The 121,896-nt window shown below is 46.9% G+C and overlaps 4 protein-coding genes and 2 long non-coding RNA genes across 45 annotated transcripts; 4 read left to right on the forward strand and 2 right to left on the reverse strand.

The window, feature by feature from the left end:
• The first annotated feature begins 3,187 nt into the window (after window positions 1–3,187).
• On the forward strand, window positions 3,188–5,296 carry LOC135316580 (uncharacterized). The gene is made up of 3 exons (XR_010375842.1): window positions 3,188–3,719; window positions 3,859–4,013; window positions 5,156–5,296. It is a non-coding gene; the product is annotated as an uncharacterized LOC135316580 (long non-coding RNA).
• LOC135316575 (uncharacterized) lies at window positions 4,190–32,082 on the reverse strand. 25 transcript variants are annotated; one of them, XR_010375837.1, is made up of 15 exons: window positions 31,830–32,082; window positions 31,259–31,461; window positions 30,682–30,873; window positions 30,324–30,433; window positions 24,257–24,316; window positions 23,958–24,020; window positions 23,815–23,869; window positions 23,663–23,729; window positions 22,124–22,183; window positions 22,008–22,047; window positions 21,859–21,904; window positions 21,693–21,753; window positions 21,571–21,617; window positions 19,967–20,046; window positions 19,247–19,760 (listed from the first exon to the last, which is right to left on the reverse strand). XR_010375837.1 is itself a non-coding variant. In XM_064470251.1 (8 exons), exons 1-7 carry the CDS (start codon window positions 31,991–31,993, stop codon window positions 21,869–21,871), a joined length of 825 nt encoding a protein of 274 aa, XP_064326321.1. In that variant the 5' UTR covers window positions 31,994–32,082; the 3' UTR covers window positions 20,203–21,617; window positions 21,859–21,868. The 25 variants fall into 25 exon arrangements, 4 of the variants coding, with proteins under 4 accessions (XP_064326324.1, XP_064326321.1, XP_064326319.1 ...); XR_010375828.1 differs by lacking the exons at window positions 23,815–23,869; window positions 23,958–24,020; XR_010375831.1 differs by lacking the exons at window positions 23,663–23,729; window positions 23,815–23,869; window positions 23,958–24,020.
• MRPS16 (mitochondrial ribosomal protein S16) lies at window positions 31,889–32,640 on the forward strand. The gene is made up of 3 exons (XM_064470261.1): window positions 31,889–32,004; window positions 32,077–32,337; window positions 32,415–32,640. Exons 1-3 carry the CDS (start codon window positions 31,992–31,994, stop codon window positions 32,543–32,545), a joined length of 405 nt encoding a protein of 134 aa, XP_064326331.1. The 5' UTR covers window positions 31,889–31,991; the 3' UTR covers window positions 32,546–32,640.
• A 3,785-nt stretch (window positions 32,641–36,425) lies between these two features.
• Window positions 36,426–117,211, reverse strand: SLC45A1 (solute carrier family 45 member 1). Of its 15 annotated transcripts, none has more exons than XM_064470234.1 (15): window positions 117,122–117,211; window positions 113,147–113,244; window positions 109,623–109,854; window positions 78,405–78,522; window positions 77,554–77,738; window positions 66,230–66,291; window positions 65,352–65,451; window positions 46,706–47,118; window positions 45,590–45,682; window positions 44,900–45,124; window positions 43,105–43,844; window positions 41,781–41,934; window positions 40,464–40,640; window positions 39,561–39,766; window positions 36,426–39,494 (listed from the first exon to the last, which is right to left on the reverse strand). In XM_064470234.1, the coding sequence occupies exons 8-15, from the start codon at window positions 47,103–47,105 to the stop codon at window positions 39,213–39,215; spliced, it is 2,277 nt and encodes a 758-aa protein (XP_064326304.1). In that variant the 5' UTR covers window positions 47,106–47,118; window positions 65,352–65,451; window positions 66,230–66,291; window positions 77,554–77,738; window positions 78,405–78,522; window positions 109,623–109,854; window positions 113,147–113,244; window positions 117,122–117,211; the 3' UTR covers window positions 36,426–39,212. The 15 variants fall into 15 exon arrangements, 13 of the variants coding, with proteins under 13 accessions (XP_064326304.1, XP_064326307.1, XP_064326314.1 ...); XM_064470237.1 differs by lacking the exons at window positions 109,623–109,854; window positions 113,147–113,244; window positions 117,122–117,211 and adding exons at window positions 51,793–51,980; window positions 56,190–56,376; window positions 108,939–109,030 and having other exon boundaries at window positions 46,706–47,117; XR_010375817.1 differs by lacking the exons at window positions 109,623–109,854; window positions 113,147–113,244; window positions 117,122–117,211 and adding an exon at window positions 108,939–109,030 and having other exon boundaries at window positions 36,426–36,658; window positions 37,012–39,494.
• Window positions 78,518–80,603, forward strand: LOC135316579 (uncharacterized). The gene is made up of 2 exons (XR_010375841.1): window positions 78,518–79,494; window positions 79,757–80,603. It is a non-coding gene; the product is annotated as an uncharacterized LOC135316579 (long non-coding RNA).
• On the forward strand, window positions 108,996–119,683 carry ERRFI1 (ERBB receptor feedback inhibitor 1). Of its 2 annotated transcripts, XM_064470247.1 has the most exons (4): window positions 108,996–109,169; window positions 116,125–116,323; window positions 116,445–116,521; window positions 117,130–119,683. In XM_064470247.1, the coding sequence occupies exons 2-4, from the start codon at window positions 116,202–116,204 to the stop codon at window positions 118,326–118,328; spliced, it is 1,398 nt and encodes a 465-aa protein (XP_064326317.1). In that variant the 5' UTR covers window positions 108,996–109,169; window positions 116,125–116,201; the 3' UTR covers window positions 118,329–119,683. The 2 variants fall into 2 exon arrangements, with proteins under 2 accessions (XP_064326317.1, XP_064326318.1); XM_064470248.1 differs by lacking the exon at window positions 116,125–116,323.
• The last annotated feature ends 2,213 nt before the right edge of the window (window positions 119,684–121,896 follow it).

Consider the following 121,896-nt stretch of genomic DNA (forward strand, 5'->3'; position numbering starts at 1 on the left):
TCCCTTTTCGCTCCGACGCCTCGAGCCGAGCCGGCCCCGCTCCTCCGAGCTACCGGCGGTGCCCGCTCTGCTGCTCGGGGCCGGGCCCTGTTCTCACCCAGCCGCGAGAAGCCGCCCCGGGGTCTCCTCGGTGCGTCCAGCCCCGTGCCGTGCCGGAGCGGGGAGAGCCGGGTACGAGCGCGGAGCCCTGGGGCAGGGGTTGCCCCAGTGCCGCCGACGGTGTGGGGGTGTGTGTCGTCGTCCCCCGCCCCACGCGGGGGGCGCACACACGGTACACCCGCGGGCAGGGGCATCCCCGGGGAGCCGTGCGGCCGGGCTGCGCCGTAGGAGGGGAAGGTGATGTTGGTTTCCCATTTTCCCCGCAGCCTGATCCTCCCCCCTCCCCCGTACTGAGTTGCCCCCCCCGCCCACCCCTTCCCGCGCGTTACAGCCCGCGAAAAAGCTTTTAACAACCCCATCGACAACACTCCCTTTATCCCTCTTCCAGCAGCAGCAGCAGCGAGAGATTAAGCCAACTGCAGCAGAGAGGAGGAAGGCAAGGAGAGCCTTTTCAAGCAAGGGCAGGACAAAAATGCACGGCGTGGACAGGCACAGGAGAGGCTGCGTTAGCTGGAAAGCACAACACCTACCCAAGGGCAGAAAATAAGGAACGAATCGTTTCCAAGGAGCTGCAGCAGACAGATCACCTTTTTCTTTATTGCTCTCCTGCCCTTTGTTATCCAAAGCGATAGGCATCACCACCGGGCAGAAAATAGCTGCCTAGATTTACACGGACAACCAGAAACAATCAAGCCACCCAGGAAAAAGTTCACAGCAGAGGTATAACACATCAGCAGCTAAAACATTTGTTACGCAGGCACAACCAGGCACTAAACAAAGGCTTTCCAACACTGGAGATCTAGAACAGGTAGACATTAGCACAGAAGCACAAGGGGCTCCGTCACCCTGCACAAATCTCCCCGTGCCTACACACGCACACGTTCAGAAGTTATTTATCAGAAAACGCCTGACTGAGCCATTTGCCACAGTCACGAGACTCACGACATGACACACGAGGTGGGCCCAGAGTTTTAAGGCAAGAAATACCTCCCCCACCCCCTACCGGAGATCTTTCAGGCTCCAGACCTGCCATCTCCCCGCACCAAACCTCCCCGGCCAAAGGGTTTCAGGTGACCCAAAACTCAGTACACAAAAAATAACCGGGGAGAGCCCTACATTGTGCAAAAGCGAACGATGCCCGACCAGGGCTTCTCTGCGGGGCCCGGCCTGCGCCCGGCCCCCGCCCCCCGCCCGCACGGAGCCCCCCTCCCCGCCGCCCGAACTCACCCACCAGCGCTCTCCGGCCCCCGGCTACGGCCGCGCTGCTCTCTCAGGCGGCTGCCGCAGACGAGGATCGGGAGCCGCCAGGCCTCCAGGAGTCCCGAGGGGATGCCGGCCACCGCAGGGGATGGCTGCCTGCGGCCGGACTGCCGCGGCGCTCCCCGCCCAGCTCCGAGCAGTCTCCGCCGGCCACGGGCTTCCCACGCCGGGCCGCAGAGGGGCCCCGGCACCGCAAAGAGACCCCTCGCGACCCGGCCGCCCCACGCACCTCTCCCACCTCCGCTCCGCCGCGCCGCGCCACCGGAAGCCCGGGCCCCGCGGGGCGGCCCTTAGAGGGCGGCCGGAAGGACCGGCCCCCACCGGCCCCGCCCCCGCGCCGGACCGCCCCCGCGCCCAGCCGGTGAGCGCCAGCGCCCCCTGCTGGCCGGGCCGCGCTCAGCTCGCGAGGGCGCCGAGGGCCGGGCGGGGCGGGACGCGCCGGCTCGGGGCCGGCTCCTTTCGGGGCGAGCGGGCGAGCGAGAGACCCCTGCGGGCCCCGGTCACGGCCGGGCAGAGCCGCGCGCCCTCCGGGAGCGGCTGAACGGGGCTGCCGCTCGTGACACGTACCGAGCCGTCCGCGACGGGAGCGAGCAGAGGAGGAAGGGGCCGGCGGCCGCGGGGCCCTGCCCGCAGGCACGGGGGGGGGGTGCGGGCTGGGGCCCGTGGGGCCGCCCTGCTGGGCCGCTGCCCTGCGCCGCACCGCGCTGGGGGCTGGGGCCCGACCGGCGCCGGGGGACCGGGGGCAGCCACGAGCAGGGGGCCTGAGCTTAGCCACGGCCTGCAAAACACCCCGCAGCGTGAGACGCTGCGAGGCCAAGGTGGTCCTTGGCAATGGGGGCGCCTGGGCTCGGCCTCCGCCGTACCCGTCCTGGGTCTGCGTGGCGTTCCAGGGGAACGGTGTTCTCCTTGTGCGGAAGGTGGGCTGGCCGTTCGGCCGTGCCCCGGCCGTTACCGATACTGCCAGAGGCGCTCGCACGCTCTGGCCCGTTACTGCTGCGGTACCGCGCCGTAGCCGAAAGAAGAGGTGTTGTGTTTTCTCACAGAAAAGCCTCCTACGGTCAGTGGAAGAAATAACCTCCTTCCGTGGCACTGACTCTTTTCGTCCAGTCCATAGCCGGCTTTCGGCTTTTGTCTTTACAGCATTCAGTTTGCTTTCTGCCAAGCTTTCTACCTGCTGTGAAACATTTGGATGGTTTTTTCCTGTTGCTTTTTTTCCCCCCTACTTGCTCCACAGCTCCCACACCAACCACCCAGCGCGGCTCGCCTTTCAGCCCCCAGACCCAGGAGCCTTGCCCTGGGACGGCCCGTACATGTCAGCAGAGTTGTTCCAGCTCTCACCCTGTCCCTACCCAGCTGAGGACGTCTGTGTCCGTGGCAGACACCCAGACACTGCCCCTGCAGCGTGGCAGTCCCCTGCCCCATCAGTGAAAACTGCGGCAATATCGGCTAAGTTTAAAAGCGTCGGCAGGAGGTGCAGAATACGTAAATAAAGCGGCGGTTGGCTGCCGGGTACGGGTGCGATATAAATACATTTTGTTTACAGGCCTTCGTGCCTATTCAGCGTTGAACGGCACCGCAGCCCACCCACCCCGGGGCTCACGGGGCTCGGAGAAGGGTCTCTCCAAGGGCACAACCTAAGGCAGCGCAGGAAGCCCAGCTGCCACGCTCCCAGTCGCTACGGGACGCTTGCTTACAGCTACACCGACGAGGGTGCGGATGAGGCTGGAACTAGCAGAAATGCTGACTCTTCTGGCCTTTTATTTGCGGAAGGCACAGCGCGCGAGCCTCGGCGGCTCACAGGAGAAGCGTGCGGCGCTGCCGGACTCTCATTCTCAGCTCACGTACTACTGCCAAAGCTCCTGCCCTGTGCTGTGCCAGATGCCGGCTGGCGTGAGCACCTGGGCTCCTGAGGGACCCCCTTGTCCTGAGAGCCAGAGGTACTCGCTTCCCTTTGCATGAGGCCTGTAGGAGATAGACCCTGCAATTTAAAAAATCTGTATCAAACGTGGCAGACTCAAAGGGGGGCATTTTAAAAAAGGCAGGTTTGTTTTCTTTTTTAACTTTACGATCTACAGCCTAGCAAAGAGATCCCTTTCAGTGTCAGTCGCTTGGCCTTCTCCCCTACTGACGAGGTCCCAGCCTCCCGGTGAGATCTCGCTGGAGATATTCTCAGTTTCCCTCAGGTACGGGGCTGCCCTGGCCCGAGGCCAGCGAAGAAGCTGACTTTGCCCGTGCCTGAATCAGCAACACGTCCAGCAGGCGACTTGCAGAGCCCAGGGAACCCTCGTAAAGAGGTCTGGGGGTGGGCCGCGCCACATCTGCGGCATCGGCCGCGGGAAAGGACCGGCGCAGTAAAGCAGGTGGGTGAAACCGCGGTCCGCGCCAATACGTGCTGCTGCCTGGGGCATCGCTTTGCTGCGGGTCAAGTCAGATGCTCTCTGTAAGAGTCAGTCAGGGCAAAGGCAGCAGCAGATGTCTTTTCTGCTCATTTTAACAAAGGCTGGACGGAGCCCATAGAGGAAGGCACTACGCGTCTTGCTGGGTCTGTTTGCCTGCCTTCTCGTAAGCCGTCGCGGAAACTTGCACGAGCAAAGCCTGTGCAAGCTGATGACAGCCACGCACGGTTGAAGAGGGAGCAGACGGTGAGAGCAGAGGTGCGCGCTCAGGCTGTGCGCTGGAAGCTAATGCTGCAAAATAAAGAGTGGATTTTCTTTTTTGGGTTTAGGTGAGCGCTAAACATGACATGTGCGTGTGTGCGTGTGTCTCTCGCAGGTTTTTCTCATACACCCCACCCCCCCGCCCCCAAAAAATCACCCACACATGCCACGCGTTAAACAGTGGTTTTCCATTGTACTTAGAAGTGCTTACATAGGTTTGTTGTGGTTTTTTTTTATTTATTTTTTAATGCAGAAACAGCAATACGATAGATTTAATACAGCTAGCAATTAGATGGGTGTAGCTTTAGAGCGTCGGCTGTTTACAAAGCAACTGCACACCTTCTTTAACTCACAGTTTAAACAGGTAAACTTGCAGTGCATCACACGTGCTTTGTACAGTCACGGTCCACACGGCAGGCCAGATGCTTCCCCCTGCCTTGTCCTTGTTCCCCCGACTCCGACGGGACCGCCGAGGCCATCCTGGGGACAGCGCCGCTTTCTAGCAGCTGGGTTGCTTGCCTGGACGCCCCACAGACAAACAGTCATTTCCCCGCTGAACCTCTTCTCAAATATTTTCCTAGCCCTGCAGGCCCCAGGTCCTTTGGTTCATATTTCCTTTTTTCCGGGCTTGATGCACAGGACCGACGATTTCCAGAAACAGAAACAGAGGCTGATTCAGTCCAGGCTAAACATTCTCTGACCTAAACCAAACTGCCTTCGAAGAGATAGCTGTACTGTAGGCACCACCTCGGGAACAGAAGTTGCCCTGTCATTAAAAAAAAAAAAAAGCAGAAAAACAAGGCATTTCAGGCTGAGGAGGCTGAACGGTGTGCTGGGGGCAGTGGGGGGGCTGGAAAGAAACAGTTCAGACGATTAGAGTGAGCTTAGCGTTGCAAAGCGTGCCATTATTTTTAATTCGGCAGTCAGAAGAAAATAGATTCTGACACTGATTTCCTGCGTGCTGCGGGAGTTCTCTCCTCAGCATTCCTGTGCACCATTTTACTTTTGTGTCCCGTCCGCTTCGCTTTTGCGCTGTAGCTCTCCGGTTCTAGCTACGCTTCCCACCACCCCCATTACGCTTTGACAAGCCCAGCTCTCACTGTGCTTCCCTTCCCTTCCCTTCCCGTATGCGCGTGCAGGGAAAAGCCCGCGCGTCTGCCACTACAGGACACGCTCTGGGAGGCAGGAGAGATGACGACGCTCCCTGACAGAGGACACAGCTGAGGGGCGGTCCGCCGGGGCCGGGGAGATGGCAGCACCTTCCCTCAGCTGCCCCATCCGAGCACAGGTGCAGGTGCGCACTGAGGAGAGACAAGCAGGCAGGAGCCGCAGAGCGAGAGAGAAAATAAAATTCACGGGTGGGTGCTACTTGCGTCTCATTTTTAGCGCAAGACATTAATTCTCAGCACATTCTTGGAGCTGCCCCTTTGGGACTCACGGAGAAGAGGGAGGTTGGCCACGCGGTGCAGCCCAGCTCTGCTTCCCCTAAATGGTTTTACTGTTCAGGTGTTGCCCTAATCTGGCCGGTACCCCCGCAAAGAGTTTGGGATTTCTGCTGCCTCTCCGGGCCAGCCACAGACCCTGACTTCATCGCAGCGAATGACCCTGCACTCGTCAGAGCGGTTGCCGAGTCACATCCCGCTGCCTTCCCTGCAGAACTGGAGACCCTTTTTCAGCCCTTGCCCCCTCTTCTCTCAGCTCGTCGCCCGTCCCTTTACCAGTGCCGGCACCGATCCTGCCTCCAGCTCGCCCTGTCCCCACCTGCGAGCGCCCAACAGGAGCTAAATGTCTCCTCAAGGATGCACGGAAGAGACGCGCAGGTAACCCAGCACAGACCCCCTGCAAACATCTTCTTTCCATTTGCTTTCCTCTCCTGACACGAAGGGATGACTTAGGAAAAGCGTACTGCTCGCATTTCACCTGCACCGCTTCTACTTTCACTCTCGCTCTCCTTGGCAGTAATTAATAGCGGTGGCTGGGGGGGCTGGGGCATTCCCCCAAAGCGGCTGCGGTTACATCCGGGCGGTTGTGGCACTCCATTAGCTTTGTAATTTTTAAATCTAAATCTTCTGGAATTGTTAGTTCTGGTCAGGAATCACCCGTACCTGCAAATTTTCTTAATAGCTACGCTTGACCCCAGCCACTGTTTAACAGCTCACCTTTATTTCTCTTCATTTAAGAACCCAAAGCTTCGTTTACTGCTTGGGTTGGAAGCAGGAGCTGTCGCTGCCTCTGAACTTTCTAACAGCCCTGTTACAATTTCAGTACTACCCGCTCCCAATTTAGCTTTCCGGGTCGATTTTCATTCTAGATTCTAAAATTTCCTTATTTTGTTTCTGATCAGGAGTCATTAATGCCTGCAGTTGATTTAATAACGGCTGCATTTAGATTGAGCTATTAATGACTCGCAACTCTATTTATGGCATAAAAAAGGACTGCCTTTATTTTTTTTAATTACAGATTAGGAATAATGACTGCCTGGTTTGTTCAGTAATAGCTGCGATTAAATTGAGTCACGACTCCTCCCTAAATAATATGTGTTTATTTGCACTCCTACAATTTAACCTCCCCTTCACCGGTCAGGGGCACCGACAAGTGCCCGCGCGTACCTCCGCGCCCCCTGCGCCGGCTCCCCAGGGAGCAGCCTCGTACCCTGACCAGAGTCTGCAGCGGCCCGTTGTCGGCCCAGCTCCTCGCCCTCGAGCGGCGGATCCGCTGCTGCCCAGAGGGGACGGAAATGGCGCGGGGTAAATGATAATGTGAAATGATAAACGAATAAAATGATCTCACAAGGGGGAAGAAAACCAGCAAAGCAAAAACCAAACCCCAGACAGAACACCATACCACTAAACCGCCTCACCGCCCCCTCAGCGCCCAAAACAGCATCCCGGGAGAAAAAAAGCAAAGCAGGCCACAAGGGACCTTTCTAGTACAGCTGCTGCCAAAGAGCGCCAAGCTCTGGAAGCCTTACCTCAGGCAACGCCTCCGCTTCTCTAAGCGCCAGAGCACGCCTGCCCGGGGGGCTGAGACAGCCCCAGAGCTGCGACCGCCCGAGGGAACACGGGAGCCCCGGCGGCAGAGGAGCCCGGGGGCAGCGAGAGCTGCCCGAGCCCCGGCTGGGGCTCTTCGACCCCCGGGCCCCGCCCCCGCCCTTCCCACAGCGCCCCGCGAAAGGGGCGGGCCGAGCCCCCCGAGGGGGGAAGGCCCCGGGAGCCGTACGGGAGCCGCCTGGAGCTCCCGGCGCGGGAGGGGGGGGGGAGAGAAAACACCCAAACCGAGCCCCCCCCCCCGAGCGGAGCAAACACAGGCTCGGGCCGTTGCCGGGGGGCGGGGCCTGTCGCTAAGGGGAGAGAGCCGGCACCGCCCCCCGGGCCGTTGCCAGGGGGCGGGGCCTGTCGCTACGGGGAGAGAGCCGGCACCGCCCCCCGGGCCGTTGCCAGGGGGCGGGGCCTGTCGCTAAGGGGAGAGAGCCGGCACCGCCCCCCGGGCCGTTGCCAGGGGGCGGGGCCTGTCGCTAAGGGGAGAGAGCCGGCACCGCCCCCCGGGCCGTTGCCAGGGGGCGGGGCCTGTCGCTAAGGGGAGAGAGCCGGCACCGCCCCCCGGGCCGTTGCCAGGGGGTGGGGCCTGTCGCTAAGGGGGTGTGTCCAAAGGGACGCTGGCAATGCCCCTGGAACCATCACCACGGGCAGGGCCTCTTGCTATGGAGGGTGGGGCCAGGCAGCACCAGCAACACCCCCAGGCTGTCACCAGGGGGCGGGGCCTGTCGCAAAGGTGGGTGGAGCCAGAGGGATCAGACATCAGCCCGCCCGTATGGACCAGCGCGTCCCAGTAATGACCAACATGCCACACAGTATGGATCCAAGTACATCCCAGTTCCCTCCCAGTGCCGCCCAGTAGATCCCAGTAGATCCCAGTATATCCCAGTGCCTACCAGCACATCCCACTATATCCCTATTCCATACTAGAGCCTCCCAGTACATCCCAGTTCCATCCCAGTACGTCCCAGTACATCCCAGTTCCCTCGCACTGCATCCCAGTACATCCCAGTTCCAACCAGTACGTCCCAGTACATGCAGTAACTTCCCAGTTAACTCCCAGTACATTCCAGTATGTCCCAGATCACTCCCAGTTCACTCCCAGCTCCGTTCCAGGACATCCCAGTACATCCCACTTCCCTCCCATACTTCCTAGTTCCCTCCTAGTTCCCTCTCAATACATCCCAGTTCCCTCCCAGTACATCCCAGTTCCCTTTTCGCAAATCCCAGTACATCCCAATTCCCTCCCAGTACATCCCAGTACATCCCAGTTCCCTCCCAGTACATGCCAGTATGTCCCAGTTCACACCCAGTTCTGTTCCAGTACATCCTGGTTTCCCATCAGTAAATCCCAGTTCCCTCCCAGTACACCCCAGTTCCCTCCCAGTTCCTTCCCAGTACATCCCAGTTTCCTCCCAGGACATTCCAGTATGTCCCAGTTCCCTCCCAGGACATCCCAGTACATCCCACTTCCCTCCCAGTACATCCCAGTTCATCCCAATTCCCACCAAGTACATTCCAGTATGTCCCAGTTCACTCCCAGCTCCGTTCCAGTACATCCCAGTACATCCCAGTTCCCTCACAGTACATCCCACTTCCCTCACAGTGCATCCTGCTACATCCCAGTACCCTCCCAGCACGTCCCAGTGCATCCCAGGTCCCTCCCAGTACATTCAAGTATGTCCCAGTTCACTCCCAGTTCCGTTCCGGTACATCCCACTACATCCCAATCCCCACCCAGTACATTCCAGTACACCCCAGTTCCCTCCCAGTATATTCCAGTATGTCCCAGTTCACACCGAGTTCACTCCCAGTTCCGTTCCAGTACATCCCAGTACATCCCAGTTTCCTCCCGGTGCATCCCAGTTCCCTCCCAGTACATCGCAGTATGTCCCAGTTCACACACAGTTCACTCCCAGTTCCGTTCCAGTACATCCCAGTTCCCTCCCAGTACATCCCAGTTCCCTCCCAGTTCATCCCAGTTCCCTCCCAGTTCCCTCCCAGTACATCCGAGTACATCCCAGTTCCCTCACAGTACATCCCAGTACATCCCAGTTCCCTCACAGTACATCCCAGTTCCCTCACAGTACATCCCAGTTCCCTCCCAGTTCATTCCAGTACATACCAGTTCCCTCACAGTACAACCCAGTAGATGCCAGTAAATCCCAATTCCCTCCCAGTTCCACCCAGTACAAGCCTGTACATCCTAGTTCCTCCACAGCACATCCCAGGACATCCCAGCACATTGTAGTGACTCCCAGTACATGCCAGGTCCCTCCCAGTACTGGGAGGGAACTGGGATGTACTGGGAGGGAACTGGGATGTACCAGGATATAATGGGAGGGAACTGAGATGTATTGGGAGGCACTAGGAAAGAACTGGGAATGAACCAGGAGGGAATTGGGATGTACGGGGATGAACTGTGAGGGAACTGGGATGTACTGGGATGGAACGGGGATGTACTGGAATTTACTGGGATGTACTGGGAGGGAACTGGGACATACTGGAATGTACTGGGATGTACTGGGAGGGAACTCGGAGGTACTGGGATGTACTGGGAGGAAACTGCGATATACTGGGAGGCACTCGGAGGGAAGTGGGAGTCAACTGGGACAACCCAGTTCCCTCCCAGTACATCCCAATACATCCCAGTATCTCCGAGTACCCTCCCAGAACATCCCAGTACATTCCAGTATGTCCCAGTTCCCTCACAGTACATCCCACTTCCCTCACAGTACATCCCACTTCCCTCACAGTGCACCCTGCTACATCCCAGTACCCTCCCAGCATGTCCCAGTGCATCCCAGTTCCCTCCCAGTACATCCCAGTTCCTTCCCAGTTCATCCCAGTTCCTTCCCAGTTCCCTCCCAGTACATTCAAGTATGTCCCAGTTCACTCCCAGTTCATTCCCAGTTCCGTTCCGGTACATCCCACTACATCCCAGTTCCCTCCCAGTACATCACAGTACATCCCAATTCCCTCTCAGTACATTCCAGTACACCCCAGTTCCCTCCCAGTACATTGCAGTATGCCCCAGTTCACACACAGTTCACTCCCAGTTCCGTTCCAGTACATCCCAGTTCCCACCCAGTACATCCCAGTTCCCTCCAGCACATCCCAGTCCATCCCAGTTCCCTCACAGTACGTCCCAGTACATTCCAATTCCCTCCCAGACCATTCCAGTATGTCCCAGTTCACACCCAGTTCACTCCCAGTTCCGTTCCAGTACATCCCAGTTCCCTCCCAGTAAATCTCAGTACATCCCAGTTCCCTCCCAGTACACCTCAGTTCCCTCCCATTACATCCCAGTTCCCTCACAGTACATCCCAGTACATCCCAGTTCCCTCCCAGTACATCCCAGTTCCCTCCCAGTACATCCCGCTACATCCCTCTTCCCTCCCAGTACATCCCAGTTCATCCCAATTCCCACCCAGTACATTCCAGTACACCCCAGTTCCCTCCCAGTATATTCCAGTATGTCCCAGTTCACACCGAGTTCACTCCCAGTTCCGTTCCAGTACATCCCAGTACATCCCAGTTTCCTCCCGGTGCATCCCAGTTCCCTCCCAGTACATCGCAGTATGTCCCAGTTCACACACAGTTCACTCCCAGTTCCGTTCCAGTACATCCCAGTTCCCTCCCAGTACATCCCAGTTCCCTCCCAGTTCCCTCCCAGTACATCCGAGTACATCCCAGTTCCCTCACAGTACATCCCAGTACATCCCAGTTCCCTCACAGTACATCCCAGTTCCCTCACAGTTCATTCCAGTACATACCAGTTCCCTCACAGTACAACCCAGTAGATGCCAGTAAATCCCAATTCCCTCCCAGTTCCACCCAGTACAAGCCTGTACATCCTAGTTCCTCCACAGCACATCCCAGGACATCCCAGCACATTGTAGTGACTCCCAGGACATGCCAGGTCCCTCCCAGTACTGGGAGGGAACTGGGATGTACTGGGAGGGAACTGGGATGTACCAGGATATAATGGGAGGGAACTGAGATGTATTGGGAGGCACTAGGAAAGAACTGGGAATGAACCAGGAGGGAATTGGGATGTACGGGGATGAACTGTGAGGGAACTGGGATGTACTGGGATGGAACGGGGATGTACTGGAATTTACTGGGATGTACTGGGAGGGAACTGGGACATACTGGAATGTACTGGGATGTACTGGGAGGGAACTCGGAGGTACTGGGATGTACTGGGAGGAAACTGCGATATACTGGGAGGCACTCGGAGGGAAGTGGGAGTCAACTGGGACAACCCAGTTCCCTCCCAGTACATCCCAATACATCCCAGTATCTCCGAGTACCCTCCCAGAACATCCCAGTACATTCCAGTATGTCCCAGTTCCCTCACAGTACATCCCACTTCCCTCACAGTACATCCCACTTCCCTCACAGTGCACCCTGCTACATCCCAGTACCCTCCCAGCATGTCCCAGTGCATCCCAGTTCCCTCCCAGTACATCCCAGTTCCTTCCCAGTTCATCCCAGTTCCTTCCCAGTTCCCTCCCAGTACATTCAAGTATGTCCCAGTTCACTCCCAGTTCATTCCCAGTTCCGTTCCGGTACATCCCACTACATCCCAGTTCCCTCCCAGTACATCACAGTACATCCCAATTCCCTCTCAGTACATTCCAGTACACCCCAGTTCCCTCCCAGTACATTGCAGTATGCCCCAGTTCACACACAGTTCACTCCCAGTTCCGTTCCAGTACATCCCAGTTCCCACCCAGTACATCCCAGTTCCCTCCAGCACATCCCAGTCCATCCCAGTTCCCTCACAGTACGTCCCAGTACATTCCAATTCCCTCCCAGACCATTCCAGTATGTCCCAGTTCACACCCAGTTCACTCCCAGTTCCGTTCCAGTACATCCCAGTTCCCTCCCAGTAAATCTCAGTACATCCCAGTTCCCTCCCAGTACACCTCAGTTCCCTCCCATTACATCCCAGTTCCCTCACAGTACATCCCAGTACATCCCAGTTCCCTCCCAGTACATCCCAGTTCCCTCCCAGTACATCCCGCTACATCCCTCTTCCCTCCCAGTACATCCCAGTTCATCCCAATTCCCACCCAGTACATTCCAGTACACCCCAGTTCCCTCCCAGTATATTCCAGTATGTCCCAGTTCACACCGAGTTCACTCCCAGTTCCGTTCCAGTACATCCCAGTACATCCCAGTTTCCTCCCGGTGCATCCCAGTTCCCTCCCAGTACATCGCAGTATGTCCCAGTTCACACACAGTTCACTCCCAGTTCCGTTCCAGTACATCCCAGTTCCCTCCCAGTACATCCCAGTTCCCTCCCAGTTCATCCCAGTTCCCTCCCAGTTCCCTCCCAGTACATCCGAGTACATCCCAGTTCCCTCACAGTACATCCCAGTACATCCCAGTTCCCTCACAGTACATCCCAGTTCCCTCACAGTACATCCCAGTTCCCTCACAGTTCATTCCAGTACATACCAGTTCCCTCACAGTACAACCCAGTAGATGCCAGTAAATCCCAATTCCCTCCCAGTTCCACCCAGTACAAGCCTGTACATCCTAGTTCCTCCACAGCACATCCCAGGACATCCCAGCACATTGTAGTGACTCCCAGGACATGCCAGGTCCCTCCCAGTACTGGGAGGGAACTGGGATGTACTGGGAGGGAACTGGGATGTACCAGGATATAATGGGAGGGAACTGAGATGTATTGGGAGGCACTAGGAAAGAACTGGGAATGAACCAGGAGGGAATTGGGATGTACGGGGATGAACTGTGAGGGAACTGGGATGTACTGGGATGGAACGGGGATGTACTGGAATTTACTGGGATGTACTGGGAGGGAACTGGGACATACTGGAATGTACTGGGATGTACTGGGAGGGAACTCGGAGGTACTGGGATGTACTGGGAGGAAACTGCGATATACTGGGAGGCACTCGGAGGGAAGTGGGAGTCAACTGGGACAACCCAGTTCCCTCCCAGTACATCCCAATACATCCCAGTATCTCCGAGTACCCTCCCAGAACATCCCAGTACATTCCAGTATGTCCCAGTTCCCTCACAGTACATCCCACTTCCCTCACAGTACATCCCACTTCCCTCACAGTGCACCCTGCTACATCCCAGTACCCTCCCAGCATGTCCCAGTGCATCCCAGTTCCCTCCCAGTACATCCCAGTTCCTTCCCAGTTCATCCCAGTTCCTTCCCAGTTCCCTCCCAGTACATTCAAGTATGTCCCAGTTCACTCCCAGTTCATTCCCAGTTCCGTTCCGGTACATCCCACTACATCCCAGTTCCCTCCCAGTACATCACAGTACATCCCAATTCCCTCTCAGTACATTCCAGTACACCCCAGTTCCCTCCCAGTACATTGCAGTATGCCCCAGTTCACACACAGTTCACTCCCAGTTCCGTTCCAGTACATCCCAGTTCCCACCCAGTACATCCCAGTTCCCTCCAGCACATCCCAGTCCATCCCAGTTCCCTCACAGTACGTCCCAGTACATTCCAATTCCCTCCCAGACCATTCCAGTATGTCCCAGTTCACACCCAGTTCACTCCCAGTTCCGTTCCAGTACATCCCAGTTCCCTCCCAGTAAATCTCAGTACATCCCAGTTCCCTCCCAGTACACCTCAGTTCCCTCCCATTACATCCCAGTTCCCTCACAGTACATCCCAGTACATCCCAGTTCCCTCACAGTACATACCAGTTCCCTCACAGTACATCCCAGTTCCCTCCCAGTTCATTCCAGTACATACCAGTTCCCTCACAGTACAACCCAGTAGATGCCAGTAAATCCCAATTCCCTCCCAGTTCCACCCAGTACAAGCCTGTACATCCTAGTTCCTCCACAGCACATCCCAGGACATCCCAGCACATTGTAGTGACTCCCAGGACATGCCAGGTCCCTCCCAGTACTGGGAGGGAACTGGGATGTATCGGGATATAATGGGAGGGAACTGAGATGTATTGGGAGGCACTAGGAAAGAAGTCGGAGTGAACCGGGAGGGAATTGGGATGTACGGGGATGAACTGGGAGGGAACTCGGAGGTACTGGGATGTACTGGGAGGAAACTGCGATGTACTGGGAGGAAACTGCGATGTACTGGGAGGAAACTGCGATGTACTGGGAGGCACTCGGAGGGAAGTGGGAGTCAACTGGGACATCCCAGTTCCCTCCCAGTACATCCCAATACATCCCAGTTCCCTCCCAGTACATCCGAGTACCCTCCCAGAACATCCCAGTACATTCCAGTATGTCCCAGTTCCCTCCCAGTACGTCCCAGTTCCCTCACAGTACGTCCCAGTTCCCTCACAGTACGTCCCAGTTCCCTCACAGTACGTCCCAGTTCCCTCACAGTACGTCCCAGTTCATCCCTGTACATCCCAGTTCCCTCCCAGTAAATCCCAGGTCCCTCCCAGTACTGGGAGGAAACTGGGATGTACTGGGATGTACTGGAACGGAACTGGGTGTGAACTGGGTGGGAACTGGGATGTACTGGGATGTACCGGGATGTAATGGGAGCGAACTGGGATGTATTGGGAGGCACAGGGAAAGAAGTGGGAGTGAACCGGGAGGGAATTGGGATGAATGGGGATGAACTGTGAGGGAACTGGGATGGAACTGGAATGTACTGGGATGGAACTGGAATGTACTGGGATGGAACTGGAATGTACTGGGATGGAACTGGAATGTACTGGGATGGAACTGGGATGGAACTGGGATGGAACTGGGATGTACTGGGATGTACTGGGATGTACTGGGAGGCAACTGGGATATACTGGGAGGCACTGGGAGGGAAGTGGGAGTGAACTGGGACATCCCAGTTCCCTCCCAGTACATCCCAGTAAATACCAGTTCACTCCCAGTACATTCCAGTGTGTCCCAGTTCCCTCCCACTACATCCCAGTTTCCTCCCAGTTCCCTCACAGTATATCTCAGTTCCCTCTAAGTACATCCCAGTTCCTTCCCAGTACATCCCAGTACATCCTAGTTCCCTCCTAGTACGTCCCAGTACACCCCAGTTCCCTCCCAGTACATTCCAGTACACCCCAGTTCCCTCCCAGTACGTCCCAGTTCCCTCCCAGTACGTCCCAGTTCCCTCCCAGTACATTCCAGTATGTCCCAGTTCACACCCTTTCACTCCCAGTTCCGTTCCAGTACATGCCAGTATATCCCAGTTCCCTCCCAGTACATCCCAATTCCCTCCCAGTTCCACCCAGTACAACCCAGTACAAGCCTGTACATCCTAGTTCCTTCACAGTACATCTCAGGACATCCCAGCACATTGTAGTGCTTCCCAGTACATCCCAGTTCCCTCCCATTACATCCCAGATCCCTCACAGTACATCCCAGTACATTCCAGTTCCCTCCCAGTCCATCCCAGTACACCCCAGTTCCCTCCCAGTTCACACCCAGTTCCCTCCCAGTTCCATTCCAGTACATCCCAGTACCCTCACAGTACATCCCAGTTCCCTCACAGTGCATCCTAGTTCCCTACCAGTACATCCCAGTTCCCTCCCAGTACATCCGAGTACGTTCCAGTTCCCTCCCAGTACCTTCCAGTTCCCTCACAGTTCCCTCCCAGTACATCCCAGTACCCTCCCAGTACCCTCCCAGTACATCCCAGTACACCGCAGTTCCCTCCTAGTACATCCCAGTTCCCTCCTAGTACATTCCAGTACAGACCAATTCCCTCCCAGTACATCCTAGTTCCCTCCCAGTACATTCCAGTATGTCCCAGTTCACAACCAGTTCACTCCCAGTTCCGTTCCTGTACATCCCAGTACATCCCAATTTCCACCCAGTTCCCTCCCAGTACATCCAAATACATCCCAGTTCCCTCCCAGTACGTCCCAGTACATCTTAGTTCCCTCCCAGTACATCCCCGTACATCAAAATACATCCCAGTTCCCTCCCAGTACATCCCAGTACGTCCCAGTTCCCTCCCATTACATTCCAGTACATCCCAGTTCCCTCCCAGTACTTCCCGGTTCCCTCCCAGTTCCATCCCAGTACACCCCAGTACTTCCCAGTTCCCTCCCAGTACATCCCTGTTCCCTCCCAGTTCCCTCCCAGTACATTCCAGTATGTCCCAATTCACACCCAGTTGACTCCCAGTTCCATTCCAGTTCCCTCCCAGCACATCCCAGTACATCCCAATTCCCTCCCAGTACATTCCAGTATGTCCCAGTTCACACCCTTTTCACTCCCAGTTCCGTTCCAGTATATGCCAGTATATCCCAGTTTCCTCACAGTATATCCCAGTTCCCTCCCAGTACGTCCCAGTACATCCTAGTTCCCTCCCAGTACATCCCAATTCCCTCCCAGTTCCACCCAGTACAACCCAGTACAAGCCTGTACATCCTAGTTCCTTCACAGTACATCCCAGGACATCCCAGCACATTGTAGTGACTCCCAGTACATTCCAGTTCTCTCCCATTACACCCCAGATCCCTCACAGTACATCCTACCTCCCTGCCAGTACGGCCCAGTACATCCCAGCTCCCTCCCAGTACGTCCCAGTTCCCTCCCAGTCCATCCCAGTACATCCCAGTTCCCTCCCAGTACATTCCAGTACACCCCAGTTCCCTCCCAGTTCCGTTCCAGTACATCCCAGTACCCTCACAGTACATCCCAGTTCCCTCACAGTACCATTCCAGTACATCCATCCCAGTTCCATCCCAGTACATTCCAGTATGTCCCAGTTCACACCCTTTTCACTCCCAGTTCCCTCCCAGTACATCCCAGTACATCCTAGTTCCGTCCCAGTACATCCCAGTTCCACCCAGTACAAGCCTGTACATCCTAGTTCCTTCACAGCACATCCCAGGACATCCCAGCACATTGTAGTGACTCCCAGTACATACCAGTTCCCTCCCATTACATCCTACCTCCCTCCCAGTACGTCCCAGCTCCCTCCCATTACATCCTACCTCCCTCCCAGTACATCCCAGTTCCCTCCCAGTACATTCCAGTAAACCCCAGTTCCCTCCCAGTTCACTCCCAGTTCCGTTCCAGTACATCCCAGTTCCCTCCCGGTACATCCCAGTGCGTTCCAGTTCCCTCCCAGTGCGTTCCAGTTCCCTCCCAGTGCGTTCCAGTTCCCTCCCAGTGCGTTCCAGTATGTCCTAGTTCACAACCAGTTCACTCCCAGTTCCGTTCCAGTACATGCCAGTACACCCCAGTTTCCTCCCACTACATCCAAATACATCCCAGTTCGCTCCCACTACGTCCCAGTACATCCCAGTTCCCTCCCAGTACATCCCAGTACCCTCCCAGTTCCCTTCAAGTATGTCCCAGTTCACTCCCAGTACATCCCGGTTCCCTCCCAGTACATTCCAGTACATCCCAGTTCCCTCCCAGTACGTCCCAGTACATCCCGGTTCCCTCCCAGTACGTCCCAGTACATCCCGGTTCCCTCCCAGTACGTCCCAGTTCACTCCCAGTTCCCTCCCAGTACACCCCAGTACTTCCCAGTTCCCTCCCAGTTTTTACACAGTACATACCAGTCCCCACCCAGTTCCCTCCCAGTGCAATCCAGTAGATCCCGGTACATCCCAATTCCCTCCCAGTTCCACCCAGTACAACCCAGTACAAGCCTATACATCCTAGTTCCTCCACAGTACATCCCAGGACATCCCAGCACATTGTAGTGGCTGCCGGTACATGCCAGGTCCCTCCCAGTAGTGGGAGGGAACTGGGATGTACCGGGATATAATGGGAGGGATCTGGGATGTATTGGGAGGCACTGGGAAAGAAGTGGGAGTGAACCGGGAGGGAATTGGGATGTACGGGGATGAACTGTGAGGGAACTGGATGTACTGGGATGGAACGGGGATGTACTGGAATATACTGGGAAGGAACTGGGAGGGAACTGGGATTTACTGGGATGTATTGGGAGGCACTGAGAAAGAAGTGGGAGTGAACCGGGAGGCAATTGGGATGTACGGGGATGAACTGTGAGGACAGAGCAGGAGGAATGAAAAAAAACAGAGCCAGAGCCAGGCAGAGAGATGCGGAGAAAGAACAAGTAGCCACAGGCTACAGGACAGAGAGAGCTCTTTGGCCCTTTCCACAACATAGAAATCGGTGATTTTTGGCTCCTGGTTTTGTGCATGAGAATGGTTAGTGGGGTTCCCCCACCACCACCTTTTTTTTTTTCCTCCTTTCCAGCTGCACAAACCCAGCAGGAGTGGGCTTTCCCAGGAGCCCCCAATTGTTTTCTTTCCCCCAAACCTGTTTGGGTGTTTTGCCTGTTTGGGGTTTTTCACCCCCCATTGCAGACCCAGACTTGGGGGCTTTGGGGTGTTTGTCTGCCCTGGCAGCAGCTCCCAGGCTGCCTGCGCAGCCCCAGAGGGGGAAGTCCCCATCTGGGGGAATCGGCCCCAAATCGGGATGGGAGAGGGAGAACGGGAAAGGGGCAGCATTTGAAAGCGCTTTTGTGTCTTCAGTTGATTGGGGGGTGGGGGTGGGGTGTGTGTCCAATTTTTAAATCCTCTCTATAAACATCTCTATCAACATGGTTTCTTTGCATTTTAAAACCTTATATAGCATAGACATTTGCACTTGTGTGTCTGCTTACACATCCTTACAGAGTACATCTATAGTTTATATATACTATCTATTTTACATTTACATACAACACCTGTTTAGACTTAGCTATTAAATTTACACTTACACCTACTTAGGCTATTTACACTTACACAGCATATCTATTTACACATACCTGTTCAGACTTCCATATTAACACGTATATAAACCACCTATTTAGGCTAGCTATCTGCTTACTTACCCTTTGACACTTCAATCTTTTTCGACTTCTCTATTTAGACATCTACTTACAGTTATACCTAGGCTTATTTCACTCTATATAACCTCTATTTAGATTACACATCTGCTTAGACTATGTAACACACACTAAGCGTAGATGCTCGCTCTAGCCAGACTTTCTTCTGCTTTGAATTCCCTCATCTATCCTTTTTCTTCATTTTAAACTCCTTTATTTTTCAATTTAGATATTTAGACAGTCGAGTTACTTTTGTGGTTTAAAACCCTGTATCTCGATGTAGAATTTTTGTATCCTGAAATCCGTTATATATAGGAGAGAGAAGTTCTTATTTTAAAATCCCTTTATACATCTATCAATTAATATTACCGGGGCACCCCGCATGACATGATTGCACACACCCCCCCCCAATTTTATTCACCCCCAAGAAGGGCACTAAACAAGGGAATCTGCTCCAACCTGCAGCTCATTACTTTAATAGTGCCATTTACAAAGGTACACACACACACCCACACACACACACCCACACCCCCCAGAAAAGGGGGAGCTCTGCTAAAATCTAAAAGGTGGGGCAGCCCCCCAAACAGCTGCAGCCCCCCCAGCCCCTGTCCGCAGGCTGGCGGCCGCCCCACGGCGGAGCGGGAGCGTGCCAGAGGACGGTGTCACGTCTCTCTCGGGCTCTGCTCGGCCATGCTCCCGCGCTGGGACGGGCTCCCCGGGGCGACAAACAGCCCCGGCCCCTGGGGGCCCCGACTCTCCCCACCAGGCAGCCCTCGCGGCCGCACCTGCGGGGCACCCGCTGGAGACAGAGCCGGGAGCCCCCAGGCAGAGGGATGGCCCCTTACCTTCACCACGCTTAACGACCGGCAGGCAAACCCGGGCCGGGGGGCATCTCTTGAGCATCACGAGACACTGAGAAGACATCTGAAAAACAGAAATCCCAAACTATATTTCAGCACGTGAATAAAATAGCACAGAAGAAAATGGAGGAACTCAGTCAGCACAAGGGATAGGAAGGAAATTGAGCCGCAGCAAGATTCTGGGCAAACGGGTCACGTCAAAACACAACACCTCCTTTAAAAGCTAGAGGGATTGGAACACTTGAAAACGGTATTAAGACTAACTGATACCATTTTGAACAGATTCTTCGCGTAACACTGAACGCTCTGGCTGGTGCTGGAAAACGTCTCATCCCTTCCTTACGGCACCGCTGCGGGGAGATAACCCCGTGAGGCTGCGGGGCAAAGTTGTACCGGAACCGGAACCTCCGCTTACAGATCCGCCGCAGCAGCTACAGCCCTCGCCCTGCCGCCGCACGTCTTGCTGCCTGGCTCCATGAAGCCTGAAGCGAAGCGTCAAACTTGAAAGAGTAACGTAAAAAATTAAGAATAAATCTCAGTAATTCACTTTGTGCTGAGAAGGCGGGCGCGTGTTTACGCACATCCAATATGAGCGTCTAGGCTCTGAAAGCTTTCCATTTTCCTTCTGCGTTCATTTAACTCGCACAGCCGTTCACACCCGCCATAAGATTATCTATCTCCAAAATACACAGCAGCAACGTGACTGGGGGGTTTTGGCGTGTTATGGAGTCGGGAGGGACGTCCGCCCAGCTGCCCCGCCCGAGAGATGCTGCTGAACTGCCAGGGAAACGCGCATCCAAAGCGAGACTGAAATAAAATACTTAAGAGCGCTCCCTCAAAATACTGGTGGGAAAAAACCGCCCCCACCCCAACATTCAGTCGCCCCTCGTTAAATATTTACAACAAATACCTACCTGCTTAATTACACCTAACAAATCGTACGCTACATCTGCTCGGCAGTTACAGCTGAAACAGCGCAAGTCACGTCGTAAATCAGACGCTGTTAGCTTTTTTAAAACTTTCATTTATGATAGAAGAATTGGTGAGTGAAGAGATCCCCGATATGGTTTTACTTTTTTTGGGGAAAAAAAAATACCATAACAAAAAACCACACAAATCAAATCCCCAGTGTTGCAATACATGGGGCTACCAAAAAGCACCAGCAGATATGCTAATGCGTTTGGCTGTACCGAAGCATGCAGGGGAACAGTATTAAAAGATACTATACTTAGATATTTAGAATAAGTGTTTAGAATAAGAAAGAGATAAATGAATGTATTCAATATTGTTATACTAGTTGTGTGATCACAGGTGTGTAACTATTCTTTTCGGTCGATGCAGAGTACTGCTCGTTCTGGCCCCTCTATAGCCCCAACCATGGCTGGATTAATCACCAGCAGAACTAATCAATAGAAAGGATAAATATAGAGAACTAGAGTTAGACACTAAGATTAAGTGCTGATTGTAATATCTCTATTAACTAAATATAAGTATATAGATCAGGTATGTAGATGAATAAGTAGATAAATATAAGGGTTGGAAGGTTAACTTCTAGGAAACTTCAACAAGACATTGGGCAGACATTCTAAGGAGGAGATCAAAGGACCAATAATGGACCAATAAGGCTCACAACCAGAAGCAGAACCGAGACCGTGATGACAAAAACTTGCTGAAGGTGGAAAAATAAGAACTTTTAACTGACCAGAAAAACGAGGTATTGAGAACACAGTGGAAGCTTATGATGGATTTTGGCAATGACATAATTATCAGGGAAACCTCTGTAACCTGAAGGCTGTGTCTTGTTAATTGCCACACACTGAGGTGATGGCCCAACTCTGAGTTGTGATTAATAAAGCAAACCTAGTGGTACCCACCGTCTCGAGAAATTCTTCAACAGGCAGCCAGCACAGAACCTGCAAAACTGAAGATAACTGCTTCAATAGAGTTGTCGTAAAAACCGTATTATAAACAACATCCTGGCCCACAACTGCCTCACCTTCTCAGATCTCTCATCAGCCTTCCACCCACTCCTGCCCTCTGAAGCCTCTGTGGAGCACCTACAAAAACCCAAGCAAAAAGGCATCTGCTGAGATACTGCAGAAGTGTCAGGATACCCGCACCAATCCCCATCTCACACACCTTTACCCCAACAGCTCACCTACCTGGCCTCCATCAGCTCTGATTGTAACGTTGAGCCTTGCCCACCACCTGTAAGACCCAGACATGGGTAGCTCATAACTTCACAGGCAACACAACACCTCACAAAGAGCCTCTTCAGCCCACCCATCACCGCTCACCTTGCCCAACTCACCTCCAGTGCCCAGATCATGTTTGGCTCATCACATGGCACCCTCAAATGAAAATACCATAATGGAGACAGAGCCATCAGTCATGTCTTCCCTCTATATACACCACACAACAGCTCACCTTTTTACAGTGCTCTACTCGGATCTGCTCTGACACCCTGCACAGCTCATCCTGCAGCATCTGCAAAAACAGTATGATGAAACAAGTCACCCACACGTAGACACATAGACAGCATAACGAATTCCACAGGTCTTGTGTCCATGTAGGAATACCATCTAGAGCCCAACTACAGTGTGCCATTGAAAGAAATACATTAAATCTAATATAAAGCCCTACGCACATACAAGCTCAAATGGCTTTGAGGTGTGCTCTGCTCAGCTAGCACTCTAGCTGCCTCTTCCAGACAGCTACAGTCATCCCCTTGAACCCACAAAGTGCTACAGAGGAAATGACTGTCCTCTCCCACTGCAGACACCTACTCGATCGGAAATGACTGCACACACTTTGCCTCAACAACCTAGGCATATCAGCAAATCAGCCAGACACTTTCATCACTAGACCACCTACCGCTGACTCTACACCCCCAGGCAGGGCGGCTCCAAGCCAAACACACAGAGGCACGGATCAATGCTGCACAGAACACTGCAAACAATGCACCCCAACTACGACAGAAAACTCCCAACAAGAACAACGGACACCCAGACAGAAAACTCTGTCCGGCAAGACCACCTGAGGGACCCTGATGGTGACATGAGGAGGCCCTAAGGCAGCCCCAGAAAAACAGCAGAGCATCATGGCCCGTAACAAGACATTCCTCTCCGAATGCAGAGGATGGATGCGCAAGAAGCCCGGATTCAATACCTAAGAATGTAAGGATGCAGGGAAGAAATCCCACTCCCTGAAAATGGACAGCTACAGAGCAGAGCTGCTCATGCAGCCAGGAACGATGCCGCACAAGATGACCGTTGGGAAACATCTGAGATGTCAGACCAATCCATGCTTTAAACTTGCAACGTAAAAAAGAATCACCTGATGGGCGCAGCTGATCCAGGCCTAGGGATTGTGCCAGAGGCGCATGCCGTGCTCCTTGATAGCAAAGGGAGCATCATGACCCGAGAAAGGTCTAAGACACACAAGACAGACCACACAAAGTACACAACAACATACAGAGACCGGAACCGCCCTGCCCAACACAAACTAACCTCGTGCTGAAGAGGAACCTGCTCCCCTTACCTGCCCTAAAGGGACCGCTTCCTGGACAGCCCACTCCCCTACGCTATCTTTAAAGCCCCTCCCTGCCCTGACCCCTTCCCCAGCACCCCTGCCTCAACATAGCTTTCAGAGGGCCAGAAAGCTCAATCCATCCTCAAAAAGAATAAGCAGTCAGCCCAACGAATAATCTCGCAGTTGCCAGGTGCCTCTTCATCATCCGGAAAAGAAAACCCACACACAACCTAAAACAAGGCTGAAGAGTGCTGCCAGTCAGCATTACACCGCAGCCACTTCCCACAACATTCCCCACCTCACACACACCACAGCATTCCTCTCCGTACTCCACAACAATTCCAGAATCAGCCACCGCTCTTGTTGTTGCTTGGGGCGCCTACGTAGGATACCAAGAGACACAGAATGACCATTGCGCATGCAAGAAATAACCACCTCCACTGCCTCCTCTGAGACACAGCTCACCACAGTCATCCAATTCCAAAAGCAGCCAGCACAGAACCTGCAAAACCAAAGAGAAACGCTTCAACTGAGTTGCCCTATAACACCTTGCTATTAAATGACAGCCACGACAACAACTGCCTCACATCCTTCAATCTCTCATCGCCATGTGGCACTACCCCTTTGAGTCTGGTGCAGCACCTGCAAAAACCCAAGGGAAAAAGCACATGCTGATATACTCCAGAAGTCTCAAGTTACCCACACCCATCCCCATCTCACACTCCTTTACCTCAACACCTCGCCCACCCAGCCTCCATCAGTTCAGCTTGCTGCCTTGAGGCTTGCATACCAGCTGTAAGACCCAAACAACATGGGTTGCTTATAACATCACCAACAATGCCGCACCTGAGAGATAACCCCTATTCCAGCCCACCAAGCACCGGTCACCTTGCCTGACTCACCTCCAGGGCCCAGATCACGCTCGGCTCATCGCTTAGCACCCTCAGATCACAAAAAAAGAGCAAAACCCATAATGGAGCCCTATAGCCATCAGTCACATCTTCCCTCCAGTACTACACACAGACTCACCTTCTTACAGCGCTCCCCTGGGCTCCCCTCCGTTGCCCTGCACGACTCATCCATCTGCACCTGGAAAAACAGTGTTACTGAACAAGTCACCTGGAGGCACAGCAACAGCTAACCATTCCACAGCTCTTGCGCCCACGTAGGAATACCATCTAGAGCCCAACTACAGCCTGCCGTTAAAGGAAATGCGTTAAATCAAACGTTAAGCCCACGCACGTACAAGCTTGAACAGCTGAGAGATGCCCTCTGCTCAGCTAGCACTCTAGCTGCCTCTCCCAGACAGCTACGGTCACCCCCTCGGCACCCACAAAACGCTACGGAAATCACTGTCCTCACCCGCTGCCAACAGCCACTCGCTCCAACGAGGGTTGTACGGGCTTTGCCAAAACAGTCTACACATATTAACGTTAATCATATGCTCTTATAGCTACTCTTTCCCTAACTCTAGCATTGCTACACCCCCGCCGAGAGCACCTCCGACAGACGTGCACAGATCAGCGCTGCAAACAAACTACAAATCTTGTGACCCAGGGACCTAAGAAAACTCTCACCAAGAAGACTGGCTCCTGGAGATGCCATCAGGCAAGAAGATCGATAGGGCCATGAAGAATCTACAGCATCCACAGAGAAGTTGTACATAATCGCCTGTGAGTAAACAGCGACTCCAAAATTGGCAAGACAGACGGATGCACGACAAGACAGGCTTAAAGACCCGAGAACATTAAGACGCAGGGAACACTTCCCAGAAAAGGGCTCCGGGTAACCAGACTGCTCTTCAGCAGCAATGCTGAGGCTGCCTTAGTCACTACTCCAGAAAGATGACCATCTGTAAGGTTCTAATATTAGAGACGCACAAGACAGATCTGCACATTAGACAAATAATGCGGGCAAGGAAGCTCTCAGTGTTATGCTCATGAGCCAAGGCTCGCGAGACCCTCAAATATTGCTACCAATGTGCCCGACAGAGAGATCGAACAATAGAGACATCGAGACCTGAGTAAAGTATGGTAAGGGACACAGAGGACAAACTACAAAATCACACAGTAACACAGACTAAGCCTGAGACCACCCTGCCCGGCAGACACTCATGTTTTGCCGAGAGGACCCCATGCCCTCTCTTGGCCCTAATGTCTCCCATCTCTGATCGGTCTGATTTTACAACCCCTGCAGGCCCCACCTGTGCTTCCCCAACCGACTGGCCACCCGCACAAAGACCGCATCGGCCCCTCAGCTTCCCTCCCAAATCCGGGAGCTCAAAAGCCATCCTTTGAAAAGGCCACACAGGCTACGTAGGATGGGGCTGCGGTCACGCGGACACTCTTCATCTCCAAACGTGCGGTGCCATCACTCAGCGTCGCACCACTCAACGCCGGCCACTTCCGCAACGACAGCCTCCTCGGAAGCGCCGTGAACTTCCGCTCGCCCACGCTCTAATGAGGCTGGATGTCGTGGCCGCCGCCACCTACGGCGCCTAGAGAACCAGAGAGACAAGGTGACCGCTGCGCCTGGAAGCGGCCGCCCGCTCACAAACAATTCCACACCTCAAAAATAACCGCTGCTACAGTTTCCTGTTCATCGCTCACCTTGCCCGACGAGCTCGGGGCAGACATCCCGCTTTGTAGGTAGTTTTGAAAGTCCCTTCACACTTTCAAAACAGAGCATTAACTAGTCACGTGTGTGCACTCAGCAACACAGAGACCCCAAAAGCACTAAACCAAAACGACCAACCACCCTCCTCCATCACAACCCACGACACCCTCTGCTCACCTTCGCTCAACAGCAGGACACAGTGACTCAGAGATCTCAAACGGACACCTTGTGTCTACAGAAACAGGTGCTAAACACAATAGATAAACGAGAAGAGAGCATAACTGCCATCGCTGATACTGGAGCAAACCTCATTGGACACATAAGGAAAAGGCAAAAAGGGAATTGCAGAAAAAGCTTGTGTGCCTGGGACTGCAATAAGAGACAGACCCCCGGCTGGAGATTGTCACGAGCACCGAGAACACACATCCTCTTCTCCAGCAAGTTCCAGGGAAGACAGCAACGCAAGCCTGTGCTAGAAACAAGGGACTAGTCAATGCCTCTAAGTAACAGCAACCATGACATCCAGATGGACTGTGAAGGGATGGATGCAAAAATTAAGTCAGGGAACAAAGTACGTAAAAAGCACAGAACAACAGAGACCTCAGAGTTCCAGAGCGTACATTTTAACATACCTTAACATACCTCACGCATCCCAAGATGAGACTCGTCTGACATTCAGCCCTGCGCATTGCGATGCGGAGGCCTGGACAGTTTACGCCATGTCTCTCATGACCGTGTCATGACCTCACACTGGCTGCTGAGAGACCAAAACAGAAGAGGACTCACCAACACTCAAATCCAAGGGCAAAACCACCCTGAGAAAGGCTGAGGAACCCACCTTCCTTTCCCAAACATCCTCTGCTCTGAACATTTTAGACCCCCCTTCTCTTCTCCTGAGTGGTTAGGGAAGGAACCCCAGCCCTTCCTGATAGCTCCTGCCCTGTACGGGCAGGTGTGGAGCCCCTGGCTCGACTGCTGCTCTTCCAAGGTCTGCCCTGCCTTCTGCGAGCACCTCCTCTCTTCCATGTTCTCACAGGCACCGGGATCTGCTACAGGCCCACAAAATAAGGGAAGCCCTGATACTTATCACCTGCGAGGGGCCTGCCGCAGCTGCAAAGGTTCTACAGGTTCTACGGACAACACCACATTCTGCAGGCGATAAACAAAAGCTGCTCCCTACCCTGAGGGACACTATGTCTGACATCCCACCTATTCTCCTAAGAAATGCTAAAGTGTCACACCACTCAACGCTGACCTCTTCTGCAACGACAGCCTCCTCGGAAGCACCGTGAACTTCTGCTTGCCCCCACTCTAATGAGGACGGGTGTGGAGGCCACCAACACCTATTGCACCTAGAGAACCAGAGAGACAAGGCGACCGTTGCGCCCGACATCCCACCTACTCTCCTGAGAAACGCTAAAGCTCCATACCCAGACGCAGGCAACACGCTCACCCTAACCCCTACCCCAGCATCTCACTAGCAGGCCTACTGAGAGACCAAGTCAACACCTGAAACAGTAAATGGCACAACTAGTGAAAAACCCCAAGGTTCCAGCTTCAGTAAAGACAGGAATTCAGCAACATAAAATACACTTTCAAGGAGAAAACCCAAACCAAACCCCAAACAGAACACCATACCACTAAACCGCCTCACCGCCCCCTCAGCGCCCAAAACAGCATCCCGGGAGAAAAAAAGCAAAGCAGGCCACAAGGGACCTTTCTAGTACAGCTGCTGCCAAAGAGCGCCAAGCTCTGGAAGCCTTACCTCAGGCAACGCCTCCGCTTCTCTAAGCGCCAGAGCACGCCTGCCCGGGGGGCTGAGACAGCCCCAGAGCTGCGACCGCCCGAGGGAACACGGGAGCCCCGGCGCCAGAGGAGCCCGGGGGCAGCGAGAGCTGCCCGAGCCCCGGCTGGGGCTCTTCGACCCCCGGGCCCCGCCCCCGCCCTTCCCACAGCGCCCCGCGAAAGGGGCGGGCCGAGCCCCCCGAGGGGGGAAGGCGGGCGGAGTTTCACCGAAACGGGTGACCATGCGGATCACGGCACGGAGGAAAGGTTGGGTGGGTGAATAAAGAAATAAATATGCTCGGGCCGTCACCGGGGGCGGAGCCTGTCACTGACGGGCAGCAGTGGCGCCCGGCACGCTCCCCCGGCTGTGTCAATAGGGTGGGGCTGTCACTAAGGGGGGCCGGAGCGAGCACCCCCCGCTCCCCGCGCCATCGCCAGAGGGCGAGGCCTGTCGCTTAAGGAGGGTGGGGCCAGCGGGCTCAGCACCACCCCCCGCCCCGTCGCCTCCCTCAGGCAGGCGCGCCTGGGCGGGCCCTTCCCCAGCTGAAGGGAGGAATTAAAACATAGGGACAGTGAGCTGGGTAGAGGGAGACATAGAAAGAGAGCTTAAAAAGTACAGGACAGATAGGAAAACGTTAAGAAATAACGAGGAGACAGGGGGAGACAGAAAGAGAAACTAGAAAGCAGCAGGGTACAGAAAACAGTAAAGAATTTTAATGTAGGGACAAGGAGGAAGGCAGAGGGAGCAATAGAAAGAAAATTCAAAAAGCAATGGGGTACAATTCACACAGGTGAGAATTATGAAATAAGGCCAGGAAGCTAGCAAGAGAGAGACATACGTCTAAAGAAACTTTTAAAACTGACAGTGTAAAGAAAAGAGCTGCACCAACAGTGATGACTGGCTCTCTTCAGGCAGGAACCTCTCCTTCTGCAGGAGCTGCTGCAGACGCTGCTCTTACCCCACACTGATGCTTACAGCACCTGCCTTTATGGAGAATAAAGCTTATTCAAGGGCCAGCTTGCTGCTGTGAGGGCAGGGTTTGGGGCAGTTGGTGGCTACAGGACAGGCTTCAAGGGAGGGGCTGGAGCTGGGGGAGTTTTGTTGCATTAGGGAGGCACCCAGTGCCTTTTTCAGGGGGTGGGAGGGTCTCCAGGTACCCAGAGGGGTGTGGGGACAGCCATCTTCCTGCTTCCCCTGCACCAGCTCAAGAAAATCCTTGGAGCCTGCCCTGATGGGGCTTGATTCCAACTAAGTGTCAGCCCGTTGCACTGGTGGGTTGGAAACATCCTTGCAGCTTGTCAGCAGGCTCAGGCAGGCATGCCCCAGCAGCACCATTCCCTGGGGCTGCAGCCTTTTTACACAGAGGGGCCATCACCATCAGCCTCACTGCCCCTCCCCGGGGCTCCCTCCAGCCCACAGCGGCAGCCATGGCCCCTGGCACCCACTGTGTAACCTGCTCCCCTGGACTCTGACAGCCACTCAGCAAGTACAAAGGACTACAAACACAGCCACAAGTGCAAAGGAGACAGAAATTGTTTATTCATTAACACATCTAAGTCCCAGGAGTGAGTCTGCTCTGGGGTTCAGTGCCTGTATGCTCACACTTCAGCTGGGACAACTCAGCAGTTGTTACTTGAGCAGCAGGTACAGAAAATGAAAACACAGCGAAGGGGAGCAGGACAGAGGAACAGAAAGAAAGAAAAATAAAGTGAGGGAGAATGACTGAGGAGCAGAGAAATAAAGGTACAAGAAAAAACATAGAGAGATGGATAAATCAATTTTAAAAAGGGATGAGGAGTCCTGCAGGATCATGGCAGAAGAAAAGCAGGGTCAGGGAGCAGGACAGCAGGAAAGAGAGAGAAAATTATGAGCAGGGAGCAGAACAGATAGATCGAGAGAGAGACTGAACAAGAGGAATAAGGAGGGAGGGGGAGGGAGAAAAAGATAGGGAACAAGCCAGAGGGATGCAGTGAGCATGGGAAAGAGACACACAGATCAGGACAAAAAGATGGAGAAAGAAAAAGCAGCACTGGGCTGCAAGATGAGAAAAAAGGCCAGGGAGCAGGACAGAGGGGAATAATGATACAGTGAGCTGGGCAGGGGGATATAGCAAGAAATGATGGGATGAGCAGCGGTATGGAGATACATGCTAGGGGGAGGATGGAGAACAGAGAGAATAAGAGAAAAGGGACAGGGAATAGGGCAGAGATGCAGAAAGAAACATGAGAGAGAGAGGAAGGAGGAGAGTGACAGGACGAAGGCAGAGAGGTGGAGAAAGAAAGAAAAAGCCAGTTATGGGTAGAAGGCCAGAGGGACAAGGAAAGACAGGAGGAAGGACAGAGCAATACAGAAAACAGGTGAGGAACAGGGAGCCAGAAAGCAGGATACTGCAAAAGAGAGGGACAGGGAGCAGCATGCTGGGATGGAAAACAAACAGTGATGGATGCAGGACAGAGACAGAGGACGGAAAAAAGGAGGGAGAGGGAGCAGGACAGATGCACAGATACAAAAAGAAAAGGGACCAACAACAAGAGAGCTAAAGGGAGAGAAAAGAGGGAGCAGGCCAAAATAGAGAGGTACAGGGAGGCAGAAGAAAAGTCACAGTAGCATGGGAAAGAGAGGGAGCCAGGAGAGGAACCCAGAGGGCCTAGGACACAGAAGAGGGGCAACAGGGCCCAAAGGCCCAGGACTCACCACAGCTCTTGCTCTCAGCGCTGCAGGGAGAATCTGCCAGTTGAGATGCTTCTTTCTCCTTGTCTCCTCCCTTCCCCTTCTGAAACTCCGGTTGCTTGGCTGTCCTCTACCTAAAGAGAATGCATGGGTGTCTTACAGCTCTTATGAGATGAGGCTTCCTAGACACATAGCCTGGCTCATTCATGTGCTACATGGCCACACCACACTTTGCATTAGGCATACAGACCCTGTGGTGCACGTTGGTGGCCTGGCCTGCTGCAGACTACAAAGAGGGATCCTTCCTCACCTGGAGAGGCAGGATCTTTCTCGCCTGCAGTCAGAACACAGCTGCTGGCCAGATGGCCTTCGACTTCTTTACCTTTCTGTGGCCTCTCCAGCTTCAGGCACGGCAGCTCCTGTCCACAGCCGGGAAGGGCTCTGTGTGTCCCTTTTCGCCCCCGCGCTGCGAGGATGGCAACGCCGGGCAGAGAGAAGCCACGCAAGCCTGAGATGGCCGCAGTCAACGGCATCCCCGGGGGAAGGACAGACAACCACGTCCTCAGCACGGTCTCTGGGAGAGGGAAAGAAGAAACAGCGACCGTCATTACCGTCGATCGACCCTGGCCAAAGCCCCTCCTTGCGCAGGGGCTTCTGGACACACCGCCCCTTCCCCGCGCTACTGCTAAGGGCCCCTGCGCCGAGGGGGAATCCAGTGCGCTCGAGGGCCGGCTCGCTGCCTTCACGACAGGGCCTGGGGGCGGCCAAGGGCTACGCAGCACGCTTCAGGGGAGGTGCCGGGGCTGGGGGCAGGCGCACGGGGCAAGGGGGGGGCCAGGGGAGGCTGAGCGGCAGCTCCGGTGAGCCGGGGAGGCGGCGGCCATCATCTGCGCCCTGGGCAGGGGGAAAAGGTCCTCCTCCTTTCCCTCTTCCCTTCTGTCAGCTCCCGGGGAACTCACCGCTTCTCGGGGAGCGGCCGCACCTGGAAGCCCCCAGAAAACCACACGAATCCAGCAACAAAACTACACCTCGTGCGGTGCCGCAGCGGTAGCAAAGAGTATGCCATACCGCAAGCGCCCGAGAGCAAGGCAGCTGCCAGGCACCCAAGTCCTTTTGATGGAGGCCATCAAAAATGAGGAGCAGAACACAGGACACTGAGGGGCTGGGGAAAAAAAGAGAAAGACGGCTGGACAGGGAGCATGTAACAAGAAAGAATGAGGCAGGGAATGGAATGCTGAGAGGATGGGGACAGGGAGCCCAAGAGAGGTGGAGAAATAAGGAGCAGGGAGAGGGGAGGAATGGCAGCAGAAAGAGAGAGAGGGAGCAAGACAGAGACCAGCAAAGAAGGACGGGGAGCAGGATGGCGATGTGGAAAAAACCTGGGACGGACAGCACGACAGAGAGGGAGAGAAAGACAAAAAAAGAAACAAAGCACAGGGCAGAGCGGGAGGAAATAAAGCGTGACAGACAGCGAAAGTAATCCTAAAGATCCCGTTTCCACCGAGAAGCCACAATGCAGCAGGAGCTCACTCGGAAGGATTTGGAGACATCCAACCACCGTAGCTTCCCGGCCCGGCCCGCCTCTCCCGCCCCGAGCGGCTGCGCCCACGTAGCGGCCCCGGCCCGGCCTCCCCCGCGGCCCCTTCCCGCTGCGTCATAGCGCCGCGACGCAGAGAGGGCCCGGCCGCCGCCATGGTGCAGCTCGGTGAGTGCCCGCGGGCGCGGCCCGCCCGGCGCGGCGCGGCCCGGCCCCTGACCGCCTGCGTTCTCTTCGCAGGTGGCTGCCTCCTGAAGGGCTACCGCGGCGGGCACGTCGTGATCCGCTTCGCCCTCGGCGGATGCACCAACCGGCCCTTCTTCCGCATCGTGGCCGCGCACAGCAGGCGCGCCCGCGACGGGAAGTACCTGGAGCAGCTCGGCTGCCTCGACCCGCTGCCCAACGCCCACGGCGAGAGGGTGGCGGGGCTGAACCTGGAGCGGCTGCGCCACTGGCTGGGCTGCGGCGCACAGCTCTCCCGGCCCGCTGAGAAGCTGCTGGGTAGGCCCGCGGCGGGGTGCGGCGGGGGGCCCGGGGGCCCGGGACGTCTCGCCGCCGCTCACCGCCTCTCCTTGCAGGTCTGGCGGGGTTCCTGCCGCTTCACCCCATGACGGTGACCGGCGCCGAGAGGCTGAGGCGACGGCGGCGGGCGCAGGAGGCCGTCGCGCCCCCGGCGGACGGCTCGGCCGGGCCCGGCGACGCGCCCTGAGAGGCCGTGGCCGAGGGGTTGCCGGCCAACCATGACAGCGGGCCCTACCCCCATCAGCGCACCGGACCGCATTAAAGCGTCCTTTGTACACTCTACGCTGTGCCCGTGCCGCTCTCTCCAGACTCTGAAAAGTTCACTGTTGCTGCCAGATTTGGTGCAGCAAGCGTAAAAGAGATTTTTCTCCCAGTAATGCAGGTACGGAACCATTTCCAGAGGCATCGATGGCATTTGGTAAAGGCACGTTTCTAGCTTTAGCATATCGCTTTCTGCAGCAGCGGCATGCCTGTTACACCGCTAAGTGTTTTGATGCCTAGCTCTGATTTACTCTTAACAGGACACGCCAGTAGTCCAGGAGGGGCCTGGTGGAGACAAATACAAACAGGATTACATCTGTGTTTCTGTTCAGTTTTTCCAGAGAGGTTCTGGGCCTGTTTATTTACAAGCAGAAGGGAAAGACTTAAGTCTCAGGCAAAGAGGGAGTGGGGTTTGCATGGAGTGAGATATGAGTCTTACTACTTCATCACATATTTGACCCTATCCCAAGAAGCAAGAAACCCACTGAAGTACCCACCTTAGATAAACCTCTTGCTTTTTGGGGTTTCGTTTGGTGCAACTCTTACAGGACTCTACAAAGGTCAGGCAAAGACAAGTTTTCAGTTTTGCATCCTGATAAGGCTTGTAGCGTAACCACCTTCACAGAGGAACAGACAAAACACTGGAAGGAAGGGGCGTGTTTCCTTTTAACAAAATCACAATACTGAGAATGGGGGTTTTTTTTCTGCTTACGAACAAAAGATTAGATGATCAAAACCTATTTTTTGAAGAGGATGAGGCTGTGAACGGTGGTATTGCTTTTCTAATCTCCCTTCTTCCATTTGATATAAAATGGTGACTATACTCTGGTATGTGGTTTCTAGGCATTTCCTCTCTAGCTTTGCATTTCCTTGCTTTGAAGGTAAAGGTTTTTATCTGCACTGTTCTTCCTATCGTAATCCAAAGGTACCACACAGATATCCCTTTCTGGAGCTTTCTGCTTCAAACACAAGGAGGGAGGTCTGTAAGGTTTCTTTTGAGCCAGTTTCATGGATGCCTGGCTTTTTTTTCCCCTCCCTGTTAAAAGAAATACTGCTTTTTTATTAAAGGATCCCACAATCATATACAAGGCAGTACAGCAGTTGCTTTCATGTCTGAGTGCTGCAGGGGCTGCTCTGTAGTGCAATAGGGTGCACTCGCAGCAGATGCTACTGTTGCAAGACACAGTAACACCAGGTAAATGAAGGAAGTACTAAGAGAGTCTGGTCATGCTTTCTGCAGCGGCTCCTCAAGCTTTTCTCTTGCCCTGCCTATTGTCTTAAATCTCAAGTCCCCTGCTAAGGCATCTGCTACACTGAGAAACAACATGCAACTGATCAGAGGGGACTTGCAGAAAAATGCGTGTTCTCCTCACCTAACTCCTTCACTAACTGTGCAAATGGTGGGTCTGTTTCTTCTTGTGCCCCAAGCGAATGACGCTTTCGGGCTTCCTAAATTGTTGCATGCGGATCAGAATAGTCTGTGCAAGAATGTACAGCCTCTGGGCCACGGTACACCCAGCCTGCCACAGAAACAGTTGCTTTTTCTGCACAGATGCAAAGTACTGTGCACCAGGACAAGACCCTTCAAGCTTGGAAAAAAAAATCAGCATACTGAGCTTACAAAGCTTAATTCTCAGATAGCTGCCATGACACTGTCAGCAGGTGAAGGCTGTGAACATATTACAATGAGCAATTCTAGTATCTTGCAAATGGTGAGAGGTGCAGTGCTGGAAAAAGGGCACAGCTGAGGCCTCCTGCACTTTGCTAGAGAAAACCAGTAGCAGTTAGCCATGAGCTCCGAACACAATTTGCACTTTGGGCTGAACCCGCCTTTTAAGAGATCAGTTGATACGTTTCTTTGGAGCAATGATGACCTGTTGCTTAAAGGGGCTGTATGTAGTAATGCAACATACCAGGGATGTAGGATTGGGGGCATACGCGTTACCGTGGACACTGCACAAACTACTCTCTCTAGAACAAGGGCTAAGGCAAAAGGAGCAAGAATTTTCCTTTCATGGTAGGAAGAAGCTATTAAACTTATGCAGCTACATTGTCACCTTCCCCTCTTCTCCCAAAAGTTGTGCGGGCTAAAAAACCCAACTGCATGCAAGGAGCAAGCGTAAGCCAGAAGCAGAACAGACAATCATCAGGCTGATGCACTGCAACAGATAGGCTTGAAGAAAGCTACAGGTGAAGCACCAATCTCTAGCGTAATAATTCTTCATAGCATTTGACAGCAATGCTGCTAAATTCCTCGTTTGAGTAGCTCTCGTAAGCTTGGTTAGCACTATGCTCACACAAACCAAAATCTTCATTTCTGCTCTGACGCTGTCATTTCTTCTGTTGGCCATTCCATTGGCTATTGCAACAAAATTTGTAATCCTTTGTTTGAAAAAGCTATCGCTGAATCCTAGAAAAAGCAAAACCAAAACAAAAAAGCTTACATAGAGCTTCTATACACGGTGAATACTGCATCATCCCCGTTGCAGACTGCTCTTCCATGCACATTCTGCATATGATCTCCTCTGATTAACATTGCTTATTCCCTGCATTCTTCCTGCTCCTGGAACACTTCTGTTTTTCCATGTATCAGGCAAACTGATGAAGCAGTCTCCCCTTTGTTTACTGTTAACTATTGGCACTGTTTGGGCATTGGACTATGCTGTTGCCTTTCAGATCTACATTAAAACTCCTTGGTTACTACTGTGGGTGGGGGGACATAAGGCAGCAAGCCATGTACTCCAAAAATTCTCATCATTCCGTGCATTTACCGTTTCTGCACAGGATGCATGAGAGAGAGTATGCACTGGCAAGGCTTTTAACATGCAAAACTCCTTGTGCAGTGCAGAACACTGCCTTCCCAGAACCTCCAAACCTGTTAGGAGACAGCATGGATGGCAATACCAAGAAAACTAAGATAAGGATTCTAGTAAGAGACCTCTGATGTGTCCCGGTGCTGCTGCCCTACAGCTTTTATTGTTGCCTGGCGTGTTGCAGCCTGAAATTTGCTACCGTAAGTGCAGGCCCACTTTCACTAGCACCTTGCCTTCCACTGACCCTGTGACAAAACCAGCAGCCTGGGGCAGAGGAGCAGCAATGGAAAGTTGCTGCAGCCAGTTCCTTAGTATCAGCAAAAACCTTCCTGGCAGAAAAGCTAGGCTAAATAAATCATTATGTCTTAACAACCAGAGGTATGGAAAAATATCAATTTAGATAAATTAAATGGACGCTGCAGGTCTCCCTTGGCATTTCAGCTCCACCAATCATAGAATGCTCAAGATGTTTCTTGTACTTAATGCAATCCATTGGGTGTTGTTACAGTAATGGCACCTAAAAGTCTCTCACTAAGGCTGTCTTCCAGTCTGAGGGAAGGAGAACACAGATTAAGAAAGCCACCTTTTACCTGAAGACAAATTCATTTTTTAATAAAATAAAGTGCATGTCCTATAGAGGACCAGATGACTAACAACTCATTAGTAGAAAATAAACTGGCTAGACACTCTTTTCAAATAGGTCCCAATATAGCTTTTCTGGTTTTTATATATACGGTCATGCAATTGGATTTGATTTAATTCTTGAAAAGACTTATTTTCTTCAGTCAAAGATACAGCAGAAGTTCCACAATGGTTAGGTTCTCTTTTTTGAGAGACAAGGCAGAGGTTGAGTGAATTGCAGACACGTGCTGAAATAGCTACAGCTAGCTTAATTACAAACATGAGACAAGTGATTTGGTTCCTTCTCGCCCCCCTCCCCATTTTCTCTACTACTGTACATGTGTTACAAACACATTTATGAACATCCACAGATAATTGCATCAAGCAACCTTTAATGCTACGGACTTAATCAAAATTAAACTTTAGGCACCGCTGAAGAGATTAAACTACAGCACAGCGTAAAATCGCTTTCCTGCCTAAACGCATGCATCTTACTTCTAAACAGCAGCTTGCAGATTTAGACAGTGTATTTGAAGCGTTTGGATTCCAAAAGGTACACATCACTTTGCAGCTCACAGTTCAACAGTGACCACATACAGTTATTTCTGTAAAACACAAAATGTATGACAAAGAGAATCAGCAAGTAAGCAATGCCTCTTTTTAAAGTTCTTTCTATGGATTTGGTGCGACTTCCAGCTCCACATGATGGTGGCAGGGTCTGGACTTCTTCCAGGCACCACCAGTATTGCTCAAAGCCCCAAATGAACATACAATGATGCTGACTTAAAAGTACTATGTATGTAAACACTACAGAAATACATATGCAAAATAAAGTCCATAAAATAGAAAAGGTAATATATATTCTATGAGGCAATGCATATGGGTATATAATAGTTTTGTAACTATACAAACATATTTTGGAATATTATTTACAGATGGAAGCAGAGTCAAACATTACCATCAAATACATTGATTTCATCAATTCTGTAAATCTTTTGAAGATCCTTGCTTGTAGCAAAATGATCTGCAACTCCAGCTACCTAGAAAAGGAAAGTGCTCATGATCCATTTAGTGCCATAATGGTGGCTACAAAACTTAACAGGAGAGAACATTTTAAGAACTAGTACCGCATTAGCTAGTAGGACAAAAAAAAAAAACCCAACCTTTTTGAGTTTAAAAGTCTGGTAAGGTAAGGAAGAGAAATTAAGGTTACACTGTGGGCCAACAAGAAAAAAATTCTCCAAAGTCAAGTCTTTAGATTGTCAGAAATCAGAAGCACCAAAAGTACAGTTTCTCATGCTATTTTGTTCCAGCTTCATCCTGAACATTCTTGGAGACAGCCGTCCCATAATCAATGAAACCTCATGTCACACACATTCCTGCAGACACAACACTACATAAGCCCAAACAAAGAAAAGAAAGATTAAGAGACTCATCAATCTGACAGACCTTTACCTCTGAGTGCTTGACTTCGTAACTTCAGTAGTGTTCTTCCATTGAAGTAAATACTGAGTCGCATGAAACTTGCTTCTCAAACAAAAAAAAGCAATACTCAGAGGTGGATGAGAAAAATGAGAGGTTCTTACAAGTCATGCATTATGCTTTCAGCACTGGAGTACAGTAAGCCACAACAGCTAAAGATCACACAAGTTGTTTCATCTTGGCATCACAGATAAAGCATCAGAATAAACTTAGGTGAACAGTCAAGTACAACTCATTTAAAAGGCGTGACCCTCCAGAGAAAACCCTTCCTCTGGACCTGAAGGCCCGGTGAGCAAAAATAACCTCTACAGGGATGTCATGCACAGCACATGTAAACACCAAAATGCCCATCAGCCTTGGTGAACCTTGGCTGCCTATGGAGGTAGGTGGACAGGAATCCTAGAAATAGTTTTAGCTTTATTTCTATTTTCACCTTCACTCTCAAGACTTAGAAGACTCTTGGATTTCACTGGAACTTGTACAAGATCTCACCTACTTACCGCCTTCCAAAATCAAAATAATTAAGAATTCTCAGGGATAATGACACCCAAAGCCCTTTTACTAATTTCAGTGAGATATGGAAGATGCAGCTCTAGCTGACAAGTACTTAAATCAGTGTTCCCTATGCAGATTTTAAAATGTCACAAGGTACAACTGCATGAAAAAGGACGATGATGTGCTGCAGGTTTTCACACAAATGATTTCTCTTAAACTTAAGAGTAAGCTTCTACTCAAAGTTGTTGCAAAAAAACCCTTCTCCCCAGTGCTGGATTACAGACAACTGCCCATCCTCCTGCTAAGTCATCACAAGCCCTCGTAGTCTTAGAAGTCTAATGTGGAAGGAAACATGCACGTATTGGCAACCATCACCAGAACCTACAGAGCAGGGTTTGGGAGCCAGGCCACTGCGGTTTCACCCCACGGTGCCTTCTAGGAGCAGTTCTGCTGGTGGGAGCTCTGTGCACCCAGGAGCCTGGATGCTGCACTCAGACTACTTACGCCACCCAAGCAAAAACAGTCACTCTCAGCCTTTTCAAAGTTTTGAAAAGCACCCTCCAGAGACAGGCCTACCATGGGCAGAGCCCTGGACCTGCCGGTTGGCCCCGCCACTCCCCAAGGCCTCACAGGAGTCACCACTGCCCCCAGTGACCGAGGACCAGGCCGCTCTGCCTGGCCGTGAGGTGGCACCTTCTGCCCACGAAGCTGGCAGAGTACGGCAGCCCCAGTGCTCCCACAGCAGCGGCCCCCGCAGCAGTGTGTGCAGCCCTGCAGTTCACTGCCACCCAAGAGACTGAGGTTGCTCCGCCTGGGCACCAGACTTCCAGATCTCCTGCCCCAGGCTGAACAACACTGCTTGTCCCCCACCAGCAACGATGGCGCCACAGGGCAGCTGGAAGAAATGGCCCCACACTGACACCACCACTTCCTGTTGCTGCGGCCCTGGGGGCACAGACAGGCCTTTGCCGCCTCAGGGGAAGGATGAGCGGTGCCAAGCGCCACCAACTTGCCCCTTGCCCTCCTGCGGGCAGAGGAAAGCTCAGCGGAGCCAGCGCAGACCTTCTTGACATTTGCCATGCCCACTGCTGCTGTCCCGGGGGCGCAGGAGCCCACCACACTGCAACAGGGAAGCTGAGGGCAACACAGTGAGGCAGCGGAGGCTATGGCGGTGTCTCCCATTTATTCGTTCCGCGTGCGGGGCAAGAGCGGGCGCTGCTCCTCGGTGGGCGGCAGCTCCTCGGTGGGTGGTGACTCATAGGTGACGCAGAGGGAGGAGAAGAGACAGCCCAGAAAGGACACCAGGCTGGCGAAGTACATGGCGCCGCTGGCACTGCCCACAGCCGCTGTCAGGGGCCCCATGGCCAGGGCCACGAGGATCTGTGCCAGGAAGTACTGGCAGCTCAGCAGGGAGATGTCAACACCCATCCCGCGCCGTGTGCCCTCTGCCTGTGAGCCTACAAACTGTGAGGGACACAGCATAAGGGGGTGTTGTGGGACCCCCTCTCCCCTCCCCAGCCCAGGGCTCACCTCGTGGCTCTGGTAGTAGTCACAGAGCAGGGAGTAGGGCAGCGTGCAGAGCGTGGCGAAGAGGATGCCGTAGGTAGCGCACAGTGACAGCACCACATAGACATTTCTGGAGAGCGTGGCCAGTCCCGTGCCCAGCCCAAAGGCCAAATATGCCACAAAGTACAGCGTCCGTGTGTTGAACCGCTCCTCCAGCTTCTCCAGTGCAGCTGCAAGACAATGGCACGGCATTCGGGGTGAACTGCAGCCCTCCCTGCCACTAGCCAGTCAGTGGACCCAAGGGGCTCACCTTCAGACCCCGCAGCCCAGCTGTTAGGCAGCCACAGCTCAGCAGCAACCGTTACGCCTTTGAGTAACTGGTGGCTTGCAGGTGAGCACCAAGGACCACTTCCAAATCCCACTGCCACGATGGAGCCTTGCTGCCCTACCTGCGTGGAGGGCACAGCAGAGCTGAAGCCTGGCAGTGCCCCAGGTCCCAGAGGGGTAAATGGGAACTGTTGGGGCACAGGGTGAGGCAGACACACAACACACACAAGGTGCTGGCGTGGCACATGACACCGGGGCGCTCTGCCGGGGGCACACAGGCACTGAGCGATGCTGTGCCAGAACTGTGCCTATGGTGGCTGCATGTATTTCTGAATTCCACGTACACTGAAAATGCCACTTGTGAAAGGAACTATATATTAAGAGATGTGTTTTCACCGGGCTGCTCACCTCACCTGCTGTCAGTGCAGGCCAAGCTAACTAGCAGAGATAATATGGTGAAAAAGAACACTCTGCTTCAGCACTTGTGCCATGTGGTAGGCTATGTGCAACATAAATGCCGGACTATTTGCTGCAGAAACACCACTTAAAGAGCGGATGCATCTTTCTCACAGCAGTGGCTAAGATGGCGGTACTAAGTACCTGAATAGAAAGCAGCACTGAATGCATAGATGCACATTCCCCAGCAGCCCATGGTGACCCCAGCGTTGTACTTCTGATACTCATCTGAGCTGTGAGGTGCTTTCGGATTCCCTTGAAACACTACTTCGCCCATGAAGTCAGTATAGAAGAGTAACATCCCCTCAAACGAAAGCCATCCTGAAAGAAGCCAGAAGTAACCTATTAGGACTGCAGAGTATCTGTTTCCCCTTGTAAGTTTACATGGATGCTATTAGCTATATTACAAATCACAGCTGAAGACAGGTGTGCAGCATATTACATAACGTTCAGCCACATTTATACGAGACTGCTGTTCCCTGTGCATCATGCTACAATGTTTGTCACAGACATTCAGGATTTTAAAGACCAAGATTTATCCTTTGAATTCCTAAGTGGAATCCTAGAGGCTGAATGCAGGACACAGAATAGTGGTTTCGCAAGACAGGAAAATAGATTACAGCAGTCTGACCTGCCTTCAGGTTTTGACAGGACACAACACTTGGTTTCACAGAGTGGCTCATCACATAGTTGTTTCAGGTTGCTGTTGTCCTCCCACATAGAACTGGAAGGAGTGCTTCTTATGTAATGGTTGCAGCCTCTAGAGCACCTCCAACACAGTTAAAAACCCCTACTCAACAAACCACCGTCAGGGGCCACTGATGCAGGCAATCTCTTAATTCCTTTCATAGCCAATAAGTATTAACTGCCTGTTACCTACTGTCCAAGTTTGTGTAAACTGGATAGCTTGCAAGCCCTTCCTAACTATCAGCCATGCACTGGTAAGTGTAAAGGTAACAGTGCAGTGGTTATGGGCACTCCTGCAGGTCACATTCTGCACCTCCTCACGGCTTGCTCTGGGACCCTTACACATACGCTCTCAAAGGGAGGAAAGTGAATATCCATCTCAGGTGTAAGCAGGGAAATACAACTAATCTCGTCTTTCTGCTCCGTAATGCCAGTTTCAGAGCATTAAAAAAAATCCCAAAAGGTCAATAGTTTCAAGTTCGTGGTGCAGTGGCATTTCTCATCACAGTGTAAACATTCCATTTAACAGACATGCTTATTTCTGCTGTTGTTGTTGCCTTTCTAGGAATGTAGGCTCTACTGTTTTGTTGGGTTTTTTTTTCCACTTCTCAACGTTCTAAGAAACCAAATACCAGAAAGTACTTTATTGGTGAGTATATATGGAACAAATCGTGTCCTCTCTAGTTAGCAGCCATTGCAGCTATAAAATACTTTAAAACATTCACTCGAGGTAGACTACTTCACAGTGAAAGCAAGACAGCACTTTCTGAATACCTAGGAAGTGGTTGATGCAGAGGTTACGAAGAGCCTTGGGCATCTGGCAGATGGTCGAACAAAGAAGTTTCATGGAGAGTGGTTGCTCAGAGGCCTCGCCTGATCCATTCAGCTCGCTCTCATACTTAACACCATTCAGCAAGATATTAGCAACCTGCACCATAAGAACTCCCAGGTCAACAAACACAGTAATAAAAACCCAAACACCCTTTGAGCAAACCTGTGCAATATTACACACCTATCTGATTATCTGAAAGTTAAACTCTGCTGCTGCAGTATGTTGTCTTGGAGATGAAGAACAGTGTATTTAGCTAAGCTGTAAGTTCAGCCTTAGAACAAGCGTTAAAGGGCAGCACTGCACTGCAGCTTTTAGTCTACTTGAAACAGTACTCTCCACTTCTCTAGGGCATTTGAAAACCACATCCAGATGCCAGAATAGGAAAGGCATAGATTCCATTGCATTAAATAGGAGCTGTATCCCCATTCAGGTGAATTTGGTTCCTGAAGTTTTAGAGACATCAGGGGAGAAGAGGCTGGTTTTAATCGAAACACATTCTCATTGCTTGCTAACCTTGATGCTTGATCTCTATGTGCACAGTATGTAAAATCCTGGCCCTAACAGAGTGTGCTCTCACAAACTGGGTCAAAGTACCACAATAGCAACAAAGAAACCAACCAACCAACCAAAAAACCCACACACACCCCCAAAAAAAAACAGAAAAGAAAACAAAAAACAACAGAGGACAGTTTACCTCATCCCGGATCATAAAAAAATGGGCCAGCATACAGAGGTCTCAGACATTCCAAGTTATCACCAACAGTGGGAGGTGAGGTCAGAGTCTTATCCCTGGGTAAGGGAAACCTCACCTCCCAGATGGAACCAGATGTAATGACTGCCATAAGGAGAAGCTCATGGGAGTATCCTATCCCTGGCCCTATCTTGCAGGTTTTTCTGTGGAAAGGGAAGATACAGGCTCAATAAAAATGTGTCTTTTTCTGGTCTCACAAGGTAGCTCCCCGGGTGGTGAAGCACGGCTAAAAATACCGACCTAACTTTCACACATGGCCTGGTGAGAGCAGAATGCTCCCATTTCTGCCATCTTAACAAAGGCAGCTGACAGACTGCCAGTTGTAATTCACATCCTACCCACTATTTTACCAATAAAGTCATAGCAGGTATGCTGTTCCCACAATGACTTTTAAGAGCAAACTGTCATGAGCAATTTTTAATGATGAATTTGTGCACCACACATTTAAAACTATATGAAGAGATTAAATGAATACTCAGGTTTACATGGTCATATAATTGACTTTCTGCCCTTACCTGTTGGCTGAAGGTTACATTTCTTCTTCTGCTATTTTCTGGACAGTGTCCCGTTACAATATCTGGAATGGCCAAGGTCTGAGGTCTTTTCAGGATCCCCGACGACCGTGGCTTTATCGCATCCAGTGAGCCCACCCTTAGCGCCTCGCCGTCAGGCCCCGGCATTATGCTGCTCTCCCCTTGCTCCAGAACTCCATTTTCTCCTTGGTAACAGACATCAGGCACCCGAGGAAAACTGACACTGACAGGCTGCCTGGGCAAGCTAGCTGGAAGTGCTAAGGAACTATTGTGCCCGCCTGTAAAACAGTCTATAAGCACACTGTCAATATTTGAAGTCCCAAATGATGATGCAAACTCATTAATTCCTGTCAAGGAACTGTCTCTGCTGACAAAACTGCCATATTTGGGCGTGAGTGGGCTGAGGGGGGAAACAGGACTCGTGAAACTTGCATATAAGTGAGCTGAGTTATGAGAAGCAAAGTTTTCATTTACACCCTCCTCAAAGAAGAGAGGCGGAGAAGGAGGGAGAGGAAGACTTGGACTCTTCATCACCTTTTTCTTCCTGCTAAAGGACCTTAAGGGTCTTTCTGGAATGCTAATTAGAGTCAGCACAGTAGTGATAGTCAGTATAACTGACGTGAAGACATAGATGACGCGAAGTTGCCCTCCCACAGCTTTTCCAAAACTGGTTTTATCCCAGTGTATTCCTCCAACAACATAACCAAAGCCACCTCCAAGACCTGGTGGAAAAACAGAGCCGAGATTATCTTCCCTAGCCAATCCTGGAAGTCGGTAACAGCACAGCACCATTTGTCTAATGATTCATGAGTAGAATCCAATGTGTTACTTCTGTTTTACTGCTCAACCCCTTTTCAATTCAAATGCAGTAATAAATAGAGTTATCCACACCACAGGGACAGTCTGGATGTACAAACATGGTACAGAAAGAGGGAGAAGGTCAGCGCTGTAAAAGTGATGATACAAATAATTAAAAATGGCAGTTCTTTCTTTGCCAAGAACAAACCACTTTACCTTCGGCTATTTCAGTCCATAAAACAGAAAAGTCCACAGCCTCATGGCAAGGCTCTGCGATCAGTCAGTTAGACTGTTTTCCCGAAAGTAAGTGAAAATCCATTTTCCTCACTCAGTTAGAGGAATGCAGATCTAACTGCATCCAAGACAGACCAAATCGCTTCAGAGGCGTAGCAAGATCTTTACTCAGCAACACATTTACAGCTTACAAAACTGCCACTGCATTACTATGAAAGAACAGGGAAGTTCAGAGGGCACCAGATCCCTCTCTCACTCCATTCACATGGTGAAAGCCTTACGACACTATCTTTCTTATGAACACATTCGAGAGCATCAAACAGTCTCCTGATGGAGAGGAAAACTACACTAGGGCAGTACAGCAACTGAAGATGACAGCACTGAGGGATCATAGCACCCAGTACGTACTTTCCCCTCCAACAGAGCGACTAATAAAGGACTTTCCACACCTGCAGGAAGCCAAACCTCCTGTCTTGAGGGATCGTTTTGTTTCCATAGGTGTTATAAATGACATGAGGGACCTTCAGATGAACGACCCAGGACTGTGTCTTGTTTGACTTTTGGTAGTTATAAAAGCCTTTTGCAGTAAGCAGAAGTTTGTTTTCAAAGTTAATTAGTGCCACCTCTCAGGTATGTGGTTATTATGCTTATAGAGGAAAAGACCAGTGATTTACACTCTGCTTTCTCACAGCAAGGCTTGTTTACTTAGGGTTCACGTCACCCAGAAAGCACCAAGAAAGCATACCTGCTAACAAAGCGTGGATGTTGAGGCCCCTGTCTTGATCCACTGGGCTGCATACATCCATCATGTAGGCATGACTGGGGTTGTCTGCTGAATCTGCACTGAAGTCCATGAGGACAACGCCACAGACCGTAAGAATGATCCCCCATTTGTGGTTATTCGCTGTGTCAGACAAGGCACTCCCTATATCTTTGCCATTCAGCATAAGTGAGAGCCCAAGCAATGCTCCTGGGAATAAAACCAAATCAAAGTCAATCAACTGACCGCTTGGAAGCAAAAAAACCTGCATCACTCCATGCTCTAAAAGCATTATACTACCTGCACAGCTTATGGCAAGCACTATTGCTCTTGTTCAGACCACCACAGTCTGGGGAATGAGTGTGGCTTATAGTATATACATAATCCTTTTCCACTGTTCAAGCCTGCAAATGTCTGGAGTTGGTTTTTGGCAAAGAAAAACATTCTTGACCCTCAAAACGTCATCTCTTCAGACTCTGATGAGAGAAGCTTTTACATGCAGATCTCCAGCTGCCAAAGCATCGCCTCGGCACCACTCACCGCTACCTTCAGACCCACATACCCAACACTTCAGAGGCATTTTGTTCAGCCTAGTGCCACAAGGGATGACACAGAAGAGAGATGTGCAATGTTTCTACTTCAAAGTGTTATGCCCATCGTTTCTAAAAGACACACCTACTGCTAAGACCAGAATGAAAGGTCTTCTCCTCCCAAATCTTGATGTGCATCTGTCACTCCAGGCCCCCAAGAAAGGCTGTAGCAAGAACCCTGGAAAAAAGAAATCAGCAACAAGTAGCATTTTTCTACAAGCCTGTTTCAGAGGGGAGTTAGAATAGGTAGTTTAAAAGGCAGTTAAAGGCAGGACACCACAGCACAGTGATATCCCCAGTTGGTACTGGTCACCCAGGTGCACACGCAGAGTACTTCCTGGCATTTCCCAGGTCGGGGACTGAATAACGTAATGTGCCGCTGCTCACTGTCATGGCAGTTTGCTCTGCATCATTAATGCAGCAGAGTTTGACATCAGATGAAGGGTAAGAGTACAACAGTCTTATGTTCTAAAGGACTCTCTTCCTTACAAGATATTCCATTTACCCTGTCTTAGATGGAAGATCCCCTGCAGAATTAGCTTGGAAGATAGCAGGAAGGAAACATTAGAGCTAGAACGGTGCCTGTATTCCTCTGGGCCAGCCTGTGAGTAGGGGCCTATCTACTCTGTTCTGAAGCACATCCCGCGAGTACAAGAAAAGGCAGAACAAAGTTTCCAAGCGGTTATAGCCCACCCTACGGTTCTTCCCATAGTAATGAATACGGTCCCAACCCTGCCTCTGTGCTAAGGCAAGTAATCCAATGCCCATAACAGCAGTGGTTGACGGTCTTTCATCATTGGAATGCTTCATTTGTTTCAGAAAGTTAAAGAGGAGAAGGCAATCCCACTCTGCTTACAAACTGTCTCTTTATGCTTTTTTCCATAGGGACATAAACGAATACACTGATCCTCTTTTGCTAGTTTTTAAATATAGGAATAGAGTAACCAAAGCTTACCCTCACACAAGATGTAAGAGGTTGAGCAGCCATTAAAAGAACAGATTTGATCACACCAGGCCCATTTCAGGCACGACACAGCAAGAATTATTCTCCATTCAGCTGTCTAAAATTATGGCTAGTGCTTCTTAACCTCAAGAGCACACAGAACATACTTGTGAACAGCTGAGGTAAAGAAAACAAAAACATACACCCCCCATGTAGTGGAAAAAACAAGAGGAAAGAAATAGCGTAAAGAAAAGTTACCTAATATAGGGCTGATGAACCACACCATTCCATACAGTTGGTCTGGAAGCCCCATCTGAAGCAGCACAGGGGTAACATAGGCTGTTTCCATGGCATAGCTGAACTCAAGCCCAAAGAGAATGCACCCATTAAACAGGAGTTCCAGGACAGACCTCTGAGGCTGGAGATCCCCAAAGTCAATCAAATCAATAGGACACGGGGTATTTGGCGGTGGCGGTGGCGAAGGGCGGATATGTTTCCTCCTTTTTGGATGTCTCTTGAAGTTGTTGGCCCGATGACTTATGTGCCGTGTGACCAATCCAGAATAGCCTGGAACTTGCGACCTCCAGATTTCCTGAGAAGCCACGCTTGGCAAGAATGCAGCATCACTGACAGGGGTTGCTGCAGATGGTGGAATCATCACGGGTAGGCGTCTGGAGGAAAAATAGCTCAGAATAAAATGGTTGAGGAAGAAAAACTTTGCTTAGTGTCATTTACGGAATTTCAAGCCATTTCTTAACATTTCACGTACCAAGCGCGGCCTTCCTATTCGCTACAATCTTTTCTCTCCATCTCTTGATACGAAGCATATATGTTTTATGGGCATATCTCCTCCACCTTTGCGCAAATGAGGCACCAGAGATCTTACCTTGGTTACTTAGGCATTGCCTACCATCGTCGGGGATTAAGACTGAAATACTTAAAACAATTAGCAGTCAGACATGTCACACTTCCCAGGAGTTTCCATAACAGCAATGGGTTTACATTTATCTGCAATTCACTAGAGCTAAATTAAGATGAATCATGACCTCAGTCTAAGTTTACAATAAAGCAAAGCTGTGGCTTGGCTGCAGACTGAGGCCCCTGCTGCAATATGAAATCACCTTTCGGTACTGATCCTACTGTTCCAGCTGCCTGTGCAGAGGCCAAGGACTAACACAAAACCTTTATTGCAGTGACCGAGTTTGGCTTTCTTCCCATTTACACTCCTGAATTCAGCAGAGACACTCTGTTGCAAGGACAGGGTCTGATCATCTGCTTGTCGCTGGTTCTATTTCCATATGACTTTACTGGAGCACCCAAAGAATATGTTTTTGAAGTTCAGGCTACACAAGCTGAACACCTGGATAAGGTCAACTGACAACAAATGTACTTGGAACCAGAAGTTAATATCATTTTTCAGTGCAGGAACCGAAGTTTGAAACTAATTCCTGAGAAGAAGATGCCTACCCCACCAGCCACCCTTTAGCACTGCTACTCCTCTCTCACAGATTAATAGCTTTCAAGTGCTCAACAGCCTCCTTAGGTGTCATCAGAATCACTCCTGTAGCCAAGGCGTGCATACCGTAGTGGGTAAAACAGCCAAATGGGTTCCAAAATAGCATCTCAGGATAGATGCTGACAGATCTGCTGAATTAACGAACCACATGTAGTATCTTGCCTCTTGTTGTCAGAAATGGAAACAGCTCATAAGTCAAGTCTGACCTCTTCTTTATGCTTTCTTGCCCAGAGACCAAAGGCTGCTGCTGCACAAAGATGGCTCCACACCACTCCAAACTGCTTCAGGGAAACCCTCACAGCTGCACACCAGTAGGGTAAACTTTTTTGTTTACAGTCTCCCCCAGGGGGCTGAAAGACTCCCAGCTGTTCTGCTACTTTGGCCATACAGAACTCCCACAAATATCCTGCTTTCTGCTACCTCCTCCAACGCATTTCACACAGCAATCTTTATTCCTGTAGCCCTTAGTCTGTGCAACACCGTCCTTTGCTGCACATCCCCAACTATTATCAAAGGCAGAACTCTGTAAACCCACGTTTACCATCACACTAACGCAACACTTGTTAAGGATAGTGGGATGATGCCCTGCACAGAATGAGCCCCAGTTCCACACAAGCGTCCAAAGAGAAACTCTGCACAATGCAAAACTGAATGCCAAGCACCTCACAGAAGACTGCAGTCGGAGTAGTGTGACTGCATTTGGGGCCTGAGGAGGAGGGTGCAAGGGAGAAGATATCTATTGAAGTACCGCTCACATTGTACCATGGGTTTCCTCAAGAGTGCTCCTCTTCAGACCAAGGTATGTACCACGTTGAGAAGAAAAACCAATTCGTAATTGTAACTACACACCTTGACAACCCCTATCTCACAAGGCACAAACAGCAAGCTCCATTTTGTTGGGAAAGCTCATTAGGCACAAAGTCCCCTACATAGACCATCAGAAGGAGAAGCGTATAGAGACTTTGCAAAGATGCCCGCACCGGTGTTCCCCTTGATGTTGTTTTCACAAATTGCTGAAAGCTTCTTATGATCCACGTCTTTCATTAGCAGAGTACTTTCTTTGCAGGAGTACCTTTATCAGCCTTCAGGTCAAAGTAATTTCCTCATGATGAGAATTTTTTAAAATTTCAGAGAGAGATACCAGAAAAAAGACATAACAAAAACCCAGTCAGATTCATAACAGACACTCTGACGACCCTTTCACAGAAACATGACGATACAGCTGCGCTAGCACTCCCCTTCACCACAGATACACCTTGCCATTTGCACCCAGGGTGCTGATCTCCCTATGTTTGTCTGCTAGTTTCATATCACATTAGATCCTCCTTTATCTTCCTGCTCTGTGCTGTGCATGGCAAAGAGATTGTATCACGAGTCGTAAGCGGCAATGTTTGAGCGATGGAAGGAAAGAACCCTTCTGCACAGCTCAAAAATACACGTGGTAATCTGCAATTACTTGGAACAAAAGGCTATTATTTACAGTGTGTCACTGGTCCAGCAGAAAGTCAGCCTAAACTTGTGAGCTGAGCCTACATTCCTCATTGCCCATCTTCCTCAACTTACAAATCCTTCACCAGAGGACGCCTTTAAAGGACTTAAGCCTGTCCTCAGGTGAATCTAGCTGGTAATCACAACAGCTTCAAAGCAGGAAAACTCTCGAAAACAATTACGTGGCTGTTAGCTTTCCCTGTCAATCATTACTCGTGATTGTTGGCACCTGCCGTTTGTTACACCAAAAACCCCGCATCTCAATCCCCAGGGCCTTGGCAGTGCTGGCTCTGCCGCCTGCGCGCAGCCAACGTGCGTGGCGGGCAGGGGCTGACCATCTCCGTTCCTCGCGGGCGCTTCCGCACCGATTGTGAGTTTTTCCTTCTCCGGCAGAACCTGGTCCTCATTTTTCTGCGGTGGGTACCGGGGGCTCCAAACGCACCACAGGCACCAGCGTTGCGGGGAGAGGCCGCCCCTGTCCCTGACCGAGGTCCACCACCTCCCGAACGCTCCCGCCGGCCGAGGACGAGCCGCGCGGCGCGCGCTGAGCAACCGCTGCAGGGCGGGGCCACCCTTCACCTCGAGCTGCCAGCGCGCAGCGACCCCCGCGCCCCCCGCCCGGCGGCCTTACCTCCGGCGGCGGGCGGCCCGGCCCCGCACTGCGCCGCGCGGTGACGCCGACCCGGCCCCGCTGACGTCGCCTCGCGCGGCGGCGCCCGCCCCGGAACCTGCCCCCCGCCATTCGCGCCGGTGGAAGCGGCCGCCCCCCGCACCGCCCCGGAGGGCGGTCGCGGCCTCCACCGCTCTACAGGGGGCGGTTCCGCCTCGTCAGCCGGCACGAACGCGCGGGCGCGCTCCAACGCCACGGGCCGCCCCCGGAGCTGAGGCAGGGGTTGGCTGGGCGCCGGCCCCGAGCGACGCTCGCCCCAGGCCGCCGCAAGCCGCCGCGCCGCCATTTCCACACTTATCCCACGGTGGCACTGGAAACGCAGGGAAAGCAGATCGCGGCAGTCAGATTTTTAGCTGGAGCGGAGATGCTTTTTGACAGGCCCGTACAGTAGGTACCATCGACAGCACCGCCCTTTTCTAATTAACAGCAGCGCTCAGTCGTCCCCTTCCCTGGGTAAGGCAATTCGGCAATTTTGTTTTATAGTGCCATATTTTGTGCTCTTGTGTTCCAAATTTCCTCGTGGTTTGCAAACAAAGATGTCACTATGTAGCGCGGTCTACTCTGTGTATTTTTAAAACACTTCAAACTTGTGACGTTAAGCGCTAAGGATGCTTAATTTTATCTCCGGGGTTACTGTAACACCACATGAATCCTCAGTATATATGAATATTTCGCTCTTGTAGAATTTATCGTAGCAGAATGATGGCTTCCCTGCGCATAAATCACTAGTCACAGTAGAAATAAAAGGTATTGGCGCTGTTCGTCTGTAGAAAACTAGCTCTCATTTATGTGGTAGGTGGTACAATCTTGCACCATCTGAAAAAGATGCCAAAGAGCACTGTCCGAGGCAGGTGGGGTTCAGCTAGTGCACCGGTTTATATAGAGCCCAACAAGAAATCGTGAGAAATCAGGGTAATCTTGCAGCACAAACGGACAGGCACAAGAGACCACGGAACATTCTCATCACCACAGCTTTGCTGTCACATGATCCGTGTTGTTCTAATTTTTTTATATCAATTTGGCCATTATATTGGTCAAGTATCCTTCATCAGTGTTTATGTAATCCAACAGCAGTATGAAGGACCTATTTACCACACTGAGGGTTATTCCCTCACAGAACAATGACCTTCATAGGACAGAAGGGGGTTTATACTGGTCTAAATGAAAGTGGGACTGGGTTCCTCAGCTCTCCTCACAAATGTTCTTACTCAAAACCGCATCCCACCCAGTAGGTCAACACTCACAGCAAAACTTCTCCCTTTACTGCTTTCTAAGACGGGACCCTGTATAAGCATGGTGTTTCCAAACTGACCCTGAAATACATGCCTAATTCTGCCAGACTAGGTAAAACTAAGCAAAAAAACTTGTCAAGCACTGGCTCTCAGCTACTTGATCCAGTTCACCCTTTCACCTCCTCCTTTGCCCATGTCAAAATGCTCATGCAGATACACTCAACACAGATAGCAGAGTCAGTCTGATGTCACAGACATCTCTGAGTAATGGAATCATCCCTAAATACACCTGTTTGCCCCAAACAACACGTGTTCTTTTGCCACCATGCCACTGTTGTAGGCTTCTATCAAAGATACTGCAGGCTCCTCATTTGACATATGTTCTATCCTCAGCCCTTCTAGCAGATTTGAGGCAATTTTGGTACTGAGATGTCCCCTATCTGTCTGTGCTGAGCTTTTCCTTTCTGCTCCCCAGATAGGGGACTTCCAGAGCCTACACCAACCCCGCCTTGCCACACACCGCTTCTCAGTGCTGATGCCAGATGGCTGTCACTGCAGCACGATGCTGTGTCTCCTCCTGCCAGAGGGTCTCATCCACAATACAGCAGCCACTGCTCCATTTGCTGCCTATTGAGAGAAGAAACTGGTTTTAGAAACCGCATTCTTAATGAATCGATTAAAACCACCACTGTGGCTCTGGAAGCAAACAATCATGTTCTCATTCCAAATCACAGGCTGATAGCCTCCCTTTTTCTTTACGTCCCTCCAATGTCACAGCCACTGGGAAGATTCTTCAAGCTTCTGAGCAGTAAAGGCAGAAAAATGAATATTTGCAACCCTAAGGATGAAGGGCAGGAACAGGACAAGGTCCAGCCAGGTGCCACAGCTGGTAACAGAACACAAGCACGCAGGTCTGCTGCCTGCCAAAGGGATCAGACAGGTGGAGCAAGAGACAGCTGTTGCTGGGAAGAGCCATTACCATCAGCAGTAGTTTTAACAGCATGTAACAGCTACTGCCCACCCAACTTCTAGTGCTCAGCAATGGCTAAATGGGCTGTGAAACTATGGCTGTCAGACCACTGCAATTGTTTACTGCTTTCCTTGCTCAAGCCCCAGAGCCAGCCATCCCTTCAGTGACTGCAAGTGAGAACACAGCGCAACAGCCTGTGATCCTGCCAGCCTCGGTCCCCCCACCCACCCACCCACGTGCTACAGTGCTCTGCAAACACTGAGCAGATGAACAGGGCACTTAGAAGCCCCATCCCTTGTCATCAAGGATGACTTTTTGTTCCACCTGGGCATGGAGAGGGGGTTATGTTATTAAGGCCAGCAGGTAGTCGTGGCCATCATATACAATCATTTGTTCCCTGTGAACATGTTTGAGACATTAAACTCGTGTTTATTCCATGTTCAGTTAAATAGAATTGTCTGCTCAGAACTTAACAAGGATTGACTTTTACCCCATTTAGCACAGTGGGACAAGGCACTCTACTCCTTCCCAGGATAACAACAATGGAGAGAACAAAAGCAATTCCTGCTGTGCATTCATCTATCAGCATCCTGTGGGCTTTACACAATACAGAAACCACAAATCTGCTCTCCTGTGTGAGCTTACACATAAATTGTTGTTGAAATGAAAAGATACTAATTTACTTTGTACTAATTTAACCCAACCGCACTCAAAAGAATGACTTTTGGTGATGAATGCCTACTGCTATGAAACTGTGCTGTTCTCTCCTCCTTTCTCTGGGTGCAAGATGCTTTGCATTCATTAAACTCTTTTGTTAAGTCTTTCCATGAAGCAGCTTCTGACAGCGTATTTGACTCTGCTCATTTACAGCCTCACATTAGGCTCGCTGTATCATTTGCCAGGAGACCTCATTATTTGCCTTGCTCAGAACAGGACTGTTTCTTGGAAACCTCTCTTACTATCCTCATAATCCTTTTCACTGAAGTAAACATTAAGTCCAGTCAGATGAAATTCTGTGCAAGCCACCAACAGAGTATGTTGTTCTCGCTCTTGAAGACCAGGGTTTCAGTTGTGTGATACTGTGTGTTCCTTTTTCTTTTGTGGTCTTAAAATTCATTTTAAAACATCTTCCAGCTAGGTTCAGTGGCTCTGCAATGTTATTCAGTGATCCACCTGGAACTGGCAGCTTCCTTTCCAAGCATGACTTGATTCTCTTTGGGGGAGATACAAAGTTTGTACCAAACAGACATGCTGTGAAAGTCATTCTGTGCTCAGGGGCTGCCACTTCAGAACACCCGAAGGCCATGTGAATCCTGGAGCAAAGATTAATCAACACTCAGTGACCTAAAGAGGGAGAGGCCTGATTAGTTACTAAGTTTTTATGTCTGCAGAGTCACGCACATGCCTACCACAAGCTATCCTCCACTTCCTACAGAACAGCAGCCAGCCTGCTTGTACGTAAGCAAAGAAGTGAAGGAAAAACTATGACAGGAGAGATCACACATGACCCCTCTTCCTTCAGAAGAGCCACAAAGGTGCATGTTCCGCACTGCTGCATTACCGTTGGAGGCTGTGGGCATGGCCACAGAGAGCTCCTCAGAACAAACCATACAGGCTTGCAATAGCAGTACAGCTTGGCTGCCCTTGACACAAAAGGGTTGCCTTGCCAATATTGTAAGAAAACCTCAGAAACTGTATTTCCTTCTGAAGACACAAGGGGGAGGGAAAGGCTCTCAAATGAAGTGACCTTTTTCTTTCTAATTTAGCAGATTTCACTTCATTTAAAGAGAGGGAAAGCGGCTTACAGTTTGGAGGACTTTGGTGTGTCCCCTCCTGAGCTCCACGACAAAGGAGGTGGCGTGGCAAGGTGGTAGGTGAGGAAAATCCTGAGCAGCGTAGGTTACAGGAGAATAATTGCCAAGCCTATTTCAAGGCAGTTTGCACAATTTCCAAGTCAGTGATGCTGTCGCATACTGGACAACCATCCTTTCCATAGCATGGAAAAGACTAAAGCTTCCCCGAGCCCAGAATGAAACACTGCATGTTTCTTGCTCCTTAGGAGGAATAAGTGGTCTAACTTAATCTATCATTTTTGACCACCCCAAGCTAGCAATAATACAGAAAGAGCTAAGTATCCTTTTCCTACTCCACATTGAAGTGGCAAGTTAATTATTGTCCATGCACTAAAGTCTTTCAAAAGGAAAAACAAAAAAGCCTTTGTCTTGTTTGGGAGAATGAGATTCAAGGTTGCAGGGGCCAGGGCAGGGGTGTGGTGGTGGGGTTGGGGTGCCACTCCTTATTAGTTAATTATTAAGCGGAAAGGTTAAATCAAAGAAAGCACTCAGAATTTATGAAAAAGCTAAGATCTCTTCCCCATTTATTGCCAACGTTTAGCTCTCATTGAACGAGTATTTGACTGAGTCAGCTCTGCTGTGCTAAGCCTTAGTACCATAGATGATGTGGCAAATCCATTGCCAGAGATATTACACAGCACATACTCTCTTCAACACTTGGTGCTTTTGTAGTTTAGTGAGGAGGTGGGAGAGGGAGAGATGTATACAGACACACTGACTCTAAGGTTCTTTCATGCTGTATAGGATTTAGTGCCATGGATTCAAAACATTTGTCTGATAAAAATTAAATTCCCCAAGAGATTTTGGGTGAGTTTTCAGAAAGGATTAGGGCAGAAACAACCACTTGGCCTATATGGCTTGTACAACAGTTTCTTTGTTTGGTTACTACCTCTGAAACCACTGCGTTCCAGTCTGTTACATCTTCCTATTCTACTTAGGCAGTCTTTGTATTTTAGCAAAAGCACACTTTCCAAAAGCTTCGGTCAGGAACTCTTCCAGCAGAGAAGTGAGATACAAAGATCTTAGCTCATTTCCAGAGAGCAAGGTGTCAGCGTCTGCATTGCCTTGCCTCCTCTTTTATACAGCCATGACTCTAGATATTTCCACATGCACAAAACCAGCCCAGTGATTTTTCACAGTACTTCAGGGGGTGGGAGGGGTGGAGAGAGAGAAGTAGTTGATGCCCCATGCCTGTCAGAGTTTAAGAGGCATTTGAACGATGTCCTTAACAGTGTGCATGCAGTTGGACTAGATGATAGTTGTAGGTCCCTTTGAACTGGACTATTCTATTCCCCAAGACTTTTTTCTTGAGAACCAGAAAGCAGTGTGATTACTTAAGAAGCTATGAGTAAAGCCCTGTACACTTGCTACTGGGCATCAGGCTCATCTCTCTTAAATACAGCCTTTTTGCAAGCAAGTTCAATGCTCCAAATATTCCTGTAATCTCTCAGAAAGCTTGATGTGACTCTTCCTTTTACGTAGTATATTCCTCATTCTGTCCAGTCACATTATTGATTAACTTTCTTAGGGCAATGATGCATTTTTCTTGGTGCTATCATTCTTTTGCACTAGAGTAATTGAAACGGTGCCAGCTCAACCCTACACTACTTGTAAGGGTGATGAGTTTGCAAACCAGGGACCAAGACGTTTCTTCAAGAGCAAGTTCATGGCAATCTTGCGCTTATTTAAAATTAGTTCGGCCAATGACAAAAATTGCAAGAGTTAGAATCATAGAAGATCTGAAGTTGGAAGGGACCCATGAGTCCATTGAGCCCAACTCTGTGCTCCTTGCACAGAGCCAAACCATAAACTAAACCATACGACTAAGAGCTTCATCCAGACACTCCTTGAACTCCGACAGGCTTGGTGCGGGACCACTTCCTTGCGGAGCGTGTTGCAGTGACCAACCACCCTCTCAGTGAAGAACCTTTTCCTAATGTCCAGTCTGAACTTCCCCTGATGCAGCTTCATTCCATTTCCTCGTGTCCTATCGCTGGTTACCACTGGACTTACCTAGATGCATACAGGCATTCATCATTCAGGCTGAAGCATGCTCTAAATCCCAACTGTCCTTGCTCCTTCCACAATCCACTTTTCCAGGTAATTTCTAGAGCCGATGCCAGTTTGCCCTCTTCCCTTGAACTCTTCCTGTACATGTATTCCAGGTACATGAGAGCTTTTGCCAAATCCGAAAGGAACCCTACTTTCCACAACAATTATGGTATCAGTCAAGGAAGTAAATTTATATTTCTGTAAATGCTCAGTCATGCCAATAAGGTCTATGGCCTATGGTGTTGGACAAAGTGCAAGTACAGAGTAGGACAGAAATAAAAAAAGCAAGTTCAAACAAGGTGAGGTGCGTTTCAATTATATGTTCTTAATACTTATATGGTAAGAGGAGCTTACCACGTAAATTACACCGCCCTAACATCCCTTACACGTCAACTGAGTAGGCGTAAGGAAGCTGGTGGGAGGCTAATACAATGTCAGAACACAAAGAAGAATCATATATGCCAGTCTGCACACCACCTCCACATCTGGCCCTTAGCATATTGTCAGAGGACTTTAATAGCCCAGGTAAATCAGTTCCTGAACCTGGATTCACCAAACTCCTACACTGGCTATATTAATGGATGCAATTTAAATATTTAAAAGGGCAGTTGAATTTTTACTTAAAAGAAGGAATAACACAACTGGAAAAAAAAAAACCCAAATCCAAAATACCCACACCCAAAGCACCACCAGAAATGAAACCCAGTGTTTTGCTGCAGAATGAACAGGAATGGTAACAGCACTGATCCATTTGCATTAAAACTGGGTTGTCAATTCATTGAGAAAATAAATTCAACATACCCAACTACTATACAAGAACGTGAATTTTAAAAGAAACAAGTACGCGTGTTCTGACAACTGCTGTCTGCACTTGTGTGGATATAACAAAGTACATGTCTGCTCCCATCCTTTCTGGGAGCAGAGCAAACCTACCCTGTTCTTTTCAGGTGCGAGGTGAGGCCATGCTCCTGAAACAACCCATTAAGAAGTATCTTCAGGATACCCTGTGACAAGCGTGCCAGGGAACTACAATGTACAACATCGCACATAGAGCTCTAATAACAGGAAGAGACAGAAATGCCCCCACTATTGACAAATACACAAGGCAAGACACGGTCTTGGACTGTAGTTCAAACTGTTTTGTAAAGCAGGTGAAACTTTTCTTTTCTTTTTAAAAACAAAGCCTTTAGTAAAAAATCAATTTGGTTTTAGAAAAACTGGAATGCTGTCACGGTACAAATGAAACATCAGTAATTTATCAGCCTAGTCTACAGTTGCTGTATCCAACGAAAACCAGAATGCCGGGGCCCCTTCTCAAACCTTAGGGGATAATTATTCAGAAAAATTTTACTAATGCCACGCTTCACTGAAACCATTCAAGTGTTGTGCAGTGACAGCCCAATAGTTTTTCTTCCACTGGTTTGCACTTGATTTGGCTCCTGTTTCTGTTCAGATTTGCGATTTCCACAATAGCAGTGTGCATCCATTTAGTCGTTTGCTTTCCTGACCTTTGCGCAGTGACTGCTAAATGAGCATTTCTATTTGCTTCTGCAGGACAAACTAGTTCTGCCCTCAAAAATAATATGAGTGAGGACATTACAAAGCTCCTGCCCTCACCAGACAACCACCCCTCCGATGGCTGGTCTCACTCTGACAACGAAATCCCAGCACAGTTCAGAGAATTAGGCACTAGAGGGCACTTACAGAATCCAGAAGGTGGAGAATGTGCGTGGTATCAGAAGGCCACGGTCCAACTGTTTGCATTTACTCCTGGACCAACTCCTGCAACCAACACTTTAAGATACATTTCAGAAGATCTTTATCATCCTCTGTTTTTCCAGCAACTGAATGAAAGAAGGCCGAAGAAAAACTCTCCTCTGAGGCAACATGCGTGCTAGGCTACATTGACAATGCACTTCTGGACACATGCTGAACAAAGAGTTAACTGCAGGCATGTAAGATCTTTACCATGCAAGATATTGGTACTAAGTGTCACTGCTGGGTACAGCTTCAGGAAAAGAGGTGCAGGAACACACAAAGCAGACCGGCAAACTCACCAAAGTACAGTATTTTGTTTCGCTGTGATGCCTCAAGTGGACTATGTGTTTCACAAGAGACAAGGATGTGATTATGCCCCAGAGACGCTGCAGGTTTTCTTCTGGATGTGACAAACCACAGGAGAGTGACAAGTACTATGTCAGGAAAGCATGAGCGAGAATCCTGGACGCAGAAACTTGCGGTCACCCAGAGCCGGCACGGGCTACATGTATTTTAGAACTAAATGCAATTTTAATTTAAAGGCAGAGCGTAAATAGAGATTACTGTCATCCCTGCTACGTTACCTGAACAGCTCAATTCCTTGCTTCTCTTATTAACTGTGAGCTGCAGCTTCCAGCCAGTAGGTCCTATCATTAGCAAGATCAAAGGTTTCTTGGCTACCGGGTGTCTTATTTCTGTGATTCAGTACACGTCTAATCTTCTATTGGAGAAGACTAGCAGAACTCATGCGATCAGCAGGTTTTGGAAAACCGCAAATCACTGCTTTTGTGAAGGCCAGGTGTGCAGGGCACCACAAGGAAGGGCCAGGCTGATGTTGTACCAAGGGCTGACGGGAAGAGGTGGTCAGGTGAGGCACCATGCGGAAGCCAGGCCACAGCACCCAGCTGCAGGCAAGCATGGCAAATGGTGACCCACACCTGGTCCATCACACAGCATCGCCCTTGGCGGGAGACATGGCAATGGCTACCAAAGCGGTGCTGCACCAGGCTGTCTTCGCTAGCAGCTACACCGGCAGGAGCCTTGGCTGGCTCAACAGCGCCCAGAGACACAGGGTACTCAGGAGCTCACAAAAGAAAAGCAGCATTGCACCGACTCATATGTGGTGGGTACTTCAGGAAGACCAGAGTTGCGCCTGCCTCTTGCTAAGCATTCATTAAAGACTTGGTTTATAAACTGGCTCTGTACCTTGTCTAAACTGACTTTGGAAGCCTATGGGAAGTACTGCCCCACTTCCCTGTGTTTACCACAGGGGAAATGAGAAACCACTGGGTCCCTGGGGCTAATTACTTTCTTCAAATCCCAGCATTGCTCTATGTTTCTGACTCAGTGCAGCATTCCATTTTCTGCTGAGATTGTATCTATATCGCACTACAGGATGAGCTGCAATAGCACTCAATGTTAATTGCAGAGCACAGACTGCTCCCTTCTCTCCTTTATACCAGTTATCAAGAAAAACCAGAAAGTCTACTTCTGCTGCTTTTAATTTAGCCTCTTCTATCCATACAGAGTGCCTGTCAGACAGGAGAGGCAGGGGCTCTCATCCCCCTTCTGCCTGAAAGTGTCTAGCAACAAGGCAGAGGCTATAGGAATATCTACATACCACCCCAAACAATCAGTTACTTTATGGAGCCAGACAGATGCTGGGGAGTGGTACGGCCACTCAGTGTAAATAGATACGGACAGGTGCTTTAATATTCCTGGAAGGCCCCAAAGCCACTCCAAAAGCCTTCCTTGCCTCTTGCATCCACTGAAGCAGAGATGAAATAACAGGAAAAGGACACCCCTGTGCCATTCTTGGAGCATGGCAGTCTCTTTCAGGGCCTCTGTCTGCCTAGAACACCAAAGCAACCCTCAAAGCACAAGTACAGCCGTGAGGAGTCTTCCGCGGAGTGCAGAGACAAGCAGGGGCTGTGTGTCAAATCCTGATTTGACAAGTGTATATTTCTCAGCAAATTCTCCTATGGGAAATGAATTTGAGAATGTTTGCTGGGTGATGAGTACAATTTACCTTTCCCTGGAGCATGGTCAAAGGGATAAGGGTTTTAGTGTCCTATCCTTATTTTGTTTCCCTCCTAAATGTCCGTCTTTGACAGAACCCAGCCATGTCAGAAATATACATCTTTATGATACAAATCACTTGCTAGCTCATCATCTCCCACTCCCCTTCCATCACTAGCAGCCAGGATTTCTGTCACTTTCAAGTGTTAAGCAGCACTGTTAACTACCACTTGCTCTGCATCCTATGTAGAGTATGCATCATCTACCCCACGTGTACCCAGGGGAAAAACATTGACTTGTGCACACTGAAGTGCTCTGCACTTTCAATGCAGTGTATGAATAGCATTTGAAGAAAATTGATTGATCGGTATACTGGAAAGCAGTGCCCACAGGACTAGCCTGGAGGCCTTTGGAGATCCTTTAGTGAGATCTTTCAAACACAGCCTCCTACTAAGGCAACAGGAAGTCAGCCATACTAGACTGGAAAGCAGTCCTGATTCCAATAGGGGCTCTTAGTGGACACTTGGTTGCTGCTATTCACAAGCCTGCTTTTTGCTTCTACTGGTCTAAATAGATTATTCACCTTGGTATTCAATTTGTTGAGTGTTTTCAGGTAAGTCAAAGTGCTGTATCTCCTTTCTTCTGATTTCTTACCCTTTGGTTAAAGGCCCTTCCCTGTTTGGCAGATCATTCTCAAGATGGTTTCTACTCTCCCCCACCAGCAGTAAAGAAACTCCTCTGATTGGAGACCAGCCTGCAAGATGATGTTTGCAGCCTGGAGTTGCTCTGGGATTAGCCTGCATTTTCTTGGGAGAGAGGAGAAAAGAGGGGGAGGTGGGGGGAAGAGGAGAGGAACAGAACATTCTGTCAAATAAACATTTGCCAATGCTCTTGAGCAAGAGAAATGGAACAGGTAGCAAACAGTAACCCAGGTTAACTATCTGCTAGGGTAAATACACAGTACACAGAGGTTCCCTGTACACCATTTGGATGGCATTTCTGCGTTGAGCCTGATACACTGATATATTAATTGATCTCTCCAACAAGAGCCGTGACCTTTTCATAAAAAACATGGGGGTCAGACCTCAAAGCGATCTAATTAATCTCCTGCCTGGTAGAATACAGGCTTCCTGTTGGTTTGACTTCTCTACTTATGGTTTTTTCCTCTCCCATGAAAAGTAACTGATTTCTGCAGGTACGGAGTTACTCAGTTTCTCAGTAACATTAGCAACTCGTTGGGTGTCAGACTAAGGAGAACTTGCCGACAATCCGTGGGTTTGATTCTATATGAAAGTTTAGTGCAACTTCTAGGTCAGCTCTATGTCTGAAGACCAAGCATGTAGGAATCAGTACATGAGTAATTGGTTCCTCTCTTGAGGCTGAGCCACACAGAGGCGTTCCCCAGGAAGGGCTCAGATTGCAGCCCTGAAATACCATAAGCAGCTGGGAGTGTTTTCCCTTCTATGCCCAGTACAAGATGAAAATGGCACCAGAGCCTGAGCCTAGGCTCTGGGGTCCATAAATGAAAGACAGCATTGAAAAATGCAGGGTGAAGAATGGCAGATATGATTGATGAGCTGGAAAACATTTTGCAATAAACTAATTAAAGAATTCTATCTGTTGAATTCCTGAATAAGACACAGAGCAAGGGTTTCTAAAGCAGCTGGTCCAACCAACAGCTGAAAATTAAAGCTAAACAAATTCAAATTACAAGTAAAATACATGTTTTTCAGAGTTAGAACAGATCAACCATTGCAATCTTCTCCCCTCTACTCCACCCTAGTGAGGTGACATCTGGAGTACTACATCCAGTTCTAGGCTCCCCAGTTCAAGAAAAACAGGGAACTACTGGAGAGAGTTCATCAGAGAGCTACAAAGATAATCAGGGGACTGGAGCATCCCTCTTATAAGGAAAGGCTGAGAGACCTGGGTTTGTTCAGCCTGGAGAAGAGAAGACTATGAGGGGATCTTATCACTGCTTATAAATATCTGAAGGGTGGGTGTCAAGAGGATGGGGCTGGACTCTTTTCAGTGGTGCCCAAAGACAGGACAAGGGGCAACGGGCACAAGTTGGAACACGGGAAGTTCCACCTGAACATGAGGAGAAACTCCTTTGCTGTGAGGGTGACAGAGCAGTGGAACAGGCCGCCCAGAGAGCTGGTGGGTGGAGTCTCCTTCCCTGGCTATATTCAAAACCTGCCTGGATGCAATCCTGTGCCCGCTGCTCTAGGTGTACCTGCTCAAGCATGGGGTTTGGATGAGATGCTCTCCATAGGTCCCTTCCAATCCCTACCATTCTGTGATTCTGTAATAAGCTACCAAGGGAGGCAGTAGATATGCATGCTTCTGTGGAACACATGCATTAGTCAAACAGAGATCACTGGAGGAAGAGAGAACACGGGTGGAAGATGTTTTTGCTATATGAGAGCTCAGTCTACAAGATTAATGGTCTTTTGCAGCCATAAGGAAGACAGTTCTGCACATATCTAACCAATCTCTTCTCGAAGACAGAACAGAGATCACATCCACTCCACACTATACCAATTTACCATCTCTTGCAAAGTCAAAAAAATCTCCTTCTGAGGTCTTATGGTCAGAGAGAAGGACATGATAATCTCAAACCCATCTCTTCAAACAGACCCTATTCTCCTGGATCTCCTTTTCACATTGGCCAAAATGCTAGACAACCTTCCTGTGCCCAAGTGACCAGCTTATGGGATCAGGCTACATGGAGATAATGAAATGGGAGAACTTTTTGATCAAAAACAAAGGGGACATTCTAAGATACTGGCATATGGGCTTAATTAAATTCCAAGTATCAAATAAATGTCTTCACTGTATGATACAGAGATCAGATTTCACAGCTGAAGAATAGTCATAAAGGACAGAGGTGAAAATTAATATTTGAAATTTATATAACATCAAGTAGATTTTTGTCACAATTTTTTCTTTCTGGGCCAGTTGGATAGGAGAAAAACAGGTTTGATACAAGCGTCTTCCTGCAGATTAACCTGTTACCTTTGCACAGCTTCTCAAGCCACCCACTTGCCTAAGGAGAAACGTTGCCACAAAATCTAGTCCATGAACCTCAGACAGGCCCTGCCCTTTACTTTCCACAGGTGATAGCGACAATAACGCTTGGACACCCAGCTCACAGATACAGGAGCACACAGACATCTTAAAACACTGGTCCTGGGACCTCCATGCATACTACACATTCTCCCCCAAAGAACAGATGACGAGGGCTAGTCTCTTCCTCAACTTTAAAGCATACTGGGCCACACCAAGTCTGGATATCCCCTCAGAATTACCTTCCCATGAGAATTTCAACAGGGCAGAAACACATAAGACTCTTTTAAGCCCTTCTCTATTAGCAATAAAAGGGAAGGAAACAACCTATTTTAACTTGCAGAGTCAATGTTCACGACCTTTTGCAATGTCCTCTTTAATTTCAAATCAAACCTTTCTACAAAGCCAAAAGAGACTCTCTCTGCCCACTCTATTCTAACAGGGTCTGAGATTATAAAATTAGGAGATCAGACCAACACACAGAACTCCTGCTGTGGAAACAAAGCAGATCCATCCAGCAGCAGCATTTTCTTCATTACACCCTGGTCTAACATCACTGCAGAAGTTTGTCCCATTAAGCACGTTGCATCCTTTTTAGTGCCTCATTCTAGGGTTTCAGGCTTCCCTGTGTTTTCTGCCGCAACAGTGTTTCTAGTGCCCTGTCCTCTACCTGTTTAATAAGGACAGCATTGCTGTGGACAGGTGTGTTTTTTACCATTACTGATCTCGCAGCTAGAACAACAATCTGTGTAGTAGTAGTTCTGTACAGGAAGAGGGAGCTAGAATTCTGTATGCTTTTATTACAGACATCATTCCCAGAATTGCTGAGTTGGACAGCTGGCATAGACAAACATCACATCTCTACAACGTTCTCAGAAAACACATGAATCTTAGATTGCCTCTACTTGTCATATCAAATGGATCTTCAGCCAGATCGTCGTCGTCATCATCATTATTCTTCACCAAAATGGAGTTTGCTTCCCTTTGCAATTCTGTATAAGCCCACCAGCACCTGGACACTGCCGAGCTTTGCACGGTCCTCAATGGCTACTTAGAGGTGAAATGTACCCGACTGGAAAGGAGGGTTTTTCACATATCTGTTAGCTCAGCCACAGCTACAAACTCCTGACGGGAGACTTCCAAGAAAGGAGGAGTTGGGAAGGGAAGCCCTACTCAATCGACTGTCCACATTCACAGTTTATCCTCAGAAACCCCAGCTGTCACCTCCTTCTATGGTCAGTTGACAGAAGTCATGAATCCCATGTCAGCTAAAGGGTACGTCAGAACAGCTGCTTACCTCTTTGTTTTGCACAGAGCGTACACCTATGTAGCAACACACACATTACATAATAGTAAGTTAAACTAAAAGGAGTCAGATTGCTAAATCCATCCACTGTGTGGATGAGATTTTTACTTCCATCACCTGATAATTTAATTGCTCAATTAGCTCCGCCTGAATGCCTTGGCTGTGGTAGAAGAATGTTCCCTTGCAGGTCACAGTAAATCAGAAGACAGGAGGCAAGTAAGCAATGCAAAAGTAAATTATTCCTCTACAGCAAACCAAGTCCATCATCCAATTGTATTTTCTCTCATGATCTGCTTCTTGCACTAGGTTTTTAGGGACAAAAGAGACAGCAGACAAATAAAAGACAATAAAACTCTGGTAAAAAGCCAGTACCATAGGAGGCCTCCCCTACGTAGTTTAATCCCAAAACTTTCTTAGCCAATTCAAACCCTCATTCCCTCACAGCTTGAAAGTGACTTAAAGCATTCTTATAGATGGTGGCTTTCTCAGACTCCTATTTCTGGATCACAGTGACCCCAGGCTACACTGCAAGAAAAAGTACCAGATGGACAGATACTCAGAGTTTGGATAAAAATTTGACATTCACTGTGCTGCCTTTGGGGCTTAATTTTAAACAATATTAGTAAATACACTACCTCTGTGTGTGGTTTTAAGGCTTTATTCCTTCCAAGGTAAATCATTACTGTATGCCCTGCTGTGAAATGTGACCCTAATCTGCACATCATTTATCTGTGTGGGTGACCGGGTCTAATTTAGTCCCTTTCCTGTCTCTCTCCCATCTGTAACACCAGTTTTACTAACAAACCTCACTGGAGACGGGAAATAAATTTTCGTTCATGAAACCAGCATGAGCAAAGATCAGGACAGCATGTCAGAATAAATGAGAATTCTCCAGGGTACAGAACCTTAAAGAAAAATCAAGGGCCAAGAGGTGAGCAGGGGGGTCAATTACTGCAGCAAACTACCCATACCTTAATTATGCCCTTTCATCTGGTGGGTCACTCCAGAACACAAAATGAAGCTAAGGCAGTCAAGGTCATAGCGCTCTCCCGCTGCTGCCCATGTCGAAACCTGAGTACAATTAATGAAATAGTGTTGTTTTATTTATTTGAATTATTATTTGTAAGTTAGAAAGGGGGCAAAAATTTCTATTAAAAATAATTTTAAATTGCTGAGGGAGATAGGAGAGTCTCTATCACTGGAGACTTTTAAGATCATCTGCCAGGATGCTTGAGAGCAAGTTAGCGTTATTAGAGCCTGCCTTGGGCCAAGCAGATGAAATAGACGAACTCTGCGACTTTGCAAGTTCTTATCTAGCTTTTCCTGGAACCACTCAGTGAAAATGGCCTGGAAAAGCAGCAAACTAAAAACTGATGAAAGAGACACTTCCGGTCTGTGTTCAGCTGTGGAAGCGAAAAAAAGCCAAAAGAGGCTTGAGAAGTCTACACCTAGCAAAGTGACCAAAGAGAAAGGAGTTTACAACTGAAGTTAAAGACAGTGAGTGCTAAAGGGAAAAACATCCTCTGCTACATGATCCCTATTTAAGGTCTTCTCATGAACACCATCATTAAATCCCTACCCATATTATCATTTTAAATAGCTCCTTCAAAACTCCATTTGTGAACTTCCCCTGGTAGTGCTCCTTGCGATCATCATGAAAGCTCACATTAAGTCATTCCGCAATGTGCCTTTTCCTAAATTCCTCCCTGAAGCCACCTATAAAACAGGTGGAGGTGAAACAGAATTTACTCTGCAATTACTGACCCCCTCTTGCTTTTACTTAGGATGCAGTGTCTCCTGAATTCTTGGTCATTAGAAATCATCAGCCTGTGATTCTGAAAGTACTCACCATGCTAGAAAATCCTGTTTCTGCTTCATGCCATGCAAAGTCTGACTGGATGTTACTTTGACCTGAAAAACAAGAAACAAAGTAGGTTCGTAGCCAAACCTTGGGCTGCCAACTATACCTGTGGCAGGAAAAGGTGCATCTGTAGTGATCAGAAATTGTATTTAAAATACATTTTTTCTTGGTTGGATCCTATAAATCAGGGCAGTTCAAAAGAGGTGTATTTAATTAGAAAACAGTTGTCCCAAACGTGGTATTGACAATCTTGGAAATTCAGGATTAATGGAAGCCAGAAAGGAGCTAAAACAGCAGCAACTATACATAACCAGCTTGGGAAACAGACAATGGAAGTAAGAGGTAGTGAGGAAGAAAAAAAAAAAAAACCACCACCAAAACCCAAATCAAACCAAAAAAACCCCACAACAACCAAAAAGCCCACCAAAACCCCCCACATTCCAGCAGACAATCAGAAGCACCTAAATACATCAGGATTAAAACAAATATAACAATCTATAAAAACATCTGTAATAATCAGATCGTCCATTACTACATTCATAGGGTAAAAACAGTCAACAGTAATACAGAAAAGGTAGATATTTCTCACAGTTATCTTTGCTGCAAGATGATGCATATCATATCATCACTTAAAACCAACAACTCAGACTAATGTTTAAATAATACCAAAGGCAAGATATTAGTGAATCAGCACCCCAGAGCCCTATGAGATGTCTGAAGGTCTGATTGCTGACACTGAGTTTCTGCAACTCATTGAAAAATAAGGAAGCTCCACAGGTCAGGGAGAAAGCTAATCTCTAGAAGTATAAATAGGACAATCACTCCAGGACTAAGAGCTCAACACCACTCCGAACACAGAAGGAACTCCCTTTTTTGCAGGAGGAGGGAGGGCGTTCCAAAAGCAAGCAGCTGCCACCTAGGCACTACCTGGCAGACCCCCCCATCACAGTCTCACCAAACTGCTCAGCTTCCCAGGAAGCCGTAGGCACCAACATTTTCACCAAAGGCCTTAATAAGAAATGCTTGGGGTTCTGCATTTGGCCAAAGATGCTCCACAGCCTTTGACTGATCGGAGCACCTACGTCAAAGGTAGTGGAGTTTTCTTCATGGACGAACACTGAGCTGGGAGGATGTTGGGCTGTAAAACAACATCCAGTACCAGTGCAGTGGGGTACCCAGGCAAAAGAACCTCTCAAGCATTTGGAGACAATAGCCAGGAAATAGCTAAAATACCTTGAAGTCTGCACCACTGAAAACTGTTCACTAAAAAACAGGAATACTATTAAGAGTCACGCAGAATTTCAGAGGTCTTGCAAGGAGGAGAGATGAAGAGACAAAAACCTGTGACTTATGGCCTCTGACTAGAACTTCCCTGCTAGTAAATAAAATGCTGTAACACCAATAGTGACAGAACTCCAAGTAAAAGCAATTTTAACTTCAAAATGTTTGGGTTAAGGAAACATCGTTGTAGCTTAATGTATTTGGGACACAATCAGAAAACTGCATTTAAGATGGTAAATTTGCCTTTTTACTCCACCTAACTTACAGAAAAATCTGCCGAACATTTCGGTATAAAGATAGAACGTTCTGGAAGAACTTGATGGTTGTTACTTTACATATGAAAAGTGTTTCTATTCCATTCCTTGAGATTTTATCATGCAAATCATGCAAAAGTGGGTGACTGAACATTCCAAAGGCTTAACACAACTTTTACCATGTTTGCTTAGGCAAATATTCTGATACCTGTCACCAGTTCAAATTTAATCTTGTCCCAGGGTTAGAAAACAGGTCATGGTACCTGATGTTTGCCATTTTGTTGCAAAACTCCAGTGCATTTTCATACCAAGGACACGTGAAACAATTTCTAGGCCAGCTGACTTCACTGGTACCACAGTTTCCTCTCAACAGCTACAGGATTCCCACATATTTGTCTTTTTTTGAAGAATGCAAGCACTGAATAATAATCTGGTCCTTTAATTGTTTGCAGTACCTAAAAACTATTTCTCTGTGTGAGCCCGAAAGAAGCACCAAGCTTTAATTTCACCATTACACGTAAACCTGAACCGGAGCTTGGTAGAAAGCCCCACAGTTCTGGCGTTTGAGATGTCAAAGCATTTTAGGTTTTCTTTTGTGTTGCAAGCTCATCAGATTTCCAGCACATTTCCATGTTTATAAAGCAGCTGAGCTGACCCAACACGAATGAATAGGTGGAAAGCCACAGGAAACCGAAGCACTACCAGTTACCTGCAACTGCATACCATTTCTCAGAGAGACAATACAAGACGCTGATGAAACGCAGATATTCACTTCTGGAACCGTGTGCCGGCTGGCGAGTTGAAAGCTTTCACTTCAGGCTGCGGGCACCCGCCAGCTGACCTGCTGCCGGCTGAGAGCGATTCAGGCACGAACCGCGCTGACGCCCCTGCCCTCCCGCTTCTGCGGCTTGTGACTCACGCTCACACCCCCCGCTCGGGGCAGGCACCCCAGGGCCTCCCCTTGCAGCTCCGATACGTGCCGCTCCACAGTACCTCTCCTTACATTCAAAGCAACCCCATGCCCAGAGTGCCTCGGGAAATCTCATTTTCAGCAATAACAAAGACGAGTTAGTTAACAGAGAACAGCGAGGTAGCGTTAGCAAAAACATCATCTCCTTCGGATATGGAGGAATGGAGAGCACCTGCTGACTAACAGTGGGGATGGGGCGGGAAGGGAAGGCAGCTGGCACCTCTGTGAGGGAGGAGACACGTTCCTGAGCGATGCTGTGGGCAGCACAGGAAAAGCCGCCATCCTCAACAGCAGCGCGCTGCCTGCCAGGGATCCGACACCCACTGCTTCCACAGCACCCAACGCTCCTTCCCCTCCTGGCTAAAATGCATGTTAAAGATGATGAGCCTGCAACACTAAACAGGAGTTAAACTACAGCTAGAGCTCTCTGTTTGGCTAAGTGTTAAATACAAATGGGAAAACTGACAGTATTTTGAAGCCCTGAAAAGGAAAACCCAGGATCCTTAAGTCCATTTGTAATAAAGTAACCTTCTGTTACTATAATGCTAATATATACTAATTACTATACTTAGTACAGTGTGTATTAGCATACTATATTAATATACTAATATATACTAACATATTAAATATAAATGCAAATGGGCCTGATGCTCCCCTTCCCGAGATCCCCACACACTGCCCAGAGAGAAGGCGGCAGTTTTTGTGAAGCACCACCAGGATTCACGCAGCTTCACAGGCTCACTGGCACCTCAGCCCTCTGCTCACAGAGGAAGAGAGCAGAAGTGCAGCCTCCTAGGAAAAGGCATGCACATGGACAGGATGGGACACAGCAGTTCCGACACTTTTTGACTGAATTCTTGAAGAAACTTTTACATAGTGAGGATTTGTGGATCTCTTCAGGCTTTCTGGGGTCAAAGGTATGCAAATTTCCACAAGCAGAATCTCCCAGTGCTACCAACATTCGCAAAAAAAAGGTTCAGAGTTTTTTTTTTTTTCTTTTCCTTGCACAGGACCAGCCAAGACTACTCCATCTTATCTACCTGCTTATGACCAAAATTTCCTGTCAGCTGCTAGTCAAGTGCTCCACAAGTCTCCAAACACCCCATACCCTTCACCTCGTGCATCTACTACATGCATCCTCATCACAAAGCAGAGTGACTCATAGTTTGCCCATACAGATCGTGGCCTAGACAGCTGCTTGTCAGGATGTGGAGGTATCAGCCACATCCTGAAAATGGAAGGCACCACAAGGCAGGACAGACAGAATGGCACTGACAGGCCTGGGAGTCAGAACACAAGTGAGAAATTGAAAGGCGTTGTTGACAGCATGAGGAGCCTGGAGATAACAGGGAGCCTAATTGCTAGACACAGGCTAGCATGGTGAATCAAGGTAAAACCCCTCCACAGCAGATGCCGTAACTTTCTCTCTGCACACATTCCTAAGCACAGAGTCTCACTGTGGTGTATTTGTACTGCTGTCGGGAACAGCGTGAACAGCTTTTTAAGACCACCATACAGGAAGAAGGCTTCAGGGAGTCTTTTGTGATTATTAGTTATGACCGACTGGACCTTTGTCTCTCTGTTAACTTTTTGAGTCAACTCCATGGGTCACCAGCCAGAAAACCCAACATGAAATGCAGTCTGGTGTTTTGTTAATAATATACTTTGTGTTTGTTCATGCTCTTTAATCACATGGGTTTTTGCTCTGTGGAACATCCTGTCTCTCTGGCCTAAACCAGTTCGGAGGTAAAGATGCTTTGGACTGAATCCAGACTACACATGTATATTTTTGTCTTGCTCTGGAAACCCTATAGCAATTTAAAACTGATCAGTAGATTTTGTATTACTGTAGTTTCCTGAAGAATAAAAGGAACCTGCTTATAAGACGTACGAACAGATAACCTTGTGCCCCGCCTGCAACGGGAAACCCTTCGCCTCTCCAAAGACAGTAAAAAACTGAAGGGGACAGGCCAACACACTGGTATATTTGTTAAGACTAACTGCTCATAAGAGGCTATTCATCCAGTGCTGCTGCTGTGTTTTCTTATACATCAGCAAATGTGGTAACTGTTTGTTTTTCTGTATTTTCATGCTAAGGTTGTAGCATTAATGTTTCATACTAAAGGGCTGGGTTTTTCTGGTTTGTGCAGAAGGTTTTGGGTTTTAGGGCACGTTAAACTAATCTCAAAGACTCTTACTATGTTTCTACTTCCAAATATTAGGAAACCACCAAACACAGCTCCAAATCACTGACACTGTTACGAGCAGAACATATTAAAAGTACACTTACCACTAAACTGCTAATGCCACAGATTCATGGATAACTTTCACAAAAATTCTGGGTTCTACCACTGCTGCCTCCTGAACAATGCATAACCCAGAGAGCATGCATGATGGCTCCTGGAGAAGGGAATATTCCAACAGCAGCAAACCCTCTTTCAAGCCCCATCTAGCTGATTCATGCTTTCACAAGTTGGATAACAGGTTTTTATTCACTCTGATTTCTACCATGTTGCACAAAGTTTACAGAGTGCCTCAATGCTTCTCCCTCTGCCTCGTCTGTGTTTATTATTGAATTATTGAAACTCTGTCAGCACACTTGGAAAAAAAAAAAAAAAACAAAAAAACCAACACAACAGCAAAAAACCCCTCAATATTTCCAGATCCCCAGAATAAGAATAAACTGTGTAATTCAAAAGCTATACTAATGTGGAGTTATGTTTTATAATAAAAGCCAGTAAATAAGTGTATTGAACAAATGCCATTTCAAACCAAATGCGCATATTCTTTGTAGCAACCAAATACCATAGCACAAAGGAACCAGGACTGACCATCAGGAGTTTACAATAAAACATTTTAGATGGACGTTTTAGTCTGAAGAGACCTATTCTGCAAGTAAGCAGATAAATTAATAATTAGCAAAATTATTGCAAAATGATTTATCCATTCTAAGACTAAGTGCTGCTGTTTGGAAGGTTTAGCCTTGTTCCCCATGTATAAGCAAGCATTTGATTCCTGTCTTACCTGCAATACTCAGGTTAGTCTTCATTTCATTGTGGAACAGGTACAAAAGTGTCCTTACCATTAACTCCCGTGTTGGACATCAGCCATAAAATGACATAGCTTACTTATTGCTGGAGATCCACTATTAAATGGGATTTGTGGTTTTAATCTTTCATCATAAAATAGATTAAATCTGTAGAAGCATGAGCACATAATCCTAATAAAAGACTATTTATCCTACATAAAAACAATTAGAGGTTTGATTACTGATTTTCTGAGCAACAAATACTGCCTTTTCTGGTCGGGGACACTATTTCTTATACATATTTTAAAAAGCTCATGCTAATTAACACACACAGTATATCCAGTAAGAGTGCTGGTGGCTTGAACGCTGGGGCAGTAATGAGAAAGGATCTGCTGACTGCAGCGCAGCGCTCCTAAGGACATTTGTGTCACTTAATGTGGAAGTAACACACGTATTTTATATATCCCAAAATTTTGCATTTAGGATGAATATGAACAAAATGGTATTATTTGGAGCCATTGGGATCACTGTGAGTGAATGCCATTCTAACTGACCAACTGGACGTGACTCTGAGACAAACTCTCGTTACCACTGTGTGTGCATGAGTGTGCAAACTGAGCTCCTGAAGCAACATTAACTGCAAGGCTTTTTGAACTCACACAGTTTGCTGCAGAGCGGCATGCACTAGAACTGGCTATTAAGACTGGGTATCTCTCCTGACCACCTAATTTTGTTCTGTTGATGCTGCACTTGGGTCAGTTTGATTTTGTAAACTGACTTCTACCTGGCCTGCCTGCGCAGGCTTGGATATTGACCAATGAAGAAATACCAAATACATACCACACCACTTGTGACGCTGCCGTTTTAGCAGATAACTGAATTTATGGACCTATCAAAGAAAGAAGCTCTGTGAGCAGCAGCAGTAGTGGAACCCAGGTTTAAATGGATTTTGCGGTTCCTGCCTGATTTACAGTTCTCTGCTGTCCTGAACTCATGCCAGTAAAATTCTCTTTTGCCTCCTGTCACAACAGATTCCTGTGAAATAACGCACCAGCTGCCATGCTTGCTCAGAGAAACCACCTGACAGAAAGTGTGGAGAGGCAAACTTGACAAGGTTAGACGTGGACCATTCTTGCACAACAGCCTCCTATTTTCCAAAATGTACGTTAAAATAATTGTATCTTAGACTACATTTCTTATTAATTTGGTAGAAATTGTCATAGATGGAATTGTACTCATCCTTATCAAATCCTCAAATGCCCATCTAAAAAGCAATTTTCAGGAACATGAATCATGAAATTCTGACAATCAAAATCTCTTGCTTTGTCATTAACCCTATTTCCCAAGTAATCCTCATAATACAGAAATTAAATAAAACTAAATATTACACCTTAATCACTAATATTTCCATTTATTTGAAGGCAAATATTAGGACATCAAAATATTAAATAGGTGGTCTGAGAACTCAGGGCTTTTTATTCAAAGGAATACTATTTATTGAGGAAAAAAAATGAAGTTACCTCACACAACCGAAGGTCTCATTTCAAGTAAAAATCATCTCCCTATTAACAGGAGAAAACAGAAACTAATGTCCCCCTTTTCTTCCTTGGTACCCTATAATTTCATTTCATTAAAATTCAGGTAGCACTGACATCTCTGGACACCTTTGGAGGGTAAAAGACTAGTATAAAAGCCCACTCCCAAAACCTCAATGTTTCCCTTAAAGCCTAAGTTTCAGTTACAGATCTGGCAGACTGTGTTTCAATTTTAAGTCTTTTTACAGCCTGTATGATCGACAACATCCACTCTAAACCTATATGCTCACAGATGCTGCGAAAATTTCGTGACAGTAAAGCCATCTGAAGAAATAACAGCACAATAGTCTTATCCATAAGGCATATTTTAGGCTTGCATAAAACCTCCTGTAGCATGTTTAAGTTGCTATTCTTTTTTAGAACTGCAGGAGACAAAACAAGGAAATGGCTTTGTTAACACTTCCACAAAAAGCAAAGCAGAGATCCCTGGGGCAGCACAGCTGTTTCTGGTGAGAAGCAGGATATACATATAGATGACCGAATGGCTGAAGACTGGAGGAAAGGCAGGGGTAAAAATAAATGTTAAATTTCACAGGCTGAAAAACGTCTGGGCTTGTACATACCTTCTCTCCCCTCCAGGAGAAGAGGTGCAGGAGAGGACAGTCCCTGTCTTTCATTTCCTCCTCTCCACAGTTCTGCCATCCAAACCCCCTTCCCTTGTCCCAGTACCCACCCCTTCCTTCCAGCAACTCGGCACTCCTGGGAGGTTCTTGTGCAGCCGCTGCAAGAGCTTTGTCTCTTGAGCTACCTTAGCGTTTTTAGATTCCACAAGTTCACTTTAAAAGCATCACACACTTCAAACTTCTACAGAGCTAACTTTTGTAGGTAACAAAAGGTGCCTGGCAGGTGGATCTTGAAAGAGAAAATTCTTTGGATTTAAATCCAGAGAAGACCAACGTGATATTTTGCTGTGTTCTGACACCACAGAGACCTAAAGTTTTATTCAGTCATTTCTGAAGGCAAAGAGTGATTTTGAGCTGGATAAAATCCTCAGGAAGAAGCCCAGACAGTGTTTATACATTTCAAATAACAGAATAATCACCTCACAGTAAGAAGCACTAGTAACAAATCATCTTTGTTTTTCAAATACTGTGCCTTTAATATTTTTTTTAGAAATACTTTTCTTCAAGGAAAGACTTATGGGGTTTTTTGGTTGTTCGGTTTTTGTTTTCACACACACATATATATGTGTGTGTTCATATACATATATATGCGTGTGTTCTCATATATGTATGCGTGTATGTATGCATATATGTCTGTATATGTATTTTCAATCTTTGATCCTGACAATTTACATGTAGTTTTCCTGGAAAAATCAGAGACAATCCAGAAGTTCAGCAGTAATGCTATGGTGTATCCAAAAAATACCTGTAGTCAGTCCTATGATGCTCTTTAGAGAAGCAGAAAAGTATTTTAAAAATACAGCTTTAAAACTGTCCTGCTTGAGATAGGTCTAAACAAACCAATGACAGCATTTCGTTTCAGGTCTGAAAACTTAGGATTGGATGAACTCCAGAAGGACCAAGTGAATTTAAACAGGCAGGAAGAATCATAAATTTTTCTTCCAGAAAAAAAGAGCTGTGTTTTGCTTGACAACAGGACACCAGTAAACCTTCCCAAGAGGGAAGGAGCTGAACAAAGTTTTTAAGCCATCCCTCTGCATAGTCTTCCATTAAATGTTGAGAAGTTAAAATGATCTTTTGGAGATGAAAGACTAAAGCAGAGAGGCTATATCTCTGGAACAAGTAGGGAAAGAACACATGAGCAAAAACACTGACTGTGACTTGCAGTGCTGCACACACACAGAAGGGCAATCCCACGCAGCATTCAGGTAACACCTAGCACCAGCAGCAAAGAGCCGCTTTCCCCAAAGGCACGAAAGGACAAAACTTTTCGCATATCTCTGTGCGATATGACTCCTCTCTATCATTCTAGCCCCTAAAGTCAATTAACTCTTTTTTTTTTTTTTTTCTCCCTCCCCTGACTTTGGAGAACATTTTCTGTTTAGAGACAGTTACCCAAAACCAAAGCAATACAGGCAGGGAAGCCTGTAAGGTGTACTATTAGGAACACGCCTTGGAAAGCTCTGGAAAAAAATCAGTGCAACCACAGTGAAAAAATAAAACGGAGACAGAAAGTGAGACAGACACAATTAAATTTGTCGCATGACAATACACAAAACAGCAAGATGCTGTTCCATCTGGTTTCATTGCTTCTACTAGACATTCGTTGCTTCTACTAGACTCCATTATTTCAACTGTGGTAAAAGCAAGAGGGCACAGCAGCTCATTTGCATAAACTTAAAACTTTTTAAAGTGACTAGAACGGAAGAAGCATCAATCCGCATCTGGCATTTGTTGGCAACACGAACTCCCCCCATAGTCCTTCATCCACACAAGGAAAGGCAAGGTAGGATTTCCATGCCCAGTCCTGGTCAAAATTCTACTTCAGGAATTAATCAACTTGCTACAAAGAAGAAAAACACACAGGAGTGGCTTTGTCCTGTCTGTGCTTCCAGCAAAGCCAGCCTTAGGCTGTAACATTCACTGCTAGGAGTTGGACAGCTCTGAGTTCAGCTGTTTGGACTCCTTTTCTCTTTTTTCTTTAAACTACACAGAGGTCCATTTAAGCCACAAAGCAGAAGGAATAGGTATTATGATTTGTATACACGATAATATTTTTGCACAGTGCACTTTCAATATACCTACCAAAAAACCCATCGAAATACAATCCAACATGTCCATCAAGGAGATTCACTAGCAGGCAGTAATAAAAAATTAGCTCAGCATAGCAGTGATCATGGTGGCAAGTGTGAGAAAGCAATGAACCGGGAAGAAAATAAATTACTAAGCTCTCATTGAAATTCAGGACTGCTGTCTGAACTACAGCTCTTGAAGTTCATCCTCATTCAAATGGAGCCTCACGAAACATGGCAGGTCTAAGTCACAAGAATTTGAAGGGATCTGTAAGACATCTCCCAGGCAGCTTACAGGTGCCCACCTGACAAAGAACTGATGCACAATGATGTTATGAACATGAAGGTACAATGATTTAATGAACACTGGACTGAGATTACATCATTGCATACTGGGTTATAAAAAAATGATTGACTAACAGGAACTCATTTACATTGGGTGGTGATGGAAGAATAAACAGAGGAGCATTATGTTTGAAAACCCATGGAAGCATCAGTTTTAAAGCTTTTAATTTTTCTCACAGAGAAGGGACAAGCTTGCCTCACCAGGCAAAGGACTTGGCAGATCGAAGTACATGACATTTAGAAGTCCGCCTGGAAAACAGCATATATACCACATGTTTTGTTGACTTTTTTATATTTTCCCTGAAATATTCTAATTCTGCATACATGACAGAAGTAATGAATTTCAAGGATAACCCAAAGCAAGGGCTGTCTGTAGCGAGAGCTCAGTGGGAGAGAGATGCAGATATCATTGGTCCCTAACTCCCTTAACTTTTTAAGGAAAGGATTGTCTGTACAAACCCATTTCACTACGAAATGTTATTGCAAAGGTACACTGGCAGAACCACCTGCAGAGAGACCACCAGTATACTAACGAGATATGTGTATAAAATAAAAAAGAACTGCAGAAAACCTGCAGATAATACTAAAGTGCCCCTCGCCTACATGAACACCACTTCAGATATCTTTTTTCCACTTGATATGAAAACACTAACAACAGCAAACCAAAATACTCCACAAGACAACTCTCTGACTGAATAGACTGAGAATATACAGGTGCTGTACAGAGGAAAAGGCTCTCAGGGGACCAAGGGATGGATACAAGGCAGATCTTCATGCAGCTGATACACTGCTTTTTTTAGCACAAGACAAATACTGTTTTAAAGCAACAGTATTCCGCATGTAGATCTGATTCAGTCTATCAAATTAATTATAGGAAGTCAGAAGAGATTGGTATCTGCAGTCTAGCACAGTCAAGAGGAGAAAGTAAAACTCCTTATAAATGTAAGTGCGTTAAATGTCCATTAAACATACCATCCTTACTGACACGTAATCTGTTTAAAAGCAATTTACTTATCATTCTGTTCTAAAATAAAAAAAGCCCACAATAAGTAAAATAGGGCAGCAGATTTATCAGATGAGCAGAACTACAGTTAAAATGAATGTGTTTCCAGACTCTCTCTTTCTACTTGTAATGTTTACTTACATGTACAGTAGACAGTATTTCAAAGGCAGGACAGAATGTGCTCATGGACTATACCTGGAGATATGCAAGGTCGGTGGTAGTGCCTCAGTATTAGCCAGGTCTTCTTCAGCAGGAGGTTATGTAGCTGTCAACATTATGACAGATCATCACAAGGCACAGTTGAAGGCTGACATGAACTGCTGAGCCTGGAACAAAGGAATAGACTACTTACATCTGAGTTGGATGAACAATAAGTTCAGGTAAATTTATAGCATTTTAGAACTTGTGGTTTTATTCACATTGAGAAGCCTACCTCAGCTAGGAATGCAGAGTCACGGCAGTGCCATGAGATCAAGGAAACAAGTTTGAAGAATGACTTATCTTTACACAAAGAACACATCTCAGCAATTCCACTCTGGAGTGGTTATATTGGTAAAAAACATGATGCCAAATCCAGCCACTCCCACCAACCCCCATGGCAGAGCTTTGAAGACCTTGGTATTGCAAATCAATTTCCTATGCTACAAACAAAATACTTTTGAAAGGGCTCTGACCATGGGCAATCCTCAGGAGCCCTGCTGCACCCACGACACTTCCAGGGACCAAGCGACACCCTACTTGTGTTTCTGCTTAAACTTGGGCCTTGCCCAATGAAAGGCCTGGCTTTCTTCCACTGCAGCTCTATTAGCATTGCCAGCAAAGAGAATTTATGCAGAGAGAGAAGGGACTGGCGTTCCTTGTACAATAGGGCCAATTGTCTCAGGCTGCCACATTCAGTTAAATGTTTACTTTGTTGTTTCACAACTCAACAGGAAGCGAAAGGTCAGAGAGGCCCCACTGCAGAACAGAGATGTTGTCATTCATCTATTCACCTTGAGCCAAGATTCCAGTGGGAGACTACTGCTTTCCAGTTTTTTCCTCTTCCTCCAGGAGACAGGGACCAGGTAGTAAATTAACACTCCAGTAATTCTTCCAGTCTGGTTTCACATCCTAGAAGGAATGTTAGAAGTCAGAGTATTCTATCAAGATCCTGAAAGAGGAATATTGCCAGGATTTGTTCACCAAGACTGGTTAATGGATAAAGATTAATCTCTTCACACTACCCTTGAGGACCAGCCTTTTTTGGCACACTTGAAAATGAGAGCTATGGCAAAGACAGAGCCAAAAGTGTGCAGGGCTTCCTGTGACAGAAAACTTCTCTACGCTTGAAACAGTGAAGGCGCTACTCAGATTCTGCGTTCTTCAGAGCTGCATTTGCCAGCATGAAGGTAAAATAAGAGCAACTGTTTAATACAAATAAGACTGTTATTCTTGGCTTATTATGAATGGACAACCCGCTGTTTTGCTCTCAGTCAATGAAGTGTGAATTCACTTGGAAAGCCACTTGGCCACCTAATCCGTTAAAAATAGCCAAAAACTTTCTTAACCTGTAAGTATTTTCTTCCTCTGCTCTATTAACACAAGGGGAAAAAAACCCACCAAGATTAGCTAATGAAAATCTATCACAATAGCAATCACAACATTACTTTCAAGAGGGATATGCATGGGTCAAAATAAACAATGTAATTTTCAGCTAATTGCAAACGTGCTCTGAGCTCGTGAAGAAAACATGGCATATTTAGTCCTGGCATGAATGAATCCTGCTCTGATGAAACTTTGACCTCATTGTTTCTGATGGCCTGAGTAGCCAGAGTTATCGGGACACAGCCTTGGATGGGATGAGTCATTCCCTTGCAACACCTGTTTCTCTCCACTGACTACCAAGGAGAAACCAAGACAACCAGCTCCAAAGCAGAAGTCTGTATTTGGACAGGCAAATCCTTCCTGCTCTGTTTCTTCCCAAGCACAGCATGCAGTTCACAGATTAACCAACTACTACCAACTACTATAGGATCTGAAGAGCCTGGTGTACCTGCACAGTCTGGGGAATTTCCTCAAAGATCATAACCTCAAAAACACAAAGTAAGACCTTTTCCAGCATACAAGGGGAATGCCAAACTGGGGGGTGGGGGTAAGGAGACATGACACCCAAAAACCCCCACCATGGGCTGAGTAAGCAGACACGTATTAACCAAGCCTTCCACCTTCTGAGCTGCTTACACATAAAGTAAGCAGTACTTGTTCTATCGCTGGTTAAAAGCATGGGAGCCCCATTCAAGCTGGATAGTAACCTGTGCACTCTTCTGAGATGGCTAACATGTATCCAACTCCTGGTCTCATTAAGGAGGCTGAAAAATCTACCATTGACCTAAGGCAGCAGCAGTCTGACTGGAAAGGAACAGATTTCTTGAGGACTGTCCAGTCTATAAACAGCCAACCACATAATTCAGTGACACACTGAAAATCGCTAGACACGACTCAAAAATCTTCCTCACCTTGCTGACAGGAACATTCCTGGGCCAACTCTTCTGGCCACGAGTACTCTCCTCATCACTGGATATGAGCTGCGTTGTTCACAGCAACCTATGCCAATAGACTCCTGACTCCTCTAGGTTATGAGGCAAATCTCAGGTTTTCACAGATCAGCCAGACCAGGCTCTTCACTTCAAAAAGGTCAAAAGTCTTCAAATCATCTTCAAGTTCCCATATGACTATGGGAATTAATATATGGGTATATTTTGAAAAGTCAGCAGGATTTTCATTCCCAAGTCAAAACTATTACGTGAGCAAAGAAAACATTTTCCTGTACAAACTATCTTATGTCCCGTACTATCCTATTCAAACAGCATTTCAAGCTATGTTTGGAGACAAACACCACCGCTGATAACTCACAAATGGGTAATATGACACAGAGCGCTTTAAGAGTATTACTGTATTCCATTCTAATGCCACTGAAACACTCCATTTTACAAAATGGGAAACTGAGATGCAAAAGGGCTATTACTGTACTGCATTTGTAATTTCACGTTATGTAAAAAAGTACAGACCTGCTGTTGCAGAAATAATGCAAGAGGATTTAGAATTTGCATTTGCTCACAGTGTCACCGAAGATCATGTACAAAATGAAAGGTTATTTTTGTTCAAAATGAGTCAGAAAAGACCATGACACAATAAAAAATTTGTCAGCAAGATTTCTTGGAACATTGGACATCTGTCATGTTACTCAAGAATTACATGTATCTCAGTCTCTTGGCTAACACAGAATTTAAATAGGAACATCCACAGTGGTTTTCAGAACATACCACCATATTTTACTCTAAAATCAGAAGGACAAACCCTCTGCTTTAAATACTTACGAGTACTTGTGTGTTTCATTTGGCTGACTGTAAATACAGCTTTTTCAGAGCTGAATCATTACAGCTTGATGACATCCTGTAAACGGTAATGACTCGTCCTTTCATGCAAACAAATGGGCAAAAGTTAGTGAGGAAACTCATTTCAGTGACAGAAATGAGCTGTGCTCCATTAGGACACTGCCCCTCATCTTTTGAACCTCCTCAGAAGGGAAATTTGAGAACATGCAGCAGCAGCAGCAGCAGGCAGAACAGAACAAAGATCAAATGTATTTTGTGAAGAGCCTGAAGAAACCCCACCTCTGTAGAGCACAGAGATCTCATGCCCATCTCACAGTGCAGACCACATTAAAATGGAGAGTGTAGTGGGGACACTTCTTCTAGCCCTCTGTAACACTCAGCATTTCAGGCTGTGACCCAAAGCCTGATTTAATACAGCATAGGTGTGCAATGTACGCTCTTGTGCTGAGAAGACTGCTGTTAAGGTGTGAGAAAGTGTACAAGCTTAAAGCTACGCAAAGTAAGAAAAAGTAAAATCATGGACAAAAGTGCAATCATCAAGACATGAATAACAGGCCAATGATTCAAGGAAAGAAATACTGACATGAAAAGGTAACACAAAGCCAAAAAATTCTAACACGAAAAAGAAAAAAAAGAAATTCCATGTTTTGTGCCGCTTCTACCCTCTGTGAGGACCCAGTGCCCCTGTAGATGTTCATGCAAGAGCTCTTCTCCCTTGATTAAGATTCACTAATATCCTATCACAGTTGGAGAAAGGCATTGGCACGAAAACAAGTGTCACGCATCTTCCTTTACAGCCCTCCAGATGATTCATAAGCAATTATTTAAAAGTCATAAAATTGTTCATCTAAGGGGGTGAATCAGAGAACTAGGAAGTTGCTCATATTCCCAACCATCTATGTGGACCTTACAGTCTTTTGGCAGGATTCCTACAAGACCAAAACTATTTCTAAGACTGATTGCTTTGTGACACAAGCTTCTGATTAAAGAGATACTGTAAGAAGGAGAGAGGTGAGGCCCAGGGTACTGAGGACTAACACTCATGCTGTTTCACTGGCCATATTTACTTTTACACATACATTGTGAACATATTTCCAAGAGCCTATTATCGTGTAATTGAATGCAAACAACAGTCTTCTGAGGTTATGACAGTAAAAAAAAAAAAACCCAAACCACAAACCCACAGTGTTATGTTTATAAGCATAAACACTCAAAATTATTGATTACAAAGATGAACTTTATCTACTATTTGGTAACACCTAGGACCTAATATGGCAAAATATTTTTAAAACACTACCTGTATCTGTAAAAGTCTTCCAGGTACCTTAGGAGCTTGTGTTTGGGTTTGGTGTTTTGTTTTTTTTTTTTTGGTCCCACCCCCGGAACTTAGCTGAGTACTAATAAAGGCATATTGGTGTTAAACTTCCTTCTGGATGCTAGGTACTGCTATAGATAGAACATCATCCAAATGGTATATAATTCATAGACAGATGCTACAGTCATTTTCTGCAGCACACACTCTAAGCAAGCTAAAAGTAAACTTCCTCTTTCCTAGAGCTTTACTCCCATTCAGTCTTAATGCCTGTTCTTTAGATTAAGTTGTTCCTGACAGCATGTCGGTGGAATCTAGAAACGAAAGGCTGTTCCTCAGTCATGGCTACGTCGTGTGCTAAGTAGTTCATTTCATTACTCATGCATTCCCCAAAGAGGCCAGACTGACATGGGCACAACTATAAAACAGCCTCTCTAGTAGTTTTCATACAGGGATTATTTCTTATCGGCAGGAAGGGGAAGCTTTATCCATCCATCAGAAACCATCAAGGGGCCATTGGCCCCTGATGAAATCAGAGTAAAACTACTCATGAATGAATTTTTCAGATTGTAAAAAGATGGTTATGAACCACAACGGAAGAATGTAGTGCTTCAAGCCCTGATATTTGTGGGATCTAGGTTCATGCTACAACACTAATACACACATAGCAAGCTTTTACTCATCTTTAGTAACCACAGCATGATGGCAGTAAACTGTGATGCTCTTGATAAAAACCTGGTGTTTAACAATATCAGTTAGGCAAGTCTGGTTACACTTTTTGGCATGAATCACCAGAGAATGCATGTTTTAAAAATTAGCTGCTACAATCACAGCTATATATGAGAGATTAGCAATGCCTTTGAAATGTAACTTCATACCCTCATAGGCATGTTTGCAGCTGAAGGCAAACTGAACTGAAAACGAGCAATGTGAGCTGGAATACAAATTGTGACAGAAAATACCAACCATCTTGTCAAGCAGCTCCTCGGATGTGGAACAGATTCTAGAAAAGCTGTCTCTCAGCATTCGTGGCTTGCAGCAACCAATAGCCAAAAGCATTGGGCTCACAATGAATAAGCAGGAAAGAGAGCACTTGGGTATTTCTGACTCGCTGAGTCCTGCGCACCACTGTGCGGTGCTAGAGACCGAGACTGGCTTGGCCTTCACTTCCAGATGACTCTGCAGCACTTGCAGTCAAGGCTAGAACAGAGCCTGTTCACTCATACTGCCCTCACCTTTACTTGAGGAACGCATACGATGTTTCACTCTGAACTGCCCATCCCACAAACTCTCCACCCATACAGAAACGTGATAAACAGCCTCACACCACCTGCAAAAATTCAGAGGAAAGAACTGCAACGATATACAAGTGGTACACAACAACACAAATTCTACCCTGTCACCGCTTTTCTTCCGTGCACAGAAGTCCGACAGCTCAGCCAGCTCACCAAGCCACCAGTTCACAGCCATGCCATACTAACTCTGGCACAACATTGGCAGATGGGGTGGGGGGCAACGCCTGCTTAATCTAGTTTACAGAGTACAGCTCTTGCATATCTAACTATGTCCTTGGATTAAAATTTTTAGGCTCTGCCCACTAATAATGGTTATCAGTTCACTCTTTACAGTGAAACCCACCATTTCCAAAAACAAGCCAGGAATTTCACTGAGGTAGAAATAGCATGGAAACATAGAGGCTGATTCTCAAGTATCCTCTGTAAAGTTCAAAGTAATTTCTTGCTAACTTTGCCTCTTTAAGAACTTTCTCATCATCATTTAGCACTGTATTTTAAGTTGACCACAGGAAGCACAAATGGGAATGACCACGAGAAGCCCTGCCTACCCCTCAGGCACTTCCTGGACTCGTGACAAAAGCACAGTGCAAAATTGCTAAGAAAATGCTTCGTGTTTAGGTTATGCTTCTTCTCCCTTTTAGGCAAGAAATATTTGTTCATCAAAAATCACAGTCTAGAAGCAACAACGCCCACCCTCTGTGTCACTGTGTCTGCCTAGACTCAGAGCTGCTGGGAGCATGTCTTCCATAAACCAAGTCTGGGAGTAAGCTTAGAGAATGAACCAAACCAAAGCCAAACTCTTAATTTTACCTTCCACTCTTCAAGCAGAGTGAGTGCTTAACAGTCACTTAATCTACTAGGCCACTCTTTGCTGAAAGGCAATTACCTATACTGCTCTCCACTAGCCTTGTAGTGACTTGGCTGATGGAAGAAAAAGTCAATGGTCCCTTTAAGGAGAAAGCAGATGATTCAAGTATTCCCATGTTAAAAACCGACACTACAAACAATAGAAAAGGCCACAAATTGTTCCCCAATTGCCACAGCTATGCAATACCCGTTGTGTCCGTGTCCCCACCCCAATCATAATGACAGTTAAGAGTGAATTCTCTCTTCCTGCTCAGACATCTAGGCAATAAGAAGAAGAACAGATACAAAAGACAAAATGACCACAAAAACTTTTGCAAAAGTATCAATCCCTTTTCCTTCCATGCTGTCTACAAGGTAGCCTAAAGGACCTTACTTTAAACTTGCGGAGGAAAATCTGTAACACTTAGGCTAAGTCTCAATGTGTGTTTGCTCAAGCCACAATTCAACCCAACACTGAAGGAAGAGTTGGGCATGTGCTAGCAATTCTTTTTCCATCCCTGCTTCATTTCCACAGATAGAAAAGGAATATGCGTGCCAGCAGGTAGGCAGAGCACACTATTTTAGGTACCTGACCTGGATGACTGGAGAAGCAGGACCTTGAAGTGTCTGCTACTTAATCGGGACACAGCATCTGATCTCTGCTGAGCATCAGAGAGATGCTTCTCTGCACTGTTCCCTTTCTCATGACGATTTCTGCTTGCCTACTCTCACTGAAATCTCTACAACCTTAGTAATCAGCACACTTCTCTAAGGTTCCCCACAGTTCCTGACAATCTTGAACACACAAAAAAACCCTAGAGAGACAAGATTCAATGTTCTTAACCATAAAGGTTATTACATGTGTAGTCACACAACTCACGGGGGGTGGGGGGGGCGGGCAGGACAGCAAACAAACAATTTGTGTGCATGTTTCTGCTAGCTTTCTAGTGTTCAATACTGTTTGCAGGGCCTTCAGTATTCCTTCCTCAAAAATCCTAGTAATTTCGCCACAGGACTTGCTACTGGGAGGGCTTCCCTGCAGTATGAGAAAACACTACCTATGTTCACATCCTTCAGCCATAAGCTATCGACTCCTCTGCGCCACTACAGAAATCAAAAGGCATAGAGTTTTTTCTACAAGAGGATATTTTCTAGAAGACCTAGATGGAGTGGGGCAAACTGCAGCAGGAGAATCTTGCTTGTGCCGAGTGATTTCAGAGTGCAAGAGACAGAATGTACATGAATCAGCAGTGCCTTGGGCTCCAGTTTTAACAGCATTTCTCTCCACATCAGGAGAAAGATCAGATCGTGTGCCTGACAAGAGCTAAAATCAGGCAGGGAATGTAGCTTTCTAAATCACCTTCTAAGTTGAGGGACTGCAAATCAGGGGAGTTCAGTGAATTTGAAATGCGACACAACAAAAGGCGTGATGGATCCCAGGGCAAGAAGTGGAGATAAGCCTTCCAAAATGCCCATGGTCTTTCAGCATCTTGGTAGCACCAATTCAAACTATATCAGTTCCTCTAATCCATGCTAAAATAGTTTTAATGCCACATTCCTTGTGAAGGAAGCTTATCTTGCCTGATTTGCCACTAGTACAGGTAACCCATAGGCATACCCCAGACTGTGAATCTTCCCTCTACCCTCTCTTTTCACAAAGGCCTAACTCCACCAGCATTATTCCTCCAGGAAATAGATCCACCGTACTCTATTTGCAGATCCTTCCAGACTGCATTTTTATGCTGCAAGATGCTGAGAGCATCCATAACCTCACAACAAGATGACACCAACAGTGACATCAGAACGTGTGTCCATAGCATTATATCCACGATACATGAACGACTGCAGTCCTGCACACGGCAGTGCAGTTGCTGTGCGGGGCAGTGGACAGGATCATCACGAAGATGGCAGCACCGTTCTACAGGCAACTCTTGAACGTAGATATGTTCATAACTAATGTCTGCCATGTCTGAAAAATCATAGAGTAACTTCGGTGGGTTTTACAAACAATGAAGCCCACTACTTCTGACTGAAAACACACCACCAGTTAAATATATGCCAGCTGATTAGCATAAACCCTTTTAGAATTATTGTTACATTACATTCCTCCCCTACAGAACATTCCACACTATAGTTGCTCTCTGAGCAATGATGTCTTCACTGTAACCTAGGCAAACACACAATACTTTACGTAAGAACGCAGTAAAAACATCTTCCATTTGGAATATTTTTATGTGCTGAGATCAAACTTAGTTACGTCCTGGTGAAACTAAAAGTAAGGCAGCTTCTTTTTGCTTCAGAATAGGGAGTATTCCTCAAGATTTAACATATTATGGCATATGGAAGACATCTATCTGTCCTGAGTCTTGTAACCTTTGAGATCTGCCACCCTGCATCACCAAACTCAAGCACTGGTGGTAACATCACAGGCAAACTTTAAAATAATTAAATATTTTTAACAAGGTTTTAACTATGCCTAGAATCTGCTGTCATCTATGTGGGGATGCAGAAGAAACTCACACAACCTGGGGCCTATATTCTACCTAAAGAGTTCTGCCCAAGGTAAAAAAAAAAACCCACTCTGCATTATATATTACTTCTTTCCAAGTCTTACTGAAAACCTGTAAACATTCAGTTTCATCATACTGAGAACGTGTATGGTAGCTAACTAGAATATATAAGAAAGTGAATATTCTTATAAATTAAAAGATTTGGAGGAATACAGTGTAGCCACATTCTCCCACTTTCTCAGGCATGCCTTCTCATACAAGAACTCTGTCTCTTAGCAAATATATAACCTGGTAATTGTTTTCCCGATGATGCAAGCGTTCCTTACCACTATGGGCAACGTTCTGTCCCTGATGCTAGTGACAGACAGACTCATGAAAGACTTAAGTAGCTAGGTAGAAATAAAGACCTTAGAACTGCTTTTAACTGTTTGTCTTTGTTGGGCTATGCCATGCCTATTTTGCGCTCTGAAAAATTGAGATATTAAGGGACAAAAGTGCCCCAGAGTGGGCATGTTACACCTAAAGACTGATTCTTCCAGGCTGGCCCTTTCCATGCAGCCTAGAGCACGTTGCATTACAGCTAACAGATACTGCTTCCTGTACACAAAGCCATGTAAAATGAGATTTCAGGAAATTTCTGGTTTTTTTAAATCTGCAAAATAAATTACACACACACCCCACAACTGGTTTTCTGTTTAAGACCCACAGACTGCCTGCAGGTACTGCTGTGCTCTCCCTGCCTCCAGGGAAAGGAGATAAATCTTATCAAGGAATAATTAGAACAGGGAGCAAACTCTACTGTCAGCTGTGCCAATGCAGGTATACCCTGTTACAGTTCCCTCACTTACCACTGCTTACCTGCTAAATAAACTGACCCAATGAGTCAGTCATTACAACAAAATGATGTAAGGCCTAAAAATTCTGAACTAGTAACCTCCAATATTATTTGAACACTCGGGAATAACCCTGGCATTAGTCAGGGAGCAGCAAGTACAAGCTGCCACTGCCTTGATGAGTCATGAACAAAAAAGACTTGGCATCTCCTACAGCTTTGTGTAACCGTCCTCCTCATGTTCTTCCACTACAAGCCAATGTTTCCCGAACTGGGCACATAGTATGAGCACATCTCTGATGCTGGCTAAATCCCTACTATGTCCCATGAATTACTCATCCAAGTGTGCCCAATCAACTAGCGCTCTGTGACCTGTGCTCCTCTGCATTTACATACACCTGTCCATTAAAACAGATGCATTTCTGCACTGGATCCTTACCCAGATAACCTTCTCCTGAAGATAATTCGAGCATCTAAGTTAACTAGTCTAGTCTTATGCTTCCCGCAGGTGTTTTGCATCAGAACTAATTTCCAATCCCTCATTAAATCTACCAACTTAAAGAGCATTTTTCCAATTATGCAGTCTTTGCTGGCTTTGTAAGTCCTTCTGTCCAAAGGCAAACTTCAAAGCCTACTGTCTTGGGAGATGGTTCTGAAAGCTTCTCCTTCAAGGAGTAGACAGTAGACGAACACCAGGCCTACTCAAAATGTCTGAATATTTGTCAAGGCCAAACATCCACCAGATTGTCTTCTACAGGTCTTTCCTTGCAGGAATTGCCAATTGAACCTTTTGAAAGCTTCTCATTCACCTAAAATAAGCACTAAACACAGTCTGGAGACATCTGCCAGTGTCTAGGGAGGCAAGGCCTCTAGAAATGCAGGATGTATTATGCAGTTACACAATATTAATAGTTGTAAGAAACATAAGGCAGGGTCGCCCGTTGTATTTAATTGCAGACTAAAATGGATTTGGTCAGTGCTTAGATGAATGTATCGCTGGTAAGGTCTGAAAAAAGAAGAGGGGGGCAGTTTGTTTGGTTTGGACTTTGGTTAAAGTTGGAACCAGTTCAGGAGTTGTGCACGAGAGAGTTAACATCTCCAAAACAGACGAATGCCAGCTAGAATAGATGTTTACTTCCCGCCAGTGCAGCACTTTTCTTCAAGTTGGTATTTGTCTCAGCTACTACAGATAGTAGATCTCAATGGACACACATAAGAATTTATAGCTATTAAAATGACAATTAATTCAATAAGACTTCCTCTCTCTACACAAAACACAAAAGCAAAGGTTTACTCTACCATCCTTCCTGCTTTTCTGATGCTGTATTTCTCTGCCAACTATGACAACAAAAAGACTGAAACTGCAGCAATCCCACAACACTCCCAGCAGGCAAGTTTATGCAAGGTAACTCTGTGCTCTTATGGAAAAAGCAGCACAGAGAAGAACATGAAGTGTACCATCACAGCAAGCAGAACCCTTGGCTATGTAATCTGCAATTCAAACAGCTGATACTTTGCAAAATGAACTCCCTTGTTTCCTCCCAAATTCATGGTAGCTGCTGGCATTCTGTAAGAATTTCCCATTACACTTTGTGATACCGTAATATACCTGGATGCACTGCAGAGGGAACGTCCAACTCTGTGTCTAGGAACTGCAGTTGCTCTCTTGCACCAACATATACCAATGACACTAATCATACTTATTTACAATAACTGGATTCATATACATTGCTTTGTAATCATTCACCAAAGATGCACAGAACAATGAAAGCAGAAACGGGAAATGCACTATTCCATGTAGAAATCTAGTAAAGAACTCAAATGCCATTTCCTAAAGGATATTTAGAGAACCTTTGCTGTGAAAGCAGAAGCTGAAGTCGCTTCTACCACTACTTCAAAACCACATGTTAGAGAAGAACTGTTAATCCTATCCTTAGTGCCTTTCTTTCCAATTATTCTTCCCATCCAGCCCCAGCTCTAAACTGAATGTAGGAATTCAAGGTATGTTGCGGAGGGGCAGTGACTTCCCCCTTGCACTTTGAAACAGAGAATAATCCTTTTGCTGCTCCAGGTCATTGTTAGTCCAACAAAAAAACAGAAAAGCCTTCCCTTGTCCCAAAAATGCTCCGCTTTTCTTCTCCGTACAAAACATTAAGAGATTTTAACTTCTGATTATTAAAAATTTAACTCAAAATTGAGAACAGCTTTCATAAAAGATGCCTGGCAAAAAACACCTTAGTATTTGCCAAATTCTCACATAAACATGTATTTACTTATTTGAAGACTAATTACTTGAAAGCTGGCAAGGCCAGGATGCAAGACAAGCTGCAGTGTTTTACCTGCCAGCTTCAGTAAACTCAGCAACATGGGCCCAGATCTCTTAAATCTGAGGTGGAAAGAAAAGGAATTAGCATAGTCAATTAAGAAAAAGAAACTGCTGTTATCCACGCAGCTGGGAATTTGTGTGTATTTGGACAGCAGACCTGGGTTAATGCTCCTCTAGCCTCTACTGTTTACACAGTTAAATCAGAGTGGTAAATAAGCTTAAACGAAAAAAGAACAAATATCAACAATATCAACGGGTAAGAATCTCAGACCCCCAGCAAGCAGTTTCTGACACTACTGAATAAAGTACCCTCACTAACTGCATGTGCTCTTTGCAGACAGGCAGTGACATCTGGCTGACACATAGTGGTTCCCAATATCCTCTGAGTCACACAAGTGAAGCTGTAGCCTCTGCACAGCCCTGATATCCGGTGTTTGCGACAAGGCTGTGGGAGCAGACTAACAAGGGAGAAGGGCAAACAGCTGAGCAATTAATTCCCCTCTGATCAGTACACACTAGGCTATATGCACCACCTCCCACCTCAGACAGAGACAGGAGCCTCTGAGAACTCCAGGCTCTTCATCAGTGGAGACTGATCATCTCCAATTTTTCCTTTGTATTTCTGTAAATCTATTTCTCTTCCTCACTAGCAGCTTTGTGGACTTCCATTTTATTACCTTTAAGGATGCAGGCAGATAGCCTAACAGGGTTTCTGCTTCATAAAAATCAGCTCAGGACCTTTGCGCTGCTGGCCCTTAATGGGCATGAGTGCATTTTAGAAAGGATTGGAGGAGGCAGATATTAAAAGTATACCTTGCTTTGCCAACTTTCAACAAAACAACAGAGCACACGTTAACCTCACACTGACTATTCCTTATAGAATTTCTCCATTCCTTTAATCTTTTTGGTCAGTAAGAAGCAGAAGTGTTTTGTCCCCAGAACCACCGGTGACTCGGTAAGCATTCCAGCTTTCCCTCTCAGCATTCCAAGCAGAGGAATCAACCACAAAGGGATTTTTCCTTTTCCTCTGATTAACACATGCACGCGCGCGCGCACACACACACACCAGTTTACACATGGCAAGCACCACACATACTTTGGTATTGCTTAAGAAACATCTGGGTTAGGCAAGCAGAGGCTGGAGCGATGGGAATCGCCTTACTGGTTCTATGAAAGACTACCTACAAAAGAGGCCACGAGGTGAGGACAACGTTTCTGAAGTTAGCACGTTTGTCACAGCAAGGGGAAGCTGCAAAGCAAACTTTAGCTGCCTGCCTGCTGTGACAACTCCAGAGGTTGGGTGCTGAGCCCAATGCAAGTAACTGCTCTAACTTCCTAGGAGCACCATGATGAGTAATGGCCGTCATTGCGCATGCACATAAAGAGGTAGTCTCTCCATTGCTGGTAGCAATAAAGGAGTAGCTATTCTGGACCAAAAAAAGAGAAAAAGAATCCATTTAATTCTGCCTAAGGCAGTTGCCAGTACCAACTTCCTTAAAGCAGGATGTAAAAGAAAGCCCTACAGATAAGAGCTTTCCTCACAGAGAAAGAGCTAACCTGGTTATCGAGTTTCCTTTGTGCATTGCCCCATCACCAGACCATTGTTAGTCTGATGATGGCCAAACAGGCTAACACCACCCACTGCACTGTACGTGATACCCCTGGCTCCAATGCCTCTCTCTGATGTGGAAAAACCACCACCAACAGACTTATGCCAGCACCTCTTAAAGGTCCAGCTCCCACTTCAGAACTTTGGCAAATGTCTGAGCTAGTGGTTTTACGACTGGGGAAAATTAATCCCCAGCAAGGACAATCAGCAGATGACCACAGGAGGGGACCACTGGTGAGACAGGGTTGAGCACAGGTAGAAATGCCGGTTACTAAGAAATTCTCTACCGTGGGTTTCAGATAACAGCCTCTCTCAACTTCAGGTAAGGTACAAATGGGGTTGAATATGGCTTGGCAAGCTGCCCTCCCATCCATGAGGGCTTATGCTTTCTAAAGGGAAATTCTCTAGGAACTCTGTTGACTAGTTATAATGGAGCTTTAAACACACAACACTGCAAAAGTCTAGCCAAATAAAAGTAAGAATTGCTAGTCATAGGTAGTCTTCCTGTGGCTGGAGTCATCCTTTGCGAAGGACTGTGGGCAGACCGTTTGGCTTTGCTACCAACACACAGCACTGGTGCCCTGTCCCCTCTAAGACAACTGGCAGCTCCCAGGAGCTAGCGAGGGCCCTCAGAAGGCTGGCAGCACCCTGGCACTCATCTAAACCAAGTCTGCAGCAGTCTTGAAGAACATGTGCGGCACGATCTTTCTCGCTCAGTTATACACAGATGAAGCACAATTGCATTTTCTGTGTTTCCACAGAAAAGCAGCACTGAAGGTGACACCTAGGCTCAGCTTTTCTCTCATTTCTGTTTTCCAGTCTAGTTTCTTCAAAGACAGCAGCCAGATCTAACATACTTAAGAGGAGGACTAGCCTCTTCTGAATCCTATCCAACCTGAAATACTGGCTTGGTTGGCCAGAGGCCCAGGTGAGGCTGTAACTGTGACACTACATGCAGTACCTTTGCTTAACCTTTTCCCTCCCACGTTGCCAGAATGAAATTCAGATATTTTGACATCTTAGCAACAAAGACGATTTCATATAGAGCTTTTTATTTCTCTTTTCAGTTGAGCATGCCTAATGCAGTGCTTTGTGGCAACTGCAATCAGTCCAGTCCCCTCCAAACTCTGAGTCAGATGCTGGGCTGCATCTTGCAAGCCTTCCGTCTCCCCAGTGTCCCCAGGGCCAGAGGTTGCTGGGCCAAGTGCCTCCAGCCCATCTCGGGGAGGGGCTCACAGCGCCCTCACCTTTGGCCAACTGCTTGCTCTGTTCCACCCCTCCTGAGTCAACCTCAAGGAGCAGCCAAGTGAGCAATGTCCTTTTCTCTCTTACTGTTTGGTCCAAATAAGAGCCTGTAGGCTTACGCACACACAGAATCCAGGTTCTTTGTGCAGACTTACTTTCAGACAGCGAATCTTACAACTTCATGGCAACTTGAGATGCTTATACACATTTCTCTAGCCATGCCACAGCTAGCTGAATTAAAAAAAAAAAAAAAAAAAAGAAGTTCCACTAAGTGTTCAAACAAATTCCTGGTACATATTATCAGCAACTGGCTCTGGCAGTTGTGAAACTCCTGGTCTTTAAACACAGCAGCCGTTCAGGAGCTTCCGTCCTTAGCTCCTTATGGAGAAAGACGATTTATTCTGGAATTGCAAGAGGGCTTTACTCACCGTAAAAAAAACCAAAACAACCTACACTAAAACACATAATACCTCAGTCTAGCATTTTTAGAATGGAACTTTTGACAAGTTAATCGCCATGTTGGTTTTAAGTATTGCAAAAGCAAACAATGCACATATATTCTGGGCAGGGTTGTCTGGAAAAATGACATTCAAGCAAGCTGGGAAAAGGCACTCCTAAAGCTTTCTGTTTTCCTCTGATTAATACAAATTGGATCGTATGACAATTTAGGGTGGGAGATGCTTCAGGAGGTCTCTAGTCCAACCTCCTTCTCCAGGTGAGATATCAGCCATTATGTCAGATCAAGTTGCTCAGGGCGTGATTCAGTCTGGTCTTGAAACCCTCCAGGGACAGAGACCGCACAACCCCTCCGAGCAACCTGTTCCAATGCTGGACTGCTCCACTATGAGGAATTTCCCCCTCGCAGCTACCTGCAGATGACAAAATGGTCTTTTCAGCCACAGAAATTTTTCTTCTGTCAGTTTCCCCCTTTAGTTTCCTAACTTTCATAGTGGCAAACTCATCTTCTCAAACCCCTTCTCTCATCTGACTCCTACTTGCTGCCTCATTCCTTTTGCTCGCCTTTGACTTCTCACCTTCACCACACCATCCCCTATTCTGAAAACAGCTTGTTGCTTTTTGCTTAGAAGTCCTCCTGGAATTTCTTGCTCTCATTCTCTCCTCAGTTTACTCCTTAAATCTTCTCAGCTCTAAGGATGAGTGCAGGTTCCTGCAAGAAAGATCCCATGTCACCTTTTCTGCTTGAATTCCTCGGTGCAAGGTGAAGACTGCCCAGGACTTTTCCACTCTGTAGGTAACTGCATCCACAAGCAGCACTGGAGGCTCTCCTTCCTCTCCTCTGCAGCATTCCTCAGGGCATCACAAAAAAAAATCTCTCGCAAGCAGACACCGTGAATGGCAGCTACCTTGTTTTCAGCTCCTGCCCTGGAAACTACCGGATGACTTCTACCATGAGGCACTACCATCACAACTCCCGTGACAAGCGCTAATTTCTGCAGAACTTCAGGCAGATGAGAGATGTAGCCCAGCTGTGCAAGCCACCCCTGAAGGAATTCCAGGTGAATTCATAGTAACATGGAAAATGCTGATAGACTGCTTCCCCACCCCCACCCAAGGGGAAAAGGATTTCAACTTTAAAATAACAACAAAAGATTACAGACTGGGATATCCCAGCTACCTTAAATCTGACTTCAGCAGTCAAGTCTTACTTTGGGTGACTCAGGGTTACTCAACTATCAGGACGAATTATCAAGCCAACCCTTTCACTCTGACAGCAAGAAATAATGACTCTCGTGACATTTCTTCCTGTTCGCTTGCTTGCCAAATAACATTGTTGGTATCTTCTTTACAAAATAAACACCAGCTACCAGAACCTGATGTACAACCAAGCTGCTCCAGCTTCTCTCAAGTACAGATAGCAATGGTACAGTTTAAGTAATTTCCCAGAAACTGTAAATTCAAGTTATTAAATACACTTAAAACTTCTACTATATTCTTAGGCATCTCCATTTTAAAAGAAGCAAAGCAGCCTCTGAAAATGGCATATAGCAAAAATACCCTGGAGAATCACAGGCATCCTAGAGCTCTGAGGTGAGATACAAAGCCCTGCTACCCAGTCGGGCCCAGCCACCTGCGCTAAGTGAATTACAGACCAATCAGCCTTATGGATACAGATGGAGACTTCAGCTCTTCATGCAGCCTCGAAGAGGAAAAGGAAAAGCTTGAAATAATCTCTCTTATTTAGGCTGAGCCTAGGTTATCCTACTATCCATGGCAGTTTCAAAGCACGTATTGAAGGGCACTAGGAAGTGTGTCAGGTGTCACACAGCAATTCCTCAGCAAGCAAAATAATCTCTCTTATCTAGGCTGAGTCCAATTTATCCTGCTATCCATGGCAGTTTCAAAGCACGTACTGAAGGGCCCTAGGAAGTGTGTCAGGTATCACACAGCAATTCCTCAGCAAGCAAACAGGTAGAGAAGGCACTATCCCTGGAACATTTGCCAATATGCATCTCCTTGAGTGCCCCATGGTGGGGTTCCCTACTTAAGAACCATTTAATCCCTACCAGGCAATGTGTTCTAGTGCTGTACTGTAAATCTGGTTTTACACCAAACATGATTTGTTTTACATAACACCTTACTCAACTCCATCCCTGTGTGCTGCCTCCAACAGGACCCACTAGCAAACATGGAAGTAAAGCGTGTTAGAAATGAGGCAGAGAAACCTTCACCTTCTGTCCACCATCTGTTAGGGATTCAGCAGTCAGCTCTAGTGACATATCACAGACGACAGGCTGATGGTTGGCTACCTGCTCCAGGCTCTCCTCCTCCTTTCATGGACAGGGAGACATGGGGCATGCTGGACCATCCCTTCAGAGCTACTACAAGCTCACCCTGCCCTGAAGAGGCACCTTTGCTGGTGACTGTACTGGAACATGGGCTGCTTAAAGCCACACCTTCCTTACACTGTGTGTTCATTTTAGAATAACCCCTAACCAACTCATGCTATAGACTGATTTAAGAACCTCCAAGACTTAAACCGTAAAGCGTACTCTCTGACAACTCCCAGAAAAATGCCTGGGAAGCAAACTAAAATGCCTGAAAACAGCTGCTGTGTTGACTGCTGAAATCTGCTAGCTGTGCTCCAGCTCAGTGCTCAAGCAGTAGCAGTGACCCCACCCCAGCGGATGGAGCAGCATCCTAACCTACACTACCTCAAACTAATTAGCTGGCAGCTCCCCCTAACACAAGCGTACACTTTTATTCCTCAGCAATCTCTTTTTACACTTAAAATGCTTGAAGGAGCTGAATGGAAAAATAAATAATCTTCCTTCCCTCCAACCAGTAACACAGTAATCACAAACAGGCAATGGCTGTTGCCATTTCTCAGAGAACGTTCTGTAAAAGCAAAACTGTGTAAGTACATCAAAACTATTTAAGTACATCAACTGAACAGGAACTGCGGTAACATTTCAAAGACATTACCTGTACATTGGCAGAGAAAGTAACTCCTATGGCCTCTACTTGCTTTAGGAAGCAAAGGAGCTTCAGTACATATAACACAAGCTAACGCACCTAAGGAAAATCAAGGTAAACCAGGCCTACACAACACTGAACCCAGAACAGGCTCAGAAAAGAGACCACCAAGTCACACACGACAGCCCTCCTCAATCAGTGGCTCAAATTCATAGAATCCTAGAATGTCCTCAGTTGGAAGAGACCCACCAGGACCATCGAGTCCAACTCCTGCCCCTGCACAGGACACCCCAAAATCACACCGTGTCTCTGAGGGCCTTGTCCAAGTGCTTCTTGGATATCACCAAGCTTGCTGCCGTGATGCCTCCCTGGGGAGCCTGTTCCAGGGCTCCACCACCCTCTGGGGGAAGAGCCTTTTCGTAATATCCAACCTAAACCTCCCCTGGCACATCTCCCTGCCATTCCCTCAGGTCCTATTATTGGTCCTAAATTGGGGCAGGTGCCAAAGACAGACAACAACAACTAGAAGGATATGGCCAATCAGACACAGCATCTGTCCCAAACATGGCTCTGATCTCTGCACCAAGGGTGATGCAGAGAGAAAAGGATCTACAACAATGAAAGGAACAGGGACTCATGAGGAGAGACTGACAGGGCTGGGATTTCCATCTGGAGGGGAGAAAGGTGCGGAAGACTGGAAGGATTACAATTCAGGTTAACAAAGCCCACAAAGGCAGTAAACAAGCTGAATGTGGAGCTCTCACCATGTATAGTTATTTGCCAGACCCTGTAATTTTAGAAGCATGGGCTCCTTCAGAAACTAGCAGCAAATTGGGTTAGAGCAGATAAAACAAAACACTACTTTACACTGCAAGCAGGGAACTCCCAGAGCCTGCTCCCACCAGTGGCAGTGGAGGCAGCCACGTTCAGGAGGTTCAAAATGGGACCAGATAAATGCCTGGAAAAGTGGTCTGTAACCAGAAAACACAGGACCAGGCAGGGATGTAACCCAGCAACAACAGCTACGGCTTCTGAGGGAGTGCAGGAGGAGTGGACCACAAAACTTCCCTACAGGTCCCACAGGAGTCTGAGTACTGGCCTAGATGGACTGTTGGTCTGACCCATTTGGGCATTTCTCATGTTATTTTCATTCCCACACACAAATCTCTCGGCTTTAGTTGGATCCACAGCCAAACAGAAGATTCAAATTCAGAACTTCAGTTTGTGCACTGTCTCGACATTCATGCACACACACAAGACCCTGCGTGGATGTTACTCTCATTACACATACTTCTGGGATTATCTTGCTTTTCCATTGAAATATAGGCTGTCTTTTGGGAGCCACCCAGCTGACCTGACTTCAGGAGACAATGCTGCTGAACTCCTGTCAGCTGCTCCACTGGAATACAATACCATCTGACACAGAAGGAAAACAATTCTTAACATGTTAACCACCAGAGGTTATCACCAGTGTTTGTTGTTTGTGGAAGACAAGCAAATAAGCAGACAAATGCTCTCCTATACAGTGAGTGGCTTGGGAAAGGGCAAACCAACATATCTGCAGAGTACTCTGCATCCACTCCTCTGCATGTGTGCATTTTTAGATGCAAAGCTTATTTTTAAAGTTACAAAAAGAGGATTTCAGAGAAATCATTAACCCATCAGCAGAAAACCTGTTCTCTGCATAAGCCCAAAGTTCTCCATCAATACACAGACAACATCTTTCCCTACTAGACTGATGGGATACTAAAGTAACTCGGAGGTAAGGCCTGTATTACTAGAAATCATTTCACAGAAGAAACTTCATGAAGGCTTTACTTTGAAACTACTGCTTCCAGCAAGACCAGAAAACTTGGGAGATCACACCAGAATTAGAAAGTGCCTGCTTGCCAGGTTTTAAGATTGAACCACATACCCTTCCTTGCCAAAAAGACTATTTTGATAGCAGGCTTGGTTCAGCTTATTTACAGTTTGCAGGTCATTTTTTAACTTGTCAAAACATATGCCAGGCATGTGTGCAGCAGCCAGATAACTTATCATTTAAGTAATTTCTGAAAACAACATGCAGAAACAAACATTTAATACTGATTATTATCACTTATACTTTGATTTTGGCTTCATACTACTATCTTTGCATCACTGTGTTTAATTACACTCCACATTTCCTTCATGATTCATCGTTGCATAACAAACTAGATAGCCACTTTATGGGCGTGTTGCAGGTTTGCACAATTAACTGAGTCTATTGGACTGGAAATGACGATTTGTATTAACTGAAAAGATCATGTGGCTGCGCAGTTTGTGGGTGTTGGTTTATTAGAATGGAAAGTGCCAATTAGAGAAGGAGAAAACAAAGACAAACTCATTATGTTTTAAAGAGAAGTACCTATGACTTCCTGGAAATGTTACAGTTTATCTGGGATAGGATTCCTAGCTGCTAAATTACAAAAAAAATTATTCTCCCTGTGCTCATGAGCATGTAGGAACGGCAAACGAGGAAGCACCGGCGACGGAGGGAGAACAAAACACTAGCAAACCAGGAACAGGGCGAGAGAGGAGTTTCCATGCCAAGGCCACCTCCATCCCCCAGCCCTGCCCAGCAAAGTCTGTGCCTGCTGCAGGCCAGGCGCATCGGTCACACAAGCTGCAGCGGGCTGTATGGACTCATCAGGGACAAGCTGCTCTGCCCCAAACAAAGGAAGAAAGCACAGTCTCAAGACGACAGCGACTTCAGGACTTGTGGATGCTGGGTTTTGGCTGTGCGGCAGGTCACACAGGTGCAGCCCCACTGCTCTCCCCACAGATTCCTTCCAGCCATGCAACAGGCATACCTTTGTCCTCCCCATATTTTAAGCTCAACAGCAAATTCAGTTTGATCATACTTTACTCTTCACATCTACTTTCAACAGCTCCACCTCATTACCACAAATCCACACTAAAAACACAGAACTTAAATGCCTCCAAACTTACTAAAGGTTATAGATTTGGTTATGGTACTCACACCATTTTAACAATTAGGTGATGCTTATGACAGAACAAACACCATATAACCTAAGTAAGTAAAATCAAAGATGTGCAAAAAACTCAAGCTATTTAGTCGCTCAAAAAAACTCCACCATCATTTGTATTCACCCCTCAAATCAAGTGTGAAATATTTCCCATTAATTTTCTGCAATGTACTTAAAAATAGAAATTGCATAAATGAATTATCCCTTGTGAATTTCTTAAATTTTAACACAGAAGGAAGTTCAATTTGAGTTTGAAAAAAGTGCTTGATACATTTCAATGTGGTATATTAAAGGACAAAGTATTTTTTTAGGTTTTTCTTTTTTTTTTTGGTGGGGAGGGGAATGGAAACACACAGAATCAGGTTATTCCCTTAATTTGTATTTTCATAATTCTACCCATGTTTATGTGAGGTGTGAAGATACTGAACAGCAGACTAAGACCCTCAAAAGGTCATGTTTCTCACTCCTAAAAGCAGATTATTATTCCTACAGCAATAATAAATTCTGGTTCACCTTGGAATCCTTTCTTCCTGCCAGACTTCACAGTAGAGCCAATACACATAAAATACCAAGTGCACATCATGTAGAAATGCTCTCATGAGAACATAAGTAATAAAAAAAGCTTATTTTAATGCAATTATGTGCAAAAGTATCTGTCTGTCAGGATCTCTAATAACTGCAGTCAAGCTTGGCTTTTCCTGCCAACTTGTATTGGCGACAGATGGAAACTCCAACAAATGCCACAAGGTTCACAAGTACAAACCAAGCACAAGCATTCACTCCGCAATATTTCTTAGTGCCTTGAAACAAGAACCGTGTGGGTGTCAGGTGCAAACGCAAGAGGAATCTCATTTTCTGTCCAAATACATCAGGCTGGTGAATGAAGTTAGTAAATCAAACACTAAGAAAAAAAAGGGGGAGACAAGGTGGGAGATAAAAAGAGATTGTGAAACGTTGCACAAAAAGTCTGTTGAGAATTATGGTGATCACTCCAGCTTCTTGCCCTCCTTCTCATCCACCTGCAACCAATGCTGTTATGCAAAAGCGCAGTTAAGACCTGTCTTGTACACACACGCATATATATATGCAGACATTCATATGACATATATGTTTAAGAGTGAAAAGCTATTCTCATGCCTCGATTTTTTGACATGCCCAATTTGAAATGTTTTGAGGCAACCTGATCTTAAAGGCATGACTGCAGTTTTTTCTCTAAACCTCACAAAGGTTATTTAGAACATGTATATGTAACCTTAACTAGAGACAGGGGAACAGAGAGCGCAACATTTAGAAATACTTCTAAATAAGTATTTTAAATATCAGCTATTTAATTCCCTCAGTAGACACAGGTAAGAGCTGAAATTCAGAGATGTTGATTAATCTTTTTCGAGCAAAATCATTAGGTCCTGTCATGCTCAGCTCAGAAAGTTTGAGTTTTATTAGTAGGCACAAAGATGCACTCATGTAAGTAAGCATTAGGCTCTGGAATTAAAGATGTCATTCATAAATAGACATTAAAACAAGTCAGATTATGATGTGAAAAAAACACAACCAAGTTCAGCACCACAGTCTCACTTTGTTGGGGATGTCTGTAGCAAGGGGATCAGTAGCACAAATACAAGCACATATCTCAAAATATACTCAGCAGACTGTTGTGTCCCCTTCCGCATGCCCTATATAGGCAGAATCTCAAATACGGGTAAAATTAACTTCATGCTATTTGGGAATCAAGTTACTGAACTATTAATTTCTACAATGATACACTTAGAACTGTCTCCAAATACCATTTCTATATATATAGCTTTTCAACTGAAATTACTGTTTCAGAATGAGAACCAGCTGAGCTTAACCCGCATTGTCCTTCCTGCCTAATCTGCCCTTACCTCCAGGGCTCAGAGCCACGCAGTATTCCACCTTCAGATCTTGCAAAATCTGAAATCTCCTTCCCCTGCTTTCTCAGGTCCCAGATATACCCACCTGATACCTAGGGCATCCCAAGCTTCCTGGGATTATGTTTCTAATGGCATGCTATGCTTCTAGGCTGTCAGTTTTGCTCACTATTTATTTTGTAAAGATCATAAGCCACACATATTGATGATACTCTGTAAATAAACAATTTTATCAAAAGAACAGACTGTTAAAGGCATTGCCTTTAACAGGTTAAAAAGGAGAGAACAAGCCACAGGGAAAGGCACAAAGAAGGCAAAGAGCTGACTGCCACCATTCTTTCCAATCTCATTGAAGCCTACTGCCCAATTATGACTGTAAAAGACTGATGCCTTCTAGGCTTGCCAATACAAAATACACAACCACTATAGGCACTGACAATATCTAGTTATTTCTCAAGAGTTTCTGTTTGGTCTTGATGAACAAGGGTCTGGTCACAGTAATCCACACATCTCATGCTGGGCAATGCAGGTATGCCTGGAGATTGACTCAGTGGATGTAGGGCCTCAGCAGCATGTGCTGCAGCGCACCAGCTCAGCTGGGAATGGCTTCTTCCACCGACAGCCTACCCAATCTAATTTATGTCCCTTACCTTGGTGTCTTTGACAGAGTAATTAATAAACTTTACCTCCCATAAGGACCAGTTCAGAGGCCCCTGCACCTCTGCATACGCTCCTTGCAGTGGGCAAACCAGTTGAGATGTCTCAGAGCAGAGACAGAAATACTTCCCTGGCAGGGATAAGAAACACTATGCGTGTGCACATGCACACACACACACACACACACAGAGTATTTTGCAGTTTTCAGATGTACTCTCAATTTAGCTATTTATCAAAGCCAACATACGAGGTAGGGTATAACAGCTTAAGCTGAGCACTATGCCACTCTTCACATAGCTTCTAGTTGTTTTGAAGAACAGCTGCTGCAGGCACCTCTACCTGCAAAATCCTGTGGGAATGCATCCTGTTGTTCTTGGGCCACAAAGATGACATCTATCTATGTAGCAAGATGACCATGGCAGAAAAAGCACACCAAAAAAGGTAACAGAACACAACATGTTCTTGGGAAGGATGAAAAGGAACTTCAGGGGTGCTGCAGACCCTAACACTGCTGCACATGGATAGATTCCTGGAACCTCCCCCAAACTGCCATTCTGCATAACACTACCCTCGTGTGAAAAACTGTGCCTAGAGGGCATAAAAACACTGACCCAGTCAGCTAACAGCAAGTATTCTGGCTCCATAAGGCAGGGGATGGGATGCAACCGGGCAGTTAGACCAGCATTCGAATCAGCTCCTCTGTTTCTGCTGATCCACCCAGCATCCTGCAGTAGAACATCCCTCAACATTGCCCTAAAAGCACCCAATCTACCAGGGATTAAGTGACCTCTGGACTCACCAGACTAGAGCTTGGCTTCCTGGTGACCAGTTTACATGCCTGAGAGCAAGAATGTCCCTACAGCTTCAGGATGGATGTAACATTTCTGCAAGGCATTCAAATATTACAGAACGGGTGGTAAAACACAGATGTGGCTGTGGCCATTCCTGGGAAACACAAGTGTGAACAACCAGCTATTTTTAATTTATCAAGATCCATTCCAGTCTAAGCTGCTACAGAATCTGTGTCAATCTTTGTGTCCTTTTTTGATCTCTTCCCTCGCTCATCTTATGCTTATGTACTGAAAAAGTCTGAGCACATGATTACCCCATCCAGGCAACATGCCTTTGAAATGGCTTTTTAATCTAGACTCTCCACTCCCTGACAGACTGACTTTTGCAGTACGTCTGTATTTGCTGTCTAGACACTTGAATATGCTAACCTCTAATTTAGCCCTCCTTTACTGACCCATGAGTTTCCTCCCTTCTGTGGGTCTTCTGGCTAAACTGGAAATGCAACACACTCATTCTGCCCTATACCTGCCTGGTTTAACTGCATTCACACAAATTTGACCAGCGAAGTAAGCATATGTTCCTCATTCACAGCAACGATGAATCCTTACACTGCAAAAGTGCTCTCCTAATCCTTTTCCCTTCTTTGCTGTCTCCAAACTCAAAAGAACAGCACAGTCCTGTCTGGAAGGATTCAAGACCCATCTGCAGAGACAATGACCTGAGCTGAATCTTGCAAGCAGAATTAAATCATTGTGTACCCAGTTACACAGGCAGAAAATGATAAAAGAGTCTGATTGAAATATGAAAGGGAGAGCAAAATGCAGACGTATCCTAACAGCAGCCATACTGTCTCAAATCCCAGGGTCCACCTAAACCATTATTACCCTAGCATGGGGGAAAAAAAGGAAACAGGAGATGTTTAGGGCAGTGGGCAACATCCTCTCCAATTCCCATCAGTCTGATACAAGGGACTTTCTCTACAGCCTTAATGGATTTTTCTTTCATCAGGCTCTCTGTGCCTAGTTTTTGAAGCCATGTAAAGCTTCTGGCATTTGCAGCATTCAGACAGAGATGTAATCAAGGTACACAGATGAGAGTTCACAAAAGCCCTGCTGTACTTCCACTCTAGATAGCATGTTTGCATCACAAACCACTTCCATATGCCTGAAGCATAAAAGATTTGCTATCTGTGTCAGTTTCTACAGATGACTTAAGAGGCAATTTAGCATTACCCAATTGCTTTAAAGTTCTGTAGAGGGTGAATTCTCACAAAGCCCGTGTAATGGCCCCTGTAGGAGGCTGAATTTCAGCATCAGGTCCGCACAGTGGTATATTGTTACCTACCCTTGCAAAGTGATAGCCTGCACTGCTAATCTATGGACACGCCTTACACTCAAACACACTGTCTCTGCACCTTCCTTGCACACCTACACACCCTTCTCTATCTCACCATAAGTACCACAGTACACCATACAACATCTCCCAGACAGTAAGAACTGAAGAAGTATCAAGTTTAACTGTTTGTAATTTGGGCAATATGATTTCCCTGCTCATGTACCAGCACATGAGTTTACCACCACTGCACCACAGTCTCTGACTTGCTATGAGTTCAGTGAGGCTACAGCAATTCCTATGCATCCCACGTGTATTGTTTTTTTCCCTCGAATTAACAGATGCTCAAGTTGATTTCCCTCACTTCAGGGCAACAGACGTTCAAAACTTAGGTAACTAAGAATTTTATTATCTGCCTGCTCTGTTTACATTGTCATAATGCACACATCGCTAGACTAAGACAGTACCAGGCAAGACTCCTTAGCCTCAATACTCATATGTAGATCCACTCTGCCAGGCTACCACAAAACAGAGCAGAAGATAAGGACCTGAATAAGACCTGTGAAATGAAACTATTAACGATTGCACACAGTTTAACTTCTACTGTGCACATCCTGATTCTGCTTGAGGTAAAAACTGTGATTTTTAAGAAAGGGATAAGATGGATGTGACAGCTCATTCATTTTGGAAGTCAGTATCCAAGCCAAGGCCAATGTGTTGGGTTTTAATCTATTGAATAACAATAAAATTCAGGACTTCTCATGAGGGAAAGATTTATTCATAGGCCACCTTCTACACTGCTTTTTGCTAGGTTTGCTTTTCCCAAGCAATGCCTTACTAAATGGTTCATAAAAGCTACCTCTGAAATAACTAAAGTGACAGATGGTCTCAGCTCTGCAGAAGCACCTCTGGAGGTGCTGTAGAAGTGTACCTACACCATCCTCATTCATATAACACGTCATGCAAAAACTAGCACCACAGCATCCAACTTACACTTTGTTTACCTCTCTTCAGAAAAGCTTTTCCTCTCTGATGACTTACCACAATTACCTTTTCTAGTCATTAACAAGGCAGAAGAGTGTCCAAGCTACTCAATCCCCTTTCAGGTAACCAGACCAGAGGCATGCTTACCAGAAAATGTGGGAAAAAAACCCCCAAGCTTCCTGCTCAAGAACAGCTGCCATGAATAAGTAGGGTTAAGCAACAATACAGCAGCAGCTACTGTTACGCATAGTTATTGTTTATAGAAGTCGGCTCACCAAAAAAAACCATGACAATCTACAGAATGACCATACTGGCATTATCTCTGACATCTGATGTTAGAAGTATGTATCTATTGCTTCCTGTGTTAGCCTTTCAGTATGAAATTTCACTTTCGTAATTTTCCAGCTTCCTAAAGAGATTTTGCCTTTTGCTTCTCCAGCTGCTGCTTACATTTCTACCTTTCTCCTCTCAAAATAAACACTAGGAGTAACTGAAAATTGTAAGCATTGAAAACAAGAAATATGAAGGGAACTGAGATTACTGAAAAGCCTCATGCTGCAAAACAAGCTAGGAACAGGACAACTCTGGCCAAAGGACATCCGGTATCACGGGGTTCCCCGCGCAGATTGAATCCTTGAACAAAAAGGGAATATTGTGCATGAAAATGCATTATATTCTTTTTTTTCACAGAATTCAAACATTTCATTTATTAAGTACAGACAAATCTGCTATCCATCTCCAAAACAGGGTACAAGTGAGGTTTAAAGCATCTTGTAATACTACCTGAGCTGTTTTTTTAGCAGACTTGTTATTAACAGGCATTAACCAACCAGGATGTCCAAGATTACTTAGGAGTTAGTCCGCAGGGCAGTTAGTATATTGCAGAGTGGTTTACACATGCCTATAGAACTGTGAGGTGGTTTGAGAGTCCTGAAATAACTTCATATTGCAAAGAAGGGAGAGAAACTAGAATGTAACTGTTGGTACAGAATTCTATTTCCTCTGCGCACAAGTTGGCACAGAAACTATTACAGGTGACACCATTACTAAACGTTTTTATTCAGTAGAACGATCAGAAATTCAAGGCAATGGGGTTTTAGTGAACAAAGGCCATAGGTAACGTCATTTAACAGTAAGAGACAAAAATTCCACACCATTACATGCACATGAACTAACTCCTAAATTATCTAACAGAGTAAAACCAGGCCTGCTGATGGAAGAACGCAGGCCACAGGGTAACATCTGCAGGGAAAGCCAGAATGACCTCTTCCTGGTCCAAAGATTCTCACAGAATCACAGGTTGGAAGGGACCTCAGGGATCACCTAGTCCAACCTTTCTAGGAAGAGCCCCGTCTAGCCAAGATGCCCCAGCACCCTGCCCAGACAACTCCTGAAAGTGTCCAATGTGGCCAAGCCAACCCCTTCCCTGGGGAGATTATTCCAACGGTGACTGTCCTCACTGTGAAAAATTTCCTTCTGGTGTCCAATCGGAATCTCCCCAAAAGCAACTTGTGTCCATTCTCCCTTGTCCTCTCCATGGGACTCCGTGTAAAAAGGGAGTCTCCATCTTCTTTGTAGCTACCCCTTAAGTGCTGGTACGTGGGGATGAGATCCCCTCTGAGCCTCCTTTTCTCAAGGCTGAACAAACCCAGCTCTCCCAGCCTATCTCGTATAGCAGGCACAAACAAGTTAAAAAGCCAAACACTTATTATTCCTCATGTTCCACCATGGAGGCACTGCAGGAGTTTTTTCTACTGAAGTCACATCAACACTCTGAAATGCATTTTAAAACCAAGTTTGTCCTTTATATCCATTTATAATAATACTTTGGGCTATCTGCACCATCAGTAAGTATGTACATCAACATATCAAAATTAAAAACAAACAAAAAAGCAACCAGGACAGTTTAAACTGAAGATAACTCATGTTGCATGCACAGTTCGTCTGCAGAAAGTTAGTCGCAGTCTTCAAGCCCTGAGCAACAGAAGTACAGCAAAGCATTTAAAGAATTGTTGGAGCACATACAGTTCAGCACAAGCCATCACCACTAGTTGCTACCCCCTCTAAGCATGCATCCACAACGCAACATAGTGCAGTCTCACCATTAACACAGTGTGCCCTAACTCATCAAAAATACAAAACCTCATTTGTCTGCTCTCCTCCTTTCTTTCAATAGCTTCCACCACCCCCACCCTTATGTTCTTTTAACTTTCTCTCATCTGCAAAACGTGTCCAGCCATCTTTAGGGGACCTCTTCATCATTTCTCACATCGGAGGGAAAAAAAAAAAAAAACCACCACAAACCCACTGAAAACATCTCTTTGTTTATACTCCTTCCCTTCCGTCTCATATCGCCTTCATTTGTACAGCAATACAGCAGTTTTTATGATACAAATACACAGTAGGGGAGCTTACTGTCCCTAAGAACAAGGGCAGGTGGGGGACTTTCACTAGAGGTCAATAGACACCCCAAAAAAGAAAGCAGAAGTCAGCTACAGATGTGCACCACATCCTACAATGAAATCAAGCATTCTTCCTTCTTAGCAATATTAACAAGTATTCCAGCTCAAAGAGTACAGCAGACGTGTTTTGTTAATCCTATTGTTCGCGACGCTCAGTGCTGGGACTTCCAGAGTCCCACACTGACATTTGTCCAACAAATAAATAATTGCACTGTACAGCAAAACAGATCAAAAACCAGGTTCACAATGTTTATGCTATAATAAACGGTATCACCTGCAAATACTCAAGAAAGTTTTTACACAGCAGCTTTCGCTGAAAATCCTACCACTCACCCGTGTTTTACCATCGCAAATGCTAAGTCTAGACACAAAATACACTGTCAAATCTCTGACAACCCCCATATGATTACTCAAGATACCCAATAAACCATTCCACGTGAAGACTGATTTATTTCAACACAAAGTTCAGGAAGATGTTCACAGGAGCAATTCCTACAACGGTGAAAGCGTTGGTGTGTTTTTTTCCTCTGGCGGTACTGAAGCACAGCCGTCCCCTGCGACTGCAAGACACTCGGACACCAAACGCACGGCGGGCAAGGACTAGCTCCATCCCGCCGTTCGGGCGAAGCCACTGTTACCCCAGAAATAACTACAGCACGCCTCAACAGGGGGAACCGCGCGGAGTCAAAAGCGCCGCGTTCCTCACCGGCCGAAACGGAGGGGCAGCGCGGGATGCCGGCGCCCCCGGGACCGCCCGCCGCGGGCGGGCGGGGCGGGGCAGCGAGCGCTTCCCGGGGGCGGCGGGACGGCTATGCCGGCCGCGCGCGGGTGGCGGGAGGAGCGTCCCCGGGGAAGGCTCCCGAGCCGGGGGAAGACGCGCAGGTCTCCCCGGGGAGCGGGAGAGCCGCGGGCGGGTCCTGCGCGGCAGTTGAGCGGGGTGACTGGCCCCGGCGCTATCGGAAATGGGACCAGGAGAGGCCAAGGGGCAGCGGATCGAGTAACCGCCGCCATCCGCCGGGAAGCGGGGGCCCAGTGACGCACAGGACACTGAAGCGGGGGCGGCGGGCGGTTCCTCTGAAGGATTAGTGCACCGGCCCGGGAACGCCGAGCAGACAGCCGGGGCAGGGAAGGACGCCGAGCGCCGGGGAGCCGGCCGCCGCAGGGAACGCTGGGCGCCGACAGGGTTTCACCAGCGCTGCCTCACAGCCTCGCGCTGCTGGAGGCGCGCGGCCGCTTCGGCACCCGCCGCTCCCCGCGCCGCGCTGAGGGGACCGAGCGCGAGCTCCCGCGAGGCCGCGCCGCCTCTGCGCTGGCGGCAGCTCCCCGGCCGGCCGGCGCCGCGCCCCGGTCGCCCCCGCCCGGAGCCCGCTCGGCAAACGCGCCTCTCGCTCAGCCCGGAGCCGGCCGACCCCGCAGGCCCGGGCAGAGCGGGGGGGGGGCGGGGGGACACGAAGGAGGGCAGCGCGGCGGAGCACCGGCGGCCGTTCCCGCAGAAAAGCCCAGATGAACGAACAGCGCTGCCGGCACCCAGGCCTCCGCCGGGGCCCGCTGCAGCCCCCGCTCCCCGCGGCCCGCACCCTCCCAGCGGCACCCGCCCGCCTAGAACCCGCCACAGCACCTTCACCGGCCCACGCGCGGACATCGCCCCTTTAAGGCTTTTCCCGACGTGAGCGCAACATAGGAAGGGGCGCGGCCGGGCGTGGCCTGGCTCCCCGGCGGCTCCGCCCCCCAGTATAACAGCCGCCGTCCCCGCGCGGCGCGGCAGTGATCGGGCGCTGTCGCGGCTTGGCGCATGCGTGTGGCGCCGGCGACCGCGCGGGGACATGCAGAGCGGCGCGACGCTGTCGGGGTGAGTGACGGTCCCCACGGCGGCACCTCCCGCCGCCCCGCGCCGCTCGTTGCCATGGCGGCGGGGCGCTCCCCCCGCTGTCGCGGCCCGCCGAGGCCGCTCCTTCCCGCCGCGCACCTGAGCCGCTCCCGGCAGGGCTCGGCCGCGGTCCCGGGGCCGCCCCGTACCTGCCGCGCGGGGCCCCGCCGCCGGGGAAAGGAGCGGGGGTCGGAGCGGGCAGCCGCCGGCGGCACCCGGGACTCGCCCGGGCCGCGGCACCAGGGCTGGCCGGGCCCCTGGCACAGAGCCGCGATCCCGGCGCGGCGCGGCCCACGCCAGCGGCGCGGGGGGGGGGGGTGCGGGGGGGTAAGGCGGCGGGCCGCGGCCCGGGAGCAGCGCCGGGGAGGCGCGGGACCGCGTTTTCTGCCCTTGTACTGGCAGTGGGGGGCCCAGCCCCGGCGCTGCGCCGCTCACCTGCGGGGTCTGGCGGGGAGGCGTCCCGGGTACGATGCCCTGCTCGCCGTGGCGGGGAGCGCGCCTTCACGGGTGCCGGAGGCTCTGCGGGGGGGGGCTGGGGGGGGCCGGACGGGACGGGACCCGCCGGGGTCAGCGGTGCCCGGTCCTGGGCATCGGCGTGGCGTGGCGTGCGTCTTCTCCTGACCCGACAGAGTGCCGGTTCCTCACCTCCGAGCTGCCCTTCTGGCTCCTGCGAACAAACAGAGACTGCTGGGGTCTCTGGCTCTGTGCTTAGCGCCCTAATTTAGGATGGCTTAATTTAGAATAAACGCTTCTTCATGATTTAATACCCCAGTACACGCTTATCCTCGATTTTCTAAAATAGCCTGTCTGTGGTGTTTAAATCCGGAGACACCACTGTACCCGTCAAGTATTGACAGTGCATCTCTCGAGCTCACATGCCTGCCGTGGGCATACACTGCATGGGTTATGCATAGCACAGTGTCCCGAGTGGCTCTGAGACCTCGGTGTCCTGTCACTCGCGCACAGACCGAGGACCCTGTGCAGGACTGCTGAAGCAGTAAGCAAAAAAAAAAACTTGTTATGCTTGATCTAAAGATGACAGTCCTTAATTATATATTGATAAACTGGATGGGAAGGGCTCTGGGGCAAGGTCTCTCTGGTCCGTTTGGGGATACTTGAATCTTTGTCATACTGGAATGACAGGCGAGTGATGCCTCTGCCTTACAAACACATTTTACAAACGCTAGTAAAACTTGACAAGAGGAAATCAAACTGCTCAATTCAACCATGATACTTTATGCACAAACCTAGTTTTCTTTCCTTTGGAATTTACCTGTATGGGACAGTTAGTTGTTTTTTTTGTTTTTTTTTTTTTTTCTCCTTAAATAAAAGGCTATCTTTTGAGGGGGTGTATGTTCTTGGTGAAGCTCTTTGTCTGCCATCCTCTGCAGTACAGGAATTATTTTAGAGGAAAACAGTTCCACCTCTCTGTAGTAGAAAACAGAATTAAAACTTATCACAGCATGTCTAATGCTATGGTTATGACTCTGAGTCAGCTATAAAGGAATTTTTATTTCCTGAATGTAAGCTGGCTATATTCACGTTAAAATTTTCAGGAGGGTGAAGTACCATACCTTAAGCATGCATCTGAAATCTGTCAAGCTGAGGAAAGGCAATTGTCTTGCTATTTAATTATTAGTTTTCTACTGGCAATTTACAAGTTCCTCCCAGTTGCTATGTAGGACTGTGAAATGGTAGGCCAAATTTTAACTGAACTTAAACTCCTTTATGAACTGCAGTTCTTTGAATGTATTAAAAAATAGCTATTATAATCTAAATATTTTGTATGTCTGCTGTTCAGTTGATTTGTCTCTCCAAACTTAGGCCCATCATCATCTGGGGTACACCTGTAGAATTAATTTTATTTGCAACCTCCTATAGTACAAGTGGTACTTTTATCCTTCTTTGCTAAGTGATCATAGGGTCAAATTTTCTACCAGAGAAGGTCCATTTCTGGTTGGCAGAACATGTAGAAAAATCTTTCAGAGCTAAGAATATGCCTCATTTATGTAATAACTGTAAAGAATATTAATCCGATAAATTGAAAAATCTCCTGAGGCCTGTATCTGAGCAGGATTTGGCTAGTGACTCAGAGGAATACTGAACTGCGCTGTGGAGGTTTGGTGTATAGTAAGTTAGATCTAATTATTTATTAAATGAATAGGTTTTAAACTAACCTTCTTGTGAGGCTGTTTCTACTAGGGGTCTGTTACTGAGCATTCATCTACTTGAAAAGACAAAAGCACTTGAGGGATGTTGTAACCACTGCAGAACCAGGATTTTTTTTTTTTCTGAAGTATATGAAGTTCCGGAGAGTATACTAACAGCTTTTAGGCTTTTAAAAGTCCAATTAGAAGCCTGAAATACTTAAATATTAAAACATTAAAGGGCTGGCCCTATCTCACGTACTTACATTAATAGAAAGTCAAAGGAAAAAAAGGAAATTACATCACGTTGTCAAATAAGGAACAGCTAGTTGGAGTGGATGACTTGTAGTGCAAAAATGTGCCCCTCCTCCTGTGAATTGCTTCTGAGATTTGTTAAAGATATGTGGTGGCAAGGTGAGCAAAAATAGGTTGTGGATTTAATGTAGCCACCTTTTCTCTGCTCCCAAAACTGTTAAGTAGGTCTTACTTTCCCCCCCCCCCCCCTTTTTCGCATTTCTTACAAGAAGTATCCAAGCTGCTTGTCAAGAGTGTTGCCTTTATAGAACCTGTGCATTCAGAAAATCTATACAGCAAATTGCTGTACCATACCCATTAAGTGAAACACTAGAGTACGCTTTGCTCTACACTGTGAATACCAGAAAGGTTTGCTTTATTATGGACCTGACTCACCTCAAATATTTGGTTGCACTGGGGCTGGGGGAGCCGGGAACAGAGTAACAAAGATTCTCTGTGTGATCAGTGATAGGTGTTGAGCTAAAATATATGTAAATGCTTCCTATTTTCTAAGTAGAGGATTACTGTTGCTATAACACAAGTATTTAGTGATATGTATCAGTACGAAAACTGTATATTTGGGAGATGTTTTATGTAAGTCAACTTCATCTCGCAAAATTTTTCCGATATATTCCCATATGCATTCCTCACTGTGTAGATACCCTGCTGGTTATGGATATATTTGACCATTTTCAGCTTACACATATCCTATTATTCATCACTTAGTTCAAGTCTGAAGGTATATTTGGCCTTATTAAAAAAAATATCAATCTCATCTCCAATATTTAGAATAATTAATATTTGTTAATGTGAGCAGGCATGAGCGACGAAAAACAATCTCCTTTACACAGTTAGCCTTACAGTGGATGCTGTTGATAGATAGCTTCCTCGTGCACTGACAAACCTTTGAATTGCCTTGGCTTGTGTCTGCCCTGTAGTAATTACTAGCTATAGTTTTAGTTTGAACTCACTCAGTTTCTTTTGACTAACACTATTCAAAAGTGCTCAAAGTGCTTCCATCTTTCTAAGTGCCATAATCTATGTGTAACTAGGCTAGACAAGCACAGTAACCAGAAACCCATTCTGTGCAAACAAGCAGCAAACAAACACGAGATCCAGTGTGCTTCGTTACTGCATGGTGCCGATTTTCTTTAGCAAATGTAGTTTGATTTTATTTATGGTTAACTTTAGATCCTTAAGTCTTTAAGGACACAGGATTGGGCAAACAGTTACAGTGGAAAACTGTTGGTGTTTATATCTTCTTGACTGACTTTTGTAAAGTTTATTTATTTTAAAGCCAATTACTAGAAATCAGTAGCCTCATGAAATATGTACTGCTCAGCTTTAGTAAGAGCATGCTGTATAAAACAGAGTTTGAACTCCTCGATTACATGGCCTCATGGCTCCCTCTTAAGTACCGTTTCTTCAAAAAAGCTTATGCACATTTTAAAATACAAGCACCAACTCTCTAGACTCCACTGAGAATGTAAGTAGGTGATGTCGTGAAAGAGCACATACCTCACCTCTCTTGATACTCCCAGCTTAAGGCATGGAGGGCAGTTTCATAACTCGGTCCATTCACAACTCTCCACTGAAATGTCAAGGCAAGTCACCTTCTGTGAATTCACAAAGAGGTTATTGTTAGGAGCAAGCAAGTCTTACGGCTGCAAAATTTGTCTGTGCTTTATTTGAAGGAAAAAAAAGAGTTGATTGAAACAAGTGAAAATTGCCTTTTCCTAGAGCATGTAAATATTTAAGTCTATTTCAGAAGTTGAGCTTAGCATCCTGGAGGGATTTCAGAGAGGCAATTGTGCAACTATCAGTCTTAAGAGCAGAGATTTAGACGGCATTCAGAAAGCTGACACAGGAATTACTAGCAGTGGTTTTGGCGTGGGATCTGATGGAGGTTGGGCTTCTTAACAAGACCTGCAAGGGTTGTATGTTATCATAGCAAGCACGTTACATGTGCTCTCAAACTACACCAATGCCACCCCCCGCTTCCTGTCTCATTTTTTTAATATCATAATCAATGTCTCGCTCGTGGTCTTGTCGGATCTTGTATGTGTGCTGAGGTGGAGTGCTAGCATTTGCTGACTAATTGGTGCTCTATCAGTGAATTTTTTCAACTTGTGCCTTGCATTTGACTTCCAAAAATACTGAAATGGAAGCGGAAACTCCTTCCTCGGCATTAGCCTTAAGTTTACTAATTCATTCTCCTCCATTTCTTTTGCAGATTAATTGCTAATAGGCTAGGATCTGTGATACATGAAAAAAATCACTGCTCAATACAGCGTGAGCTGATGTGACAGATGTTTTATTTGCAAATTGTGTTAACAGGATAGGAATTAATTTTAGAATTGGTGCTGTACTTACTCTGTGCTGCTTAAGTCTTCTTGACCAATGGATTTCTCCAGACTTCTGCATAACCATAGACAATGGTTATATGCACGCTTACAGCACTAGAAGGAAAAACTGCTATTAGAGGACTGTTAGAGGTTTTGAACTCATTTGCCAATCAGAACTACTTCATTGCTTCCTGGGGCTCTATGTTTATATTTAATTTTACTATGAAAATCTACAGTTCCCATTACTGGGAAGGGTCCAGCTTGACTGTGTAATGTAAAAATTTCCAGGGTAAAGCTAGCTTTGAAGGAGATTGAAAAGGAAGAACATAGTTTTTACTAAAATCAGGAGGGCTGAAGTAAAGTAGGACTAAGACTCTAATGCTCTGCTGCAGCAGACAGAACACTGGTTTGGCCTTGTTCGCTTCTCTTAAAGCTAACAGCCTCCTGTCTAGAATTCTTAAATCCTGCCTAAAATACACGGGGTATTTGGTAGCAAATAAAAAAAAAATTCCACTTCCATTAACACAAGGGTGATCACTGGTAGGCATGATCAAGAAAACCATCACACTCTTAAGGAGAATGTGATTAGGTCTTGCACATTACAAACATACGTACAGTCAGAAGCTATATTATTGATCATCCAAGCATATACTGTTTGCTTGGATGACCAATACTGGACCCAGTTCAAATCTGGAAAAGCATAGCAAAGTTGGTCTTTCTCAAGTAATTGTTTATAAAAGGCACATAGTGGTGTTAGACTGCAAATTAATCCTGGGACACCTGGTTTGCAGTCCTGCTTAGGAGTCTGTCCAGCCCTCATGTTGCAAATAAGTATAATGGATCTTTCCTCATAAAGGAAGAGGACATATCTCCAGAGAAGGTCCGTTTTTGAACAGATTTGCCATAAGCGTAAGCTATTACTTATTTCTGCACCCTGTTTTCTTGTGGCACCACACTGAAGGTTTTTTCTTGACATGAATACTGCACAGATGTAGCTGGTCCTTAATTGTTGGTTGACTTTTTTCTTTAGGTGGAATTTTCTCTTTTGGGGTGGGGGGTGGAGGGTGGGTGGGGTGGGTGGGTGCTGAAGGGGCAGGAAGTTTATGTTAAGAAACTGGTCACATTCTTGATTCTCAAGAGAGATACAAATTAAACTGTTTTGGATGGGTTTGGGTGGGGTTTTTTGTTTGTTTAGTGGTTGGTTTGTTTTTAAACAGCTATATTATACTTGCTGCATTTAGGATATTTGTGTAGATGAAGCACAGACCTTGTACCCTTGGACTGAATTTATCCTGCCTTCAGAATGTTGACTACTTTTACACTGTCCCCCCACCCCCCCGACTGTCCATTCTGAATTTCCTAAACAAAGCCCTGTGAGTCAACTTGTTCCTTAGACTATGATTATTTACTCAATATAAAGCAATTGCCAACACATTTTTTTTCTGTTGTAAATGGGCCAGATAAAGCATTTTTCTCACCTTCAAAATAAATCTGAATATAGCAGGACAGTTTAAGCTGAAATTATTTCAAATCACTAGATTTCCCATTTGTTTGAAATAGCTGGAAGACTTGAGGTCGATTTAAAGTATGTTAAGGTGTAAGTTTGTTAATAATAGTGACTCCTTTATATAAAGAAGTTCTGGAATTCTGATTTAAGTAGTTGGTAATTCTGTTTATTGGAGCAAAGGCCATTTGTTAGGCTATTGAAGGTAATACCTAAAAACAGACTAGGCTGTTACATGTTGGCCATGCTGGAAACCATAAACTCATTAGCAAAAAGATACAACTAAAGATGGATGGCTACTAGACAGTTAAAGAGATTGTTCTGGAAAACTTACTTTGCCTGAATAACTGGCAGTTTATGTACAAGAACTGAAGTTGCTGATGCACAGTTACCATATAGTTTTACTGAACATAATTTTCTTTTTTTTAATAACAGTTTGATTCCATAAGACAATTTACCTATTTCGTACTTTAGTTTTGCAGTCAGACACAAAATAGCAAGTGCGGTAAAGTTTTCCTATTGGCAAGTATTAGGGCAGAAGGCCTTCCTACAGAGCTGTTTACTTCCTTGAAATACTGAAATTTCATATGAGAGGTGAACTCATCAAGTTTGCATTTCTGATATTCATGTCCTTCTCTCTTTTGAAGGGAATGAAAACTGCAGAAAACTTGTCAAGGACTGTGAATTTCTAGGGTCGTGAGACATCACCAGAGAGCAGCGCACAATGTCAACTGCAGGAGTTGCTGCTCAGGAAATGAGAGTCCCATTGAAAACCGGGTTCATTCACACTAGTCAAGGCATGGGGAGTCTGAAAACCTGCTGGGGTAGCCACAGTGGATTTGAAAAGTGAGTGAGGCTAAAAGGGGATCTATTGTATCTTAAAGTATGAGATGAGCACTAAGACTACTTGTACCAGTACCAACCTATGGTTTGTTTACAGTAAAGTCTTTTTTTTTTTTTTCCTTAGTACTTTCTTTAATGTGGACCCTATAGCAGTGGCATATAATTTGCATCCATCAACAGACCAACATTTACCATCCCTTGGTAAGTATAAAGATTAACACATATGTATTTAGGTAGTGTCATGGATTTATTTGTCTTGGAAAAAAGTTCTTAAGTCTTCCTGAAGCCACTAAATGCTTTCTCATTCTGGATATAAGGCTGCCCTCTGGTGACAGAATGCAAACATTTCAAGAAACTACTACTATTCAAGCCCGACAAAAAAAGCCATTTAAAATAATGTGATCAAGTTGAAACAAGCAAACAAAAAAGCCTTTTCCTTGTACTTAGAGGCCTCTGAGTCACCATTACATTTCTGACAGAAAGGCCATTTAGTAAAATAGCACTTGTTCCGTTGTGGTTCTCTGCTGGGATCTTTGCAGCTGTAGCTCTGTTCTGCTGCTTATGCTTGGGGTCTCTTGAACTACCTCATTTAACTGGAGCACTGCCCTAAATCAATAAGGTAACCAGCTAAATATACAAATCCATGACCAGAAAAGATCTATAATAGCCAAGTTTTGCTACTAGAGTCATTAAGCAGACAATACCTATTGTTGCATTAGAAGGAATTAAATAGTTAAATATGCAGTGGCAAAGGCATGCGCTAGAGTGTTACTTAGAAGAGTGTTTCTAAGACTCTCTCACCTTTTTAGGGCACCCTTCCAACCATGCTTCCTTGAGTGACCACAGCTTTGCTGAAAGTTGCACCCAAGTCCCATCTCAGAAATCCAGTCCACCTCCTGTAAGTCCCAAAACAGAACAGCCAATTTCAAGATACGAAGACCATCTCGTTCCTGGCTTTAGTAAGCTGTCATTAACCATGGGCTGTGTTTCTGATGAAACACCTCCTCACATGCCAATAAAAAATGGGCCAATGCAATTTCTGTCTGCATCTTCCAATGACCGTAGCTCCAAGCCACTACCCCCTCTGCCTATTTCTGAAGACCTTACTCCAGATGAGGTTGACAGAGAGGTGGAATTCCTGACTAGCTCAGATACTGACTTCTTGTTAGAAGATTATGAACTTCCTCCTTTTAAATCCAGTGCTCCAAGCCGGCGGAGCTTTAGGGGCTGTGGACAAATCAACTATGCATACTTTGATACTCCAACAGGACCAAAACCAGAAGATGCCAACCCTACACAAAGCCTAAATGGATACATATCCAGTGTTTGTCCTCCTCCACAGCAGCTGCATCGACGTTTGCGAAGGTCCCATTCCGGGCCAGCTGGATCTCTTAATAAACCAGTAGTAAGACTATCTGGACACTTGAACAGGTCTTCTCCAAACTCTGATGAAGATAAACCAGAGATTCCACCAAGGGTTCCCATACCTCCAAGGGCTCTCAAGCCAGATTACAGAAGGTGGTCAGCAGAAGTCGCTTCTAGTGCGTACAGTGATGAAGACAGGCCTCCAAAAGTCCCCCCAAGAGAACCTTTGTCACGCAGCAATTCCCGTACACCAAGTCCCAAAAGCCTGCCATCATACCTCAATGGGGTTATGCCCCCCACTCAGAGTTTTGCACCTGACCCAAAGTATGTCAGTAGCAAAGCTCTACAAAGACAAAATAGTGAAGGATCTTCAAACAGGGTCCCTTGCATTCTTCCAATTATTGAAAATGGTAAGAAGGCCAGTTCGACGCACTACTATCTGCTGCCTGAAAGGCCTCCGTATTTGGACAAGTATGAGAAATTCTTCAGAGAAGCAGAAGAAAGTAGCTGTAACACAGAGGTTCAGTCCTGGTCTGGTGACTGCACAGCCACTTCATCCCCAACAAAACTGGACTCAAAACCTAGAACGGACATAGCTGGTCATCTGAAACGAAAACACCTCTCTTATGTGGTTTCCCCATAGTCTCTGGGAGCACAGTCTCAGCTCAGTTGTTCAGGATGGAGCTGAACTTTATCATGTTACAAAGTTCTTAAGGTTCTCGGATAATGAAGTAGGACCAGTTTGTCCTCCGAGAACTGGAAAGTGGATGGTAAAGTCCTCTTATGCTGCATACCTGATATGTTTAAGACTGGTTTTTTGTCATGATATGTATAGCTGAAAACCTACAGATTCCATAAAAACATATGGAGGGAGAGTAGTCACAGTTGGCCAGTTATATGCTACCTAGATGAACATATTTGGTAGTCATGTTATTAAAAAAAAAAAAATCTAGCTTTGCTTACAAGTCACTTATAAAGCTGACAGAGCAGGTAATGCAGTACAGTTTTCATATCAGGCATTTCCAGAATTTCTTTCACACAGTAACTCTGAGAACAGACTCTGTCCTCTTTGAGTAGAATATGCCAACCTGGTAAGAAGGCAACTGCAAGATCTGACATCCACTTCAAGACTTGGCAAGCATACTGAAAGCACGTTTCGAAAGAAGAATCTATTTTACAACCTAATTTGACACTAATAGACTTTTAAAGGGAGTTAGTTTTTGTGGATTCTTTCAGTTGCTAGATGTATTTGGCTCAATTTTGCAGTTTTTCTTAGGAGAGACTTGGATCAGCTACTGCTAAGCCTCTGCTGCTGCTCTTTTCCTGCTGGATTCTAGAAACACGTGAAAGCATCCCAAAAGCAGCAGAGCATATGAGCAGCTATATGGTTGCTACTAAGCAGGCAGTAACAACTATGTGCTCACCTAGAGTCTGAAGTTCTGACTGTATTAAATGCAGAATCACAGCACAAGCTGGTCTTGTGTTTTGATTTCTATTCAGTATTTTAGGGGAGGAGGAGGGTGTGAGGAAGAACATGATTCCATTTATGAACAGTGTCAGTCCCATCTCTCGCTGCTTCAGATGCTGCTTCCTGCTGTTTAATTTTTCCTCATTGTGCCTCAGTGATCTGCTAAAGGTCATTGAGGTGCCACATTTGTGCATTAGCAGTTTCTCATGCTCATTTTGATTACGTTTATCCTCTTACAGATAAGCACAAGAGAAAGGGTGCTCATTAATGGAGGTACAGAAGATGAACATGTTCCTCCTAAGAGAAATAAACAAGCTGTTTACAGTTTAAACTGCTGAATGAGATGTTTGAGCTATTTTAAAGCTTACTTTTTATTTGTTTTAGTACAAACTAAATGAAGGTGAAATACACGCTATAGAAATGCACTGATATTTCTGCATCGTGTACAGTATTGAATAAAAAAGAATTCACTTTGTATTTTGAGTATTGTCATGTCTCAAGTTTAATAAAGTTATAAAATATTTATGATACATTTTGGTTTTTGCTTTATTGAATAGCATGTACAATTGTGCATTTGAGTTCTGCATTTACTGGCAAATTCAAAGTGAATGATGTTAAATGTGCAACATGTTGAATTCAGCTTGCATTTAATTAAGATTAAGATTTCTGCAGACGTGTTAAATAACTCACATTGCACACCGTTAATTTTAATTCCTCTTTACTACCTGGTAGTATGGTGTCTATAGTTTTGTGCTGGTCATAAAACATCCTGTGAAGTTATGCAGCCTATCATTATTAATAACCTTTGTTATTTCTAAAGTCACCCCTAACACATTAGGCACCATCGTACAGGAGACAGAGGGCAGTAGTGTTCCCATCTTCAATTCCTCAACTCCTAAAAAGAACGAAATTGTACATTAAGGGTGACTGAAGAGGAGCTACTCATATTCTGAGGATGAAAAAAGCTTCAGCACAGCATGGTTTGGGTTTTGGTTTTTTTTTTTGCTTAAGAGGAGCAAGAAATTACATATACCCATCACATAGCAAGTATATTTAACCATAGTATGTGAGCCATGGATAAGGTTACTGAAGGTACAAAGCATCACACGACTTTGATCTTTTAGCTGTGTATGCAGGTAAATGCTTGCCTTGATCTGGCAGTCTGAAGTCATCACCTTCTCTGTCAATGAGCTTATTTCAGAATAAAGCCGGCTACCATCCTTGGAATTACACTCAATGGAAAAATGTCAGATGTAGTTTTATAGTAATGCCTAATTACTTGGCTTTTATAGCTGGGGAGATTGCTAAGCCTCATTTATGTAAGTGTTTAAAAATCTACTGCTGTGCCATAACACTGCTAAGAACCCACGCAGATTGGCCTCCAGAACATAAACAGGTTATCTAACGCTGTGCAAGGCTGTTGACTATAATGTTCATCCTACTGAAAGCTCTCCTTCACCTCCACCCCCTAGATTTTTCTGAGGTGGAAAAAGTCAAATTGGTACTTGAAACCTTCCCCTTAAATCTGAGCAGCTTTAACCCTAGGGCTCCAGAATAACGCCTTCTCAGTAACACAATCACTGCTGCAGCAAACAGATCAATGCTGCTAATCTGCAGCTCGTTCCTTGTCAGTTGTGAGACTTGGCACAGACTCAGTAGTTGTAATTTCAGAACTTTGTTTAAGGCAAAGCAACCACCTTGCAGATCTCTTCTAGATTTTGCCACTGGGTCCCACTCTGTTCCTGATATTTGGAACCCCCCCTTTTAGCCAAGGTTCCTGTGCTTGAACAGACTTTGCCCCTTACCTGGAACCACTTGAACTCCCAAAGGCCTTGAGTCTCAGTTCTGCCTTAATAGCATTTACTTTCAGATCAGTAGCAAAGGCACTCTCGGGCAGGAAAAAGGGAAGATACCCCATAGCAAGCATCTTCCCTGCTTTCAGTGGGATTGTTTTGGCTTAAAGAATGCAGGGAAAAGCCACACAGCTAGTGTGCACACTGAGAAATTGAACCCTCCTGACAGGGAGGCCAGCCCAGGCATTCTGTGTTTCTGGACATACAAGCATTTGGATGAAGTAAAACTGCAAGTCTGAGCTATCGCACTTGCGGCCAGGTCTCATTCACTGTTCTCTTTATAAACAGTGATGGGATAAGCTTTCTGTCTTAACTTCTTGCTCGTCACACCAGCCCGATGCTATTGCTTAGTATTTGCACAAGGCAAGCCAAAGAGCCTTCTAAAGTGACTAACAGGTGAACATGTCTTTGGTATAAAATGGGGTATTTGTTATAATTTCCCCAGCCCTGCACCCTGGCACTTATTTTCACTTCTGTTAGCAGTGGAAGTTCCCTAGCCATTGGGCTAAAACCTTTTCTGCTAATGTAGTAGCAAGACACTTTTTACTTCCTCAGAATAAGATCTACTTCTAGGTACAAACTATTTTTGTATTTATGATGCTGAAAAGCTTAAAAACCTTATAAACCTTGTGCTTCTGAATAGTCTTACATACATTTTCTGAAATTCCAAAAAAGCATGGACACTTTTAACCTAACCTCCATTAGAGTTTTTCCTCCTAGAAAAAAAAAAATTATAATTGCGCACTTCTTTTCTGAAAGTACTGGTATTGTCTACTCAGTCCTGAGTATTTGAAAAAAGAAAACCAACCAATTACTCTGTAGTGATGCTATCTTTCCTATTGTGTGTCAGCTGACTAACAGCAGTATTAAGTCTCATTCCAGAAGTTAAA

This window comes from Phalacrocorax carbo, chromosome 20 (genome assembly GCF_963921805.1).
Source record: "Phalacrocorax carbo chromosome 20, bPhaCar2.1, whole genome shotgun sequence".
Taxonomy (NCBI): Eukaryota; Metazoa; Chordata; class Aves; order Suliformes; family Phalacrocoracidae; genus Phalacrocorax; species Phalacrocorax carbo.

Coding starts and splice junctions, on each gene's coding strand:
- MRPS16 (XM_064470261.1), top strand. Junction 32,338..32,414: donor GCCCGCTGAGAAGCTGCTGG/GTAGGCCCGCGG, acceptor CTCTCCTTGCAG/GTCTGGCGGGGTTCCTGCCG.
- LOC135316575 (XM_064470249.1), bottom strand. CDS start 31,993: ATGGCGGCGGCCGGGCCCTCTCTGCGTCGCGGCGCTATGACGCAGCGG. Junction 24,317..30,323: donor CGCTGAGAGCAAGAGCTGTG/GTGAGTCCTGGG, acceptor CTGTTTTTCCAG/GTGCAGATGGATGAGTCGTG. Junction 22,184..24,256: donor CAGGGGAGCGCTGTAAGAAG/GTGAGTCTGTGT, acceptor CTGTTTTTGCAG/ATGCTGCAGGATGAGCTGTG.
- SLC45A1 (XM_064470234.1), bottom strand. CDS start 47,105: ATGATTCCACCATCTGCAGCAACCCCTGTCAGTGATGCTGCATTCTTG. Junction 45,125..45,589: donor CATTCTGGTCTTAGCAGTAG/GTGTGTCTTTTA, acceptor TTTTATTCCCAG/GAGCATTGCTTGGGCTCTCA. Junction 41,935..43,104: donor ATGTAACCTTCAGCCAACAG/GTAAGGGCAGAA, acceptor CTTATGGTGCAG/GTTGCTAATATCTTGCTGAA.
- ERRFI1 (XM_064470247.1), top strand. CDS start 116,202: ATGTCAACTGCAGGAGTTGCTGCTCAGGAAATGAGAGTCCCATTGAAA. Junction 116,324..116,444: donor AGCCACAGTGGATTTGAAAA/GTGAGTGAGGCT, acceptor TTTTTTCCTTAG/TACTTTCTTTAATGTGGACC. Junction 116,522..117,129: donor CCAACATTTACCATCCCTTG/GTAAGTATAAAG, acceptor TCACCTTTTTAG/GGCACCCTTCCAACCATGCT.